General features: G+C 37.4%; 1 protein-coding gene and 1 non-coding gene across 2 annotated transcripts; one reads left to right on the forward strand and one right to left on the reverse strand.

Moving 5' to 3' along the window:
- Positions 1–8,111: 8,111 nt before the first annotated feature.
- Positions 8,112–85,838, reverse strand: RSBN1L (round spermatid basic protein 1 like). The gene is made up of 8 exons (XM_065938959.1): positions 85,251–85,838; positions 44,168–44,284; positions 36,412–37,052; positions 21,965–22,102; positions 18,094–18,236; positions 14,609–14,776; positions 8,990–9,098; positions 8,112–8,905 (listed from the first exon to the last, which is right to left on the reverse strand). The coding sequence occupies exons 1-8, from the start codon at positions 85,813–85,815 to the stop codon at positions 8,264–8,266; spliced, it is 2,523 nt and encodes an 840-aa protein (XP_065795031.1). The 5' UTR covers positions 85,816–85,838; the 3' UTR covers positions 8,112–8,263.
- On the forward strand, positions 59,413–59,485 carry TRNAG-UCC (transfer RNA glycine (anticodon UCC)). The gene has a single exon. It is a non-coding gene; the product is annotated as a tRNA-Gly (tRNA).
- Positions 85,839–119,088: the final 33,250 nt, after the last annotated feature.

Raw genomic sequence — 119,088 nt, forward strand, 5'->3', positions numbered from 1 at the left:
GGGATCAATCCTATGTTGCAGGTAGATTGTTTACCATCTGAGCCACCAAGGAAGCTTGAGAAGATTGCTTAAATAGAGCATTGTGATCTAGTTCTCCCTGGTGGCTTAGAGGGTTAAGTGTGTGTCTGCGTGCAATGCAGAAGACCTGGGTTCGATCCCTGAGTCATGGAAGATCCCCTGGAGAAGGAAATAGCTAACCCACTCCAGTACTCTTGCCTGGAAAATGCCATGGACCTAATAGCCTGGGAGGCTGCAATCCATAGGGGTCGCCAAGAATCACACCTGACTGAGCGACTTCACTTTCCTTTCTTTTCTTCTTTGTAGACAGATAACATGACAAAGTTTCAGACACAGCACTACAAATTAATACTGCTTAACTCTTCATTTGAAACTACAGAGCTAGGTTAAATGAAAAAAAAAACTGATTACAAATGTTTTTCTATCTTATAATTGGTATGTATTAGTATTTTGGATATGTAAAAATAGGATTAAGAAGGATAGTTAATATGTGGAACATAATGTTCCAAGACTTGACTAGGTATTCCTAATTCAGATGAGAAATCTAAACTATTTGTCCCTGGAATCTATTATTGGGTATATTCGAAGTAGAAGAAAGCTTTTGTGTCTGAGAAACCAGATAAGGTTTTATAGTTTAGGAAAACCTGTATTTGTGAAAGTATCACTAAGTATAATCTCTCAGAGAAAAGGAGAAGGAACAGCATCACATGCAAAGAATCAGCTAGGCCAGGAGTCAGTAAAGTTATTTTGTAAAGGGCTGTATAGTAAATACTTAAACCTTTTGTATGCCACATGGGTTTGTCACAACTATTCAGCTTAGCTCATACGATAAGAAAGCAGTCACAGACCCTAGCTATGTTCCAATAAAAGTTCATGGACAATGAAATTTAACATTGTATGATTGCCACATATCAAAATATTCTTTTGATTTTTGTTTCAACTATTTAAAACTGTTAAAACCATTCTTGCCTTACAGGCTATACAAAAAGCAGGTAGTGGTCTAGATATGGCCCATGGGCAAAGTAGTTTGCTGACCCCTGAGCTATAGGCCATAAAATAAGCAAAAGTAGAAATTTTTATGACACTACTAACGGGAGAGGTGGGGCTGGTCTCCAAGAAAAGGGAAAGAGGTTTAGGTTAAGAATTGTATGTAAAAGGCAGCACAATAAACAACTTGTTTACATGTAAGGATCAACCAATCTTAAGTGTCTGAAACAGTCCCAGAAAGTAGAACTCCTCTTTCTTAATTTTGGTGTACTGCCACACTAAATAAGCAACTTCATGCAGCATTATTATTGATGTGTGCCTCCCTGATCTGGACACCAGATATTTTTGTTTTTTCCCCACACCACCAAGGAATTAACTCAGTTCCGACACCAGTGGAGGTAGAAGATAGAGTCATATCCCATAAGCAGTCTCAGAAGACTGCACCTTTTCCTTCCCCTCCCAACTTCAGATGCCACAAATTCAGGTTGTCACCTTGCTTCTGACCAACCTGCTCTAGACTGCAGGTTCCCGTGCCCCTCTCAAGTTTGGTTAATTTGCCAAACAACTCACGTTAACTCAGAGAAACATTTTACTTACTAGAGCACCAGTTTATTATAGGTTATTAACTCAGAACAGCCAGATGGAAGAGATTCACAGGGCAAGGTATGAGGAAGAGGTGCAGAGTTTCCATGCTCTCTGTGCACACCACTCTTCCCCATCTCCTCATGTTGACCAACCTAGAAGCATTCTGAACCCTGTACTTTTGGGATGTTATGGAAGCTTCATTACCATAGGTGTGATTAATTAAATCATTAGCCACTGGTGATTGAAATCATCTCCAGCCCTGGGGGAGAGAAGGGGACTGACAGTTTCAACTCTAACCACCAGGTTGGTTCCCTTGGCAACTGGCCTCAAACCTAGGACCTTTCCAAAAGTCTCCCCATTAACATAAATTCAAAAGACACCTTATTCACAGTTATCACTTGGGAAATATACAAGGGTGTCCAATTCCTGTGCAAGGAACAGGGATGAAGACTAGATATATATTTTAACTTCTTAAAAGTCAGTATCACAGTCTCAGTAATTGGGATATACTTTAAGAAATGAAATTATACTTAAAGTCAGGAAAAGCAAAACTAATGTAATAATACATAAACAGTAAGTACTGCAGAAAATTATCTTCTAGATTTTAACTACAGGATACTTCCTTAGTAGAGATGTTTACTGATGGTATTTATAAAAACACTTTGCTTTGAGAAAGAAACTTGAAATATTTTAGTGAAGCCATTAATTACCAGGTGGTAATGTAACAGGTTGGAATGAGGATAGAGGCAGAGGACTGCAGGCAGCCTAGAACAGTTTATGCTATTTTAAGAATCTAGATGAGATGAAGATCTATGACTGTGAACGTCTACTATAAGAAGAGTAGACAAATTATAAACATTTTTGGGGTCAACACAAGAAAATGTTTAACGATACATTGTAGAACTGATCCTTGAACAATGTGCGGTTTGGAGCACTGACCTCCATGCTGGCAAATCTACCTATAATTTACAGTTGGCTCTCTGGCCCTCCACATCCGAGGTTCCACATTCTTGGATTCAATCAGTAACAGGTTGTGTAGGAATATGGTACAGGTTGAAAAACGTGTTATTAGTGGACCCTTGCAATTCAAACCTGTATTGTCCAAGAGTCAACTGCACACAGAGGAAAAGATACAGAAATCAGATTACCATGAGATGACTGTGTAGAGTGATACAACAGCAAAATTAGGAGGGAATGAAACAGCTAATTCTTGGGGGCAAGGGTAAAGAGAAGAATTTAGATTTGATAGCATGGATCATTAGAGGTTAAGTAAGAAACCAAGGCTGACTGAAGTCATGGTGTCATGAAGATAGTTCAGGGACATAACCTAAAGACCTAAAGGGAAGAATCAGAGAGACTGCCTTAAATGGTGGTGGTGGTGGTGTAGTTGCTCAGTCGTGTCTGACTCTTGCAACCCCATGGACTGTAGCCCACCAGGCTCCTCTGTCCATGGGGTTCTCCATGCAAGAGTACTGCAGAGGGTTGCCATTTCCTTAAATAGTAGTGGATGGGTAAAAGACGCCATCCAAAGAAACCAAAAACAATGAAAAACTCCCAACAGGTCATGTAGAGTTTTACTGAGTAAATGATCAATAACAAGTGTTACAGGGGTTAAATGGAAGTATTAAGACTTGGAGTCACTGGATTTGATAGTCAACAGTTGGGAGAATCACTTCGGTTGAACAATTAAATTTGAGAATTAAAATGAAATTTTAGTGAGATGAAGTGAAGCAGACAGATTTCCAAGAACTTTGTTAGGAAGACAGAGGGAACAAGAGCATAAAGTCAGACTCAAGGTTTTTTTGTTTTTGTTTTTTAGACAGACGAGATTTTTTACATAAAAATCAATCAATTCAGTTAAGAAACAAAATTTCGGGATTTCCCTGTCGTTTCAGTGGTTGAGAATCTGCCTTGCAATGCAGAGGACGTGGGTTCAGCCCCTGATCAGGTACCTAAGATCCCACATGCCTCGGGGCAACTAAGCCTGTGCACCACAACTACTGACCACAACCAAGACCGATGTAGTCAAATAAATAAATAAATGTTAAAAAAATTTTTTTCAGAGTGGAGTGGGGATTGAACCGTCTAAAAGTTTTAAAACAGTTAACGTAAAATATTTGTAAGTATGTTGACCTGCCTCTGAGTCTGCACACTTAGTAGTATTCAGCAGTACAGCAGCAATGAACTTTATAGGGAAGGGTAAAGATTTAACATTTTAGGGACTTCCATGGTGGTCCAATGACTTAAGACCCCACATTCCCAATGCAGGGGCCCCAGGTTTGATCCCTGGTCAGGGAACTAGATCCAACATGCTGCAACTAAGAGTTCACAGTCTGCAACTGAAAACAAAACAAAACAAAACAATTCGTACATGCCACAGCTAAAAGATCCTGCATGCCCTGCAATGAAGACTGATTGCAACTAAAAGCTGGGGCAGCCAAATAAACATAAAAATATTTTTAAATTAACATTTTGAAAACATAAATGCATAAAATCTAAACTTCAAAATGTGTTGAATTTCAGAGTTTCATATTTTAATAGTACAGTTCTGAGAAGGTAGAGAATAGTAACAGAGCATACAAGTAGTACAAATTCTACTTTTAATTTCTAGTTAACATAATTCAGTTTCCTACATTTTGTTCTCAGGTCATTCACATTCCCTGTTTGGGTCTGAAGTCCTGAAGGGAAGATAAATGCAAAATTTTTAGAAAGATGTATTCCCCTTCCTTTCCCTGTTCTCCCAGTAGAGAGATGATATACAACATCTGTAAACTTAAAAAAGGAAAGACATCACTGCTTTTAGGTTCCTTGTGCTTAACATTCTAAAAAACTCACTCCCATCTGCAGTATGTAGTGGGTTACATGAAGAGTTGAACAGAAAAGCCAGAACAGAGATAGGATTTTACAGCTCTCTTGAGTTGTCCTCCGAACTTTCTTATTTGAAGTATACTGTCAGAACCCAATCTTACCAAACAAAACTCTTTCTATGCACATTCTAATATAACTTTTTCATAGCACATTCTAAAACCAGTAAAATTTTGTTTACATACCAACAGTAGTTAAGAGGAAGGAAGATTAAGAATGAGCTACATATAAAACCCATCAAGTAACATTTTACCAGGCTAAAAGTATTTTGAAAACAATGACACTTTTGTCCTCTCCGCCTCAAGATTAAAAATAGTCATATCTAGAGGGAAGGGAGGCAATTTACCATTACACCTCGGCACCTTCCTAGTTTAGCAACCTTTTTTAAAGTGAGCTTTACTATTCTTCTCTCTGTTGACAGAAGTCAACTGTTTCATAGTTTTTAAGAGAAAAAACAGTTTTCAGATTAGAATCACTTTCAAGATCTTATGGTTTCTGTTGAAGATAAACAAGAACTTCAAATATGGTAAGATGAAAATAAAATGTCAAATATAAGAAAATAATTACAAAACAAATTTAAATTATCACAATTATCAATTTTAGTATTTATTGAAAGGTGGAAGACAAGGAAAATTCCTCTCCAACTTCAAAAATAAATCCTGCACCTTTGCTAAATGCAAAATAAACTGATATTTGCTTTACATGACAATGAAATTACCCCCAAAAATAATTAATCCAAATATACCAAAAGAGTGCTAATCTATTATTTACAAAGATGATCTTACCTGCCGTAAGTATTCAGGAAAAACCTGTTTTACATTCAGGAACACTAATGAAATAACCTTGAATACTTAACCCAAGAAATAAAAGTATTTCCCACCTTCCATGACCACCCCGCCGCCAGTTACAGAATGGATAAAAATGAATACATGTGGAAACAAAACAGTATTTCCAATAACTTTATAACACATGCATGCATGCACGCATGTGCACGCATGCGCACACACACAGCCACGCACACACAGTGCTGCGCCAAATCAACCTAATCTTTAAGGTCAATAGCTGTAGCGACAAAGAAGATAATAAATATGGCTTTAGTAAAAGTTTTCAACCAAATATCACAAATGCTTAATTCTTTTGATAGCTAACCTGAGTATGGAATATATATTACTTACCAAAGAGGATATGACCAAAAATAATTAAGAAGAAAAAAAAAAAATCTCTGTAGCAGACACCACTGAGGTACCTTAGTTTCGCTTTTTTTTGTAAAGGTCTGTATAGCAATTTAATAATTTACATAATAACATTTATTCCCTATAGTATAAGTTCATATAGAAACTATCTTATGTGCTTTATTGTTCCGGTCCAAGAAACTGGAAATAATAACAGAAAAGTTTTGTTCCGATAAAGAACTGGAGTGGACTAGCTAGGAAAACTTTTTAATACAATATTGAAATAAGAATTATTTGTATGTAGCAAATGGAGCCAATAAGCTCTCAGGTTGCATCTGGAGAGAATTTTAAAATTATAATCTGTTAAGACAGAAAGATAAGCATGACTCAAAGGTAAAGGCTGAATCTTAAAAATCTGGGTTCACTGACTTGTATTTCACCTCTACGGGGATGTATGCATTTTACAACACAATTAAAATTTCAGAATATGGAGAAGTTTGAAAATAGGTTAAACAGGAAACTACACTTAAAAAGTAACCACTCTGGTTGTTTTAGGTATGTCTTTAAAAGTTTAAGGCTCATATACTTTGGAGGGATATCCTAAAGACATTTTCTTACAGTATGGTCTCATGCATCTATGTGTGTGACACTGGGAAAATGGAGCTAAAGCAAACCATGTTAAATATCCCACCCTTCACTTAAAAAAATAAAAACCTAAACATTTTAATCACATTCTCTCTCAATTTTCAATACTGGTTTATTATAAACTTCTGTCTCTCCCCAAAGTAGGTATAAATACATAAATTTAGCTTAAAATTGAAGATAAAGGTAGTGAGAAACAAGATAAGGAAGTTATAAAACAAAAACCCTATTTACATTTTGATGATTTATACTTTCCTTACTCCATGAAAATTCATATGCTGCAAATAGATTGATTTCTTACAACCCATTGATATCTCAGTCCCAATATAATATTGGCCTGCCCTTTTAAATTGGAGGTCAGAAATGACACCATTGCTACAGTTTATTATTTCTAGCGAAATGCCTTCAAGTGGCTTCTCCCTCATCAGAGAGATAAAGCAGCTTTATGGCCAGCATAGAAGCCACTGAACGGGGACAGCTACACAAGCTCAAAAGGCAGCAGCACAGAGAACTCCAGCTGAAAGTATCAACCAAAGCATGAGCCCAGAAAAATACCAAATTCAAGTTAAAGAAAATAAATTGCAAATGTAAAGTTCTTAACATCAAAGCAAACATTAGAGACATTTGCTTGACTTTTATTACAATAATGAAAGCAATTTGAAACAGTGCTAAAGTCCATCACTGAAGAGATTTGTTTTAATCATCTTTGGCGAGGCACTGGCAATCTTGCTTCCTATGCCAGTTTTCCAGAGCTTCTTTTCAAAGAAAAAAAAAAATCTAAGTTGTTTACTTTAGTAAGGTAGGGAGAGGGATGCTTAGAAAGATCAAGTAACAAATTTTATTTTGTCAATTATACTTCTGTATATGGCAGTTAAGTCACTGCTCTTATTTTAATATGCTGTATTTGCCATCTTTTTCTCCTGTTCCTCAAGAAATATGTAATAAAATATTTTAACTGCATGCCATTAAACTTTCTGTAACTGAACATTTTTTTCCCAGCTACTACTAGATACAGTATAGATGCTGATTAATAAGAAAATTTTCTCAACTTCTTATTCCACACACTACAAAGAAAATTCACGTAATAGGGCTATATAATCTGGCCACATAACTTCATTAGTTAGAAGGGTTACATACCACTAAAATACCTTTTTTCTCCCAACTTATAACATTTTTCTATTACCTAAACTGCTTTCTTAACACTGAAATATTTTAAAATATATTCCAGGGAGTATAGGAAGTTTCACATACTCATTCAGCAATTTATGAAGTTATGCAAAATATGGTAACATATATATATATTCCCATACATACACACACACATAAATATGCCTTCATAACTGAATCTTGGTTTTAAAAATGCTTGCACAGTGTGGGGAACTTAAATATTAACTAGATTTGAATACATACAGTTGCACTCCATTAGCACTTGATATACCAGCAGAAACATAACAGATGAAATAAATGATTTAAATGAATGTTGATTTTTGTTTTTTGGCAGACCCGACAGAAAACATGTTTATTGTTATGAACCTTTATTAAGTGGCTCACATTTCAGTATAAATCACACTAAAAAGATTTTTTAAAAGCTATTTACACTACAGTGCTGACACATTTAAAATGGAAAAAAAAACTGGTATAAATAAACTCTATGGAAAAGCCTTAATTGTCAAAAAAGAATTCTGGCTCATATTACAAAATATATATATATATATATATATGGTAATGTCAGCTCTATTCTAAAACCTACAACTCCAACTCAAAGGATTTTTTTAAAGACTGCTTTGTTTAAACCTGCAGTGTTGACAGTGCTTCTGGCCCTAAGTGCTTTGCTACTTCACAGTTATGGACAGGCACTGAGGAATGTTACAAAGCTACTTAAACTATATTTTGTAACAGACTTGGGAGCAAGTCCTCGGCTTGCTTTCAGAATTCATGAATCTTTATTACACTATTAAGTTTAGGGAAAAAAAATTTAAATGGTATGTACAAATTTAACACAAAACGTCATCATCTTTTCTCTCTTGATTTGAATGTGTTGAACTATGTTGCCTTGTATCAACTAAACTTATGAGACTTCCAGGACACAATTCTTCCTTTAAATCTTTGTTGCTATTTTCAAATTTAGAGTCCACTTCAATCTTAAATTCTGTAAATTGAACATGATCCAATTTTGCTTTAACATTCTTGCTATCCATATTATTCGGTCCTCCAGTCTTTTCAGGAATATAAACATTCACAGGTTCTTCCTTGATTCTTACAGATGCAACAGGTTCATGTTTAATCTGCTGTAATTCATATTTAGAATGAAGTTTGTCTGAAAAAATAGAATCCAAGGAGGTTTTGCTTACAGCACAAATCGTGCTGTCAGTGTGAGGTCCAAGAACTGATGATGTGGAATCTGGTGATGTGCCTGTTTCATGAGTAACTGTATTCTGAGCAGTGTCCTCCTCTGAATGATACAACTTGAGCCGAACATGCCATGCTAAACTGCATACGGCTGAAACTGTCTTGAACTGATGAACAACATTCCTTGGAATAAAATAAATGTCATTATCATACAGCTGAATCCTGGCATAGCGAATGCCTTCCCTCCTCAGTTGATTAAGTTTTGCATCATCAACCCACTGGACACACTGAAACAGAACAAAACACAAAATACCAGTAAGCCTTTTCCACAATAAAAATTAAATTGAGGATAATAATAGTTTTAAATATACCTGGGACAGTGGAGGTTCATGTAAATCTAACTGCATTCGCTGAACTACTTCTAAGAAATCTTCAGCATGAAAACAAATTACATCTTTGGTTATTCGGGGTTGATCAGGCCTAAAAAAAGAACAAGAGATAATGAAGAGTCTGCCATTAAATGTTTTACTCTGCTAAGTCTTTATTAAATTCAAAGCAGAAGGGACTTCCGTGGTGGTCCACTGCTTAAGAAGAATCCACACTGCAATGCAGGAGACGTGAATTCCACTCACAGTCAGGATCCCACATGCCATGGGGCAACTAGGCCTGGGTACCACAGCTACTGAGCCCACAAGCCCGGAGCCTGTGTGCCGCAACGACTGAGCCCGTGCGCCGCAACTAGGGTCCGTGTGCTGAAATGAGAGATCCCACGTGATCCAAGAGACCCTGCTCGCTCAACTAAGACTCACCGCAGCCAAATATATATGTATATGTCCATACACACACACACACACATATATATATTAATTCAAAGCAAAACTAGTTTATGGTCAAAATCAAAGTAGTATCTTAGAAATAAATTATAATTAGAAGACCACTTTACATATTTAAACAAAGGATAACACTATGAGATTTAACCTAAATATGGATAAAACAACTCATTTTATTATTTATATAATATATAGGCATAGCAGAGCAGAAACTTTATCCATTGGTCAAGGAAGGGAGAAGAACAAAGGAAATTTTAAGGAGTAGAAGGAACTCGTCATCAGGACTCCTGGAAAGAGGCGGGGACTTCCATAAGCAGCCACATCTCATTTTATTATGGCTATATGTAACGATGTTTTGAAAAATTAAATTGACTTGACTTGGTTAAATTATGCAAATCAAAAAACTAAGTGTTTATAGTTAAGGTCAGTACTTCAACAAATTAAGTATGTAATTAAAAACACAACATAGAAGTCAGAGGTAAATATGGAGAGGAAGGGAATACATTCTTTCAATCTAGGCGTATATAACTGCAATGATACAGTAAATCCCTAAATAACTTTTTAAAAAGTTAAGAGACATTTATTAGGAAAGTGCTTATAAAGTAAACTGTTACCATTCTACTTGTGGAGGTTAATAGTATCTTTAATTATACTTCTAAACACCCCCAAACTCTTCAATTAATAATATACACATACATGTTTATAAAAGATGCTCAAAATGGATTCTGGAATAAAATTCCAAGCAAAATAAATACCACCCCCCCAATCATATTGAGGCAAATCATAACCAATTTATTTTAATAAACTAGTGATAAAGAGAAAATCTAAAACTTATGCATCATATTAATATACAGGGAAAGAGTGTAAGAATGAATGCATGCTACATCAGAGACAATGCAAGCCAGAAGAAAGCAGACTATCTTTGAAATAAAAAGTAAATCTAGAATTCCTTATCCCCAAAATATCCTTAAGAAAGTGTGAGATAAATAATTTTCAGACAAAAACTGAGAGAACCTGTCACCAGAAGATTGCACAACAAAGAATGTTAAAGAACTTCTTCAGACTGAAGGAGAATGATATTTCAGTGAAAATGCAGATCTATTCAAAGCAATGTAGAATGCAAGTAATAGTAAATATGAAAGTTATTTTATTCTTATTTTTAAAATATTTTCAGAAATATATCCTTAATGCCAAAGGAAGCAAGATATGAGGGGGGGTGATGTTATAGAATATAGAAAGCAAAATGTATAATAATTAACACAGAGGCCATAAATGGGGGCATGGAAAGATGGCAGTACACTGTTGAAAATTCTTACACATTACATAGAAAAGTATGATATTAGTTAAAGATACACTATGATAACATTAGGGCAACCACTATTAAACAAATAGTGGAGGTATAACAGCTCAGTTGTGTCTGCCTCTTTGCAGCTCCATTTGCAGCTCCATGGACTGAAGCCCGCAAGGTTCCTCTGTCCATGGAATTTTCCAGGCAAGAATACTGGAGCAGGTTGCCATTTCCTAACTCCAGGAGATCTTCTCAACCCAGGGATGGAACCCATGCCTCTTGTGTCTCCTGCCTTAGCAGGTGGATTCTTTACCACTGTACCACTTGGGAAGTCAGTGGAGGTATAATGAAACACTAAAAAAGGTAAGAAAGAAAAGTGGGGAAAGGAATGAACTGACATATAATGTGGAGTCTTTCAATCCATAAACAAGGTATATCTCTTAACATTTCTGTAAATCTTATTTTTCTCATTGGTGTTTTGTAGTTTTTAGTGTAAGTCACTTATTTTAAAAAATTAATCTAAGTATTTCATAATTTTTATTTTACTACAAGCTGGCATTATTTTTTCTTTTCATTTTTAAAATCAAAGTATTTACTGCTAAAATACAGTTATATACAACTAACTTTTCAATATTGTCTCATCTTGTGACTTAGATAAATTCTAGTACTTCTTTTGTAGACTTAGAGTTATCTCTACACACAATTATTGTACGTTATTCTAAGACCCTGTAATTCCATGTCTATGTATTTACTGAAATGAAATTATATGTGCACACAAAGTCTTGTAAGAAAATGTTCATAAGAGCTTTATTCGTAAAAACCCCAGAATGGAAACAATTCAAATGTCTATCATCAGGTGAATGGATAAATCAATTGTGATATATCCATACAATGATATACCACTCAGCAACAAGAAGGAATGAACTACTAAGACACCTAACACTAAATTTTAGATTTTAGATAAACCTAAAAACTATCATACTGAGTGAAAGAAGTCAGACAATGTATGATTCTATTTACATGAGATTCTAGACTAGGCAATGCTAACCTATAAAGACAGAAAAGAGGTTAATAGATGTCTCAAGTTAGAGTAAGAATGGGGAGAGATTAACTGTCAAGGGATACAAGAAAAACAAAATGGTCTATATTTTAGTTGTGGTAGTGGTTAACATGGCTGTATATATTAGTCAAAACACATCTAACTGTACACTTATAACAAGTTCTGTATTATTGAATACAAATTATATTCCATTAGTTGATTTTTCAAAAAACTGAATTCCAAGAGGCAACCTTGAATATATAAATCTATGTGTATTCTGTCTTCCTAATACTAAAAAGTGATAGAAAATTGACCAACACTTCACAAGTCTATCTAGTTTAAGATCTCTTTATAGTCTAAATCAACTTAAGTCTTGTATCTCAAATTCGTGTTAAGCCAGGCTCTAAGATAAAATCAATCATCTAATACCTAATGTCTCCTTGAGAAAAAGAGGAGAACTCAAAATGCTAAGATAAGAACACTAAGACAGTGCTCCAATTTCCTTAGTACAGCTTAGGTTAACAGCAAGAAACAATAATAAAGCGATCATAAACCATGTTGGCATCAGAGCCATGAAACCATCTTAAAAGTATAAACCAAATTATTTTCTTACTATCTTCATTATAATATTAAGAGATCAAAGTGGTCATGTATGGATGTGAGAGTTGGACTGTGAAGAAAGCTGAGCGCCGAAAAATTGATGCTTTTGAACCGTGGTGTTGGAGAAGACTCTTGAGAGTCCCTTGGACTGCAAGGAGATCCAACCAGCCCAACCTGAAGGAGATGAGTCCTGGGTGTTCACTGGAAGGACTGATGCTGGAGCTGAAACTCCAGTACCTTGGCCACCTCATGCGAAGAGTTGACTCATTGGAAAAGACCCTGATGCTGGGAGGGACTGGGGGCAGGAGGAGAAGGGGACGACAGAGGATGAGATGGCTGGATGGCATCACCGACTCGGGCATGAGTTTGAGTAAACTTCGGGGGTTTGTGATGGACAGGGAGGCCTGGCGTGCTGCGATTCATGGGGTCGCAAAGAGTCAGACATGACTGAGCGACTGAACTGAACTGAAGAGATCAAAGCATCACTGGTAGATAAAGTAAACTGTATTTTACAAAAGTGAGAAAATTCATAACTAGCAACATCTCATTCCAAAATCTATCTCAGGAACATTCTTAAATCTGGCCCCTAATGTAATTTGACAATAGTCTTTTTCACTGTGAAATTGCTAGCTTCAAGTACTTTTTAATTCAGTAACTATAGTGAACTATGATGGACCTGTGAAGGACAGGAAACAATCTTTAACATCAAATCACATATAAAGTGGAGAAAAAGCAAACATGAACAATAATTAAAAGAAACTTGAAAGAGATTTAAATAAAGTTAAGGCCAAGAAACAAGAATATTTATCTCTGAGGAAAAATATAAATATGTGGCTAACTTTATTGAATACTATCTATAAATCAGATTTCACTTTAAAAAATTTTGATGCCACTCTTAAATCTTTTTACCAAACATTCAAGAAAAATCCCATTAATCTAAAATGGGTTTGTTGTACTGATTTCCACAGACAAATGTGCCTTTAGTCTTTGACAAAATTAGCATTTTAAACCAGATTATAGTAAGAACTTTGAAACTGTATGGGAATCACCACAGATATTACCATTTAACTTAAACACAATTATTATTATTATTATTGAATCATAAACTACTAAATTATTAACATCATTTTCCTAAAGAACTCATATAGGGTTAGCTTGGTACTAGCTATTTTGCATATCTGAAATCATAAAGCTTCATTTATGTTAAGGAAGAAAGTCAGTTTACACTGGTTTCCCCATTCAGTATTAATTTATAAAATATTACTTTAAATTTTCTTTTTTGAACATAGGGTCAATTTTGTATTCACAACTCTTGAAAATACAATTTCCTCATGTAGAAAATACAGGCCATATTATTCAAGACATCTTAGAAATCTATGCAACAATACTGACATTTTATATTTTCAGAATTAAAGTTTCTTTTTACTTAGAAAACTTTCTTACATGCTAAGTATTTAATTCAACTGCTTTAATAAGTGAAATAGCATATTTCAACTTAAGTTTCATACCCAAACAATACCCAATTTGAAAACAAAACCTAACTGACCAAAGTTACCTTACAGTATAAATATAGCTTTGCTCTACGGGTTTTGTCAATTTAGTAAATGGAAATTCTCTTAATGTATGAGACAACCACTTTAAGTATATTATGCATTTTCCTTAAGAAAATTATCCATTTTTTCTAAACTATCAAAAGATTTAGTGAAACTTGCAAGCACAGCTGGAAAAATACTAATATACTAAGGTAAACAAACACTTAATAGATACCAAACCTTAAAAAGACAGCAAGTTAAAACAGTATAAAGGAAAAGCACAAGAAGCTGGAGTCAGTTCTGAAATCAGACTGAGCTCTACCACTTATGAGCTATATGACTATGATAATACTATTTGATAGTCCTGAGTCTTAGTCTCCTTGTATAAAAACTGTGAGCCAAAAAGCAGAGAAAATTAACTGAACATTTGTAAATGGATATACAGTAAGCATCAAGTGAACCTTGGGTTTTCCATTACTGTATGTAAGACAACTGTTTTCAACTCCAGTCACGTAGAAAATCAAACTATTTCAGTCAAATAAAATCTAGATTCTATCAGTTGAAAATCTTTAGTGCAATTACACAAAAACAATATCCAAACACAGGAAACTGAAACCTTTTCCCCCACATTAAGAAGAATTACTGAAACGCTTCCCAAGAAAAAGTTCAGAAGCCATTAAGTAGCAGCAGTTAACATTTACCACTCTCCGCAGTGCACAGCCTTCAACACTCCAACGGCAGCTGTAGTCTGTCGTTCAAAACCTTGTCCTATGTGATCTGCATGAGCTCTTGTTCTGTCTTCAAAGAGCATTTCACGGGGCTCACTAGTTCGAGGTAGGTACTGCAGGTTTTTTATTTCATTGGTAGTTCTGTTTAAAAAAAAAAATTACATCTATATATATATATACAGAGACAGAGGTAGGCTTAAATATTAAGGCTTAACTGCCTTCAAATGTTTGTATTAAGGCATTCACAGGTTTAACTTTTTAAAATGCATTAATATTTACAAATATTTACCTACTGTAAGTCAGGTACTACCTGGGCACTAGAGCTAGTCAACAAGACAGCAGTGAATAAGAGACATTCCTTATTCTCGGGGGAGTTTATATTCTTGTGGGAGAAATACCAAAATATAAACAGCAAGAAAACACTTGGCAATAAGTGCTTCCATAAAACACACACAGTTTTATGTGTGTAGGAGGGAAAAAAAACACTGTAGCTCCACTGTGGAGGACAGATATCTCCCACTGGCCCTCTCCTCCACCACTCACCTTCTAGAATCCATACGCATACAGAAACTGCTTACCACCTAGCCTCACTCACTGCAGAAACCCTCTCAAATTTTGCTGCAGAAGGGGAAGAGGGTGAGAAGAATTTACTTTGGGAGTCATCATCTTATTTATCACCCTGTATGATTTTTCTTTTGCTTACAGACACAAATCAGGATTGCCCCCATTATTTTCTTATCTCATCCTAGTCTATCCCCTAGGGTCACTCTTCCTTTTGGTTCTCTATTTCCCACCCTCAATCTCTACTACTTCACCCCCTTTGTGCACTCTTGTCTTAAAGTTTTATACAAACATTCACAGAGACACACAGACACATACACAATACTTTAATATCCTTTTTTCCTTTTTGTGATTAATGTTTTACAGATATCAGAAAGCTAGACGATGATGTTGAAAAGCTAATAGGTTTTCTGTGAAAAGCTATTAGATTTTTCAAACAAGCAAGTCTGGTCTCATTATACCACATTCTAATGAACTGACACTTGATTAAAAGCATTTGCCCAAAAAAAAAAGCATTTGGCACAGTGTCTAGGGCAATGTTCTCATTAGTTGGTAAGACTATAACATGATGGGAAATGACCATACATATACCATGGATTTTAATCCTTGAGTTCCTCAAGGGGTTGGTGCACTCCCTTAAATTACATGTGACAATCTAGGTACATCTGCATTGTTCTGGGGAGAGGCTTTTGGATTCTCTAAATGATTTATAAATTTAAATTAATCACTGAGATACATATCAAGCTTACCATTTACTCCCAACTTAAAAATGAACTTGTAAAAAAAAAAAATGAACTTGTAAAAATTTCATTCAACAAAACTTTATTTATTAAGCACCAGGCATTCTGTTTAGGTGCTAGAGACATTCGTAACAAGCATAACATTGTCCATGCTCTCATGTAACCTACATTTTACTCTATCACCATTTTTCCCTATTCTTTTTTTTTTTTTAAATAATAAAAAGAGAGACCATCTTTATGTATCTAAAAAAGAAAGGTATTACCTCCCCCCAAGATCACCTACTCCATTCCCAACAATGTTAACCTAATGTACATTTTTCTACACATTTCTCTGTGCTTACATATATATACTCTTATACACGTTTTTTTTTCTTCATAAAAACAGAATCATACTTAGCATATACTCTACATTTAGCTCTTTTCATCGGATATTCTTTCAGCTCAACAGACAAAAATTCATATGATGAAATTAACTATTTCACCACCTTCTTCTATAAGTGAAAGTTACTCAGTTGTGTCCGACTCTTTGCGACCCCATGGAGTATATACAGTCCATGGAATTCTCCAGGCCAGAATACCAGAGTGGGTAGCTGTTCCCTTCTCCAGGGGAATCTTCCCAACCCAGGAATAGAACCCAGGTCTCCCGCATTGCAGGCAGATTATTTACCAGCTGAGCCACCAGGGAAGACCCATTCTTTCATAGGAATATAACAAAATGAATTCAACCACTCTAATAATGGACAATGAGATCATTTTATACTTGATCTCACTATAATAAATGCTGCAATTAACATTCTTAGGCATTTACCTTTAGTGCTTTTGTTTTTGGGGAAAGATTCCCAAAAGTAGGGATCCTAGTTAAGAGAGAGAGAGAGAGAGAGAGAGAGAGAGAGAGAGAGAGAGAGAGAGAGAGAGTGTGTGTGTGTGTGTGTGTGTGTGTGTGAAGCTTTATGAGTTATTTTAGATTACTTTAAAAAAATGATTACAGAAGCTCACCCATCAACCAATAATATATATGACCCTGTTTCCTCACGCACCTACCACCCTGTAATATAATCACTCTATTAATACTTTCTGCCAATGTAATGGGTAAAAATAATATCCCATAATTCTTTTAACATACACTTAATATACAATTGACTACCTAGGGCCTATTTATCTATTGGGTTGTTTTTTTTTCTCACATTTTTCTTCTCATTTAGAAAGGCTCTTTGTATATTAACTTTAGTCTATCACGTTACAAGTCCAGTTTTGAGCTTTGTTGTGTTGATGTCTTTTTTCTCACAAGAGTATCACCATTATGTTTTTGCATCTTTGTTTAGGGAGGTCTCTCTTAAGCTTAAGTATTTTATTCTGGTATTTTTATTCTTTTTTTACTTATTATGTTCAAATCCCTTATTTCTTATATAACACTGGGGTTATGGCTTTGTTTCCCTTCAAATGGACTTCCAATTATGCCAGCATTATTCATTAAATAAACTTTTTTTCCCCATTTATCTTATTATTAAGTTCCCATTATACTTTGATCTATTTGTGTACTCTCTATCCTATTCCAGTGATCTTTCTGACCTTTATGGTAATTTTTATTTTTATTTTTTTTATGGTAATTTTTAATGTTGAGTAAGATGAGGTCCCCCCTCACATGTATCTTCTCTTTCACAGCTTTCTAGACTATCTGCTGACTTTGTTATTCCATATGAATTTTGAAATTATTTTATCCAGTGCTAGAAGTGTGAGTCCAAATGAATCCTAAAATTCTAAAGGACTACCATTTGTATTCAATCCAGAGTATAAATCTAAATATCTGCTTAGATCTTTCTTTATATTCTCCATAGATGTTTTAGTTTTCTTAAAATATTATTTACATTTGTTTCTGAATATGTATTCAATTTATTCCAATACAGTTTATAATGTCCCTGTTGTGAATGACATTTTTTCCCATCTCTGGTTACAAGTTGTCATTTGCCCTCCATGTTTCATGTTTTATTTAGATTTTATATTTATAAGAAATTATATCAGCATGTGTAACCATTTTTGAATTTACATTTCAGTTATGCTCTAAACTTCCCCTACCTTCTTCCTCCAACTTTCAACAAATGCTTACATACCAATGTACAAACACTCATTCCCAGCAATAAACATTTATGTCCAACATACCTTTTCCTTTTGAAAGGTGACTTTGGCATGTCAGCCACAGGGATCATCTGTTCTCCCGGGCGCACCCACATGATGGGACCGTCATCACTGTCTTTCCGACTCTCCAATCTTAAACTAGATAGTGTCCCCCAGGGCAGTGTACACTAGAGGCAAATAATGACACAGAAATCAGTTATTTTTTAAAACGAATCTTCAAATATATATTAAAGACTACTGCGTCCTTCACAAAATTTCATATATACATTTGAATTATGTACCTGTTTTAAATATATTTCTAAGTTTCTAATATATTTATAAGTTTGCCTTCAAAAGATTCTATTTCAGACACATCAAGAGGATAATTATTCTTGGATGGTTTCCTCCACTTCTCCAGTTCTGCCAGAGGTATGATTCACTGTTTTCATCATTTGTTAATCTTTCTACCAAATATATGGGTCATATTGTTAAGTAGGAAGATAGGCATGAGCAACAAGGGGTGGCCTGGCTGAAAGGGATGCAAGCTGATCTCTAAAACCCATCCCAGACACACATAGGAGAGTGCACAGAGATGCTACAAAAATAACCACAGAGACTTGTCCAACTCCTGCAGTGTACCCTAGGCCCACAGTGGATACAAAATAACCACAGGGTCTTCCCCAAGTAATCTTAGGCAGCTAGGGGCCCATTAAGGGTTCATAAATATACTACATCTGATTATAACAGACTGAAACATATAAACAACATAGTCTACTGTTATACGACTTGCAATTGTCAATCGGGCTTGCGTGTATGCCCATTTGCATTCCCTTTCATTGACTGGTGGTGAGTACAAGCCCTATTTTGCACAGGGCATAACCAAAAGGAAGAAACTGGAAGTATAAAAAGGGGGAACCCAGATGGAAAAAGAAGACTGCTTTGGGGTGGGCCTGCTTTCATATTTTGGGGGTATCTGTCTAATAAAAGATCTGCCTGCTTGAGCTGAACTGAGCTGTAACTTGTCAGTTGTCTTAAACCCTTTAGTCAGTCGTTCCAAATTTTTGTTGTGATAAGGCAAGAGCCGAGAAAGAAAAATAAACCAACCCGACAATATAAGTTAACAAATTGGCAAAATAAGCAAGTTATCTTCCATGACAATCTATAAAAATGACCAACTGAGTTTTAAAAAATGGATACCTCAAATAAAAGGGGGCTGCTCTTTGAGTAGTTATAATTAAAACCTAACAGAACAAAGAGGAAAACTAAACCAAAATTAAAATTTATTTCTGTGTAGTAGTTCCTTAAAGAGGTTGCTGGTCTAAAACCAGGGATTAAAATATTTGAAAAGAAAACAGGAGCAACAGAGAATGACCAAGAGTCACCGTCCATAGAACGGTGAGAAAATGGGTATTTATAAACTATACCCCACTTTTTCGAAAAGGGGAGGTTGTCAAATTACATTACTCCAGGAAGAATGCATTTATTTCGCTCATTTACTTTTAAGATTAAAATCTGAAATATAAATATTTAAGTGATTTTTTTTATTTTTTCTTTACTTCTTAAATTATGCAAGTATGATAACATTTACAGGAGACTTGGAAAATACAGAACAAAGTTACATATAGTTCTAGTATATATTACAACTTTTTAAATAAATAAATAAAGATTTTTGGTTGTAGTTTCAATATCAAACTCTCAAAAATTAATAAAATGAATAGACAGAAAAGTAGGAGGATAAAGGAGACCTGAAAAGCACCATGAACCAATTCAACATAATTAAGATTTACAGAATTTTCACACAACAATGGGATACAAACCCTATTCAAGTTCCCACAGACTATATAAACCAGGAGAAACTGGAACATATCCAGGGACATAAAACAGTGCAAAAATTTCATCATCTGAAAGTATTGAAATCATACATAATCTGTTCTCTTATCACTGTGGAATTATTTTAGAAATCAATATCAAAAGATATCTGAAAATAACTCACATATTTTCAAGTACAATGTGACATTTACCAAGAGAAATCTTTGACTCACCATTGGAAAAGCCTCAATAAAGGTAAAAGACTAAAAAACCACAGAGGGTGATTACAGAAAAAAAAGCAGTCAGGTGAGAAACTAACATCAAAGATACTTTTACAAACCCATCTATTTGGAAATTAAGCATCCACTTTTAAATGATAGGTGTATCTAAGAAGCCATAACAAGGAAAATTAGAAAATATCTGTAACAGAATAAAAATGAAAAAAAAATAATTTATCAGAATTTGCTGCATGCAGCTGAAGCTGCTCAATGCAACTAAATATGATGTGGACTCTTAAAAATAATGCATGAAAACAAATAATGGACACTAGCTTAAAATGTGAAATTTGAACAAAATCTGTATTTTAATTAATAAAACTGTATCGCATGTTGATTTCCTGTTTTCCAGATGCACATTCGCATTATCTTGGAATTTTTTGACAAATATAAATGCCCAGGCTTTTTTTTTCCTCCTTCTCCAAAGCTCCAAATGTGATTCTAAGGAAGCAGCCATATTTAAAAACAATAGGGCTGTATGATGATCTTTAATTTTTATTTAGCTTGTTTCACTTTTTCTATTTCATATTCAGTGCTCCCATTTCAGTTTATGTTTCTAAAATATGTATATATACTTTAGAAAACATGAATTTTTGCTTAACTAAAAATGTTATGACATTTTGGTTCCACCTGTTTGACTAAGTATGAATAGAATGCTAGGTCTAATTTATAGTCACTCAAAACTCTGATATAGTTCCATTTATTCTGGCATCTAGCATACAGCTAAAAGTCTAGAAAGCTTATGATCTTAAAGATTTTTTAAAAATAAATTTGAATGAGGCTTGAAACTTCTAATTCAATTCTGAGAATATAAAGGAAATGCTATGTTGTAAAAGAAATGATGGTATTTTTAAAATGCCACTCAAAATAAATGCAACCAAATTCCATGTCACTAGCTGGGAGAAACAGACAAGGAACTAATGGCTTAAAAGGAACAAAAAAGGAAATAAAAGGAAAATAGAGTAGGATGAAAAAGTAAAAGATATATATATACACATAGGCTAGAAAATTGAGCAAGAAGTAAAAGAGAGAGAGAGAGAGATGTTCTACAGAATGTGTAACAAGTATTAGAGATAAACTAATCTTGTCACACTTTCACCTTTGAATTACTGATTAAATAACTGACCTAACTACATAGTTCAGAGATTTTTCTCTCAATAGGATAGTGCTAGCAGCCCATAAGAAGAAATATTTTCTGGAATGCAGGAACTGCTGGGAAAAGAAAGAAAACGGAAGAAAGGGAGGAAAAAAGAAAGGAGGAAGGAAAACAAGGAAGGGAGGACAGGAAGAAAGAAAACAGAATCTGTCTCAAAATCATTTAAAGAATTTAAAGGGGCCTTAAAGCTGCATTGTTTAAATACCTCATTTTATTGATGAGGACACTGAAGCCCAGAAAGTTTAACTGGTTTGCCCAACCCAGCCAGGATCTCCAAAGCTGAAATACAGTTAGACAACTTGCCAGGCCAGTTCTCACCACCCAAACTGTCACTTCCCAGTTGCAAACACTGTGGTGAGCATCTATCCTGCACTTCTTAAATCCTCTGGCACTCAAGTTTATAAAATGGTGATAAACCAATGAAACTTACTTTTCTAATGGCAGCTATAGGCCAAGTATCATTTTCTGATCTACCACTCAGCTTTGCCATTACAATTAGACCCTGAGAAGTTACACACGCACACAAGAATTACTTTTAGTTTCTCACCTCTTCTTCCCTTCCTGCCAAATCAACTGAAATAAAAAATTTTATAATTCTGAAAAGCCATGATTTGTATCACTGGTAGCATGAAAGTAACACCCACAACTCAGATTGCTTCACATTGTTTTCTCTTACTTTTAAAAATGGTGAATCTTCCAACATGTCAAGGAACTCAGGGAAGTAATCTCCCACTTCTTCATCAACTGCTCCCACCAAGCTGATTTGTCTCATTGGGCCAGCTCTATAAGTACCGTGAGAATATGTTCTTTTTACCTGAAGGATATGGATTTAATTACATTAAAGATAAGACAATTCCTGTTACCACTGCATAATTCTAAATTATTCTGTCTCAGATTTTTAAAACAAAATGTGAGGCAAGTGAAACAAAGCAAAAAAGCCTTTTACAAACAGTAAAACAAACCAAAAAAAATCTGCACAAAATCGAGGTATTTTACCTTCTCTGGCTATTTATTACTACACACTGCTTATGAAAACAGAGTTGAGATAAACAGCATACTTCCTGATCATATAGTTTCTCCTTTCAACACAGTTTACTATTTGATCTATAATGCTACTGAAATTATATTTAAAAGTTCCTATACCTATATTATCCTAAATGGTTCATACCTTTTCATCAGAATTTTCAAAAATAGACCCTCTGAAAACAGTGCATTTAACCATCATCAGTACTTTGTATATCAAAAAGGCCACCAGGAATTATGTTCCTTTCTAGATCTTAGCATGTTAACCTAAGATTCAGCTTATATTTCTCTGATGAAAACCTACTAGAGCTGGAGAACCAAAAGTCCTAGGTTCCAAATCTACATTTGCTATTTACCAGTTATATTGGTAGAAATCAGTTAGATTCCTTCAGTTTTAGTTTCTTTAACTGGAAAAATTGATCTCAGATTTCTAAAGAAAACAGTAATTATGTAAAGTCACCTGTACAGTGTGAGCAAATGGTTATCATTCAAATTTAAACCAAAATAAAAGAGGCTATACCTCAAGAATCATTGGTCCTAAATTTCAAAAGTACGTCTAAACCTTACAGAGAAACTTCATATGCTAACACTAGTAAACACAAGTATCTTTAAAGCAAAACAAATTCCTTTCATAAACAAACATCTTTTTCTCTGGATTAGCCTTTGTGGCCACTAACTTTAGGGAAATAACATTGTCTCAGTTTGCCTGGGTCTATTCCAGTTTTAAAATGGGAAGTCCGATATACCAGGTAACTCTAGATGGGTAAACTTTCATCACAAAGGGACACAGACTCTAATATATGTTCAGATCACAAGCTGAATCCCTACAACCACAGCTGGTAAACACAGTATTATGTATCAAAGTATCTAAGCCCCCACCCACATCAAAAACAGGACAAAGAAGTTCTATCTTAACAGAATATTTGACTAGAACACTGCTGCGGCTGCTAAGTCGCTTCAGTCATGTCCGACTCTGTGCGACCCCATAGACGGCAGCCCACCAGGCTCCCCATCCCTGGGATTCTCCAGGCAAGAACACTGGAGTGGGTTGCCATTTCCTTCTCCAATGCATGAAAGTGAAAAGTGAAAGTGAAGTCACTCAGTCATGTCCGACTCTTAGCGACCCCATGGACCGCAGAGCCAGCAGGCTCCGCAGTCCATGGGATTTTCCAGGCAAGAGTACTGGAGTGGGGTGCCATTGCCTTCTCCAGACTAAAACACTAGATAATTTTATTTTTTAGAATAATAAGCAAAACATTGTTAACAATGATACATCATTGTCTTAATAAATTCATTTACCAGAATTTCAAAGTTTTCATGAACTGCCACAAATTCACTTCTCAGAAACATAAAACCTTACCCCAATTCTTCAAGTTACAAAAAAAGAAAAAAAAAAAGCTGGGGTCTGTGTCACCATTTTGTACGCATGGTCTGATCTTTTTCCTGTCTCCCAAAAGTTCCTAGCATCTCCAATACTGAGAGAATAGAAAGTGAGTATCTGACTTTACAACAATATTTAGGCTCTAGATGTTTAGATATACTAACAGTAACACAACAGTAAAATTAATCATTGTTATGCATTTCTGTAATGCAATCTAACAAAGCTAAAAATATCAACTTAAAATTTAACAAAATTATCAGGATTGATATCAATTTTGTTAGCTGACTCTGAGATTGTGGCCTCAGTACTAGATCTGCAAATGATCACGACTTTCTGAGAGACTTCATTAAAATTAAAAGACTTCTATTATAATTCATAAATATCTCAGTGAAATCAAATACCTTTTGTTGTTAAACACAAGTTTACAAGTGCTTTGAAATGTATCATTTGATTACAAGTCATATTTGAGAGGCAGGATTTCCACTTCACACAAATAAGTAAATTTTCTGTGCTTCAAACTTCTTTGTCTTATGTAAACTTCAATAACTGTCTAAACTATTAACCAGTTCTAACCAAGTCAGAATCCAGTCTTTGCCATCCAGCTGGTTCATTCTACTGTATCACAATATCAGTAATGATCAACTTCATGATTTGGGCAGTGACTCAATTATCAACAAATTAACTTGAGGAAGGAGGAATTTCCAGTGAGAGAATCCTTCTGAAATGCTAAGCACAAGTGAATGTAAAGAAATGGGTACTTAAAACACACTATTAAAGCAAAAGTCAAATGAATGGATGGTGCTGGACTCTCTTCTTTCCAAGAGAGTATATGTAAGAATACACACATTCAGACCTAGAATACACACACTAGACCATTCAGGTATGACCTAAATCAAATACCTTATGACTATACAGTGAAAGTGAGAAATAGATTTAAGGGACTAGATCTGATAGACAGAGTGCCTGATGCACTATGGACAGAGGTTTGTGACATTGTACAGGAGACAGGGATCAAGACCATCCCCAAGAAAAAGAAATGCAAAACAGCAAAATGGCTGTCTGAGGAGGCCTTACAAATAGCTATGAAAAGAAGAGAAGCAAAAGGCAAAGGAGAAAAGTAAAGATATACCCATTCGAAGGCAGAGTTCCAAAGAATAGCAAGGAGAGATAAGAAAGCCTTCCTCAGTGATCAGTGCAGAGAAATCAAGGAAAACAACAGAATGGGAGATCTAGAGATCTCTTCAAGAAAGTTAGAGATACCAAGGGAACATTTCATGCAAAGATGGGCTCAATAAAGGACAGAAATGGTATGAACCTAACAGAAGAAAAAGATATTAAGAAGAGGTGGCAAGAATACACAGAGGAACTGTACAAAAGGGATCTTCATGACCCGGATGATCACGATGGTGTGATCACTCACCTAGAGCCAGACATCCTGGAATGTGAAGTCAAGTGGGCCTTAGGAAGCATCACTACAAACAAAGCTAGTGAAGGAGATAGAATTCCAGTTGAGCTATTTCAAGTTCTAAAAGATGATGCTGTGAAAGTGCTGCACTCAATATGCCAGCAAATTTGGAAAACTCAGCAGTGGCCACAGGACTGGAAAAGGTCAGTTTTCATTCCAATCCCAAAGAAAGGCAATGCCAAAGAATGCTCAAACTACCGCACAACTGCACTCATCTCACACACCAGCAAACCAATCCTATGTTTGAAGCTCCTTAAACAACGCTATATTTGTTGATGATTTTTTTGAAGTATGTTCTATTAAAATTCACAAATATTTCAAAGGATATATGGAAAAAACTAAATTTTAAAGAATAAAGTAAACACAGACTCTACATGGTGGATTATAATGTTAAATATGGTACTTGAATCTTCATAGTTCTTGTCATCTCATGGCAAAATACATATATATGTAAAATTCTTTTACACATGTAATTTGCTATAATAAAAGCACAAGTCCCTTCCCTTTTCACCAAAATGTGCTAAAACTGTAAAGTACATTTTGTTTGTTCACTATTAAAACCACAGATAAGTAATTCTCTGGTGGTCCAGGGGTTAGACTCCATGATTTATCACTGCCAAGGGTCCAGGTTCAGTCCCTGATAGGGGAACCAAGATCCCTCAAGTGAAATGGTTCACAGCAAAACCAAACAAACAAAAAGCAATCCACACATATATTCCACTAGAAAGTATGGTCTCTATATAAATTACATATACTTAGCTATCGGGTTTAAAAGAAAAAAGAATTTTCTTCTAAACATTCATTCTTCAAATATTAAAGATAATAATAATCTGATGACTCAATAGAATGGATATAAATATATTTAAATTTAAAACTAAATTTTAAAAATTAAATTCATTACAATCTTAGCTTGAGAAAGTAACCTGAATTTTAAAATACAGTGTCACTCAATTAAAAAATGGCCAGACCTGAACATTCTTACAAAAAAGATATATAGATGGCCAACAGGCGCAAGAAAAGATGTTCAACATCACTAATCATCAGGGAAATGCAAATCAAAACTATAGTGAAACATCACTTCACACCTGTCAAAAGGACTACCATCAAAAAGATCAAAAATAACAAATGTTAGAGAGGATGTAAAGAAAAAGGAACCTTTGTACACTGTTAATGTGAATGTAAACTGGTGTAGCCTCTGTGGAAAACAGCCGAGGTTCCTCAAAAAACTAAAAAACAGAATCACACACAATCTAGCAATTTCATTCATGGGTATATATCCAAAAAAACTGAAAATGCTAAGTCAAAAAAATAAATGCATCCCAAGGTTCAAAGCAGCATTATTTATAACAGCCAAGATATGAATGCAACCCAAGTGTCCAACAACAGATGAATGGATAACAAAGACATGGTGTGTGTGTATATATACACACATACACAGACACACACACACAGTGGAATGCTATTCAGCCATAAAAAAGAATGCATTTTTTTTTCTACTTGCAACAACATGGATAGACTTGAGAGAGTATTATGCTAAGTAAAATAAGTCAGACAGAGAAAGATAAATACTATGTATATTATTACTTACATAAGGATAAATACTATGTGTGTTATTGGTTATATAAGGAATCTAAAAAAATAATGAATATAACAAAAAAGAAACAGACTCACAGATATAGAAAACTAGTGGTTACCTGTGGGAAGAGGGGTGGGGGGGAGGGGGATGAGCAAGACTGAGGCAGGGCGTTAAGTACAAACTACCACGTACAAAATAAATAAGCTACAAGGAAATAATGTACAGAATGTGGAATATTGACAATATTTTATAAGAGCTTTAAATGGAGTATAATCTAAAAAAACTGTAAAGCACTATTTTGTCACTTGAAACTAATAATAATATAAATCAACTATACCCCAATTAGGGGCTTCCAGGGTGGCGCTACTGGTAAAGAAACCAGTTGCCAATGCAGGAGACATTAAGAGATACTAGTTCAATCCCTGGGTCAGGAAGATCCCCTGGAGGAGGGCATGGCAACTCACTCCAGTATTCTTGCCTGGAGAATCCCATGGACATAGAAGTCTGGCGGGCCACAGTCCATAGGGTCACAAACAGACACGACTGAAGTGACTTAGCATGCATACAGGCACACCCCCAATTAAAATAAATAAACACACTGTAATGTAACTTTTAATTATATACCATTCAATGCATATCATTTAATTCCTTCCTGGAGAAGGAAATGGCAACCCACTCCAGTACTCTTGTCTGCAAAATGCCATGGACAAAGGAGCCTGATAGGCTACAGTCCATGGGTTCAGATCACAAAGAGTCACACACGACCGAGCAACTTCATATTAATACAACTTTTAATGGCTCAGTGGGTAAAGAACCTGCCTACAGAGCAGGAGACACAGGTTCAATCCCTGGGTTGGGAAGATCCCCTGGACAGGGAAATGGCAACTCACTCTACTATTCTTGTGGCTGCCCTGGTGGCTCAGCTGGTAAAGAATTTGCAGTGCAGGAGATCCGGGGTTTGGTTCCTGGGTCGGGAAGAACTCCTGGAGAAGGGCATGGCAACTCATTCCAGTGTTCTTGCCTGGAGACTTCCACAGACAGAGGGGTCTGGCGGGCTACAGTCCACGGGGTCTCGAGGAGTTGGACACAACTGAGCAACTAACCCTTTCACGTTCTAGATTAACAACCCGATACTTCAAACATACGCTAAATCTGTTTGAACAATTAATGTTTCAAACATGGAAAACTACACATATTCAAATTCAAAAAGTATGTATTTCTTGATGAAACCTGAGATGGAAGAATATAATCCACACACCGCTCACAAAAAAAATAGTATGCCTTGATTTACATGACATCTGTAATAATGAAATATTATACAGCAAATAATTAAGTTTCCTCTGTAGCATGGAACAAAAAGAAATCTACAATAATCATTAGGGAAAAAGTCCCAATTATCCAAAAATAATTTATCCAACAATTACAATTCAAGAGCAGTGGGATGGAAAAAGGAAAAAGGTAAGAGCTGAAACAATATCTAAATAGTTAAAATAAATGTCACAAAGGCCATGATTCATATGAGGATACTCTTCCTACATATGTTTCTACACTTGGCATAATTCCAGCTAGTATAAAAAATCATAAAAGATAAGAAACTACAATTACAAGGGAAAGGAGTGGCAAGAAGTATACACAACTGCAGCTGCCCTAGCTCATCGGAATTATAACACCATAATGACAAGTCTAGATGGAAATAAAAGCATAAATTATGTTGAATATGCTCAGTCATAAAATTAAAAGACACTTGCTCCTTGGAAGAAAATGACAAACCTAGACAGTGTATTAAAAAGCGGAGACATCACTTTGCTGACAAAGGGCCGCACAGTCAAAGGTATGGTTTTCCCAGTAGTCATGTACGGATGTGGGAGTTGGACCATAAAGAAGGCTGAACGCCAAAGAATGGACACTTTTAGACTATGGTGCTGGAGAAGACTCTTGAGAGTCCCTTGGACAGCAAGGAGATCAAACCAGTCAATCCTAAAGGAAATCAACCCTGAATATTCACTGGAAGGACTGATGCTGAAGTTGAAGCTCCAAGACTTTGGCTACCTGATGTGAAGAGCCGACTCACTAGAAGACCCTGATGCTGGAAAAGATTGAAGGCAGGAGGAGAAGGGGGCGACAGAGGTTGAGATGGCTGGATGACATCACTGACTCAAAGAGTTTGAGCAAGCTCCAGGAGACAGTGAAGGACACAGAAGCCTAGCATGCTGCAGTCCACAGGGTCACAAAGAGTCAGACACAACTTAGTGACTGAACAACAACTGCTAAGTCGCTTCAGTCGTGTCCCACTCTGTGCGACCCCACAGACGGCAGCCCATCAGGCTCCACCGTCCCTGGGATTCTCTAGGCAAGAACACTGGAGTGGCTTGCCATTTCCTTTTCCAATGCATGAAAGTGAAAAGTGAAAGTGAAGTCAGTCGCTCAGTTGTGTCCAACTCTTCGCGATCCCATGGACTGCAGCCCACCAGGCTCTTCCGTCCATGGGATTTTCCAGGCAAGAGTACTGGAGTGGGGTGCCATTGCCTTCTCCGGAACAACAACAATCCTCAGTAAAAAGGATATCTTCAATAAAATCTTGGTTCTTAAGACTGTATGCTTCCATTATTAAGAAAAACCACTTATCTGGAAAATCTCACATCCTGATGACACTTTGCATAAGATCACTGTATTTGCTTCAGTGAACATTAATCAAATTATTAGTTTTCTGATGCAGTTAAAAAATTGAAAATATCAATATATATCACTGCATTAAAACATATCCTATATGCTTCCTTAGAAGGTATACCTTAAAAGGTATATATTCCTTAAAGGGTATACCTCTCAGAAGACAACATAATAAAAGACAGAAAGGATACTTATATTTGTAAAAGCTATCAACAGATGTAACATTTTTAACCTAAACCTCCCCTAGAGTCCTCCACTCCACAAAAAAACCTACCACCATCATGACTACACTTTCATATTTCCCTTTATTTATTCCATTTATTCTCTGTAAATGTTATGAAGGGGAGTAAGGGAAATGAGAGAGGAGGAAAGAGAAGACTTTTTGTACCCACTGTCAGTAACTATAAGTTCTGGTTAATGGGAAAGGGACTGTTCAATTAGATTATGTTTAAACTAAAACCCTATTCATTATTCCTAACATAATCTTTAAAAACAAAAATACATTTGGCTTGCTACTAAAGAAAAAAGTAGCCTTTATGACAGGTAATACATTGCCAAAAATATACTGCTTTCTCTTATTTTAGTTATAAAAATTGCTGCAACAAGGGAAGCAAACTGGACATACGTAATTAAAAAAAACACTAGGAATTACTCACTTGAAATAATGCTGTTTTCTAAAATGTGCTCCCTGATGTGCCAGTCCCTGAAGAGAAGACTCTATAGTCCAATAAGACTGGAAAGCTCTTCTGGTTGGGAGGTTCACGACACACTACTAAACGCTATAAAGGTTGTGAGAAGACTCAAAATAAAGAAACTTATTTCACCCAGCAATAAACAAACTGTTTTGACTTCAAAATCTGTTTTTCTTATTTACCTGTTTTCTTTTAGCATACCTATCAACATCCCAAGATATTAAAAACTGCACAGAATACTTTACAGTATACAGTATGTGCTTAGTCGCTCAGTTGTCTATGACTCTGCAACCCTTTGGACTGCGGCCCGCCAGGCTGCCTGTCCGTGGAATTCTCCAGGCAAGAATACTGGAGTGCAATGTCGTGTCCTTCTCCAGGGGATAGTATATATTATAGTTAACTTACGATAAATAGAAAAGATATTATAGATGCTTCTAGCAAGCATTATCATCAATGTAAAAAAAAAATACAAAAAACAGGATAGTTACTACAGTAAAAAAAAATGTGGCAGTGAGAGCAGAAGAAGCTACTGGTCCAACTCTGGTGAGTTTTTATTAAAAACAAGTCAAGCTCACCACATTCTACTGAGGCAATCTAAGCATCTAACAAAAATAAATGTGCCACAAGGGGGAGCTATTCCCCATCACATCTAGCATACCCTTCCAAAGTAAAATATGTAACCGGTTATAACATTTAATCAATATTTTATTTCAAAAATATCCATATAACTAAAATAAGAAAAAACGTGTTACTATTCATTATTTAAATTAGTATAATAAAGGAAAAAGTCTCTGTTCTCAATTAGAACATCTGATTCCTGCCACAGCAGAGCAGGTCAACCATTTAAGTTGTATATGTCAAGCGCAACTGGTCAAAATGAAAATTCTGTACAAAGGAAGGCAATGGTCAAAGACGCCATGTTGAATCATTTTCATTGGCCTAGCACGATGAATGAATGACCCCAAGTGAAATCAATAACTGTTAGTTTTCTCCCCTCATTTTGCAGAGCCAGGGCTAAGATTCAAATCAGATTTAATAACTGTTGACTTCCAGATGTTCACGCTGGTTTTAGAAAAGGCAGAGGAACCAGAGATCAAATTGCCAACATCTGCTGGATCATCGAAAAAGCAAGAGAGTTCCAGAAAAACATCTATTTCTGCTTTATTGACTACGCCAAAGCCTTCGACTGTGTGGATCACAATAAACTGTGGAAAATTCTGAAGGAGATGGGAATACCAGACCACCTGACCTGCCTTTTAAGAAATCTGTATGCAGGTCAGGAAGCAACCAGTCAGAACTGGATATGGAACAACAGTCTGGTTCCATATAGGAAAAAGAGTACGTCAAGGCTCTATATTGTCAGCCTGGTTATTTAACTTATATGCAGAGTACATCATGAGAAATGCTGGACTGGAAAAAGCACAAACTGGAATTAAGATTACCGGGAAAAATATCAATAACCTCAGATATGCGGATGACACCACCCTTATGGCAGAAAGTGAAGAAGAACTAAAGAGCCTCTTGACGAAAGTGAGAGAGGAGAGTGGAGAAGTTGGTTTAAAGCTCAACATTCAGAAAACTAAGATCATGTCGTCCAGTCCCATCACTTCATGGCAAATAGATGGAGAAACAGTGGCAGGCTATTTTTTGGACTCCAAAATCACTGCAGATGGTGACTGCAGCCATGAAATTAAAAGATGCTTGCTCCTTGGAAGAAAAGTTATGACCAACCTAGACAGCATACTAAAAAGCAGAGACATTACTTTGCCAACAAAGGTCCATCTAATTAAGGCTATGGTTTTTCCAATAGTCATGTATGGATGTGAGAGTTGGACTATAAAGAAAGCTGAGTGCCAAAGAATTGATGCTTTCGACGGTGGTGCTGAGAAGACTCTTGAGAGTTCCTTGGACTGCAAGGAGATCCAACCAGTCCATCCTAAAGGAAATCAAGGCTGAATGTTCATTGGAAGGACTGATGCTGAAGCTGAAACTCTAATACTTTGGCCACCTGATGAGAGGAGCTGACTCATTTGAAAAGACCCTGATGCTGGGAAAGATTGAAGGAGGGAGGAGAAGGGGACGACAGAGGATGAGATGGTAGGATGGCGTCACTGACTCAATGGAAATGAATTTGAGTAAACTCCGGGAGTTGGTGATGGACAGGGAGGCCTGGCGTGCTGCGATTCATGGGGTTGCAAAGAGTCGGACATGACTGAGTAACTGAACTGAACTGAACTCACTACTAAAATATTGGTAGATTTAATCATGAGTTAACACCTGATGTAAGTTATTTGCTAGCAGTAATTCAGAACCAGGTTTGAGGGCGGGAAAAAGGTGACTGGAAGATAACTGCCCCAGTTTTCATATCCTAACGGTAGTAGTAAGTTCTTACTTACTACAGGGTTTGGAATACACACTGATTAAATACTGTGTGTCAAGACAATAATCTCAATTATTCCTTGACAGATAAAAATTCTGTCTTACTTGCCTTTCTGTTCCCATACCATGAAAGACATAGGAGAATGATAAATGTCCAAATGACTATTTGAACAAAATAGAGACGGTAGACTAAGACAGATGTGAAAGAGTAAAAGTGTTAGCACTCAGTCGTGTCTTACTCTTTGTGACCCCACGGACTGTAGTACTCCAGGCTCCTCACCGTGGAATTCTCCAGTCAAGAAAACTGGAGTGGGTAGCCATTCCCTTCTTCAGGGGATCTTTCTGACCCAGGCATCAAACCGAGGTCTCCTGCATTGCACACAGATTGTTTACTGTCTGAGACACAGAGGAAGCCCAAGAGAGATGTGGATGATTGCACATGGCCAAAATCTCTTCACAAGCATGTATACTCACTTCTGAGCAATATGATTGTGCCACTCCTACTATCAAGAAGCGAATCTGGGTTTGGCCTCCTGACTTCCTTTGGCCAGTGGGACATTAGCAAACACTAAACAGGCAGAGGCTCACTCTTTCTGCTCTATAAATCCTGCAACTACCACCATGTGTACAAGCCCGTTAACCTGCAAGAAGATGAGAAAAACGTGATCATCACCCCAACTGACACTGCATCAAACCACCAGACATCTAAGCAAGGTCCCCTAAGAACAACTGATCTGAAAACCGCCAGACATGAACGAAGCTATCCAGTCACCAACCGAGCTGACAAAGACTGTCCAGAGAGGCCAACGAATTGTGAGAAATACCTCTAAGCCACTTAGTTTTGAGTTTCTTTGATTTGATCTATAGCCAAATATCTGATATAGATAGGTTACAAGCGTTCCACAAAAATCCATTTTTATTTTCAAACAGAATTTTATCATACAGTTTGACTGATATTATATCACTAACCTCAGAGTCACAACATCAGAAAAATGACATAACCTATAAGACCACATATAATTCCACCATGTCTTCAAATTTTTCAGGCCATCTGCAGGGATATAGAGGAAGATGAAAAACAGAATTATACAAGTAAAAAGAAATCCAAAACCAATGACCACAGAACAGGACGTCTTGTGCCTTGGTCCTTTTTGTCAGTGCCGTGTGTGTGTCTGTGTGTGTCTGTGTGTGTGTGTGTGTGTGTACACAGATACACACTGATACATACACCAAAAAATCTTTAACATGATTCAAGGATAAAAGCTAAAAAGATATAAAATGAATTTTTGTGAAAACTATAGAGTAATATTACAAAGATAAACCTTATCACTATAAAGATCATAGAAATAGCTACATCTTACTTATATTGTCATCCTTTAGTGTCTACAGATATAGGGCAAATGATTTTCGCTGCTCTGATTTTAATTAAACAAATATTCAGACAACTAGTCTAAGGAAAACAACTTCCTCAGTCTTCTAAGCTCTTAAAAAAAACAAAGAATCTGGTTTGGAGAAACATCAAATGAGCAGCTCAGGGAAGCTTTTCACGAGGTGTTCCTTCTCACACCACGGGAATGGCTGGATCTGGAGGACCATGGGGGTAAAGGCACATGAATGTTGCACAGGCTATTTCCTGCCACCACATCTAAAGCTAAAGGGTAAAAGCAGTCCCTGTAGCTGCCAAGTCACACAGACACAGGGCCAGAGCCACAACTGGTAACAAAGGTTGCAGATGTATGTGTTATCCAAGAACTCTTTAACAGGTAATGACAACAGGGTAGGTGGCTCTACAAGGACTGGAGACTCACTACCTGGCCACACACCGGCCTGATTAACAAGTCCCAGCAAGATACTGTATTTAACAACAGAAGTATGGTTTTCATGTTGCATATATTACACAAGTTAGGATGAAAATGCTTATCATTTAATAAACATCAATTAATAAAAGATTAATACTTCCTAACCTTAAAAGCTATCTGAAAAGCAAATATATGTATTGTGACATTTAACAGATGGCTGAAATAACTTGCATTGTATGGCAAGAGAAAGTTTATGATACAGTGGAAACAAATTACATTGGAAGCCAAGAGGTCTACCATAAAACCTAGCACTTAGCAGACATAAAATAAATGAAAAACAAATCAATGATCTAATACCAAAGTTTTCTGGGCAGTTATTTCTTCTCTCTCCTCATTGCTAAAATTAAATGGTAATGGAGATTAAATGGGTTATTAAATATAAAGTACTTAAATCAGTTCCTGGTAGTCAATAGGTAGTACTCAATACATAGTAGACACTATTACTAGATGCCAGTCTAACTACTAACCATTCTGAAATTTATAAAATGACTGAGCAAGTGACAAATGCTCTACAGCTCCCTTTCAGCTCTAAAATATATTTAAATTCCAATTCTCCAACAGTAAGTACCCCCTCACACACAGACACATATTAAAATGCTAAATAAAAGCACATTATCCAGACTCCAATATATTATAGAATACACACCAAACATACTGTGGGGTGGGAAGGTTGGTATGTGTGGGTGTGACTCAATGTCCAGACTATCATTTAAAGTGGAAACTATAACTTGAACAGATATTAAACAAACACAAAAAAGATATATACTCAAAATAAGGAAAGGGGTCTTGGGTGGAGATTAAGAAGATTGTGTTCTGCTTCTGGCACTGCTGCCAACCTTAAAACCTTAGATGACTCCTACCTGTGTTTAAGTTGAGAAAGATTGGAACAGATGATCACTAAGATCTCTCTGAAACTTTCTTCACTTTTTTTCCTCTTTTCAAACCAGAATATCAATTATTACTTAGAATACTGGAAACTTTAGCACAGATAAACATGAAAATTGCTGATCTTCAGCCTAAGCAGTCTCTGATCTGAGAAGGAATAATGATGCACCAGCCTTTAGATGGGGCCTACATTCACTTTTTTTTTTTTTAACTTTTTTTTTTTTTAATTTTTCATTGGGTTTTGTCATACATTGATGTGAATCAGCCATAGAGTTACACGAATTCCCCATCCCGGTCTCCCATCCCACCTCCCTCTCCACCCGATTCCCCTGGATCTTCCCAGCCCAACAGGCCCGAGCACTTGACTCATGCCTCCCACCTGGGCTGGTGGTCTGTTTCACCACAGATAATATACATGCTGTTCTTTCGAAACATCCCACCCTCCCCTTCTCCCACAGAGCATTCACTTCTAATTAAAGCCAGTGGACTGGATTCTGCCTCTGCGTTCTAAAATAAGGTATATTCAGGAATTCTCTGGCGGTCCAATGGTTAGCATTCCAGTCTTTCACTGTTCAATCCTAGTCAGGGAACTAAGATTCCACAAGCTGCATGATGCAGCCAAAATTAATTAATTAGTTAATTTAAAATAATGTACATTCTACAATGAGAAGGGTAGGAAATAGAAATTAGCTCAATATATGCAGATATGCTAATATTCTCACGTAATCACATATTTAACTAATGACTCCTTTGTACCACAATATGCTGAATACCCAACATTTATTCAGCACCTTCCCTATGACGAATCCAATGCTGAGCACTTTTAACGCACTACTGCATAAAGCAAGAAGACAATTTTAAGTGATGTGCAGGCAGGAGAACTATTGTATGGACTGGAATAATAAATAGGTAAATTCATTTCACTCCCAAAATAAACCCAAGGAAAAAAGGACAACAGAATCTTAATTATTTCACTATCTTTAAGAAAAGACAGACAAATAGAAGCTGAAATTTAAACTCTAGTGTTCACATCAAGAGAGCAATTTATTCTTAATATCCCCAAGAGGTTTCATTATATCCTTACCTTTTTTATTGCAAACCTGTAAGAAAATGAGGATCAAAGAACATAATTAACTTGTCTAAAACATATAATAAAAAAGTTAAAAAAAAAAAAAACCACAACTAAAACCTCTTACCTGAGCATGAAAATTGGACATAGTCGTTGTCTCTATATCCTTCTTTCCCAATATCTCCATTTTCACTGGTGAATTGGGAAAATTAAATGAAAAGTAGTCTAAAAAATCAGGTAAATAAGTAGCTGCCCCATGAACAATACCCATTACATAGAAAGCTGCAGAGTTCTCATTTTCACTGAACACCAGATCCACAAACTCTTCTGCAAACCTCTCCATCTCCACAGGAGACAGATGGGAGAGTTCATTGCTGTAGGCATGGATAACTGATGCACCTCCATTAGGCTGGTGCTCAATATGAATGAGTTGTTTGAACCGCAAAGTGTCCAGCCTTCTGAGGTTGTTCTGAACCCGTGGCTCCTTTAATGAGACAAATGGAAACTCACTGTTCTCTGGAATTTTGGAATCATAATTCTTGGTATCCAAACTCTTTCCACTGTAGTCCTTTATGTTATCATTTAGGATACCTTTGGCTTCTTGATCTTCAACATCAGATAGCAATCCTGAGCAGATAGTTTGAATAGATTTGCTATACATTTTTGGACGCTTCCGTTTTTCATTCTCTTTGTGTTTCTTTTTCTTTTTCTTCTTTACCTTCTTAATTTGTAAGTCTTCTACACTTGTTTTTGGTTTCTCCTTCCCACCTGTTGGGAAAAATTTTTTTTTGAAACTATGTATTTTACTTTCTTTAAATATCATGCTTCAGGAACTGTTTTATAAAAATAAGCAAAGTTTACACAAAATGAAGTTTATATTTGGGACTTGTTTTACACAGTATTGATAATCACAATTTAGTCAGGCTCTTTCCCTCTCTCCACACACATAGGCACACATACACACAGAGGAAGGCTTAAGACAGCTATGCTTACAGTGAATGGTACCATTCTGACATTAGATGCTCAATCAGTGTTTAATGAAGTAATGAAATCAATGTTTTAGAAATCATAGTCTTCAAATTTTAAATACAGAAAATCAGAAATGGAAAGTTGAACAAAAGTCAATGTGAACAATGAATGCCCTGCAGATATTTTCCATTGATATGTATCTTTTTTAAGTTCTTAAAAATTACATACAGGTGTCAAGATTTACAAATCAGCAAAGGAGAAAAACACTTGCAATAGTATACAAGCAACAAACACAGAAATTCCTTAGCTCTTTACCATACTTTCTTCTCCGTAAACTACTTTTTAATCTAAAACAGGCTATTCTAGATCTACTAGAGTCTACAAAATTCCCACTGAAAACTCAGCAAGGTACCATAAAGAGATGACAAAATCAGAATAATTTCTCATGTCCTAAGTATAAATGATATCCATTTACTGGTAAAGAGAGAAATTAAAGAAAAGAAGAAATGGGTCAATAATAAGTTTATATATTAATGAACCTCTGTAACCAAAGGTAAGTAGACACTAGGCTCAGAAATTTAGAAATCCAAAGAATAAAAGATTAATCTTCAGTGGCTATACAGCTATAGAATTTAAGTGTACATATTAAATACAACATTATCACAGTATATTTATTTCTAGACAATACGAAATACGAAACACAGAAAGGAACAAACATCCTAATAAGAAAATATTGTGGTTCCTAAAACAAAATAAAAAAGTTATTAAGATGACAATTGAGGGACAAAAAAAAGCATTCACTGTTTCCATCTTTTATTTCACTTTTACAGATAACCAGTCATGAATTAAATCTTCGCAACCTGCTTCTTTATCTAAATTTTCCCATCTTCACATATCTCTGCTATTCTTTTCTGTCTCTGGTGATTGAGATGTCCTGCCTACTTTCCAAAAATAAGTCCCTCCCACCAACTCCAAAACCCGTTGCTTAAAGTTCTCTCCTCTTCTCTTGACCATCAAACTTCTCATAAAGAACCACTATACCCACCAGTATCTTATCTTTATTACATGACTATTTCTATCCTTTAAATTCTGGGTCTGTTTCCAGTCTACTCAAACTTACTTTCCCAGATTGTTCAAATATCAAATCCAATGATATTCTCTCAAGTCATTTTTCCTGATCTCTCCAAGGTTCTATGTAATCACCCACCTCATCCTTAAGATTACTTTTAACTTCCATGATACTACTACTGCCTGAGCTTCTGATCTAAAAGCCTCATGACTAACTCTCATCCTTAATGCTAGAGCCATAACACTAATTCTCTAAGTTTTATATATTGTTTTGATCATGTTCATCCCTTCATTCAACTGTTCTCAAGGGTTCTCAATGACTACCGAATAAAATACAATCTCTTCAGTCTAGAATCCAAACTCAGTGTCCTCAAGTACCACGATGCTCTGGTCAGTTACACTACTTACAATTTCTTATGAAACATACCTAATCCTACTTTATCTTCCTACTACTGGTAAAGTTATTTCCTTTTCCCAAAACATCTTTGCCTTGTCCCAGTACTCACTACTGGACTTTCTTACCCATCCTATAAAGACAACTCTTATGTTATTTTCATCATTTTTCTTTGGAACTGAAACATTTTCGCTCTAAATTCATAAACTGCTATTATATATTCCATATATATGAATACATATGATACAGTCAAACAAAGTTATTATTTTTTTCATTCACAGGATGCCTGTATAACATGTATCCTTCAGGATAATGTCTGAGTGAAACAAATAACTTTAATAAATTCATAGTGAAACATTTTTTCTACCAATCATTGAATCCCTCCTGGCTTTTCTAGTACATTGCTATATATGAACATTTAATGAATCCACGAATACAAAGATTTCTCTCACCAACAGACTACCTGACGTTTACAGGGTTATCCCGTTTCCAGTTCAGTCAGTTTTTCACCGTACCCTAACCTTGAAACAAAAAGCATAAAAATTCTCTCAAGTTCACAGCAATTCTTAAAATGGGAAAGTTTAATGTTAATAATTAACCATCTCGTCTAAAAATTCTTAAGTATGGAATGAAGGCCAAATTGGTATCACTGTGAAAAGCAAAACTAAAAATCTGCCAACATTATTGATTACACAAGTTTGCAAATTCATAAAATGCAAAGTGTTAATTTTCTCAAGAGTCTACATGTAAGTAAGTTAAAAATATAAAAACAAATTCATACTTGCTACCCAGGTATAAATGATCAAAACATCAATTCAGTTAATATCTTAGGAACAAAATTAGTAATGAAAAGTTAAAATAGTTAATCAAAATGAAAGATAAAAAGAGGTTTATATATGTAAGTGAAATCCAAATGAGTCGAGGAAAAAAGACAGTAGTGAATTAAAACAGAGAACTTTAATAAAATCAATAATAAAAAAAAACAGGACTTAAAACAGTTTAACTGTTCTAGGTATAGTTAATAACTAAACTGAAAATACACGTAAAATTGAACAAATTAAACAGCTTGCCAATACAAGCAGAATTTCATTTGAATGAAAATATAACCTTGATACCCAATTAATTTACATCTAATACATTTTTTAAAAGTTAAAATAGAAAACATTCAGAATACATGTTACATTAAAATAAAACAGGTACAATAGTTTCTTTCTTACAGATGAAAATAGTTGTAGTATAATAGAAACTGAGAAACCCTAACTAATAGCAAATTAGTCAAAAGATTATTATATTGAAAATCAAGTAATTAAACTTACATGACAAATTATAATTAAATATTAAAGTGAGCACCATGAACAGAAGAGAGTTAACATAAAATGCCTGAGAGTGCTATCCTTAGAAAGGCCTGTTTGCAAGGCTGGCCCTTGGTTGGCACCTGAGAACTTGTATCTTGGGAAGGTTACTACTATTCTCTGATAAAAGTGATTCATTGTGCCTAAACTGTTTCTGCAAATAACATGGTTTACATCGAACACCTGTCTTCCTTCTGGGAGCCTTGGATTTTGCTCCAACTAGACAGAGGGCGCCTGTGTGACCAGTTCCCAACAGAAACCCCAACTCCTAAGCTTCTACTGAGCTTCCCTGGTAGACAGCACTTCATACATGCTGTCACAATTCACTGCTGGAAGAACTAAGTGCATCTTGTGTGACTCCACTGAGAGAGGACTCTTGGAAGCTTGCACCTAGCTTCCTCCAGAAATTGCCACATGTGCCTTCTGTCCTTACTGACTGTACCTTGTATCCTCTACCAAAAGTCACAGCCATTAGTACAAACTTAGGCCCAGTCCTGTGAGTCCTCCTAGCAAATCATCAAACCTGGGGGTGTTCTTTGGGACCCCTCCCCTCCAATGGATACAAATAAAATGTATCTGTATATCAAACGCTAGCCTTTACTAGATAGATTTTTTAGTTTTATATAATGCATTTCCTGTCTTGGAATGATGCATGAAACGCAATAGATATATATGTAGGAAATTTTTAAATACTTAAGGTGGTAAGACTATTTTGAATATTAATGTTCTTCTCTTATACTAAATAGTATTTAAAGTATATATTTACTCTAAATTCATAATTCTTCAAACAGAGCCCAATTACATCAGAACTACAGTGTTTTATTAGAGGATCCTGGTAAATACCCATAACAGAAAGAATTGCTAAGTAATTTGGATCCTCAAAAAGTATAGAAATGTAGTTGATGGGAGACCCTCCCCTTGAAGATCCGTACAGTAGATCTAAAACACACATACCCTGCCCCCTCCCCACATGCACAGATGGTCAAAGAGAGAATCAGACACAAAGATAAATGGAGATATACACACAGCCAGAAGAGACACTCTGATAGAGACAGGAAAAAAAAATCACAAACACAGATAAAAAAGAAAATCCAGTATGTGTTACTAATGGCAAGTTATTTTTTAAAAATCTTTAAAAATTACAAAATCACTAGAATTAATTCCCATTCCTAACCCTAGTATATTTTGAGTGTTAATAAAGGTTGCCAGAAACACTGGATCTGATTTCATATTTAATATGGAAAGTAATATACATAATTTCATTATCATACACAGAAACAAAATAGTAATTAGCTTAGCTATTTTCGGCCTGTGGTCTCTGGGAATGACTTTCCTTTTACGCACAGCAACATTTTCACTCTTCCTTTCAAGAATTACCTACCCCTGACCTTTACTACACTACCAATAACCTTGAACATTGGCTTCTTTTAATGCCCTTTTCACCTGCTCACCATCAAGCTCCTTGATATGCTATAATGACAAAATTTACTCTCAAAAATACTATACTGGTAACATCCATGTTCTTACACCTTTATCAATAAAGAACATAAAATGACTGGAACATATAAGTATATTCAGAAAAAGTAACTGGTAGACATTAGAAATAAAAAAATGAGCTAAATAAGTTTATGTTTCAAATTTATTTGTTCCTTTAAACTGTTTCTAATAAAGCAAACTCCTATTTTATTAGTGAAAAAATTTATAAGATTTGTCCATTAATAACACCTTTCCACTACTTATGTAATCATATCATATATACATCTCTAGTCATACTCGATGCAGCTTTAATGAAAATCTGGAGGAAATAAGATTGGTGTGGAGAAAGAGTTAGCATCTATGTCAGATACTCACGGGTCATCACCCACTCCATGCCTGTGTCTGCCCTGCAATGCTGGCATCATCAGAAAGAGAAACTTACAAAGGGAAGAAAAGTCAGAAACCATACAGCGGGGCACAAGGCAATAAGGAACAGCACACTTACCGCCCCCAACCTAACTGATTTTCTTGTTGCTTCAGGACACCAATAACAGAGGATGCCTTTCCCTGATCATGAGGCTCACTCGGTAAACGGCTGGCCACACAAGCGGGACAAACTGTGCTGGATAATAACAATAGCTAGTACTTACTCACTGCTTACCATGGGACAGGCACAATCTCACAAGTTAATCATGTTTTTATTCATTTAATTATCTACATACTACCTGTGGCTCAGCTGGTAAAGAATCCGCCTGCAGTGTGGGAGACCTGGGTTCGATCCCTGGGTTGGGAAGATCCCCTGGAGAAGGCAACGGCTACCCGCTCCAGTATTCTGGCCTGGAGAATTCCATGGACTATACAGACCATGGGGTCACAGAGTCAGACACAACTGAGTGACTTTCACTTTCAGTTTTTTTTACCCTCCGAGGAGAGATAAGTTTTCTCATTGTTTTTAATCACAAGAGTTCATCTTTTGTACATGTTAACAAGAAAGATTCATATCTATTTATTGAATATCTGTGGACTAGACACTGTACTTGGTACTTCCCCTATACTTAACGTCATTTAATCTCCACAACGCTGAAAGGCAGTAATTATTATTTACTTCCATTTCACAGTAAGTATATTTTCCTATGTCATCCCAGAGATCAATTTATTTCCAAATCTCTTTTATTCCCCTCTATCATCACTAGGGTTCAATTTAGCTTAATTATCTCTTAAGCTTTTCATTTATTTCAAAATTAAGATTACCACTGTATATTACTAGAAAAATCTCCACTTTTTAGGTTATTTAAAATTCTGCTTGCATATGTAATTTCGAGGTTCACATACTTCACATTAATGGTATGCAAGGAATTTAACATTCAACCAAGTGATAGGAATTTACAATTTACTGGACACTCAAATGAATAATAAAATGACTATGTGACTAAAGCAATTTAAAAAATGACTACACCAATATGGTAAAGAAAAAAAACATTTCAAGTGTGAATCATAAGCTGCTGTACAGCCCTAGCGTGATTATATTCAATTTCTGCCTCAAAATTTGTTCTGTTTGGACAACACACATCAAACACACTGGCAAAGAAACAAAACGAAAGGACCATGAGCATTAACCAAGTAGTCACCAACTTTAGCTCTGTGATGTTTCTTCAGGGTCAAAAGAATTTTTTAGAAAATAAAGTTCTGACAAGTAGAAAATAAGAGCTTAGCCAAAGTACACCAAAGAACATGTGGAAATAGGACAAAGAGTTAAATGAAATCATAGAATCTAAAAGTCTATGTACCTTAAATTATGTAATTAACCAGTTATTTCATTGCACCTACAGTGCTATGGACTTCTCTCCCTTACGTAGACAGTAAGGCTTATGCACATGCAAATTCAACATGAAATTAATAAAAGTCAATGTGTTATGATCAACAAATTGCTGACTTGATGAGGCAGTTAATGAATTTGCTAGCTATCAAGCAAGCAAATGCCATTGATTCTTCTTACCTTCCTATCTGAGTGAATTTAAAACTATCTTTCTATCACAAATTCTCTCTCGAAGAGTTCATATTTATTAATAGGATCTATATTATTACCTAACCATCCACCCCCACATAATAACTAAAACAGTTATAATGAGAAAAAAATAGGAAACAAAAAGGATATTCTTAAGCATGCAAGAAACATACAGTAAAACAGAATATCTTGTTATTTAGCTCAGAGTAAAATGCTCCCTCTAAACTATGCATAGTGATTATCATCAAATATTGGTAAGATCACTGCCTCTGCCATACCTCTCTATCATGGTAAATATTGCTTTAGTCTTTTCTTTTGGATTATCCAAATATCGATAAACTAGTAATGTAAACACAGAATTATATAACCTATTTTTAAATAATTCAAGGAACCTAATAATTACCTTTACTACTTCCAATAACTCGCTAAATAAATATGCTAAAGACATATTACTATATAGATTAGAAAAGTCCACTATTAACTTTTCATATCTTGACCACAAATGTTTATTCTCAGTGACATTCAGCACCAAGTAACATTTCTTATTTTAATCACTAAGCCAATAAATATACTCAACAATGTAACATCGTACAACTGAAATCACTTAATATAAACTTACTTTTCAGCAAAATCTTTACTTCTCCATTTTCTTTCTTGATCTCATTCATTACTTTATGCTTCTTTTTTTCTCTCTCCTTTTCTTTATCTCTCTCTTTAATTTTGTCTTTGATTTTATCTAAAAGACAAAATAAATACTTCAAAACATCTTACAACTTTAGTTTTTTCATGAACTACAATGCAATTTCTCAAATTACAATACACCAAGGAAATCAGAAAGAACAACACTTACACCTTTTTTTCTTTCTCTAAGTCTTTAAGAAGTATTTTTAAATTTCCTTTCATATATTAAACACTGGAATATATACATCATAAGCTGTCAAAATGTATCATTACAAATTTTATTCTACAGATTATTCTTCACCTACTTCATTTCCAACACAACATCAGCCTAACTTCAAATCACTTAAAATAATTGGCTAACTTTAATCAGGAGAGTAAACTACAGTGTAAAAAGGGCTAGTTTTGAAGTTGGGCATATTGGTTAACACAACACTGGAAAAAATACTCATTCTCAATAGCCTAATGTTTAAAATGATGGATGATAAATTTTCATAGGTTACACCAGGGCTAAATGAAGGAAGATAGAAAAAGACTACCCAGAGTCTGATATATATACACACACACACACACACACACATACATATAAGACTAGATGTTAAGTTTCCTTACCCTTGTATCTTTTAAAAAAGACATGATTGACTTGGCTAATTAGTGATACTATGATATTAAAACAAAGCATATAGGAACTCAAAGAATCATTGGTCCACATTCTAAAATTCAAACTGTGTCTGCAAAATTATTTGATGTCCTTTTATAATTCTTGTTTATTCAATCAAGCTCCTATGCACCCAGCAAAAACAATGTAGAGGAGAACTTTAAAATAGTGATGAAGTCCTTGTCCTCAAAAAGCTCACTACAATTACAAAGTTACGACACAAAACTTCACACAAAACTGCAAAACATCCTGTAGCAGCCAAGATTATACACCACATGTGCCAGCGGCATAATTTCTTCAAATCCCTTCATACTTCTCTTTCTATAAATACTACCCTAAATGCAGGTCTGAGCCATCTAATGTTTATTTAGATTACTGTCTAGATCAGTTCTGTTAAATAGAAATATAAGGGTTACCACATAAGTAAATTTACATTTTTAGCAGTCACATTAGAAACAAAAGGAAGCCGGTGAAATTAATTTTAATAATATATTTTTCAACAGGGAACCAATACTAAAAAACTGTTATTGAGATATTTCACATTCTTTTACTCATAATAAGATTACAAAATTCAGTCTACAGTTTACATTCACGGCACATTTCAATACAAAGTAGCTCAACTTTAGCTGCTCAATAGCCATGTGAGACGGAGGGCTACCGGACCGAACCACTCTCTAGACTACTAAAACAGATAATTCCTAAAAAACATTAAATCTATGTACTTAACAAGTATTTTAAAACATATTAATTTTAAAAATACAGATTTGAGGACTTCCCTGGTGGCTCATCGGTAAAGAATCCACTTGTCAATCCAGGAGATAACAAGCTGCATCCCTCATCTGGGAAGATCCCACACGCCACGGGGCAACTAAGTCCAACTGCCACAACTATCGAGCCTCTACTCTAGAGTCTGGGCGTGCAGCCCCTGAAGCCTGTGCACCCCAGAGCCCGCGCTCTGCAACGAGAAGCCACGGCAATCAGAAGCCTGTGTGCCGCAACTACAGAAAGCCCGCACACAGCAACAAAGGCCCAACATGGCCAAAAATACATACATAAAACCATTTTTTAAAAAGAATCAATGTCTTTTCCAATGAGTCGGCTCTCTGCATCAGGTGGCATCAGGTAGAGCTTCACCTTCAGCATCAGTCCGTCCAGTGAATATTCTGGGTTGATTTCCTTTAGGATGGATTGGTCTGATCTCCTTGCAGTCTTTGATGAGTCTTTTCCAGCATCATAGTTTGCAAGTATCAATCCTTCAGCACTCAGCCTTCTTTATGGACCAACTCTCACATCCATTAAACGACTACTGGGAAGACCATAGCTTTGACTATATGGACATTTGTGGGCAAAGTGATGTCTTTACTTTTTAATACACTAAGTCTGCCATAGTTTTTTTTCCTAAAGAGCAAGTGTCTTTTAATTTCATGGCTGCAGTCACTGTCAGCTTTATTTTGGAGCCCAAGAAAATAAAGTCTGACACTGTTTCCATTATTTCCCCATTTATTTGCAATGAAGTGACAGGACCAGATACCATGATCTTCGTTTTCTGAATGCTGAGTTTTAAGCCAAGTTTTTCACTCTCCTCTTTCACCTTCATCAAGAGGCTCCTTAGTTTCTCTTTGCTTTCTGCCATTAGGGTGGTTTCATCTGTGTATCTGAGCTTGTTGACATTTCTCCCTGAAATCTTCATTCCAGCTTGTGATTTACACAGCCTGGTATTTCAGACGATATACTCTGCACATAAGTTAAATAAACAGGGTGACAATGTACAGCCTTGACATACTCCTTTCCCAATTTTGAACCAGTCCATTGTTGCATGTCTGGTCCTAACTGTTGCTTCTTGACGTGCATACAGTTTTCTCAGGAGGCAGGTAAGTTGGTCTGGTATTCCCATCTCTTGAAGAATTTTCCAGTTTGTTGTGATCTACAGTCAAAGGCTTTCGCATAGTCAATGAAAACAGATATTTTTTCTGGAATTCCTTTGTTTTTTCTATGATCAAATGGTTGTTGGCAATTTGATCTCTGGTTCCTCTGCCTTGTCTAAATCCAGCTTGAAGGATCTTGAGTATTACTTTACTAGCATATGAAATGAGTGCAATTATGCAGCAGTTTGAGCATTCTTTGCCATTGCCCTTCCTTAGGTTTGGAATGAAAACTGACCTTTTCCAGTTCTGATATATGCTCATATACAACTTATTCTAAAATTCTAGAGTTGATTAAATTGTTCTCATACTTCAGATTACTTCACTATTCTTACTTTTGATGTTTTAAAATCCTTGAAATCATATAATAGACTGTCATTCAGCCATAAAATGTCAGCACAAATAGCTGGAGCCTAGACACATATATAAGTTAATATTGCATAAGTAATCACACTTTTTAAAAATGAACTAGTTACATATCATTTAAAATCACAACTGAAGAAAACAGTTATCTGAAATGTCTCCACATTTTTTCCCAATTATCCCTAAATATTTATTAACCTAAATGTATTATTTCAATAACTATTAAACTTTTAAGTTTATTAAAGTATAATATACATACAGGAAAAAAAAGCATTAAGTACCAAAAACCACTCAATTTTCACAAAAATAAACAGCACCCAGTACCCTCTGTGTTCCCTTCAGTCTTTATGCAGTGCTAAGGGTAACCATGATCCTGACTTCTAACCCCAAAGATTAAAACAACTATAGAATTTTAATGGCAAATAAAGAATATGAGCTATAAATCTACAACAGAATATATTTTTGCAGAATAAAATTAAACTAGTTTCTCAGGAAATAAAACTGTAATATAGCATGATCCAATTTTTATAGGCTTTATTTATGAATATATTTACTTACAGATATTCTTTTTCTTTTTTTTTTTAAGTAGTTTTAGGTTCAAAGAAAAATGGAACAGAAGGCAAAGAGATTTCTCTACCTACCTCCTGCCTCTACAAACCACAATTTTTAAGAATTTATAATTAATATACACACATTCAAAAAACAGACTGAAAGATAATGCAAATTAACAGCCATTACTTTAAAGTGGCAAAAAGTTTTTAAGTTTCTGCAGTAGGAGTATATCAGTTGTGTAATACAAGAGATAGCAAGAGTGAACATTGACATTTTAGGAATCAGTGAACTAAAATGGACTGGAATGGGCGAATTTAATTCAAATGACCATTATATCTACTACTGTGGGCAAGAATCCCTTAGAAGAAATGGAGTAGCCCTCATTGTCAACAAAAGAGTCGGAAACGCAGTACTTGGGTGCAATCTCAAAAATGACAGAATGATCTCTGTTTGTTTCCAAGGCAAACCATTGAATATCACAGTAATCCAAGTCTATGCCCCAACCAGTAATGCTGAAGAAGCTTAAGTTGAAAGGTTGTATGAAGACCTACAAGACCTTCTAGGACTAACACCCAAAAATGATGTCGTTTTCATCATAGGGGCCTGGAATGCAAAAGTAGGAAGTCAAGAGATACCTGGAGTAACAGGGAAATTTAGCCTTGGAGTACCAAATGAAGCAGGGCAAAGGCAAACAGAGTTTTTGCCAAGAGAACGCACTGGTCATAGCAAACACCCTCTTCCAACAACACAAGAGAAGACTCTACATGTGGACATCACCAGGCGGTCAATACTGAAATCAGATTGATTATATTCTTTGCAGCTAAAGAGGGAGAAGCTCTATACTGTCAGCAAAAACAAGACTGGGAGCTAACTGTGGCTCAAATCATGAACTCCTTATTGCCAAATTCAGACTTAAACTGAAGAAAGTAGGGAAAACCACGAGACCATTTAGGTATGACCTAAATCAAAATCCTTACAATTATACATTGGAAGTGACAAATAGATTCAAGGGATTAGATCTGATAGACAGTGCCTGAAGAACTATGGACAGAGGTTCGTGACACTGTACAGGAGACAGTGATCAAGACCATCCCCAAGAAAAGGAAATGCAAAAAGGCAATATGGTTGTCTGAGGAGGCCTTACAAATGGCTGACAAGAGAAGCAAAAGGCAAAGGAGAAAAGGAAAGATATATCCATTTGAATGCAGAGTTCCAAAGAATAGCAAGGAGAGATAAGAAAAGCCTTCCTCAGCGATCAGTGCAAAGAAATCAAGGAAAACAATAGAATGGGAAAGATTAGAGATCTCTTCAAGAAAATTAGAGATACCAAGGGAATATTTCATGCAAAGATGGGCACAATAAAGGACAGAAATGGTATGGACCTAACAGAAACGGAAGATGCTAAGAAGAAGTGGCATGAATACACAGAAAAACTATACAAAAAATATCTTCATGACCCAGATAACCACGATGGTGTGATCACTAACCTAGAGTCAGACATCCTGGAGTACAAAGTCAAGTGGGCCTTAGGAAGCATTACTACAAATAATGCTAGTGGACGTGATGGAATTCCAGTTGAGCTATTTCAAATCCTAAAAGATGATGCTGTGAAAGTGCTGCACTCAATATGCCACCAAATTTGGAAAACTCAGCAATGGCCACAGGACTGGAAAAGGTCAGTTTTCATTCCGAACCTAAATAAAGGCAATGCCAGAGAATGTTCAAACTACCGCACAACTGCACTCATCTCACACACTAGCAAAGTTAATGCTCAAAATTCTCCAAGCCCGGCTTCAACAGTACGTGAAACATGAGCTTCCAGATGTTCAAGCTGGATTTAGAAAAGGCATAGGAACCAGAGACCAAATTGTCAACATCCGCTGGATCATCTAAAAAGCAAGAGAATTCCAGAAAAACAACTACTTCTGCTTTATTGATTATTCCAAAGCCTTTTTGATAGTGTAGATCACAATAAACTGTGGAAAATTCTGAAAGAGATGGGAATACCAGACCATCTGACCTGCCTCTTGAGAAATCTGTTTCCAGGTCAAGAAGCAACAGTTAGAACCAGACATGGAACAACAGCCTGTTCTCAAATTAAGGAAGGAGAACGTCAAGGATGCATATTGTCACCCTGCTTATTTAACTTATATGCAGATACATCATGCAAAATGCCAGGCTGGATGAAGCACAAGCTGGAATCAAGATATCCAGGAGAAATATCAATAACTTCAGACACACAGATGACACCACCCTTATGGCAGAAAGTGAAGAGGAACTAAAGGGTTTCTTGATGAAACTAAAAGGAGAGTGAAAAATCCAGTTTAAAACTCAACATTCATAAAACTAAATCATGGCATCTGGTCCCATCACTTCATGGCAAATAGATGGGGAAACAATGGAAACAGTGACAGACTATTTTTTCGGGCTCCAATATCACTTCAGATGGGGACTGCAGCCATGAAATTAAAAGATGCTTGCTTCCTGGAAGAAAAGTTATGATCAACCTAGACAGAATATTAAAAAGCAGACATTACTTTGCTAACAATAGTCCATCCAATCAAAGCTATGGTTTTTCCAGTAGTCACGTATGGATGTGAGAGTTGGACTATAAAGAAAGCTGAGTGCCAAAGAACTGATGCTTTTGAACTGTGGTGTTGGAGAAGACTCTTTGAGAGTCCCTTTGACTTCAAGGAGAGCAAACCAGTCAATGCTCAAGGAAATCAGTCCTGAATATTCAGTGGAAGGACTGGTGCTGAAGCTGAAGTTCCAATACTTTGGCCACCTAATGCGAAGAACTGACTCATTAGAAAAGACCCTGATGCTGGGAAAGACTGAAGGCAGGAGAAGGGGAAGACGGAGGATGAGATGGTTGATTGGCATCACCAATTTGATGGACATGAGTTTGAACAAGCTCTGGGAGTTGGTGATGGACAGGGAAGCCTGGCATGCTGCAGTCCATGGGGTTACAAAGAGTTGGACACGACTGAGTGGCTGAACTGAACTGAATACACAAAAAGGGATCTTGAAATATGCCCTCAAGTACAGTATTAAATAGTTCAAGAAAAAGTAAGGTGTGACGTCATTATATGAAAGACACCTATGGAAACAAAACAATGGCAAAGTCAAGACATTAAGAGTGACTGACAACATAACTGCATTTACTGCCTATCCTATACCCTCAAAACAAAGGAAACAAAAACAAATAAGCCTATATATACATAGAAGAAAAGCATTTTTGTGGTATAACTGTTGTCCGTACATACACATCTATCTCAGTCTCGACCCCACTCACTCTTCGGAGAAATTTCTGCTTCCGGTCAGAGCACATCCTTTTTCAAAACCCAACTTGAAGTACATTCATTAAATTTTCTGTAGTCATGTTCCAGATAGTATAAAGATGTTATGTTAGGTATTTGCTTGTTACAGGCAAACATGTAAGAGCTATGATTAAGTGGGAAATTCACAAGCTCAGAAGACCCAGGTTCAAGTTTAAGCTCTATAACCCTGATAACTAACATACTTTCAGATCTCCAGTTTCAGCTGTAAAATGGAGTTTAGGTAAGATTAAATAGAAGTCTATACAAAAACATTTTATAAAATATGCCTTATACATATAGACTATTATTATCTATCTACCCATACTACTGAGGTATAATAAACATTTTGGGCCATAACAATTGAGAACTCCACCATCTAAACAACCTCAAGTCTGCTGCTACTACACAGTAATGCATTTTTATTTATAAAGGCCACTTCTAGGTCTTTCCACACACACACACACAAAAAGACTCCCTGGCATCTAGTTTACTGAATAGGTTGTTGTTTTTTTTTTTTTTTTTCTCCATTTATTTTTATTAGTTGGAGGCTAATTACAATATTGTAGTGGTTTCTGCCATACATTGACATGAATCAGCCATGAATTTACATGTGTTCCCCATCCCGATCCCCCTTCCCATGAATAGGTTGTTCTTTAATGATCATCATTCTTAAGTTTTTATTTCTTTCCATGACCAAGAATTTGTACAGTTTTAACCTTCAGGGTGTAATCTAAGGCTTGGAAAGAATTTCTAGCTCAATTTCCTGTCACAATTCTTAGAATAAAAGTAAGAATTATTCCATCGTAAGAACAACAAAAGTATGTGTTTTGAAAAGTCCAATTTAACATAAGGACAAGTTTTATTTTAAAATAAAAAGGGGGATACAGGACAGATGGAACACAGATGCTAAAAGACCCACAAAAACAATTTAAATCTGAAGAGGCCAAAGGAATATAAGAATGAAGGAAAAAAGAAGGAATAAGTAAGTCATTACAACTCACAACATACTATAAATTATGTATGTGGGAAAACACACATGGGCTAAAGACAGATCTCATATGGAAAAGTTAAGACATGAAAAGGAACGCTAACGAAAATAGTTTCAAACAAAATATAAATGGAATTCATCAAACATATGATCAACTTATGATTTAGTAGTGTAAACCATATATGCAGCAATGTATAATAACATATATTTCATTCACCCAGTACATTTCTATTGAGCACTTATGTGTAAGAGGCAAAAACAATTCTAGTGCTTGACTAAAGAACCTTAAAACTGATAAGGTATCAGTTGATCATCATGTTAAGCACCACTCTGGAAATAAGTCTTTTTTTTTCAAGCTTTTATTCAATTGTCACAATATTGTTTCTGTTCTACATTTTTTGGCCACAAGACATACAGGAACCCAGCTCCCCAATCAGGGATCAAACCCACAGCCCCTGCAATGGAAGGTGAGGTCTCAACCACTCGACCTTTAGGGAAGTCCCCTGGAAACCAGTTCTTAAATAATAAAATAACTGTTTTCATCTGGTTATAATAAAATTCAGTAGTCTCCACAAGTATTGATGTTATTATGATAATGTAGGGATGAAAATACACACATACACACACACAAGTATTACATGAACTGCTCCAGTAAGAAAGCAAAACTTAGAAAAAGCACTATGAATACCTTTAAGAAACTGATCAAATGTATCAACAAGCCATTCACCTGGAATCGTCAAAACTGATTTACAGATTTCCAAATAACACATGACAGCCACCTGTTTTAACAGCTCTAACTACATTTCTACATACATCATTGCTTTCAAAAATACAAGACATTTTAACATTCGCTGTCATATTCATACTGCCTTCAAAAACAGAAGAAAAAATTAAATGTTCAACTAAACAGCAACTGAGAATCATTTCATTGTTATTGTTTCACCTGTCATTTATCACCCAGGTACAAGAGGTGAGAGCTCTAACTTCTGGCAGTCACTGACAGGCTCATTCTCATTTGATCTGTGCTAAGAAACCAGACCAGGTGCACTAACACTACACTGTATAATGCAGCAAGCAGGTTCTCTGTCTCATACCGTATTCTAGCTAGCTACAAACATATCTTTCTTCTTAGCATCACTCCTGCTCCCACCAGTGTACATTCCTTGAGGCAGAGATGGTTCTCCCTCAATAAATGCTTGTTCGATGCATGAAAGAAGTCCTGCAATAAAGTAGGACATTACTGTTATTTTTCTATAGTTCATCACGACTTTCTCTCCAGTAATACTCTACTTTGATCTTTGTTAATTCTTCCTTCTTTTCCACCGCAAGAAAGGAAATTCTTAGTCCTGAAAACCTTTCAGGATTAGTTCTTCAAATGTACATATATCCCTTTTCTAAGTGACCTGGTCATTTTTGACAAACAGCTTTAAGAGTTAATAAAGCTATTCTTCAACAACAGTAGGAATCCAAACCTTTTCTGGATTAGCCTCAATAAAGACAAATAATATTTCCCAAATGACAATGGGGTAATTTCTTTTTTACAAAGAGTTGTTTTTACACAAAGAACTCTTACAATTTAACACCAAGAAAGGAAAAAATTATCAACAGAAAAAAAAAAATCTTAAAAAGAAAATAAAAAATAGTAAATCGAAAAAGGTACAAAGCACATAAAACAAGCACATTTCAAATAATGTTAATGTCCCATAAACATGAAGAAAAACTCAATTAAAATAAAGTAAAATCATTTTTTTCACCTATCAAACTGACCGGTTTTATTGGGATATTCATAGATCACTGAATAAATTTTAAGGTGTATACAGCATAATGATTTGACTTACATGTATCACAAACTGTCCATCATCTTCTATAAACACAAAATTTTTTCTTAACAATAACTAGTGCTGCTTGGCAAAGGTGAAGTAAATAGGTACTTCTATACAACCATAATGAGTATAAATTGATAGTCTTACTGGAGGGCAATTTAACAACACACTGAAAAAATATTAAAACCCATCATTCCTCTTATCCCACAATTTCACAACTAAGATTTAATAAAAAGAAAACCAAGTCTGCACAAAAATGCTCATGCAAGGGTCTACATCCCATATTATTCTTTTTCTATATTATTCTTAATAGTAAAAAACTGTAAATAACAAATGTTTAATAATGGAAATTAGTTAAATTTGGGTATATTAAGAAATGGAAGATTACAAAGTCATTAAAAATTATGTTTGTGAGCATACATGCTAAATCACTTTAGTCATGTGTGACTCTGCAACTCCATGGACTGTAGCCTGCCAGGCTCCTCTGTCCATGGGATTGTCCAGGCACGAATACTGGAGTGTTGCCATGCCCTCCTCCAGTGAGTCTTGCTAAGCCAAGGACTGAACCCATGTCTCTTACATCTCCTGCACTGGCAAGTGGGTTCTTTACCACTAGCACCACCTGGGAAGCCCCCCCAATATCATATTTAAGTAACAGTTAACTTCACAGGGAAAATTTTCATGATATGTTAGAGGAAAATTGCAAGCTGACATATGTAAGTGTAAACCTATAAAAAAATCCCAAGTTTGACATATAATGTATACTGTGTATGTATATGTAAACACACATTTATGTGTATACATCTGTATATGTATGTATGTTCAGTTCAGTCGCTCAGTCCTGTCTGACTCTTTGCGACCCCATGAATCAGCATGCCTGGCCTTCCTGTCCATCACCAACTCCCGGAGTTTACTCAAACACATATCCATCGAGTCGGTGATGCCATCCAGCCATCTCATCCTCTGCCGTCCCCTTCTCCTCCTGCCCCCAATCCCTCCCAGCATCAGGGTCTTTTCCAATGAGTCAACTCTTCGCATGAGGTGGCCAAAGTACTGGAGTTTCAGCTCCACCATCAGTCCTTCCAATGAACACCCAGGACTGATCTCCTTTAGGATGGACTGGTTGGATCTCCTTGCAGCCCAAGGGACTCTGAAGAGTCTTCTCCAACACCATAGTTCAAAAGCATCAATTCTTCGGCGCTCAGCTTTCTTCACAGTCCAACTCTCACATCCATACACGACCACTGGAAAAACCATAGCCTTGACCAGACGAACCTTTGTTGACAAAGTAATGTCTCTGCTTTTTAATATGCTATTTAGGTTGGTCATAACTTTCCTTCCAAGGAGTAAGCATCTTTTAATTTCATGGCTGCAATCACCATCTGCAGTGATTTTGGAGCCCAAAAAATTAAAGTCTGACACTGTTTCCACTGTCTCCCCATCTACATAGACACATATACAAGGATCTTAAAACAAGAGAAATTGTTTAAAAGTTTATATAAGAAAGAGCTTGATTTCCCAGTTCTCTTAACCTCACCCCAAACATTCAAGTGATCATTTCAATCTTACCCCTTAAGGCAAACACTGAACATTAATCTTCTGAAGAAAGTGAAGAGGCCTCAAGACTCAGGTACCCTAGGCAAGGTAAATACAAGCTGATTGTACTTCCCTAAGATACTTAAGCTGAACTGCATCAGAAAATTTTAAAAGAGAGAACTTTTGAAAATTAAAAAAACAACAGCAAAACTGATAGGCTTAATTAAAAGGTTAGAAGAGATCAAGTTTAGATAATCTTCCAGAAAACAGAGCAACAGAAAAAGAAGTGAAAAATAGCAGAAAATACAGCAACCCAAAGGATCTATTCAGGAGCTCCAATATCAAATGAACTGAAATTTCACAAGAAAGAAACAACTGTATAAGGAAGAAAATACCAATCAATCAATAAATCCCCCCAAAAAGATCTGTCTACAAAATGCAGATTCTTTAACGGATGAATACAAAGAATGGCATTCAGCACTGTAGCCTCCTTACCCCCACATCCCACCCCGCTTGTACCAGCACACCCTCATGAAATTTCAGTACACTGGGGATAAAGAAAGATTCTAAAAGCCTCCAGGGTAGAAGAGAAAAAAAAAAAAAATTTATATATATATATATATTATATATCAGGTAACAATGTGTAACTGGACTCTTCAACGTAACAGTAGATGCTAGAATGTAGCACTGCAGCAGTGCCTTCACAGTTCAGAATGAAAATGTTTTTTAACCTAGAACTCTAGAATCTGCCAAACTATGAATCAAGTATGTAGGAAGACATTTTCAGACAAGCAAAAGTTCAAAATTTTCATCACACATGCACCCTTTCTTAGGAAGCTACCTGAGGGTATGCTGAAGTAAAGGAGTACACAAAGGAGGAGGGAGACCTGAGACACAGCAAACAGGACCCGGAGCCCAGGAGAGCAACAGAGGAAAGAGCAGTGTGAGAGCCGCGCAGCTGGCTCAGAGGGTGACAGGGTGGGCCAGAAACAAGAACGGAGAACTGCAGGAAAAACACCCCCAGGAATAAAGGAGAATCACCACACACTACCTCATCACAGAACAGAGAATAAGACAGAAAATGAAGTAAAAAGTATGTATGTAAATGAAAAAGAGGCAATTTTTAGCTTTCTGAAAACCAAGAAAGGACTTCTGATCTGCACTGAACAGTATTTGCAAAGTCAATAATGCCTGATTACTGCTTAATCATCTTAATAACCCTAGTTAGGTTTATGAAATTATTAGAGATAAGAAAGAAGCTAAATTATAGAAGCGATCAATTCTTATTTATCCTAACAAGAATAACCTCAGATATGTTGATGACACCACTCTTATGGCAGAAAGTGAAGAAGAACTAAAGAGCATTTTGATGAAAGTGAAAGAGAAGAGTGAAAAAGTTGGCTTAAAGCTCAACATTCAGAAAACTAAGATCATGGCATCCAGTCCCATCCCTTCATGGCAAATAGATAGGGAAACAGTGGAAACAGTGGCTGACTTTATTTTTCTGGGCTCCAAAATCACTGCAGATGGTGATTGCAGCCATGAAGTTAAAAGATGCTTACTCCTTGGAAGGAAAGTTATGACCAACCTAGACAGCATGTTAAAAAGCAGAGACATTACTTTGCCAACAAAGGCCCATCTAGTCAGAGCAGTTGTTTTTCTAGTGGTCATCTATGGATGTGAGAGTTGGACTATAAAGAAACCTGAGGACCAAAGAATTGATGCTTTTGAACTGTGGTGTTGGAGAAGACTCTTCATAGTCCCTTGGGCTGCAAGGAGATCCAACCAGTCCATCCTAAAGGAGATCAGTCCTGGGTGTTCACTGGAGGGAATGATGTTGAAGCTGAAACTCCAATACTTTGGCCACCTGATGCGGAGAGCTGACTCATTTGAAAAGACTCTTGATGCTGGGAAAGATTGGGGGCAGGAGGAGAAGGGGACGACAGAGGATGAGTGGGTTGGATGGCATCACCAACTCAATGGACATAGGTTTGGGTGGACTCCAGGAGTTGGTGATGGACAGGGAGGCCTGGCATGCTGTGGTTCATGGGGTCACAGAGAGTCGGACACGACTGAGCCACTGAACTGAACTGAACTGTACTGAATGCAATATATGTCTAAAACTGGTCAATTAAAAAAATAAAAGGTAATGAGCATTTTATTCAGAAGTTTGAAATTAAAAGGAGATGAGAATTAAGAATTATATCTGTGGGAGAGATGAATCGGGAGTTTGGATTAGTAGATGCAAATTATTATGGATAGAATGGATAAACAATAAGGTCCCACCATATAACACAGGGAACTATATTCAACATCTTACAATAAGCGGTAATGGAAAGAATATGAAAAAGAATATATATTTATATCTGATTCACTCATCTGTACAGCAGAAATTAATACAACATTGTAAATCAGCTATACGGCAATAAAATACATTTTTTTAAAAGAGTTACAGCTGGACGGAGACAATGGAGAGAGTCCTGGCCATTTTTTATTATAAACTTTTCAGTACTGTTTTTTTTTTTTTTTTTTTTTAACTGGAGGATAATTCTTTTACAAAATACTGTGCTGGTTTCTTCCATACATCAACATTATTTGATTTTTTAAATTAAACTTTATTTTTAAAACTTACAAGTCATGATCTTCCTCCCAAATACCCACTGTTGTTGTTCATTCGCTAAGTTGTGTCCAACTCTTTGTGACCCCATGGAGTGCAGAGCGCCAGGCTTCCCTGTCCTTCACTATCTCCTAGAGTTTGCGCACACTCATGTCCATTGAGTCAGTGATGCTATTCAACCATCTCATTCTCTACCGTCCCCTTCTCCTCCTGCCCTCAATCTTTTCAGCATCAGGGTCTTTTCCAATGAGTCAGGTAATTACCTTAGTCGAACTATGAGGAAGACATCAGACAAATCCCAACTGAGGGACATTTTACAAAATACCTAACCAATATTCCTCAAACTGTCAAGGTCATCAAAAGCAATAAAAGTCTAAGAAACTATCACAGCCAAGAGGAACCTAAATAGCCATGACAACTAAATATAACGTGGTATCTTCAAGCACTCCAATGTTCACTGCAGTGCTGTTTACCATAGCCAAGACATGGAAGCAACCTAAATATCCATCAACAGAGGAATGGATAAAGAAGATGTGGTACAGATATACAATGGAATATCAGCCATAAAAGGGATGAAACTGCCATTTGCAGAGACTTGGATGGACCTAGAGAATTTCACACAGTGAAATCAGAAAGAGAAAAACAAATATCATATATTAACTTAAATATGTGGAATCTAAGGAAAACCAGAAACAGACACAGATATATGAATACCAAAGTGCAAGAGGGGGGTTGGATGAATTAGGACAGCAGAGTTCACATAAACACACTATTGATATTATGTATGAAAGAGATAACTAATGAGAACCTACTATACAGCACAGGAACTCTACTCAATGCTCTATGATGACCTAAATGGGAAGGAAATCTAAAAGAGATATACGTAAAGAGAGAAAGAGAATACTGGCAAAAAGAGAATGAAGTAATGCCACCTGCAGCAACATGAATGAATCTGGAGATTATTAAATGAAGTAAGTCAGACAAAGACAAATGTCATGATACTGTTTATATGAGGGTCTAAAAAACAAAATGATACAAAAAACTTATTTACAAAACAGAAACAGACACAGACTTAGAGAAGGAATTTATGGTTATGGTGGGGGGAAGAGTGGGAGAGAGGATTAGATTGGGAGTTTAGGACTGACATGAACACACTGCTACATTTAAAATAAATAATCAAAAAGAACCTGCTGTGTAGCACAGAAAACCCTGCTCAATAAATTATATGGGAAAAGAATTCTGGGGGGAATAAAAAGGTATATGTATAACCAAAAAAAACCAGAGTAAAATTTTAAAAATAAAGATCTCTAGATAGCAAATATTAATTAATTTTTAAAATGTAGTATCCTAAATAGGATCCTTGAACAGAAAAAGGAAATTCGGTAAAAAATAAGGAAATCTGGGATTTCCCTGGTAGTCCAGTGGTTAAGAATCTGCACTTCCAATGCAGGGGGCCCAGGTTTGATTCCTGGTCAAGGAACTAGATTCCACACATTGCAGCGAAGATTCTGTGTGCCATAACTAACACCAGATGCAGCCAAATAAACAAATATTAGAAAAAAAAAAAAAAACTAAGGAAATCTGAATAAAATATGGACTTTAGTTAATGTATCGATAATGTTTCGTTAATTAAGACAAATATAAAAGTTTAAGATTTTAATAATATAAGAAAGAGATACAGCACATATGGGAACTCTATACGAAGTCCCCAACATGCCTGTACATCTAATACTGCTCTAAAACTAAAAGCTTATTGAAATGTAGACTTCATGTAAGTATATAACAACAAAACCTAGTTAATTAAAAGAAAAACACACAGTCACACAAAGTTGTGTACATAAACTTAACACTATGTAATGGACAGAGCTCGAAGACACACTGTTAGGTTAAAAAGTGCAAGTTACATTGGGGAAGGGAATGGCAACCCACTCCAGTATTCTTGCCTGCCAAGTCCCATGGACAGACGAGCCTGGTGGGATACGTAAATATACATTGCTTGTAAGCCGGAAAAAAAAAAAAAAAGTGCAAGTTACAGAAAAATGTAGATAGGATGTTTAGGCTTTTAAAAATAAACTACATATTCTTTTCTGTGAGTGTGTATGTATGTTAAAATGTATACATGTAAATGCATAGAAAAAGGTCTGGAAGGACAGAAACATACACCTGAGGAACAAGGGCACTCCTGGTTTTATCTCAAGCATGTCTAAAGTATTTAACATTCCTGCAACAGAAACAGATTCATATCTATGCATTACATGTGTAAGCTGTTAAGCCTAAACCATGTCTCCCTGAAGGAAGAACTGATAATTATTTTTTTTATAATTATTTTCAAACAAATAATTTCTTAAGAAAAATTTAGAATCACTTCTGGCATGTTAGAAGGAAAGAGAAAAGAGAAAAGGACACTTCAAAATAAAACAATGAATTAATATGTGATGAAGTAATAAACATACATACAAATAATCTTACTATTTTCAAAGTCCTCCCTTCATTATAACTATTCAAATGTATTTCTGTCTTACTTTACACACATTACCTCAAGATTACATTATACTTCAAAAAGAGAACAAAAGAAAGGTGAAAACACAATACAATTATATTATATATTTATATTCTGAATATGTAAACATATATACATAATTTGTTAAATTTAAGGTTTTAACAAAAAGAAATGCCATTCATTATGACTCATTAAGACGGTTTTTGGTAAAGAGAAGGATCTTCATACAGGCTCATTAGTTTTTTGTTTTTTTTTTAAATAGAAAAGTCATAAAAATCCACCAGAGCAGTTCTTAAGAAATGTTGGGAGAAATTCATACTAAAGCTATCAGCCACATTACATTCTTGCAGCACAAACCTCAAACAAGCTTCATGTAATGTTTTACTTGTTTTTCATACGTGGCATAATTCACAGCGCAATAATGCAGTCCATGAGATTGAGCAATAACTGTCATCTCCTCCCCTGTGACCATTCCCCACCCAGGAATAAGTATAGCTGGAAATAAGATCTGAGAAGCAGGAAGCAGAAGAAAAATGACACAGAATTGAAGTGGGGAAGCAGAAGGGAAAGTAAATTACAAAAATTATAAGAACATAAATGGAAAGAAAAAGATAAAAGGATACAGTAAAGAGAAAATACTGTACATACAGTGGGATGGGGAAAGAGGACATTTATTACACCCCCTCCCCAACAAAGTCAATTAAGACCACAGAATCCAATGTCTTCTCGGCCCTTTTCCCTTAGTGCTTACTGCAACAGACATTATTAACCTCCCCATCAAAAATTGTACTGAAGTTTCAGTGAAATTGAACTAGCCTATCTGACGACTCACTAATTCACAATTCATCATCCCAAATCTGCACACTCCCCTAGGGTCTATCCTAGGCATGCTTTCTCTCTTGGTTCTCTGTTTCCTCTAAAATGCAATCCTATAATTTAAACTATAACTTTAGGTAAATGAAACCTCAAATAATCTCTCAATCCAACTCTTCTACCAAGCCCCTCGCGCCTTCATCTCTATACGAAATACTTAACAAAATTATCATCCTTCTCATATAAGTAAAGCTTAACCTCTCCTTTTAATTCTCTCTTTATACTAATGGCACAACATCCTCCAACATTCAAATTCAAAAAATTCTCAGAAACCTTTATTATGTGTCCCTCTTCCATTTCCCCTTAACATTAAGTCACCTGCTCAGTTCAGTCTATTTTTCTATTAAAACATGTCTATCTTCCTTCCCTTTCCATAGCTACCACAAGCACTGATTCATTACCTTCTGAAAACAGTGACCTTCCTACCTAGAGTTTCTCTCCACTCCAGCAATCCACTGAACACACAGTGACCAAATATTCTTTGAAACGACAGTTTTTCATGTCACTCTCTTCTGCTTTAAACAAACAAATCCTACCAAAAAAAGAAAATTTCCAATCTATGGCATTCCAGAACCTTAGTCAAAGCTCATTTTATCTTTTAATAACTTATTCTACTACTCAACTACATGCGTATATATGCAAGATTACAGAACTTCTGACTCATTATTCAAATGTCTTACTCCAATATTTTTGCTAATACCATTTAGCTGGAATGTCTTCGCCCACTCCATCTCTGCCTAAAAATCCTGTATGTCCTGTAAGATCTAGATGAAATTCAGCTTCTTTCTTTAAGCCCTCCTACATCCCTACAACTATTAATAAAAATTATCACTGCCTCTCTGTCTTATGATTCAAATTCTGATTATGTAGCTACTCCATCTGCCCTACTGGATTATAAACTTTTTTGTAGTTATCACGTTACTCATCTTTGTTATCTTCTATAGAACCTAGAAATGTTTTGCATACAAACAATGTTCAATATGAATGAAGTTTCCAGCGGGCAAAAGAAAAAAACGGTTCAAGTAAATAGAAACAAATTACTAGTGATAAGCATCTAAAGGATCTGCAGTCACAGAAGACAAAAAAAAAAGGTCAATATGCAGAAAAAGAAATAAACAAGATGAATAACAAATGTAGAGTGTCATTTCATTACAGCTAATTATCTCTCCAATTAAACTATAAATATTCTAATAAAAACAAGAAATATAAACAGTTTTCCTCTTCGCATTCCCCCCCACTGGGCCAAGGGTACAGCAGGCAGTAAATGCTTGCTGAATCCACATAAGAAAGAAGTAGAGGACAAATTAGAAAAATAATGATGTAATATAAGAACATACATAAATTATTTTATAAAAAACAAATAAATACAAACAGAATTATTTACCACAAATTTTTTTTGGTACTTAAGGGATAGTTTCCAACTTATAGCCTGCACATATCAAAACACTAGTCTAGTTCTTCTGCATCAAGTCTTCCCCAGTAGATAGAGTTGTATGACAAGGGAAGAAATGTATAAATAGGCTTCAGAAACTTGGAAGGAAAAGAAGAAAACTTTTCCTTCCTGATTAAGGGATGACTGAGATCTGACAGACATGAGGCAAAAGGTATTTTTATTTATTTATTTATTTATTTATTTTTTAGACAAATGGTATTTAAACACCTGACTCCCCTAAACTTGTTTACCCGTCCACACGGAGGGAAATTCCTGAAATCAGGGTGAATTGTTCTTGTGGGTGTAACTGTAAAAACTGACACATTAAAAATTCTGAGATTTGAAAGAAACATGCAGACCCAGTCAACTAAGAACGCAGGGGCTTGTGAACTGCTGAACTGAGGGAGAGTTGTGGAGCTTCTGCTGCTTCTTACATAATCAGGGTCCAAAAAACTGATCTCTGAAGACTCCTCCTTTTCTAGTATTCCTTAATTCTATGTTTCTTTTTTTTCCCCATAAAGGGGAAATATTTAGTACAATACTTACACAATAACAACATCCTATGTTTTATACAGTAATGCAAAAAATGTTTCTACATGAAGATATTAAGAGGAAGTTCAAACTACAATTCTTATGTCTCCTTCAGGAGGGGATTAAGAAATTTTAAGTAGATTGTCATACAGTAGTCTCCCCATATCCTGGGGGCTATGGTACAAAACCAGTTGGATATCTGAAACCACAAATCGTACTGAACTCTACGTACACAATGTTTTTCCTATGTGTATATACATATCTACAATAAAGTTTAATATATAAATTAGGCACAGCAAGAGAGCATGTGAACTGCCAGCATCACAACTCCTATACTTCGGGGCCACTAAGTAAAGTTAGGGGCTACCTGAATACAAGCACTGTGAGGCCAGGACAGTAGGTCTGACAAGCGAGGTGGCTGCGAAGTGGCCGACAGGTGGGGAGTGTGTGCGGTGTGTGGGTATGCTGGGCAAAAGCACGATTCACCTGGGAGGGATGGGGAAGGATGCTGTAAGACTTCATCACACTACTCAGAACAGCACACAATTTAAAACTTATCAATTGTTTACTTCTGGAATTTTCCATTTAATATTTTCAGATGGTGGTTGACCACAAGTAGCTGAAACTGCAGAAAATGAAACCTCAAATAGAGTGGTCTACTGTACCGTCGAAACAGCTCAGGCTTTGCCGTTAGACACGTTAAGTTCAAATTCCAGCTCTGCCACCAACTGCCCAACGCGTATAAAACAAACTACGGAATTGGGTTGTGCCACAGCATTCTCATCTGTCAAAGGCAACAGCACTTATCTTTTAGATTGCTTTTAGAAGAATTAAAGGCAACATGTGCTTATTTCCAACACTATGCCCAGTATATTAAAGGCACTTGATAAATTTTGCTATTATTATTAAAGGCACATAGTGGGATTTTATTAGAGAAGCATCTAGTAACACGCATCTGTGTGTGTGTGTGTAAGTCTCTTCAGTTGTGTCCGACTCTTTGCGACCCTAGGATTATAGCCCACCAGGCTCCTCCTCCATGGGATTCTCCAGGCACCAGAGAATTCTGGTATTCTCCAGAATACTGGAGTGGCTGCCATGCCTTCCTCTAGGGGATCTTCCCAACCTAGGGATCAAACTCGTCTCTCTTCTGTCTCCTGCATTGGCAGGCAACTTCTTTACCACTAGGGCTACCTGGGAAGCCAGTAGCAAATACAGAATGACAAATTAGTATAGCAATTGTAGTCCCAAGAACACCAAAAGAAAAGTAACAGGAAAGACAAATAAATACTTAGATACCTACATGAAAGCCAAGTCAGGCATACCATGGAAAAGAAATTTGGGCTCCCTTTTCTTCCATTAAAAAAAAAAAATTCAGGTCAAGGTTTCTTCAATGAGCTAGCAGGAAAAATTTGCTTCTAAAGCAGAAGTTCAGTTACTTCTTTTTTCCAATATATTGTAAAACAAAGATATGAAGTAGTGAGATATTATAATTGGTACCTAGGTGACAGAATTAAATCACTCTAGTCACTGAATCTTATACTATAGCTGTCATATAAAATGTGACACAGAACCTGGGACATTCAAGACCTCTTAAGTCAACATTATACAATCATTTAATAAAAATTATACTCTATAATGCAAACAGTAAATCATATAGTTCTTTCCGGTTAATGTAATACCATGTGGGAATAACTGCTCTTATTATATACTAATTATATTTGTTCATACAACCAACCAATTAATGTTCTAAATTTTCAAAGTTATATATTTAGCTAATACCACTAAATACCCTCCTATAGGTAATTTATGTATTTCAGTTCAATGCAGGATATCCTCTAAATAAAATTTTACAAAACAAATTTACCTATTAAGGTCCTAATAAGTACACAGGGAGGAACTGTTTCAGACTTCCAAAGCTATGTTAGAAAAGCTTGCTGTTTCTACCCAGGTGTCTTGGTCTCTTTCTGCCATGTAAAAATCCTACTATCGTGATGCGGAGAAGATCATGTAAAATGGCTCTGAGAGGGCAAGAGAGAGGGGGCCCAGCTCAGCATCTCATTATCTCTCACAAAGCAATGAGTACATCAGTAAATCATCTTGGACTCACCAGATGACTAACTATCAAATAAACACCACTAACAACCCCACTCCAGTATTCTTGCCTGGAGAATCCCATGGACGGAGGAGCCTGATAGGCTACAGTCCATAGGGTCGCAGAGTCAGACACGACTGAGCGACTTCACTCCCTCACTCACTCAAACAACCCCAGTCAGCCCTGAAGGTAACAAAATTAGCCAATCCTGCTGAATTCCTGACCCACAACATCACTAGACACACTAAAACAATTGTTCTTTTAAGCCTCCAAGTTTTAGGTTTGTTACACGGCAATAGCTACTGCAGCCTTCACAAAATCTTATGGTCAAAAAAGATGGGGTAAGTTATGTATATACAAGACATGCACTGACTTCACAGAAATGCTAAAGCAGAGTATCACAAAAACACATTGATATTTTAAAATCTAAGATGAAGGGCTAGAATATAAGGATGCTTAGCAGTATACAATGTCAAAGCTATAAAGAGAATCAAACATCTGGAGATTATCTCCTGCTTCAGTATCTGTGACACTGCACGGTTCAGTTTTCCTACAGAGCTCATGAACATTATACTTCATATAATGCTCTACCTAGAGCTCCTTTCTCTCTTTACTGAAATCCTACCACTTTGTCTTTCCAAGTTTCTCTCAAACATCCCTCCCTCCCTCCTGCATCTTCTTTCCCTTTCTTAATATCTACCTGCCCCCACTCCCACTAGGTACCATCATTACTTTTCATATGTCTTGTGGTATTTAACTTATTGTACTAAATACTATAGTCACTTTTTCTAGTACCCTGATAGAGAGTTTAAGCTACTTGAAGGCAGAGAGTATGCGTTACTGATTTAGTCTTTTTTCTTAACACCTGCCATATAAATACTAAAAATGTTTAAGCTGAAGAGTTATAATCTGCTACTAGAGATCTCAGATTTTAAAGACAAACACAATGCTTGATGGACCACAAAGAAATCATTCTGAACATTACAAAGTAATCTTACTGTAATTCAATCTGTTCCTAACTATAGTTGATAACCTTTCACTGCTACAAAATTATATACCCACTTATCAAGTACATGTAGAAAAATCAAGTTTTCTGTATATACCAGTAATAATCTGGAAAAGAAAACTCCCCAAAATAAAGCAAAATACAAGAAAATTTATAGACTGTATTAACTATCAATAAATTTTACAGAGACAGAAAAGAATATAATAGGTAAAAATACACATACAGCTTTAAAAAAATTGTTTGGCTGCTCTGGGTCTTAGTTGCAATAGCATGTGGGATCTATCTAGTTCCCTGAGCAAGGATTGAACCTGAGACCCCTGCATTGGGAGCGCAGACTCTCAGCCACTGGACCACCAGGGAAGTCCCCACATGTAGCTTTAAGTATAAAAGTAGTTCTGTAATAATTATAATTTGCCCTTATTTGATCAATATATTTGATTAAAATCTCTATGAGATTAGGGTGGGAGGAAGGATTCTTAACAAAATAATTCTCTAGTTAATCAAAAAGGAAAAATAAGAGTAAAGGAACCTTATCCAAACCTCACATACAAAAATTTTTCAATTATATCACAGACCCAAATGTAAAATCTAAAATTATAAAGTATCTAAAAGAAAAAACAAGAGAAAGCCTGGATGACCTTGGGTTAGGCAAAGCTCCCTTAGATAAGACACAAAAAGCACAAAACATGAGAGAAATAAATTATAAAGTGAACCTCATCAAAATTACCATGTTTTGCTGTGAAAAAAGTATAAAGGACAATATTAAGAGAATGAAAAGCCACAGAAGTGAAGAATATATCTGCAAAAATACATCTCCAGGAGAATACATTTGTTAAAATACATCTCTCATAAGGAAACTGTTCACAGAATATGTAGAGAACTTTCACAATTCAATAAGAAGAGAATACCCAATAACAGGCAATTTGAACAGACAGTGCACCAAAAAAGGATAGGGATGGAAAATAAGCACATTAAAAGATGTTCATCAGGAATTGCAAATTAAAACCACAATGAAATACCACTACATGTCCACTAGGATGACTAAAATTTAGTAAATTGACAATATCAAAGGGCTGTGGGAATGAAAAATGGTACAACCACTTTACAAAAGTCTGACAGTTCCTTATGAAGTTAAAACATACACCTAGCCGTGTGTGGGTATGCTCAGTCACGTCTGACTGAGATCCCACGGACTGTAGCCCACCAGGCTCTTCTGTCCACGGGATTTCCCAGGCAAGAATACTGGAGTGGGTTGCCATTTCCTTCTCCAGTAGACTTTCCTGACCTGGGGATCCAACTTGTGTCTCTTGTGTCTCTCTTGTGTCTCTGCATTGACAGGTGGTCAATGGATTCTTCACCACTGCACCACCTGGGAAGCCTGCACTTAGCCATACAAACCAGAAATTCTACTTCTTAGGTATTTACTGAAGAAAAATGAAAACATATATCCATTCCAAGATTTGTATGTGAATGTTTATAGCAGGCTTATTCATAATTATCAAAAACCAGGAACAATCCAAATGTTCCTTAACTGGCAAATGGAAAAACAAAGTGCAGTGTATCCATTCAATGGACTACTAGAAACAGAAAAGACTGAACTGACTAATGAGACACCTCAAAAGCAATATACTAAATGAAGAAAGCCAAACACGAAAAAATTAGATAGTTCCATTTAAATGACATTCTGGAAAAGGCAAAACCATTGGAACATAAAACAGATCAGTCCCAGGCTGGAAGAAGTGGGAGAGTACTGAGGTGCAACAGGGAGCTTTTTTCCTTAACTGAAGTGGAGTCGCTCTACAACGTTGCGTTAACTTCACAACCGTTGTTGCTGGACTTTGTGTACATGTATATATATTTTCATATTCTTTCCCATTATGGTTTAATCACAGAATACTGAACATAGTTCCCTGGGCTATACAGTAGGACCTTGCTTATCCATCCTATAAAGAACACTTTGTTTCTGCTAATCCCAAACTCATCCCTTCCCCTAGGCAACCACAAGTCTGTTCTCTATGTCTGTAAGTCTGTTTCTCTTTTGCAGATATTCATTTGTGTCATGTGTTAGATTCCACACACAAGTGATATCATATGCTATTCATCTTTCTGATTTACTTCGCTTAATATAATCTTTAGGTCCACCCATGTTGCTGCAAATGGCATTATTTCACTCTTTTTAATGGCTGAGCAATATTCCACTGTGGTTACATACCGTGTCTTCTTATCTAATCACCTGCTGACGGACATTTAAGTTGTTTCCAATCCTTAGCTATTGTAAATAGTGCTTCTATGAACATAAGGGTGCATGTATCTTTTCTAATTACAATTTTGTGTTATAATACAGTAATTGTGATAATTCAAGATTAGTCAAACATTAAATCAGCATTACCCACTCAGTTCATTTTCTTTCTATTTCTCACGCCACTAACACCCACCTCTTGCGCTCATCTGACAACCTGCCCGTTGCTGGTGAGCGGCTCGTCAGCTTCTCATCTCTTTATCACTTTTCTGCTGTCTTCACACTTGAAATAACCTGCCAAAATTCTCCTAAACTACGATCAGACATCTCTTCTCAGCAGGCAAAAACTCGCTGAAATATAGTGCAACTCATTCATTCCCCAAATTACAGAGTATCCAGAGGTTGAAGGCCTGACCTGAAACAAGATAATCACAGTCCCAGATTCCGGAGAGCTTACAGTCCAGTGAAGAAGACAATTAAACAAGTGAAGAAACTGAAAACGCAACCCTCAGAATGGGAAAAAAAATATTTGCAAATGAAGTAACTGACAAGGAATTAATCTACAAAATACACAAACATCCCAGGCAGCTCAGTAACACAAAAAGAAACAATCCAATCAAAAAAATGGATGAAAGATCTAAACAGACATTTCTCCAGAGAGGACATACAGATGATTAAAAAGCATATGAAAAGATGCTCAACGTCACTATTACAGAAATGCAAATCAAAACTGCAATGAAGTATTAATATTACCTTACACTGGTCAGAATGTCCATCACCAAAAAATCTAAAAAAAATAAACACTGGAGAGGGTCTGGAAAAAAGGGAACCCTCCTACACTGCTGGTGGGAATGTACAGTGATACAAGCAGTACGGAGAATAGTATGGAGGTTCCTCAAAAAGCTAAAAATAGGGCTACCACAGGATCTAGCAATCCCACTCCTGGGCATATATTGGGAGAAAACCGTAATTTGCAAATCTGAAAAGATACAAGCACCCCAGTGTTCACAGTACCCAGGACATGGAAGCAACATTTAAATGTGCATCAAAAGAGGAATGGATAAAGAAGACATGGTACATATATACAATGGAATATTATTCATCCATTTAAAAAGAATGAAATAATGCCATTTGCAGCATCTTGGATAGATCTAGAGATTATCACAGTAAGTGAAGTCAGACAGAGAAAAACAAATATCATATGATATTGCTTAATGTAGAATCTAAAGGCTGCAAATGAACTTACCTACAAAACAGAAACAGAGATACAATTATAGAAAGTAAACTTATGGTTATCAGGAGGTAAGTGGGGTGGGGGGAGGGATAAAATGGACTAACATATACACACTACTATATGTAAAACAGATAACTAATGAGGACTGTACAGCACTGCGAACCCATTCAATACTTCCCTTAATGGTCTATATGGAGAAAAAAACCTAAGAAAGTGGATATATGTAAAACAGATTCACTTTCTATACACCTGAAATTAACACCAAACTGTAAGCCAACTATACTCCAATAAAAATTTGAAAAAAAAAAAAAAATGAAGTGAAGAAACTCAGGACAGGATGCAAAGAGATATGAGAAGAGACAGCAAGGAAACCTAACGTAGATTAGAGTAGCAAAGGCATCTCTTTCAAGTTGAGCCTGAAAAGATGAGTAAGTTCAGTGGAGTAGAAGTGTGGAACTAGGGATGGAAGGATAATGGATGGAGAAAGTTCTAGGCAGCAAGGAGCACAGAGCAGAAGCTCAAGAGTTAAATGAGAATATAAATTATCCAGAACCTTAGAAGACATTTTAAAGAATTTTAACGTTATCTTTTTTTTTTTTTTAGAATTTTAACATTATCTTATAAACAAGAAAGTAACATGATCAAATACACATTTAGATCCCTAGTTATCACTTAGGCTGTAGAATGAAAAATGAATTCAAAGATCATAGATGTGAAGTAAAGAATCCAATGAGGAAGGAGTTATACAATAATTTAGGTTAGAGCTAATTAGGCTTGAGATTAATTAGCCTTCAACTAATACTAACAGAAAGGAAAGAGTAAAATAGATAGATGTGAAAGAGTGGCTAGAAGCAAAAAGACTTATCTTCAAGTCTGATAAAGGACAAGTGTAGAATCAAGTTTTCAAACTTGAGAACTAAGATACGGTGCAGACACAGAAAGACAAATGTGGGTAAGGAAAACAACTGAGGTGTGAACATATTACTCTTAAGTTCTATGGAACATCTGAGAGTGGTGATGTCAAGGAGACAACTGAATACACAGATCTAAAACTCTGGACTAAGCTAAAATTTGAGGAGTGCCAACAAGAGACACTAGAAGACTAACAGGGTCATTAACGAAGCCAGAGAGATTATTGTAAAATGGTTTTACATTAGGTAAAGAAATAAAAAATAACTGTAAAAACTAAAGCAAATGTTAAAACGGCTACAGCAGAGATAAGGAAAATGGGAGGGGAGGCTAAACGAGGAAGGACAAATAGAATGTAAATGGTTAAACTAAGGAACAGAGAAAAGGTGAAGGGACCATGTCTAATCTTGGGGTCTTCAGATGTCTTTTCAAAACTGAACAGCTGGTTACCTGAAATCTAATGATCTTAGATTACTTGCTCCTCACAGAAAAAGCCCTCCATGTACATATACAAAAGCACATACATGCTAACTGGGCAGAATCTCCAATCCACATAGCAACAATTTTAAACCTTATTCATGGACTCACTACTAATTTGAGATGCATCTGATAATAGAACTCTACCAGGGTACTTGCCTGAATCTCAAACTTACATCCATCTTTCTGAACCAGTTCTGTTACAGGTGTACCCAACATTTTTCAATTAATGTTCATTCTCTTCATCTGAAACCATAAAATAACATATAAATCCTCCTTTCTTGCTATTTATTTGAAAACCATGATGTCCTATCATACATTCCCTCTTAAACTTTTTTTTCCCTTTTTATGTCCAGGAGTACCAATCATTTTACCACTAAAGTCACTTCAATTCTCTACTACAATTGTGTCAAATATTCCTGACTCTAATTTTCCCAGGTGATTCATCCTATAGAATGCTACCAAATTAATGTCCTTAAAATACCAATTAGAATATACTATCCTCCTACTTAAAAACCAATTTTTCATCAAAACCCAGTTCATTTACCTGGCAAACTATCTCACAATGCAAAGTACAATTCTGGATGAAGGAGATACTAAAAACATTTAACACAGTAGTTTAGAGCTACAGCTTTTAAGTCAAACTATCTAAAGACCTATTTTATTTTATATCCCTCAGCAAGTTACTTAAATCATTCTGATCTTCCGTAAAGCACTTTCAAAAGGTTACTATCTAACTAAAGATGTAAAAATTAAATCTATATAAAGTATAGTATAGTTCTAAGTTGCTAAGTATAGTTCTATAAATGTTAACTCTTGTTCTTAAGAAGTTCTAAAGAACTTCTTGTCCTCAAGAAGTTTATATTCTAGCTCAAATTGCACCTAAGTACTCATTGCATCCGCTTGCAGCCCATCTCAAAAAAGGCAGACAGAATTTACTAATTCTGACATTTTCATTATCCTCAAAAAAGAAAACTGAAAAATGCTATTTATTCCCTTAAGATACAAAGTTCATCAGCAAATTATGCCAGAAAATAAATCAAGGACATGTGCTTTCCAGAATATTGCTTCACATGTCAAACCAGACAAAGTGGCTCTGAATTAAATAATATGTAAAGTATATATATCTGTTCTTTAAAAAAGCTGGCAAGAAAAAAAAAAAAAAAGCTGGCAAGAGCAGCTACTGAAATTGACACTGCAAAGAGGACCCATAAAATTAATTTTTTAATGAAAAAGTACTATCTACTTTCTTTAATCAGATACAAGGCAAAGATCATAAAATGGCTAAAACAATACCTGTTGTGTATCAACTAATATAATCAAATTAATAAATAGGGATTCATATAGGCATATACTCAATTCATATTAGCCCAAAGAGGACATAATGGAATGGAGATTATAATTTTGAAATATATATAATATTTAACACTATTAATGTTACAGTTATTATGTTTAAAAAAAGAGGGCTTTTCTATTATACTTGATAAAGGCTTCAAAAGAACAAAAAAAAAGAGAAATTGGAAAACATAAAATAAATGAAATGGAAGCACTAAATATGAAACCGAAAAAGGCAAACAAACTACGCTCATCATATAGTCTAATTGCTTTTAAGTATGGTTGTTCATTAGAAATCACATCTAGAGCTTTGGAGGAAAAAACACCACCACCACCTGGGCATCTGTTATTTTTCAGAAAATTCCAAGATAACTCTAATGTGCATCTGGAAAATAGAAAATTAACATGTATACAGTATTATTAACTAAACTCCAGATTTTGTTCAAATTTCACAACATTTTATGCTACTGCCCATTATTTTGTTTTCATAACTTAAGCAAGTTTCCACATCTTATTTAGTTGCATTGAACAGCTTCAGTGGCATGGAACAAATTCTGATAAAACTCTTTTCATTTTTATCCTGTTACAAATATTCTCTGATTTTCTTTGTTATGGCTTCTAGGACACAGACATCATTTAAAGGTGGACATTTAATTTCCAAAAACATGTGGTTTTTTAAACATCTTTGATGTTAATTTCACATTTACATGCTTTCTTTTTTATAATCACCCTCTGTGCTTTTTGGTCTTTTAACTTTATTGAGGTTTTTTCAATAGCTAAGTCAAAGATCTCTCTTGGTAAATGTCACATTGCACCTGAAAATATGTGGGTTATTTTCAAGTATCTTTTGATACTGATTTGTAACATAATTCCACAGTGATACGAGAGGCAGACTCTGTATGATTTCAATACCTTTAGACCATGAAATTTTTGCACCTTTTTTTATGTCCCTGGATATGTTCCAGTGCCTCCTGGTTTACAGTCTATCGCAACTTGAATAGAATTTGTATTCTGCTGTTGTGTGAAAATTATATAAATCTTAATTATGTTGAATTGGTTCCTAGTGCTTTTCAGGTTTACTATATCCTTCTACTTTTCTATTCATTCTATTACTTTTTGAGAGTCTGATATTGAAACTCAGACTAAAAATCTTAATTTGTCTACTTAAAAACATCGTAATATATATTGGAACTATAAATAACTTTGTTCTGTATGTTCCAAGTTTCCTGTAAATGTGTTATCAAACTTTCATAATTTAAAAAATAATTTTAAAAAAGTAAATAGGGCTTTTTATTTTTGGTCCATTTACCAATACTATAATAGATTACCAGTTACAGTAACCAGACTGTAACAATCAATCTTTAAATAAAAGCATTCTAAAATGCAGCTTTACAAAATTTAAATTATTATGAATTAAGAATTCAAGAAAGGTATTACCATAAGATTGTATTCATATCAACGAATTTATAGTATTTACCTTGGCACACAAAGTGCCCAAAGTAAATAAAAATAGTCAAATTTTAACCTAAATATAAGAGTAGCGATCTACTCTGAATTTTCCACCCCCAAAACTAATTTATTTTTTATTTAGAAATAGTTTGGCATCATTTTAACCTCCAGTGAAATGGCTAAGAAATAGAGGAAAATAATAGAATGGGAAACACTAGAGATTTCTTCAAGAAAATGAGAGATATCAAGGGAACATTTAATGCAAAGATGGGCTCAATAAAGGACAGAATGGTATGAACTTCACAGGAGCAGAAGATATTAAGAAGAGGTGGCAAGAGTCCCCACCGGCGGGCCATCGCCCGCGTCCCTCGGGGAGCGGCACCGCGCGTCAGGACCTGGGTCCGGTGCGGAGAGCCCTTGGTCCCAAGACATGGGGCGCGGCCGGAAAGGTGGGCGCCCCCTCGCCCATCACGCACCGCACGTTCGTGGGGAACCTGGTGCTAAACCATTCATAGACGACCTGCTTCTGGGTCGGGGTTTCGTACGTAGCAGAGCAGCTCCCTCGCTGCGATCTATTGAAAGTCAGCCCTCGACACAAGTGTTTGCTTTTTTTTTTTTTTAAGATAAAAAAGAGAAGAAGAGGTGGCAAGAATACACACAAGAACTGTACAAAAAAGATCTTCAGGACCCAGATATTCACAATGGTGTGATCACTCACCTAGAGCCAGATATCCTGGAATGTGAAGTCAAGTGGACCTTAAGAAGCATCACTACCAACAAAGCTAGTGGAGGTGATGGAATTCCAGTTGAGCTATTTCAAACCCTACAATGATGCTGTGAAAGTGCTGCACTCAATATGCTACCAAATTTGGAAAACTCAGCAGTGGCCACAGCACTGGAAAAGGTCAGTTTTCATTCCAATCCCTAAGAAAGGCAATGCCAAAGAACATTCAAACTCCCTCACGATTTCACCCATCTCACACTCTAGCAAAGTAATGCTCAAAATTCTCCAAGCCAGACTTCAGCAATACAGTGAACTTCCAGATGTTCAAGCTGGTTTTACAAAAGGCAGAGGAACCAGAGATCAAACTGCCAACATCCACTGGATCATCGAAAAAGCAAGAGAGATCCAGAAAAACATCTATTTCTGCTTTAGTGACTACGCCAAAGCCTTTGACTGTGTGGTTCAAAATAAACTGTGGAAAATTCAAGAGATGGGAATACCAGACCACCTGACTCGCCTCTTGAGAAACCTGTATGCAGGTCAGGAAGCAAGAGTTAGAACTGGACATGGAACAACATACTGGTTCCAAATAGGAAAAGGAATACGTCAAGGCTGTATACTGTCAGTCTGCTTATTTAACCTATATGCATAGTACATCATGAGAAACGCTGAGCTGGTGGAAGCACAAGCTGGAATCAAGAGTGCCGGGAGAAATACCAATAACCTCAGATATGCAGATGACACCACCCTTATGGTAGAAAGTGAAGAACTATAGAGCCTCTTCATGAAAGTGAAAGAGAAGAGTGAAAAAGTTGGCTTAAAGCTCAACATTCAGAAAACTAAGATCATGGCATCCAGTCCCATCCCTTCATGGCAAATAGATGGGGAAACAGTGGAAACAGTGTCAGACTTTTTTTGGGGGGGGGGGGGGGAGGGGCTCCAAAATCACTGCAGACGGTAACTGCAGCCATGAAATTTAAAAGACGCTTACTCCTTGGAAGGAAAGTTATGACCAACCTAGATAGCATATTAAAAAGCAGAGACATTACTTTGTCAACAAAAGTCCGTCTAGTCAAGGCTATGGTTTCTCCAGTAGTCATGTATGGATGTAAGAGTTGGACTGTGAAGAAAGCTGGGTGCTGAAGAATTGATGTTTTGAACTGTGGTGTTGGAAAAAACTCTTGAGAGACCCTTGGACTGCAAGGAGATCCAACCAGTCCATCCTAAAGGAGATCGGTCCTGAATGTTCATTGGAAGGACTGACATTGAAGCTGAAACTCCAATATTTTAGCCATCTAATGAGAGGAGCTGACTCATTTGAAAAGACCCTGATGCTGGGAAAGATTGAGGGCAAGAGAAGTAGGGGACGACAGAGGATGAGATGGCTGGAATGCATCACTGACTTCATGGACATGAGTTTGGGTAAACTCTGTGAGTTGGTGATGGACAGGGAAGCCTGGCGTGCTGTGATTCATGGGGTTGCAAAGAGTCGGACACGACTGAGCGACTGAACTGAACTGAAATGGCTAATTCAAGCAGGGATCATGAAGTAATGCTAAAGTCATTAGGTAAAAGACAACTGGCAAATTAGATATTCACAAAGTTTCGCCCCACAGATTATAAACTAAATACAAGGTGAAAAATAAACTATTAAAATTGTGACACTGGTCATCTCAACCTAGTGATCAAATGTAACATGATTACTTATAGCAAAATCTGAATATTGCAGGCCTCCTGATGGGCTAGAATATGAAGCACATCTGTAAAATATTCTTACCCAATCTATTTAATCTGAAATCAATCATGCCTTTAAACCTAACTTTCAGTTTATAAGAAATACAAAGAAACAAATTCAATACTACCACAATAAAGCAAACTGTTTAAAAATCATAAAAATAGAAAAATCTGTAAGATAACAAATATCTTAAACTGGTATTTTCAAAAAAGTCAACTTATCATATTGAAAAAGTAACCAGAATAATTTTAATTTAAAAAAAAACAACACAGAAAATGTTGTTTCAGTACAATGAGGGGTTTGAGGGAACCGGGAAGAACCTGTATATGGACTAGCTATATTAAGTTTCTTAAGTGTTCTATTATTATGGTTATGTAGTTAATTGTAGGGCATGATGGCTGAAATATTTAAGAACGAAGTGTCATGATGTCTACAAATCAGTTTCAAATGATTCAGTGAAGATATATGATAAAATATTAAAATAGAAAGAATGCAGTAAGGAAAATCTACACAAGATCATCATGTTGTTCTTTCAAGTTCTTTGAATTCTAAATTTTTTCATAATAAAAAGTTAGGGGAAAAATAATTTGTAAAAATAAAGTTCATCTTTACTCTCTTCCTGTTATCACAGTCTAAAAGGAAAAAAGTCAAGTTAACTGAAGCACTGTGTAAAAAAGTAGACTCAGATCTTAGCAGAGATAGGGTTGATCCAAATTCTTCACACATTAGCTATGCAATTCTGTAAAAGATACACAATTCTCCAAGTTTTAATGGAAAAATATTAAGCTAACACCATGGCACCTCACAAGCACTCAATAAAAGTCTTTTCTTTCTCTCACCAAATCCCTCATTTTTCCCCCCTATACTGACGTGGTTGAATGCACAATGACTTTGCAAATACCTGCATCAATTAGCTGTTATGGAGGTGTATCTGCTTGCTTAGATTATTTAGTTTTCAGATACTAAAGAGTTAACCTTTAGAAAACAACAACAAAACGACAAAGTTAACCTAACCCCTGGGGACTGCTGGTGGGAATGTAAAATGGTGCAACTGCTATAGAAAATAGTTATGGGCAAATTATAAATTTAACAATAATAATAATAATAAAATTATTATAGGATTCAACAATTCTAAGGTATACACCCAAAAGAATTGAAAGCAGGGATTCAATTGGGTATCTGTATACCCTGTTCATAGCAGCATTATTCACTATACCAAAAAAATAGAATAATTCAGGCATCTATCAAAGAATGAATGCATAAACAAAATGTGGTATATACATATAATGGAATATTACTCAGCCTTCAGAAAGGAAATTCTGACACATGCTGCAACATGGATGAACTCTGAAGACATTATGGTAAATGAAGTAAGTCTGTCACAAAGAACAAACACTTTGATTCCACTCACACAAGGTACTTAAGAGTCATCAAATTCAGACAGACAGAAAGTAGAATGGTGGTAGGCTAGGGCTGGGGTGAGCAGTGGGGAAGAAAAAGAGGAGTAATTGTTTAATGGGTATGGAGTTTCAGTTTGGGAAGAAGAAAAAAGTTCTGAAAACGGATGGTGCAGTGGTGGTGGGTGCATAACAATTTGAATGTACTTAGTGCCAGTGAACTATACACTTGCTGCTGCTGCTAAGTGGCTTCAGTCGTGTCCGACTCTGCAATCCCATAGATGGCACCCCACTAGGCTCCTCTGTCCCTGGGATTCTCCAGGCAAGAATACTGGAGTGGGTTGCCATTTCCTTCTCCAACGCATGAAAGTGAAAAGTGAAAGTGAAGTCGCTCAGTCATGTCCGACTCTTAGCGACCCCATGGACTGCAGCCTACCAGGCTCCTCCATCCACGGGATTTTCTAGGCAAGAGTACTGGAGTGGGGTGCCATTGCCTTCTCCAACTATACCCTTAAGAATGACTAAAACTGTAAATTTCATGTTCTGTGTATTTTACTAGAATTTTTAAAAATAATTTCTGAAAAAGAATCTAAAAAATACATAAGCGTATTTATTTCAGGACATACTGAAATACTGTTTCTGATAGTTTGGGAGTGGAAGAAAACTGCAGTCTTTAAAGTATCTGTTCAGTCACTCAATCATGTCCAACTCTTTGCAGCCCCAGGGATTGTAACCCGCCAGGCTCCTCTGCCTATGGGTTTTTCCAGGCAAGAATACTGGAGTGGCGCACCTTTTCCTACTCCAGGGGATCTTCCTGACCCAGAGATCCAATCCAATCCAATCCAATGACTCCTGCATTGGCAGGCAGATTCTTTACTACTAGCGCCACCTGGGAAGCCCCTCTTTAAAGTACCAATAGATATACTGAATTATTGAAATTTTATAAGCATTATTCTATAATGAAAAAAAATTCAATGCTAATTATTTGGGGGTCAATGATATATATTGAGCATATGTTTTAAAATACTTGAGCAAAAAACAAAAATAAATAGAGAAGAAACAAAACATGTATTGTAAATTGTTGGTAATTGTTGAACAGGATGATGGATAGACCCAGAAGTCATATGGCTCTGGTTTTCTTAGTATTAAATTTTTTCATGATAAAAAGTTAAATATTTTCAACCTACAATTCAAAAAAAATAATATGCATAAAGTTTAATGTATTCAGAAATAATAATGTTTAAAGAGATAAAAAATTAGTTGGTAACAATGTACTTTTATTATTAATTCTCTTTAATCACACACACACACACACACAAATTTTACATAAGCCACAATTATTTCATCAGAATTCTTTTTATTCTAGTTCAGTCACTCAGTCATGTCTGACTCTTTGCGACCCCCTGGACTACAGCAAATCAGGCCTCCCTGTCCATCACCAACTCCCGGAGCTTACTCAAACTCATGTCCATTGAGTCAGTGATGCCATCCAACCATCTCATCCTCTGTCGTCCCCTTCTCCTCCTGCCTTCAATCATCCCCTTCTCCTGCCTTCAATCTTTCCCAGCATCAGGGCATTTTCCAACAAATCAGTTCTTCACATCAGGGGGCCAAAGTATTGGAGTTTCAGCTTCAGCATCAGTCCTTCCAATGAACATTCAGGACTGATCTCTTTTAGGATGGATTGGTTGGATCTCCTTGCAGTCCAAGGGACTCTCAAGAGTCTTCTCCAACACCACAGTTCAAAAGCATCAACTGTTCTGCACTCAGCTTTCTTAATAGGCCAACTCTCACATCCATACATGACCACTGGAAAAACCATAGCTTTGACTAGTTGGACCTTTGTTGGCAAAGTAATGTCTCTGCTTTTTAATATACTGTCTAAGTTGGTCATAGTTTTTCTTCCAAGGAGTAAGCATCTTTAATTTCATGGCTGCAGTCACCATCTGTAGTAATTTTGGAGCCCAAAAAAATAGTCTATCACTGTTTCCATTGTTAGCCCATTTATTTGCCATGAAGTGATGGGACCAGATGCCATGATCTTAGTTTTCTGAATGTTGAGCTTTAAGCCAACTTTTTCACTCTCCTCTTTCACTTTCATCAAGAGGCTCTTTAGTTCTTCTTTGCTTTCTGCCATAAGGGTGGTGTTATCTGCATATCTGAGGTTATTGATATTTCTCCCAGTAATCTTGATTTACTCTAAAACCAAGTACTATTTTTTCAATATACTATTTATATAGTTTATCTATAATTTGAAATTTTTAATTCATTTGAGGATGGTAAAAAATGATTGAGTTTCTGTTAACTGTAAACCTCTGAAATGCAAACTTCTTTGAACAAGTTAGTATGGCTCAAACTAATACCAGAAATTCTCAGAAACCTGGATACCAGTGGGAAAACTATACAGGCTATACCTACCCATGAATTAAGTGAAACTAAACGTCCTTCTACAGGAAAGAAGAGTTAGGGACTAACATGCCCATAAATGCCTACAATATTCCAGGTTCATGTAATTTCATGCTGTGAAAAAGGATACCTATAATAACAGATGAGTATGAGCTCAAAAAGAGTAAGTCATTTCACCAGTGTCCCACAAATAGGCACAAGTCAAAATAAGGCTAAAGTTTAAAATCTCTTTCTGAAAAACAGACCCTACCAATAAGGAGAAGGAAAAAAAAATTAAAAACATAAATTCCATTTTTAATATAACTATGTGAAATTATAAGTGTAACCTTAAATACAACTTATAAAGACAGAAAGCTGATGGTGGAATAGGAAATGACCTGGCATAATGAAAGAAGGTTAATATAAATCTCCATAGAAAGAAACAATAAGAAACAACTCTGCTTACTCCGCAGTACCTCAGAAAGGCTTAGAAATCTGAGGTGCTGGGAGAGGCAAGATGACAGAGCCACACTGCTTCACCCTCCCACCTCCCCACACCCCCCCACCCCCTACACACACTCCTAAGGGAGTGAGAGGTATTCCGCAAAACTGAATCAGAGTGCGGCTCGTCTCAGGGATGACACACACAGAAAAAGGGAGAAATGACGTGCTGGTACGAAAACAAGGAGACAAACTGAAAATTTATATATCAGTGAGATTTGTAGCTGTCTTCTCATACCCAGCATTAGAACCTGACATCAAAACTCATTACTTCTGCCAATCCTCTCCTCTCTCCATTATTCCGTTTATACAGATGAACAGAAAAATGAAGGAAGAAACTGAAAGCCTTCTTACCCACCACCTAGAGGAAAACAAACAAACAAAGATAAAAAACAAAGGAGTTCATTAGTCACTAAGCTTTGAGAGGGCTTTTCAGGTGGCTCAACAGTAAAGAATCCGACTGCAAATCTAGAGACACAGGTTCAATCCCTGGATCGGGAAGAACCCATGCAGAAGCAAATGGCAATTCACTCCAGTATTCTTGTCTGGAAAATCCCATGGACAGAGAAGCCTGGAGGGCTATCCAGTCTGTGGGTTGCAAAGTCAGACAGGACTTGGTGACTGGGCACTCACGCAAGCTCATGCATGCCCAGTGAGCTTTCAATCAGCTCTGTAACATTCTCTGATTATAAAGGAACTGCTAACGATCACACAGATCTGAAGAAAGCTTTGAGCAAAAAGAAAGAGACCAAAACAAACAGAAAAAAAGTTAAGAGGAAGCAGATACAATGCAAAGCATGGAAGAACATGCCAAAGAAACTATAACTAATATCCTTGAAGAGATAACAGAATATGCTGTACCTGTGAAAAAGAAATAAAATGTTATAATACGGAAACAGAGAAGAGTTCATAAAATATTTTTTTTTAAAGACATTCTGAAATTTTAAAACCTGGTTAAAGGATTGAAATCTTCCAAATAGAACAGAGGACAGCTGTTAGGAGATCAAAATTCTCAACATCAACACTGGAAGCCAGGCAATAAGGTAACACTTCCAAACTTTTAAGGGAAAATAATTTCCAATACAGAAATCTCTCAACAGCCCAACAGTCAAGTGTGAGGTTAGAAGAAATAAACTTTCCCAAGCCAAAATGAAGGAACAAACCAAAAGGAAGGCATGGGATCCAGGAAAAAAGGACTCAACAAAAAGTGAAACAAATTCCCAGAATGTCCCAAGATGACAGCTTTGAGGCAGGCTTAAACAGAGAACAAACCAGAATAAAGCGGGAAGAAAGACAGCTATAGAAGGGATGACTATAGGAATAAATGGAACTGCTAAGTTTATCTGACAGATTTGACCATGTGGAAAATTGTACTGAGAAGCATTTTATAGAGCTGCTAGAGGGCAGAGAGAGACAAAACTTAGCAAATGAAAAAACAAAGCATAAAAAACAAAAGGTTACACAATAAAATAAAATCGCAGTAAACTATTATCTCACCAGTGACAAATATTTGGTCAGAATGATGAATACTCTTAACCTGAATTTAATCTAAAATTGCAGAATAACAGTATTAGAAAGATGAAGAAGAAGCCTAGCTTGAAAAATCTTTGAACATCTATCCCTTTAAAATCACTGATATTTACATATACCTAATTATTCAATTCTAAGGAAAGCCTCTATTTTCATTAAATTCTGTAACTACACTTTCAAGGCAAAAAATTAGTGAAATGCCCCGGTTTTGTCTTGGGATCCTTTGCAGGGTCATTCTAAGGAAGTAAGTTAATAAAGGCAAAACAAAAATGCTAACAAAAATCAGAAAATCGATACAAGTTTTATTGGTTACTGGATGCAGTTAAGGCAGCTTACTATCTAGTAATGTGTCTGTTCTATTTTTTGCTATAAGTTAAATAGTGGACACCAGCAAATATTTACCTTTATCTTCTACACTTAACAGTTAATAATTCATTCTTACAGGAAAATGGGGTGTGAACTCTTTAGTAGATTACCTCTTTATACAGCAGAACTTGGTTATTCATAGTTTTAAAAATCTAAGATATTTTCCACTTTTTCTTTTTATAAGAAAGAACTTTAACTTTTACTTGATGACTCAGGTTATCATGCAAGTCAGCTCCAGCACTATGACAAGATGGCCTCAGAGGCTTTAGGTGTGTAAGGCATCAGTCCTTATACTTAATGAACCTAGACTGCTAAGTTTTTATAATCCCCCTGTCCATCACTTTTAACTTTCAGATATGCAGTCAACGGATCTGTCCTCAATCTGGACTGACCCATCTTTTATAAGGGGTTTAAAAAAAAAATCATGCTTCTGACTCAAGCAACATTCACTAAATGCCCTACTTTTCACATACACACTTTCATTTAATCCAAATAACTTCTGCTGGAAAGGTAGCCAATGTAAAAATGCAGCAGTTCTGACTGAAAACTTATTTAAAAAAATTCTACTAATAAATACAGGCGCTTAATTGTTTAATGGAGTTTGGGGGCTCGATCAGATTTTCACCATGAAATTTACCATCAAGACACTGCAAGCAGTCCTCCTCACTGACTTTTAGTTTTTTCTCTATAAAAGTAGCATTTCCATTCAAGAAAGAGAAGAAAATTTTACCACAGCGTTACTATCTAGTCACTACTCACAAAACCTATCAATCATGGAAAAACATGTTAATATAAAAGCTATCATTACTTACACTCAGGCTTAATAATGTAAGCTGTTGCCTTCAAACAGAGGACTCTACATGCAATTTAAAATTAGAAAACTTTTTCTTTAACAGCCATTTCACTTTTTATTTTTTTTGCCATTTCACTTTAAAAGTGACTTATGTGCTCCATTTTTTGAGTTAGAATTGTTAAAGAATGCCTATTTATTTTCAGCCATTCCAATACACTGACAAAGCTATATCCATATTCACTTCCTCAAAGAACTTAGAAGTGCAAATACACCGTTTACACATCACAAGTAAGACTAATATTGAGCTGTAAATGCGGACTTCTAGGCACTTTCAACTTTTAAATGTAATTATTTGAACAAAATTGCTTTAAAACAAAAATCACCTGAAATCTCAGGCTAAACGTAGCATAAATCCCATCCTCAAAACCACTTTTCTAGAAACAACACTCTCCAAAGCAGTGAGATCCTTTACCTTGTGCCAGAGTACCTGATGGCTATGCTTAGATATCAAAAATTGCTACAGGCAGACCATCGAAGTAACGCTGTTGTTACACACTCATGTGCAGCATTTTTTAAAACTGCGAAAAAATACATAATTTTTCACGATCTAAGGTACCAGTAGATCAGTAATGCTAAAACTGCTTGACATTTCATTTTTTCCTAAAACATACTGTGACAACATCCTGTATCAATGTACATTTATAATAAAGATCATTACGTGCTTTCAGCTTTTGATCACATAAAAATCTAATTTTCAACCAGTCTCCACGTGTATCACTCTCAAAACATTGTGCATGAAATGGCTAAATAGGGCTACCTATTTTACAAAAATACTTTCTGAAAATTATATATGCTTAGCCTACATTTTAAAAAGAAGACCGTGTAGTCCTATCTGCAAAGAGTGCTTAAGAATTTGCCTTTCTCACAAGAGTGTAAAGCAATCATCCTCCAGTTAAAAATAAATTTAAAAAAATAAAGAGTAAAGAATTTGCCATACTCTGATGCTAAAACATTCTGCAGCCAAGTATTTGGTCAGGCCAAAAAAAAAGTCAATGTTCCTGATTTTATCATTTGCTGCAAGAAAGAAAAAAAAATATATATGGCTGAAAATTCTTTTTGAAGGGTGGTATTTCAAACAGGACCACTCAAAATACTTAAGGGAGAGGAGTGTGGAGGGAGGGTACCTTATGAAACAGCACACTCCGGGCCCTGCACACTACCTCACTTCCCTAATAGGGATGAAAAGCTCAGGCCTCTGGTAGCTTCCAGCTGACGCCAATGCTGTCCACACCCCTTTTCTTGATAGGATTTTCTGGCGTTGGAGCCAGTGTCACAAATATAAATTCGTGACCACGTCTAAACGGTCTGATAATCAAGCACATCTTTTACAAGACCAAACCTTTCCCGATCCCGTTCCCTCAAATCTCCCTCCATTGCCAAACACACCCAGGCGGGTCCTCTAGATCGAATTCTACAAACCCTGCCGCGCATTAACTAGGAGGCAGAAACGATACAGAAAATGAGTTTCGGCCATTCCCCACTCTGCGACCGAAATTACAGGCTCCATTTCCTGTCCCCACGGGGACCGCAAAATCGCCTGCAGTGAACGGGAAGCCTCCCGCCCGCTCCGGGCCGGCGCACGCGGCCCCCGCACGCCCCCAGCCCGCGGCCCGCGGGCGCGAGCTTGTGCCTGGGACCCCGGGCGCCCTCCCCTCCCCCTGCGGCTTCGGCACCCACCTCGCGGCAGCGGCTTCATCTCCCCGTTCTCCTCGCGGGAGGCCCCGCCAGCTTCGCCCGCCCCGCCGAGACCGTGCCTCCTTCTTTCCTTCTCTCGCTTCTCCTTGGGTCTGCGCGGCTTGGCGCTGGCCGAGGCGGCGGCGGCGGGCAGCAGGAGATGGTGAGGCTGAGCGTGCAGCAGCGTAGGAGGCACCAGCAGTTTGCGCGGCACCGGCTGAGGGGAGGAAGCAGAAACAGAGGAGGGGACGGCCGTGCCAGCGGAGAAAGAGAAATTGCTCCGAGCAGACGACGGGGAGGGGGCAGCGGACAGAGCGGCAAAGCTCCAAGACCCAGGGCTGCCATAGCTCTGAGACGAAGGTGCGGCGGGAGACTGCAGCTGCCTGCTGTTACCGCTGCTGGCTCCTTCTCCGTTCAGTCTACGCGGCGCCTTCTTCTCCTCAGTCCGGATCTTCTTGGCGGACAGAGGACCTGGCGGGTCCCGGGGTGGGGCTTGCAGTTTGCCAAACGATTCTTTCTCCGAGACGGCAGCGGGGGCGCCTTGCATTAGGCTCGGCGGTTCCGCCATTTTGCGCTCCTGTTGTATTTACTCTCCTCGGCTCCCGGGCGCGGGGCAGGGGCGGGCTCTCCTTGGGGGGGCGGGGAAGGGGCGGAGCGGTCTGGCCCTCCATTGGTCGAGCCACGGTGAGAGATGTCTCCAAGAACCAATCAAAAGCGCGAGTCTCTAGCCGAAGTTGTGTGGGGAATCGCCTAGCATACCCGTTTTGGAGGTCACAGGTCCTCCGGGCGTAGTTAGTGGCGGAGCAAGCTGTGAGGGGAGGGTCTTCGAGTTGTCGCCCGCCTGAACTCGGGGGCCCAGTGAATGTCTCAGAGGAACCTTCACTCCAGACCCCGAGTCAGTCCCAACCCAGGTCTCGCTCGTCTCTGCCTCGACGACTTTGTCTTGTACCACTTTCCCCTCCTTTTCCCCTGGAGTCCTTTTGGTCCTTTCCTCTTTCTTCCCCCTCAAAAAGCCGAATTTCGCAGATTCTCAGCTCTGAGGAGAAAATTTTGCCGGAAATTAAATCCTTCCTTCTATTAGGCAGCAGTCGGTTGATGGGAGGGGCTAAAGGTCGCTTAGTGTCCTGACAAGATGCGTTACTGTCTTGCTAAGATCATCTTTAATGCTTTGAGGGAAATAACTTCCTGCAAACCTAGAACTTTCGGATTACTATTCAGCTTGAAGGTAAGACTCTCCTAGAGAAATTTCTCTGTTAACTATTATAACTCAGATACTCCTAAGAAAAATTCAATAGCGATGTTTGTAGATGTTTGAAAAGATTTTGTGTGTGTGTCTGTATTTTAGCGTTTAGTTAGCAGTCTGAGTGATGTTTTGTAAATGTGTGCTTTCATTTGTAGCTTAGAAGATAAAGAATTTGAGGAGATGGGTTACAGTAATTTCAACCAAAGTGAAGAGCACAATTATAATTTTATTCCAAGGTCTTACATGAGACCAAAAAGTCAAAGAAATAGATATATAAAAATAAAAGTAGTCAAATGAGTAGATGACCAGTCAGAGAATATTTTGAGTCCCAAAAGGTGCCCTAAGTTGCCTGTGACTTTGTAGAAAACAATTAACTTTGCAGAATTACCACTTCTTGTGAGTTTATGAAGTTGGAATTCTTAATTTTGTGTTCATTTTTGAGGGGTAAAGGGGGTTGGTTTTAAGAATATTTTGGAGTCAAAACTTAATATTGCTTTATAGACTTTTTTGAGGTACCTCGAATTTTTAAAGTAATGAAAAGTATTTACTGTACTTTATAAAATGCAAAACAGTAAAAGCATGTGTAAACTTTTGGAGCTGACTGGCAGTCAACCTGAAAAGTGACATTGGTTCAAGAGTGGACAAAGTATGGGGCTGGTAAGTATGTGGTATTGACTAGCTTTGTGATTTCTGTCAAGGTGCTCGTTTTCTGTCAGAACTTCTGGTTTATTTATTATGTGAGTAAATTTTATTATATGACCACCAAGATCCCTTCTGCACTCTACACTTCTGCAATATTTAAGAAGCTTTTCAAAATCACATTGAAATCACTACAATTAAAATAACTACTGGCCCTCCAGAAATAGGAAAGGGTCTCCAGATATAGGAAAGAGTCTCTTATATATATTAATATAACACCTAGAAATTTACACCGTTTATACCCATGCAAAAGTCTGGAAAATCTTATCTCTTAAAGGGTCCAGCTAAAGTGAACTATCATCTAAATATGTTACTACTTGCACTATAATCTTTTATACTGTTACACTGTCTTATCAGGCCTGACCCTAAATTTAGAGCCTGAGCAAGAGTATGGTTACAGAGCTTAAAGACCATGTGTCTAGATATTTAAGTTATGAATCATCAAAGTATTACTATTAAAAATATATTCTATTCTACTACCTTCACAAATCTCCATAAATAATAATCTGGAAGGCCAAGTTTACATTTAGAATTCTCAGACTTCTAGATTCCTCAAACCTACCCTATTCTTTTCCCATTCCAAGCATCTTCACCGACCTTACTCAACATGTTCAAGCCATGTCCACATCCCTAAACCCCCTGCAAATAGTGATGGGTAATCACTGCTCCATCTGTCCTCAAATCTAGCCACTCTGAAAGAGGTGTGCATGCTCCTGGCAGACATGGCCCCTTGACCTCATGGACTCCCTGCCCTTTGTAGCAGGAGGAGAGTCCTTACCCAAGTCTAAGGGTAGAACTGGTATAAAACATGCTCAATTATCTCTTTTCTCTCCCCTGGAGTCAGCCATTCCCTCACAACTAGGTAATTCCTAACAACACTGAACTAGGAGAGAATTCCTACTATTATCACCAAGTCCTACTGGCTTAATCTCTACTAGCACTAAGTGTTAAGTGTTAGTTGCTCAGTCGTGTCCGACTCTTTGTGACCCCGTGGACCATCGCCCGCCAGGCTCCCCTGTCCATGGAATTCTCCAGGCAACAATACTGGAGTAGGTAGCCATTCCCTTCTCCAGGGGATCTTCCCGACCCAGGGATCAAACCTGGGTCTCCTGCATTGCAGGTGGATTCTTTACTGTCTGAGCCACCAGGTCTCAGCAACTTGCACTAAAACCATCCACTTCTCTCCATGTCCAGTGTTGGTACCCTGTTTCAAGTACCACCCCCTCACCTGGATAATTGCACTTGCCTTTTATCTGGTGGTCTTTTCTAATTTTCTCAAATCTGCCGACCATTCTACCCAGACTTCACTTTTCAAAACATAGATCTGATCATGACACTTTCCTGCTTCAGACCCATGTATGGCTTCCATTGATCTTAAACAACAAAATCCTTAATTGACCTACAACACCCATCATGATCTAGCCACTTCCTCTTCTATTTCAAAATAAATGGTCTTTAATTTCCAGAATGCACCATACTATCTTTCAGTTTAGGAATATTGCATATGTTGTTTCCTCTACATAGAATGTTTTTCTCTTTGCCTGATGCTTACGTGATGGTTTGGATAATGGATGTAATGGAGGCAGATATCATGAATACCTCCTATATTTATAACCTGCATGACTCGACAGACAGTGGAACCATTCATTGAACTAGGAAACACTGAAAATATGACAAGTTTGGAATGCTCTTTGATCTTGCACCTGATGAATATGAGGTACCTGCAAGACATCACATTCTTTGGATCTCAGCTCAAGCTACCTTCATTTACTTGGAGAAGCCTTCTCTCTTGGTCGGGACTAGATTACTAACTTGTTTGTTCCTTTTCTTCTCATCCGCATTTCTTTCTGCTTGTTGTTGTTTTTTACTCACGTCTCTCCCATCTCTATTCACTCCTCCTCTGTAACAGCAGTTCTATGAAAACATACTCCCCCTTACCCTATTTCTCCATCTTCTTGTCTGACCCCTGGTTGTCATGTGTCAGACAAGAATACAGACACTATATATATATTTTTTAATCTCTCCCATATTCTACTCTATTTTTTAATTATTAAAGACTTTGATACATATGTATCCCCTTTGCCCTCCAGCCATCATTTTAACTGGTCAGTGTCCATACTAACAAACCATGTACTATTCTTGTCTCAGTGTTTCTCTTTGGATTTACATTTCCATTCTGTTTCAGCCACAAATTCCAATGGACCCCCTCTTGATCCTTTTCATCACTCTTCCATCTCTGAAATTCTGAACTGCAGTGCTTTAATATTCAGCTTTCTCACTTCTCTACAATATGCCCTTGCCTGGTAACCTCAGAGAACTCCCATCTCTACATCTTTCCTTTTCAATTAATTATGATTGCCAGATAAAATATAGGACACTCAGTTAAATTTTCAGATACCCAGCAAGCAGTTAATCCCCTGCCCCCAGTTAATTTTGAATTCAAATAAACAGTGAATAAATGTTTAGTATAAGCATGCATTATACAATATTTGGGGTAAGTTTATACTTGAAAAAGTATTCTTTGTTTATCTAAAATTCAAATCTAGCTGAATGTCCCTTTTTAGTTTCCAGTAAATCTGGCAACCCTACACAAATTTATCCTTTCTTTGCTTTCTTCTCTAGAATCTGTGTATATAATCTGCACCACACATTTGCCATCACCTCAATTCCTGGTACTCTGATTCTCTTCATCTTTATACTGCTACCCCTGCCCCACATCTACCTGATTCTCTGCTAAGCATCGCTCCCTCTCTTCCATTTAAGTGTCGGGGATTCTTAGGAATATATAGTTGCTCTTTATCTAATTGTGCATAACCCTCTGTGATACTATGCATCTTGGTGTCTTCTGATTTATCATAAATGCTGACAGTTTCCTAGTCTTTGTCTCCTGCCTTGGCCTGCCACATGATTCCTAACTCTTATCCAGATGCCAGATGGATATCGCCACGTTTGTAGTCACTTACACCTCAGATTTAATACCACCCATTTTCATCCTCCCATGCATTAATTCTCCTGCATTTTTTATACACCTCATCATTCAAGTACAAGCTTGCGAGTAGTCTGTATTGACATTTTTTCCCCCTCATCTTCCTTGTTAGTCAGTCACTGTCTCTAGCCAGTTTCTCTATTCCATTCCTATTGCTGCCTCTTGCCTTCAGGCCTCAAACCAGTTTGGGTTTTGTCATTGATACCTTCCCAACCAGAAGTCTTCCATCAGAAGCCATCCTCCATGCTGTTTCCAAAATCATATTTCTAAAATATAAACCTGATTATGTCACAGTCTCCTCATTAATTCCCTTTGGCATATGGGATAAAAGTCACACTTTCTAGTGTAAATACAAGCCATTCTTAGCACTCCTATCGCTCTCACCCTCCTGCGTCTTTCCGCTTTTTCATCTGTTCTGAATTATGTGTAATTGCCAAAAGAGTGGCATTCCTTGTTGCTTTGTCTATTCTGCCTGGAATACCCCTCCAAGGTAAGCTCAAACATCTCCCTAGTACTGTGCTTCCTGACCTGCCACAGTAGAGTTGATTGTTCCTTTGTGTTGTCATCATTCTGCCTAGGATCATTTAACGCATTGGTCTCAGCTTCTAGCCTGAGAGCTCCTCAGGGCAGGGATGATGTGTTATTTGTATTTGGATGCATAGTATCTTGGACATGGTTAGAAAATAAATGTTGAAAAGAAGTATATAAAGGATATATTTGTGATCTTTATGATAAGATGAAGACCAGAGATTACAAACAAATGTTCTTGATAGGTTAAAAAAATAATAAGGCAGGCTGAATGTAATATAATAGGAAGTGGTGAAGATTGGAAAGTGAGGATTATATGCCTTATCTATATCTACAAGGTACATTGCTGATTGTTCCCATATAGAAATGAAGCAAGCCTACTTACTAAATATCTAGATTTTTTTTTCAAAATGTTTTAATGAATGGGAGTGTGCATTTATTCTTTATTCATTTATATATATTTTTGGCCACACCATGCAGCATGTGGGATCTTAGTTCCTCAGCCAGGGATCAAACCTGCACTCCCTGTGCTGGGAGCACAGAATCTACCACTGGACTACCAGGAAAGTCCCTTGATTTTTTTTTTTAACATGAGGTGTCCTTAGAAGCTACTCAAGACAAGACAATCATATCTGTGGGTCTGATAGCCTAGTCTGACTTCCAATCTAAAAAAACGTTGCTTTGGTTAAGGTAGCTTCTAAGAGTTTTATTCATTTGTTAACTCACAACCCTACCTTTTTCAGTTGTTAGAAGTGATAGATGCTAAGCAAATATATGGGCTTCTCAGGTGGCTCAGTGGGTAGAGAATCTGCCTGTAATGAAGGAGATGCTGGGGCTGTGGGTTCAATTCCAGGTCGGGAAGATCCCATGGAGAAGAGCATGGCAGGCAACCTACTCCAGTATACTTGCCTGGAGAATCCCATGGACAGAGGAGCCTGGCGGGCTGTAGTTTAGGGGGTCACAAAGAGTTGGACACAACTGAAGCGACTGAGCACATAGTCATGCAAAGAAATACATGCAGACTTCTAGCTGTAATAAATGTATGTTAGCAGTGCTTAGTGTATCTTCCTAGACTGTTTTTTTCTTTATATAATGTCCTCCAGTACTCCTGAGCCTAACTGCATTTTTACTTTGCAGGTATACTATCCTTGGGCCTTGTCCAGGTTCTTGACCCCCTTGGATAAAAAGTCCTTGTGCTTTATGAAACTCTGTATTAACCTTAAAGACATCTCTTCTACCCTTGTGGAATGGACATCTTAAAGCCCTACCTCTATAACATTGACCTGCTCATCCTTATGTGTCTGTCTTATGTGAATCAGCATTGACCAGTTGTAAAGAGTGGTTCTATGCTTTAGGAAAGCCTGACCCTTTCAACTTTCATATTGTCAGTTCTAATTTACTCCACACTTAGTACAGGAGGCAGCAGGCCTGTTCCGTAAAGAGTCAGATAGTAAATATTTTAGGCCTTGCTTACCGCCTGTCTCTGTAGCAACTACCACTTGTACAAAAGCACCACAGACGATATATAAATGAATGGGCAGGGCAGTGTTCCCGTAAAACTATAAAAACAGGCAGGATAGATTTGACCTACAATATATATAGTTTTCTGACTCTTGCTTTAGAATGTTGATTTGTACCTTTATACCATGTGAAAGGGTAAACATCTCTTCCACACTGACCTTTGCTCCTGCTACATCAGTCACACGACTTTGTGATCCCTGATCATTCCCAGTCTGCCTCAGACCCTTGGCCCAGGCTGTTTCCTTGTCTGGAATGCTTCCTCCCTCCCACCCCAACTGTCTTCTTTCAGATGTCATGACAGACCTTCTTCATTTCATTATTTTCTGACAAAGCATTCTCTTTTTTTCTATCACAGATTATAATTATTTTACCTTTTTATCATCTGTCTCCTTCAGTAAACACTAAGCTCTTTGGGGACAAGGACCATGTCTTTCTTATTCACTTTTATTCACCAGTTTATTTCTGCCATTTAGCAATATCATGATCATATAGTGATTAGTACTCTGTGTTGTGGCTCTAGCAAAATCCCTTGTATGCTTTAGACACTCACCAAATGTTTATTGAATGAATACATCAATTAATGACTCAGCCTGAATTTTGATTAACCAACTTAGTTGTTCACCAGGAACTGATAGAATAGTTCTATGATGATGCAATGGTATATACACAAAGAAGTAAAAAATTTTAGCTTTCTGATGAATCTGGTTATACCTACCATGTGCATTTCAGTCATAGTGAGTTTCTTGGTAAATGTTTCACCCTTTCTCAATGTATTAGCACACTGATGCATGGAGAATTTGTACAACTCAGAATACCTTTCTGTAACTCATTTCCAAAAGTGCAGAATAGCTCTAGCTGCAGATCTGAATAGGTCAAACAATGCCAAGCTTATTTATGGATGTTTACCTCATATAAGGACTGTCTTAAGACTCTTAAGAAAAATACTGACATAGTTTTGTCTTTTAGGAGAAAAGGTCTATTTGGATAATAGAGTAGTAAACAGGACTATGAAGGTCAATTTTGATCCTTCTGTAGCTATCTTCAGAATCTTCGGAGTTAAGCAACTCTGAGTGAACTTCAAAAAGTTTTTTGAACTGGAACAAAATATAATATCTAAAACCAGTTTCTTTGTATTCATCTGAAAGCCTTCCTGTTATACTACTGATATGAAAAAAAAAAAAAAAAAAAAAAAACTGTTGACAAGCGTTGCATCCATCCACACCTAACCTGTTAAAAGAACTATTGGAATTAACTACAGAACAGGGAACTTGTTAAGCTGCATAACATTACATTATTGCCTTTTCTGTTGACAAATAAGATTGTTACCAAGTTTGCATCCATATAAATATATGACAGGAGAACACACTGAACTACAGATCCACTATTAATTTCTCAGGCATCCATCAACACTAGACTCTGTGATGATTATGTTAATCCTTTCCCTCATCCTGATTATAATCATTCTTAAATTTAAGAAGTAGGAAAGAGCCTATTTGAGGTCCCAGGGTTGAGATATACCATATGTTATAAGTAGAGTTGTTGCTTATAGAAATAATTAAAATAACTGTTAAAAAAAAAGACAATTATTATGAGATTGGATTACATGAAAAAGTTAAAATACCCAAACAGCATTTGTTTAGCTGTATAGTATACAACTCCCTGGTGGCTTAGACGGTAAAAGAATTTTCCTGTAATGCAGGAGACCTGGGTTTGATCACTGGGTTGGGAAGATCCCCTGGAGGAGGGAATGGCTATCCACTTCAGTATTCTTGCCTAGAGAATTCCTTGGACAGAGGAGCCTGGAGGACTATAGTCTGTGGGGTCTCAGATATGATTGAGTGGCTAACACTTCACTAGTTTCACTTTCATAGTATCCACAATAAAATGTTTTAATAAATAGAGGATGGATATGGGGACATCAGGAGAGAATTACCATTCAAACTCAGTTCAATTCAGTAACTCAACCATGTCCGAATCTTTGGAACCCCATGGACTGCAGCACACCAGGCCTCCCTGTCCATCACCAACTCCCAGAGTTTACTCAAACTCATGTCCATAGAATCGATGATGGCATCCAACCATCTCATCCTCTGTCGTCCCCTGCTCCTCCCTCCTTCAGTCTTTCCCAGCATCAGGATCTTTTCAAATGAGTCAGCTCTTCGCATCAGGTGGCCAAAGTATTAGAGTTTCAGCTTCAGCATCAGTCATTCCAATGAACATTCAGGATTGATTTCCTTTAGGATGGACTGGTTGGATCTTCTTGCAGTCCAAGGGACTCTCAAGAGTCTTCTCCAACACCACAGTTCAAAAGAATCAGTTCTTTGGCACTCAGCTTTCTTAATAGTCCAACTCTCACATACATACATAACTACTGGAAAAACCATAGCTTTGACTAGACAGACCTTTGTTGGCAAAGTAATGTCTGCTTTTTAATATGCTGTCTGGGTTGGTCATAACTTTTCTTCCAAGGATCAGGCATCTTTTAATTTCATGGCTACAGTCACCATCTGCAGTGATTTTGGAGCTCCCCAAAATAAAGTCTGTCACTGTTTGCACTGTTTCCTCATCTATTTCCCATGAGGTGATGGAACCAGATGCCATGATCTTAGTTTCATTCAAATTGAACTGCCACTATTCACTTGTGTATCTCAAGAACATTTCAGGTTCATTATATCAGCTCCTTCTCATGTTAGTTTATAGGTGCCTCCTCTAGAGACTCTCAAGTTTCAATTTGAAGGTCTTTTTTTCCCTCACATTGTTCCTCTTCCTTGTTGTTGTTGTTTAGTCATTCAGTTGTGTCCAACTTTTTGAGACCCAATGAACTGGAGCGTGCCAGGCTTCCCTGTCCTTCACCATCTCCTGGAGCTTGCTCAAACTCAGGTCCATTGAGTCGGTGATGCCATCCAACCATCCTGTCCTCTGTCATCCCCTTCTCCTCCTGCTTTCAGTCTTTCCCAGTGTCATGGTCTTTTCTAATGAGTGGGCTCTTCACAACAGGTGGCCAAAATATTGGAGCTTCAGCTTCAGCATCAGTCTTTCCAATGAATATTCAGGGGTGATTTCCTTTAGGATGGACTGATCTGATCTCTTTGCAGTCCAAGGGACAAAAATGACCATAATGTCGGTAAATTATTTTTATAGTAACAGCTCCCCAACGTATACCTGTAAACCTCCTGGTCCTCTTGTGTTTGGAACCTAACCACTTCAGCATCTTCCACAGGTATGTCAAAAGCACCTCAAATTCAGTATGTCTGTAGTAGAGATGGCTAATATTTGTTCCCCTTTTTTCCTTACTACCCTAACCTCATTTCATTCAGGTGCAATGTGCCTGCTGCTACTGCTAAGTCACTTCAGTCGTGTCCGACTCTGTGCGACCCCATCCCTGGGTTTCTCCAGGGACGAACACTGGAGTGGGATGCCATTTCCTTCTCCAATGCATGAAAGTGAAAAGTGAAAGTGAAGTTGCTCAGTCATGTCTGACTCTTCGAGACCCCATGGACTGCAGCCTACCAGGCTCCTCCGTCCATGGGATTTTCCAGGCAAGAGTACTAGAGTGGGGTGCCATTGCCTTCTCTGGCAATGTGCCTAGGGGAAAAAAAAGCATAGACTGCCCAACCTTACTTATTCCTAGGGATACAGTGATGTTTTGGAAGTCTGGACAAGGCTTTCAGGATAGCTATTTAAGAGTATGAGAGGGCATTTAGCCTCTTTCCCCTTCCCCCTTTCTCTCCTGCCTGAAACTTGGATGTGAGGAAAAAGACCCTTAACTATCAAAATGTAAAACTTTCAGCCCATATTTTACTTGCTCAACTTTGTAGACGAGTTGAACTCTTAACCATGAATATCATTTTACAACAAATATGGCTTAACTGCTTGCCCAATCATAGTCTTTCCAGTTTGAGTATGTTCTTAAGTTTGGGGAAAGCTGATAATTGCAGATGAGAGAGTGCCCTCTGTTTAAAGCCTTCATTGGGAGAGCCAGCAGCCACCACCAAGCAGGAAGAATGTAGGAAGAATAAAAGGGGCCAAATAGAGTAACTGAAAACCATCCATGACGTCTCTTGGGAGGTTAATTTTGCTGCCAGAGTTTTTGTTTGGAAAGACATCAGATCATTTTGATGCTTATTTTTAAGCAAAGGGTAGGAAGCTTGTAAAATGTATGACAGGAGCCTTACTCAGTGTTGTAAATCTCTGAAAAGAAAAGCGTAAGTTTTGTAGTACTAGTCAGTTTTCTGAAAAGAGGGAACTTTTTAGCAAAGAATTGGTGGGTAGAACATTAGGTATACATTATCATCTTGAAAACTAAGTGTGGCAAAGAGGTGTAAAGAAAGTTGATAAACTCATAGAGTTTCTAGATTGGAAACCCAACCCTATATCTAGTTCATGAGTTTCCTTTGCCACTTATCCTTTACTTTGTTCTTCAACAGGAAGACTTCACCTCCAGAGTAACTGCTCTGCTTCATAAGTTTCAGCCATACTTTCAGACCATCACTGTAGGTAGACTGTAGGTAGGGGGATGCTGTTTGCTTAGTATCTTGTGTAAGCCTCATGTTTGTGAACATTTCATGTCAGCCTATGTTTTGAAAATCCTTACAAGGTATTTTTCAAAACTGAACTGGAATTCCCCATTCATTCTGACACTGAACTGATTTTCTAATGTAGCCTATCTTATAAGAGGAAACAGAAGTCTTAAAACATCTTTTAAAAAGTCTTTTAAATCTAAAGATTGATCATGCCATTTTAGAAATTTCAGTTACTGAAATGCTTAGGAAATAGCGCATTCGGGGAAGGTGCAGTGTTTCTTTGGTTGCTTTTATCTCATACTAGGCCAAGAATATTTATAGAAGAAGGAGTGAGAGTGGGAGAGGGTGTGGACAAACAGATTTATAAAAACAGTGACTTGAACTCTCAAGACACTTTATGATTCAGTAACAGAGTCTGGATGACCCAAACATCCTGAAGCAGGTCTAACAGATTCCCAGAAGAGATGACCCACAGCAGAGCAGTTTTGTGCTAATACTGCATATGTCAGTAGAGCTAGAAAATTGCAAAACTTTGACTGCCATAAAGTGATTTTACTTTTTAGTTTCACAGATTCTAATTTGAAAAGCTTTTCTGAATATTTAATGAACAGAGCCATGAAGCAACATGTATCTTGCCTCAGATGCCACTGCTGGCTTTTCTTGATTCCCGTCAGATGAACTATTGCTTCTGTGCACCATTAGACTGAAAAATAGATGCATAACTAAAACAACTAAAATAAAAATAAAAAACATAAAATGCCCACTTTAACGTTAACTTTTAAATCCAACACAAGCTTTAATTAAGTCTATTATAATTGCTATTTTTAGGATTTTAATCCTAGTCTTTCACATGTTTCATCCCTGTGTTTGATTCCAGTGAGTAGAAAACACTAAGTTCTAAGATAATGTCACTGGGAGTTAGTGAAAGAGGACAGAAAAAGAAGGTACAAACCAGGTACCTGGAAACCCTGAATACCAAGGCATGAAACCTTGTCAGCATAAATAAACAAGTCCAAGTGCCAAGCAAAGAGGGTAAGCTTTCCATGTGTATAATTCTTGTAACCTTGGGTGGAGTTTGTCCTGTAGTCTTTATCTTGCCATCTGAGTTTACAAACTCTACCAGCGTAGCTTGCCCATTACCTTGATATGTGAAAAGTGTAGTGATAAAGACATTCAGTGACTTCTGTTTCTTCACAGTGGACTGTCAGTCATGGGCCTCAGTGTTAGAGGTACACAGGTCCTCTTAAATATTGTTTGATGATGATACCAAGTTAAGTGCTTCAGTATATCATAGAAAAGCAAGCCTAAAATAATGCAGCACCAGTATAAAGCACAAGGAAGCCTGTCATGGGCTTCCTTGGTGGCTGAGATAGTAAAGATTCAGCCCGCAATGTGGGAGACCTGGATTCAGTCCCCTGGAGAAGGGAATGGCTACCCACTCCAGTATTCATGCCTAGAGAATTCCATGGACAGAGGAGCCTGGTGGGCTACAGTCCCTGGGTCGCAAAGAGTCAGACACGAGTGGTATGTTAGGCTTGTAAATGAACAACCAACTCTGTTTGGAGATTAAGTACCACCCTTGATGTCCAAAGTAGAGGCATTAAGCAGGAAAACATAAATGCATTAATGGCAAAAGATACAGAATTTTTTGCAGATGTAAAGAACAGAGTTATTTTTATTTATGTGCTCATTCTAATGTCTTTGACCACTCTAATTGAAAGCATAAATCATATTTACATGAACTTATATTGACTCTTCCCCCAGTATTCGTTCATATTTATATTTAGTAATTTTTTAAAAAAAAATTTTGCTAACCAATGATACTATTATTTTTTACAGCTTCTTTATTCCTTGATACAACTATCTCTTAAACTAGAGGTGCTTCTCTTACCACTTGTTTATGGGTGCCCTTCTTCAATTTATCTTCCATTATTAGATAGTCTGCTTTTTCTTATTTTCCATGTGTATTAAGTATTTAGTTAGTGAATACTTACAGGCTCTGAAGGCAGTCTGGCTACAACATCTGTCACTCCTTTAATTGCCAAGGTTGTTTCAGCTGATCTGACTAGCTAGGCAAGTGTCCACTTTCCACCTCACTTCTCCATGTATGCCCCTCCCAAAGCTGCACACTCAGTCAAGGAGGACAACCTTCCCTAGTAAGGAAGACCGTTCTTTGGTCAGGGGTATATGAGTAGTTACAGTCCCCTGCTAGAACCTCCAAAGCACCCACATGGTACCAAGCAGTAGACTTAAATGCTAGGAATATAGCAATAGACAAGGCAGACTTCACACTGTAGTCACAATTTCTGTTTCCAAATAAGCTTTTCATCAGTGCTTTGTTATTCCAGACTCTCTCTTCATTTCTTACTAATATATTTATGTAACAAATGGCAGTAAGTATCTAGTGTACCCAGCACTGTGTGATAATATAATTGAGAAGATAGATGTCAACAGTTAAATTATCACACTGTGGTTAAAATAATGCAATGATGGCATGCACTAGATATAGTGAAAATGCAGAAGACAGATCATCAGCTCTAGCTGGAGAAGTGAGGGAGAAAATCCCAGAGATGATGATATTTGAGCTGAATTTTTAAAAACTAGAAGGCAAAAAGATGGAAAAAGACTTGAAGCTGAGGAAAGAGCACTTAGAAGAAGACATGAAATAATGACATGTTTAATGTGGTTTTCTCTGCAACAAGTTTTTTGTAGTTTGAGTATAAGGAACATGAAGTGCCATAAAAGGAGAAGAGCCTCTACAGTGGATGAGAGCCAGACTCTGAACTGTGTTGCTCTTGACTGCCTTGGCATGCTGAAGACTCACTGCATGCATTTTGTTAACTTAAGTGCTTAATGAGGAAGCATGGAAAATGTTCATCTGTGTCTCACTTCCTGCTAGTTTCTCCCAGGCTTCTCCATGTCTTGCTTCCTGACTGTAGCTAAACACTTCTCCATACCTTGCTTTTTAACTCTCCGTGTAATACTTAAATGCTATTTCAGTTACCACAGCTTTTCTACAAACCAAATAATATTATGAAAAACTTGACATTCTAAAATTAGATTTATATTAGCTTTTACTAAAATATTGTTGGATTTAAAATACCACACTTACTTTATACAACTGATATTTTTATTTAGCTCTCCTGTTTATATTCCTTTTTATGATTAATTAAATTTTTTTCAAAAGCATAAAAATATTTTGTAAGTAAAACAGTAAAGCTGTGAAATGTTTTTATTTTGGTTGCAAACAAAACTTATGTAGCTTCTTCTGTTTTTTAAAAAATGAGTGTCTCTTTTGAAGAGATTTCTCCATATACAGAGATACAAAAGCAAGGGGAAGTCATTTAAAATACTATTGAACTAAATAAAGCCAATGAAGCATATAGGAAGGATCAAGTCAATATCTACCCATTCTTGAGCAGGAAAATCTGAAAATGGAAGGTGTGTGTAAGCCTTTCCTTAATTTCGAGAAGCATGTACTAAGGATATATATGCTTTTGTCAAAATCCACTATAGTCACTGGAAATATAAAAATGAAAAATACAGTCCATACTCTCAGTGGATTTCTTGTCAAGTATTAAGTTGAACCACATGAAATTGCATCTTTTTTTTAGGTCAAAATGTTCAAATATCAGTTCAATCTAAATATATGTGTGTATGTGTTACATGTATATTAAATAGAAATTTACGATAATAGAGATTTGAACAACGTGCCCTGAAAAAGTGCTTTGTGCTGCCCAGAACAGTCTGTGAAAGCTTTCCAGAGATGACATTTGAGCTGAATTTCAGAAAAGGATTGAGAGTTCACTATGTGTTCATGTGAAGTGAAGAGAATGAGCATATTTCAACAATAGGAAACAGCGTGTGCAGAGTTGCTGAACAGAGAAAGGGCCTAGCTCATGCAGATACTTCAGATTGGTTGGAATGCCAGGTATGTGGTAGGTGACAGAAGAAGCAGGCTAAGTGAGCAGAGGGAAGATGTTAGAAGGTAGGATGTACCAAGCCACGATGATACTGTCCTTATAATTGGTGAGCTGTGTATAGTCCACAGAATGTGCAACACAACATGTTAGGGTTCATAGAGAAAATATTGCTACTAATATGTATATTTTATCTTTGTCTTGTCTTTTTAAATTTTCTAACTGTATAGGGACTACAGTGTATATAATTCTTACTGCAGTACTGAATGTAAATAATTTCTAAATAAATATATATATATGTATTACAGTGTGTTAGAGGCTGAATTGTGTCCCTCCCCCCCCCCACACACAGAATTTATATTGAAATCCTAACCTCTAGTATTTCAGAATGTGACCTCAATTGAAAATAGAGTCATTAATGATGTAACTGGTCAAGATGAGGTCATATTAGAGTAGTGTTAGTGTTAGTCACTCAGTCGTGCGACTTTGCAACCCCGTGAACTGTAGCCAGTCACGCTTCTCTGTCCATGGAATTCTCCAGGCAAGAATACTAGTGTGGATGGCCATTGCCTTCTCCAGGGAATTTTCCCTACCCAGGGATTGAACCCGAGTCTCCTGCATTGCTGGCAGATTCTTTACCATATGAGCCACCAGGGAAGCCTCCATATTAGAATAGAGTGGGCCCCTAATTCACTTTGTTACAGCAACCCTAGAACATGAGTACATGTATGTGATCAGAAAGTTGAGAGGCTCTATACACTACTGCCTATGAAACAGATAACTAATAACAACTTACTTTATAAAACACTCAGTGTTCTCTGCGGTGCACTAAATGGGAAGGAAATCCAGAAAAGGGGGGATATACATATACATGTAGCTGATTCACTTTCCTGGACAGCAGAAACTGACACTTTGTGAAACAACTGTCCTCCAATAAAAGTTTATTTTTAAAAAGTTTAGAGGCCTTGATTAGGTTATGAGAAGCAATAGAAGAGTTGGTTTATATTTGAGATTTCAAATTATTTATGTCCTGTAATTATTCAGTCTCGGGATTCAATTATTTACTTATGTTGAATTGATTTATTGACTTCCAGTACTTTATTTCTTTAAAACATTAAACTTTGCAAGTAACTTTTTTTCATTTGTGTTTGGTATAGTTTATGTTAAAGGCAGAAGGAATTAGGAAATACTTACCTGTAGCTCAAAACAGATAGGGTGATAAGTTTGCAGCAGTTTTAGGGGAAAAAATTACATTTAAGAAAACTATTTAATCCCATTAGGCAGAAGTGGAACTAAAATCAGAAACAGGATCCTACCAAAAGAAGTCATAACTGTGAAGAGTTTAATAGTATATCATAATTGCAAGGAGTACTACAGGTAAAACATGCCTTATTCTAGCTACATAATCTTCAAGTATTAAGGACAACCAGTCCTTTTGATATATGACATATGTTAGTCACTTGCCTGAGGTTCCAAAACACAGTTTTTAAGGTCAGGAATGATACCCTAAATTCAAATTATGCATTTGAAGCCTGTTTATAGGTCAGCAAGATCCAAAAGTCAGCAATACGTTGATTAATGGTATGTCAGTACAAAGTATATTATGTATATTATATATGGGGCATTTTAGGTCTTTATGGGACATGGAATATTTGATAATTTTTGGCCTTATTTATGCAAATCAACTATAGCACTTTGAAATGCTAATCTTTTTAAAAAATCTGTATTATTGTAATAGTTCTACTGTCCTTTCGACAAGTAGTTTTCAGACTTTCTAAAAGAATTATTTCTTCAAATGAATTATGTGAAAGCCCATTATACAATAATTATGCAGTTTACTCCATCAAAGAATACTTTATAGACCTTTGGTTTTTTTTTGGTTTTTTTTGTTTTTAAGATTGGTGGGGTGTGGTGGGTCTTTGTTGCTGCGCTAGTTTTATCGAGTTTTCTCTGGCTGCTAGGAGCAGGGTCTACTCTCTGTTGTGGTGTGCGAGCTTATTGCGGTGACTTCTATTGGGGAGCACAGGCTCTAGGCCCTCGGGCTTCAGTAGCTGCGGGCGTAGTCTCTAGAGCGCAGGCTCAGTAGTTGTAACGCAGGGACTTAGTTGCTTCCTGGCATGTGGGATCTTCCCGGGCCAGGCATTGAACCGATGTTCCTTGCATTGCAAGGCGAATTCTTAACCGCTGGACCACCAGGGTAGCCTGGCTTTTGATGTTTTAAATCTTTGATTCTTATGTCTAGCCTGGAAGTTCTGTATTTTGTGAATGTATATTTTATATTCACTGTGTAACGTTAGCAGGATGAAAAGGAATTTACGTGATAGGAATAAAAAAATACGCTACTGACCTATGATCATAGGGCCTATACCTGAAGTTGCTTTCCCACAGGGTAACTGGAATATAAGACTCAATCTATGGTCTCCAACGTGGTCTCCTCCTTTGTGACCAACACAGCAGTCTGCAACCTGTATCTACTTGGTGAAAGATACAATGTCCTCTGTTCTCATTAAGAGACTTCCCTTTCTCTGCTTTTACCTCAGTTCTTTTAACAATTTTTGGTTTTGCTCTCTTTTCATGTAACTACACCTTTGCTACCTTTGGACTCAAAAACCTGTTTGTCCAGTTTAGTATCTGGTTATTTTTTCCCTCACCTGTGACTTATAATCATATTGCTATAAGCTGATAAATATTTGAAACTATGTATACTTTTTATATGCTTACCTTGTTATAAAAATTAGCACCATATAGGAAGGGGATCCCCTTTGGGATAAAGTCACAATTGGAATAAAGTCACAATTTATTCTTTTAGCCAGTGCTTATTGAACCCCTATGATATGCTGATAGTCATTATGAAAAGTTTTAAGTATATTTGTTATTTAGTCGCTAAGTCATGTCCGACTCTTTTTGCTATCCCATGGACTGTAGCCCGCCAGGCTCTTCTGCCCGGCAGAGTAGGTGAACGTGATCCAGCTTTTCAGAATAGATGTATTACACACAAAGAAACCTCTTTATACACACACGCGCGCGCACTCCCTGGTATGAGCTATGAAAGAAGCAAATGGAGTTCCACGGCACAAGTAGAGAAACTACTTTATATAGAACAGTCAGAAAAGGAACGGGAAGTGAAAAGAAAAGCATTCTAGGCAGGGAAGAACTTGGGCAAAAGCCCTTGAGATGGGCTCAGGAAGGAGCTGGGCTTGTTCAAGGAACAAAAGGACATTAAGTTCCATGAGGAAAAGATTTTTCTCTTTTGTCTAAAACAGTGTATTTTAGGACTTCTCTGGTGTAGCAGTGGGTTAAATTAAGTTCCATGAGGAAAAGATTTTTCTCTTTTGTCTAAAACAGTGTATTTTAGGACTTCTCTGGTGTAGCAGTGGGTTAAGAATCTGCCTGCCAGTGCATGGGACATGAATTCAGTCCCGGGTCTGAGAAGATTCCACATACCATGAAGCAGCTAAGCCTGTGTGCCTCAACTACGGAAACCCACACACCCTAGAGCCCACGCACCACAACTGCTGAGCCCACATGTCTGCAGCCTGTGCTCTGCAACAAGAAAAGCCCCTGCAGTGAGAAGGCTGCACACTACAACAGAGAGTAGCCTCCACTCACCACAACTCGAGAAAGCCCAAGTGCAGCAACAAAGAAAATAAAGTTTTAAAAAAATGATATAGAACAATGTATTTTAACTTAAATAGGCACTGCAGAAATATTTGTGTGTGACTGAATAAATATATGTATACCTAGGATGTAATGAGGACAGGCTGAGGTTCAAAAAGTAGGTAAGGACTAGACCTCACAAACCCTGTTTAAAAAAAAACTGGGGGATCTAATTTCATAAAGCCTCACTCACAACTGTGTGAGGAATTGTTTGCTGAGGATTAAAAATGGAAGAAGGGAAACCCGGATTCATGAGTGCAGTAGAGGTGGAGAAAATAGACCACAGAAATCACTAAATGTATGTTAGAGCCAGGTCACTGGGCCGATCTTACTTCAACATCTTAGCAAAGTGAATGTATCTGGTTTATCTTTTTATCCCTAGAACTACCATAGCCCCAGAACCCCCAGACCAAGCCTGGAAAGAAGTTAATCTTTTGAGAATTTAATCAAGCCCTTGAGGAAAGTAATTTCAGAGTTTTTCCTAGGTCCTCTTGAGGAAATGACCATCTTAAATGAAGTCACAAAGAAAATTTAAAAATGCAGATTATTCTACAAGATAACAGACTTGGTCTTGTAAAAAAAAGTCAGTGCCATGGAGGAAAAAGGCAGAGAAACATTCTGGTTGTGTACTACACTATAGCAGCTTACTCCCAGAGAATGTCCCTTTTGAAGACATTTTACCACACATACAGAAGCACAAACAAGGGAAAAATTTTTTAAAAATATTGTTATGCTCAATAAAACCACTCAACTTAAACTAAAAAAAACTTTTTTTTTTCTTTTAAGAAGGTTTGCCCCTCTCCTACCTCCTCTGGCATGATTGTGAGGGGATAGCTTCTATTGTGAGCACTCTACCCCCGGTTCTAGGGGGTGACCAGCAAAGTTGAGTCTAGGTACTAGCAGAGAAGTCTTTGGAAAGCGAAAGAGTGATTGCTTGGTAGAGAACTCAGAAGGACATTAAGACAAAGCAAAAACTTTTCCCCAGCATATACTGAAAATAACCTTGAGTGGAGCTTCAAGTCTTAGTGGTTTTTTCAGTCAGCACATAGGTTCTCAATGAATGGAGATTTGTTACCTCACAGAGTAGTTTGTTCTCCTTTTGAATTCCCCCAATCGTTAGGAAGTTATTTCTTTTAACTGAACCAAACATTTTCCCCATGTTATTCCCACCCATTGTATGTAGTTTTACCCTCTAGAAACTTGACAAATAAGGCTAATTTCTTCCGTTGGAATTTTAAAATTTAATTTGGCATGGCTGCCTGGACCTCTTTTAACTTGTAAGAGAAAATGAAACTGTAACAAGAGTTAAATTTATTTGATGCAGTAGACCAAAAAAATAAAGAAATAAATTTATTTGATGCAGCAGACCAAGTTTTCCATGTAAAGGCAAATTTTGTCTTGGGATGTGCCAGTCACTAAAGCCTTTTTAATGAGGCAACTCAGTCTGTTCCTATAAACTGCCAATTTATTCTCCTGGATCTTAAAGGAACACTAGCTCCAGGTGGGCAGCCCTCTTCTGGAATAATAATAATAACCAAAATAATTAAAAACCAGATTCCTGCCCTAGTCCCTCCCCCCTCCCGCATTCCCAAACCATCTGCATAGCTTGTAGAGGAGTATCAGGATCATCCTTCTGAGTTCTTGGGTACTTATCCTTTCACTGGGCTTCCCTGCTGACTCAATTGGTAAAGAATCTGCCTGCAATGCAAGAGACAGCGGTTCAGTCCCTGGGTCAGGAAGATCCCCTGGAGAAGGAAATGGCAACCCACTCCAGCATTCTTGCCTGAGAAATCCTATGGACAGAGGAGCTTGGCGGGCTACAGTCCATGGGTTCACAAGAGCGGGACATGACTTAGTGACTAAACTGCCACATACTGAGATGCTTCCAGATTCTGCAGAAAGGAGCGGCTCTCCACTCGACAACACTCTGCTTTTCTCTGCTCACTGTTCCCTGCGCTCTTGTTTCAGTAGCTAACATCTCCACAAGTTTTCCTTCTAGAAATTTACTCTCTCAGGCATGTATGACCTCTACCATTCTCTTCATGTTGTGGTCTTACAAATTTTTATTATCATTGTGTTACGGCCTCTTGAGGGGAAAGAGATAAATATGCATTATCAGTCAGCTAATTTGAATCAGAATTGTGGTTAAAGTCATATTTTAATATAAATAAATCATACTTCAGAGATTTTTAGCATATTAACAATTCAGTGATTTTTAGCCTACTCACAAAGTTGTGTAACCATCCCAACAATCTAATTGCAGAACATTTTCATCACCCCAGAGAAGCCACATACCATTAGCAGTCACCTCCTATTTCCCCCACTCTCCTGCCAGCCCTAATCAATCACTAATCTACCTTCTGTCCATAGATTTGTCATTGTTGCTGTTTGTAGAGGGGACGGTACAGATAGGGAGAAAGGTAAGCTCTCGTCTGGAGGGGAGCTTCTATTTCTGATCTCTGCTTATTGGCCATCACAAAATTTGAAATTAAAAATCCCTGATTCTTTGAAGATTAATTTCATTCCAAGAATTTCTATCCAATCTCCAAAGGTAGTCACATACAGTACCCATAAACATAGGTAGGTAGGTAGATAGATACCTCATTTAATCTTGTTTCATAACTTTAATCTTATTTTGGGGGAATGAGTGACCCTAGTGTGCACACACATGCACACACACCCATCTTGTCCTGAGTTGTATTTCAAAGCCTTCTTGTCTGGATTGACAATAAAGGACACCATGCTTCAAACACTTTCCTTGAATTCCCTAATTCATAGGTTTTTCAGATCAGGCTGCCATACCTGTGTCTTGCTAGTTTTAGGTAAGATATCCAAATGCTAGGTGACAGTAAAGGGTGGAAGTCGGTAGAATGAACCATGGGGAATGACTTAGAGAAAACACCCTCTCTGCCTTGTGTACAACCAGAACATGGAGAGATAAGGAGGGACAGCAGATCAGTGAGGAATGGCTCTTTACTGGGTACTTTTTCTAGCCAGGGCATCTGGGCCTCCCCAGCACCTCTATCCCTCAGGAGTGGTCCTTTATGATGTATCAGCTCCCCAGAGCCACCATTGGCTGTCAGGAGTGTCGTGATGACCAAACAAAGCAGAACAGGTGTGACTCCTCATTGTCCTGGGGAGAGGTATATATACAGAGGGCAGCCCTGGCAGACAGGTAGACAGCTGAGTGGCTTCAACATGGCAAAAGTGACTGATAAATCTTGGGAGCCAAAAACTACAAGCACCAAGCGGTGGAAGAAAAGGAAGGCCCTCTCTCAGCCTGGATCAAGAGGCAAGGTGAGATGACCCTACCCAAGCTCCTCCTCTTCTTTCCCATTTATACCCTCTGCCCCTCCCCCACACCAAGATAATCCTGCCCCAGCCTGGCACACACCTCCTCCTTAGTCTCCCACCCTTTCCACCCACCCTTCTCCCAACCAATGACCTCTGGGCTCACCGTTGCCTTAACAGGTGGTGAAGATATATAAGAAGGTAAAAAGACCACTTCATGTGTGTTCAAGAAAAAAGTACTCCCCCAAAGTTATAACTATGAGAAGACGAAAGAGAACAAGAAGGGCCAAGTTTCAGCCAGTCCCATAGACTGAGCCAAAAGCAGCCAGGCCAGGCCTAGCAGCCCCTGTAGAACGACACCACTCTGAGATAAGACCTAAGCAAACAGCGCCTGCAGAGCAAGCTTCAGAGACCTGAGAACAATCTGCTATATCTAGAGTCCTGGCTGCGGAGAAATGGCCAACTGCATAGACACTGGCTCAGACACTGACGTGAAACATGGGACACAAACGCTGGTTATTAAAATCAGCAGGGTGTGAGAAGCCCCTCAGAAAGAGGCAATAAAACTAGGCACTCTGCACAGAAATGAATCGTGTCACTGGTGTTGTCTGAGATTATTTCTTAAAGTGAGAGAGATGACAAAGAAGCTTGGCATCTTTGGTTCCCCCCGTATCTACCTGAGGAGAAAATGTACATACAGCTCACCAAGAGTGGAAGGTACCCTTTCTGCCAGGTTCTTGCCAGCTCTGGCAGACCAGTTTTTACCATTTCTGTACTTGGTAGTCAACTCTCATTTTCAAGTGTGTGTGGAGTCAGCAGAACACAGCAGTGCCAGGTACACTCTAGTAGGTTTAAAGGCAATGGAAAAGGGGAAGGGGGAGAAACAACAGGGAGAAAGCTCTGACTTTTCTCAGTCATAACACAGAACTCAACTGCGCTGGTCATCTGGGATGATTCGGTTGGAGTTGAAGGCCCCGGATCCTCAGAGCTCCCTCATCCTTTGCTGACCTGGTTGTGCGTTTGGTAACAAAGGACAGGATAGCAGCAGTTCCAGCCGCCAGGAGAGAATAGTCACAAGGCCACATTGAGCAGAGGCCTCAGCAGATACTCATTGCGGGTTCGATTCTGCCTACCTTCCTTCACCTCACCCTCCCATCAGTCGTTCCCCCCACCCCCACCTCCCACCTTAAGCCCAGAATAGAGTGCTCATTGAAAGTCGCCCACAGAGGTGGAGATGATTGGGAGTCCAGTATTTATAGATTAGAACAGCGATCCTCAGGCATGTGTGTGTCTCTAAAAGAATTTGAAAAACTATTCACTTCCTTACATAATTTTAAGTTGAAATTCAAAATTTCTAGTTTAATAAATTTAAATATTTACTAAGGATATAATTTGTCATTTGTTGTAAATATTGCTATTGGAAATAAAACTGTTACATCAGTCTTTTTTTTTTTTCTTTTTTAAATTTTTATCTTCATATATTCCACCCCAGAATTTATGCTATAGAATTAGACTAGAGAAGTGCCACCAGACAGGGTTATTATTTGGCCTGTATTTTTTCTCTCAAAAGCTTTGAATCTGAACCAGCACATGGTTGAGACTCAGTTCTTTGCCATGCCATATGAATGAGATGATTTTTCTTCTGTACATTTTTAAAGGCTACTGTCGTGTGGTATTGGCCTGAACTGTAAGGACAAGTGCCGATCTGACCCCTCTTTGCTCTGTGGCTGTGGAACAGATTAGCTACACGCTATACCCCAGCAGTGGAGCCAGTGAACGGATTGTAGGCGGTTGTTCAGGAGTGTTCACTTGAAAACCAGATGTCCAGCATTGCACAGCTGCTTTTGTGAACAGGAATGTCCTGACCACATTTTGGTAGTGAAAAATACAACGCAGGTGTATCTCTCTGGATTTGCTGAAATTTGAAATGTTTACAGCATAACACTGAAAACAGTCTCCTAAATTACCTTTTGGCTCTTCCTATATCCTTTTATTAAATTTAAAACAAGTACTTTTGTCCCCGGGAAGATGATCCAAAGAAAATGATAGCATTAACTGTCTCTGGGAGGAGGAACTGAATAGCCAGGACCAGCATAAAAGGGAAACTTCTGTTGTATGTTCTCTTGTATCTGTTGAATGTTAAGCCACGTGAAAGTTCTGCATGTTCAAATTTAAAGTCTTAATTTAAAAAATGAGTTAACAATGTGCTTGCCTAAATTATAATAAGATGTATTTATTTTGATTTTCAATCATTAAAACATTTCTCTAGTTCCTAAAGATTTATTTATCCAATAAGCATACATAGTAATAACATAATAGCAACAAGAAATTTACTGTCAGGAAGACATCAAAACAGTATAATGAAGCCAGATTAGGGGGGAAATGGGGCCCAATAGGAAAGTAAGATTCAGTACCCCAGCTTTTTTTTTTGAACAAAGGGAATTCCCTGGCTGTCCAGTGGTTAGGACTGCACACTTTGACTGACGGCTGCCCAGGTTCAATTCGTGGTCGGGTAAGATCCTACAAGCCATGCTGCTGCTGCTGCTGCTAAGTCACTTCGGTCATGTCCAACTCTGTGTGACCCCATAGACAGCAGCCCACCAGGCTCCCCCGTCCCTGGGATTCTCCAGGCAAGAACACTGGAGTGGGTTGCCATTTCCTTATCCAATGCATGAAAGTGAAAAGTGGAAGTGAAGTCGCTCAGTCATGTACGACTCTTCGCGACCCCGTGGACTGCAGCCCACCAGGCTCCTCCGTCCATGGGATTTTCCAGGCAAGAGTACTGGAGTGGGGTGCCGTCACCTTCTCTGTGCAAGCTATGAGGTGTGGTCAAATAAAATAAAAACTAAAAGTTAATACAATGAAATTCATATTAACACTCTTAACCTCGATGTCATGAGTTAAATATGTTGCAGATACCAGGTTTTCTTTTTACCACTGATCAGTGTTGGTCTTCCACACTCCAGTGCTATATGGAACCTTTTTGATCTTGTTAACAGCCTCATCAGACTGTCCTGTCAGGACTTTGCCCTGTGAAACTAGATAGCATATTCTATCACCAGAGCTGCTGGTCTTGTATTTTCTAAGATACTGCAGACCTGAGGGTGCTACCTACTTTTACAGCTTGAATCTAGGCTCATTTATGTCTAAGAGAATCTTGAGAACATGGCATTAATTAATCATTAACTTTTGTCAGGTGTGTTGTAAGTGGGTACTGTGGAACCGGCATAAGGCGAGGAAAGAATTGGCACTCTTTGAAGGAGTTAAATCCTTTCATGATAGAGCAGAGACCTAGTAGTAAAATGTTTCCATGGGTACTATGAGCAAATTAATCAAACCCTGGGAAGGGGTTGTGGGAACCTTCTGTTTATAGCCAGTCAGTTAGAAGCATAGATAACCACTGGGATCTCTGATTGGTGTCTGAGGTAGAGGGTGTCCTGATGGGACTGAACCTTAACCTGTGGGATCTGTTGCTATCTCCTGGTAGATAGTGTCAGGACTGAAATAAGTAGTAGGACACCCAACTGGGAACTGAGAATTGACTGATGGTGGGGAGAGAACCGACACACTGTAACTGGTGTCAAAAGTGTAGTAAACGAACAAATAGGTGCGGGTTTCAGGTGCCAAACCTAAAGAGGGAACAAGAACACTTAAATGAGATTACTGTTAGAATGTCTACATCTAAGTTAAAAACTAAATCATGAGGCTAGTAAAACAACTTTAAAAGAAAGTGGTGCAAACTTCCTGGTTTCATCTCCCTCTGTATTTAAGAAGTAAAGAATGCAATGGGGTTTATATGTGTCCTTTTGAATTATGATTTTCTCAGGGAATATGCCCAGTAGTGGGATTGCTGTGTCATACAATAGTTCTGTTTATAGTTTTTTAAGGAACCTCCATGCTGTTTCCAACAGTCAGTTCAGTCGCTCAGTCATGTCTGACTCTTTGCGACCCCATGGACTGCAGCAAACCAAGCTTCCCTGTCCATCACCAACTCCCGGTAGCTGTATCAATTTACATTCCCAACAGTACAAGACTCTTCCTTTTTCTCCATACCCTCTCTAGCATTTATTATTTATAGATTTTTTTGGTGATGGCCGTTCTGATCAGTGTAAGGTGATACCTCATTGTAGTTTTGATTTACTTTTCTCTAGTAATTAGTGATGTTGAGCATCTTTTCAGGTGGCTCTTGGCCATCTATGTGTCTTCTTTGGACAGATGTCTATTTAGGTCTTCCATCCATTTTTGGATTGAGTGGATTGTTTTCTTTGATTTTGAGTTCCATCAGTTCAATTCAGTTCAGTTGCTCAGTCGTGTCTGACTCTGCAACCCCATCAACCACAGCATGCCAGGCCTCCCTGTCCATCACCAACTCCTGGAGTCCACCCAAACTCATGTCGGTTGAGTCAGTGATGCCATCCAACCATCTCATCCTCCATCATCCCCTTCTCCTCCTGCCCTCAATCTTTTCCAGCATCAGGGTCTTTTCAAATGAGTCAGCTCTTCGCATCAGGCGGCCAAAGTATTGGAGTTTCAGCTTCAACATCAGTCCTTCCAATGAACACCCAGGACTGATCTTTAGGATGGACTGGTTGGATCTCCTTGCAGTCCAAGGGACTCTCAAGAGTCTTCTCCAACACCACAGTTCAAAAGCATCAATTCTTCTGCACTCAGTTGTCCTTATAGTCCAACTCTCACATCCATACATGACCACTGGAAAAACTATAGCCTTAATAGACAGACCTTTGTTGGCAAAGTAATGTCTCTGTTCTTCAGTATGCTGTCATAACTTTCCTTCCAAGGAGTAAGCGTCTTTTAATTTCATGGCTTCAATCACCATCTGCAGTGATTTTGGAGCCCCCAAAAATAAAGTCTGACACTGTTTCCACTGTCTCCCCATCTCTTTGCCATGAAGTGATGGGACTGATGCCATGATCTTAGTTTTCTGAATGTTGAGCTTGAAGCCAAGTTTTTTGCTTTCCTCTTTCACTTTCATCAAGAGGCTCTTTAGTTCTTCACTTTCTGCCATAAGGGTGGTGTCATCTGCTTATCTGAGGTTATTGATATTTCTCCCAGCAATCTTGATTCCAGCTTGTGCTTCCTCCAGCCCAGCGTTTCTCATGATGTACTCTGCATATAAGTTAAATAAGCAGGGTGACAATATACAGCCTTGATGTACTCCTTTTCCTATTTGAAACCAGTCTGTTGTTCCATGTCCAGTTCTAACTGTTGCTTCCTGACCTGCATACAGGTTTCTCAAGAGGCAAGTCAGCTCAGTTATTTGTATATTCTGGAGAATCCTTTGTCCATTGCTTCATTTGCAAATATTTTCTCCCATTCTGAGGGTTGTCTTTTTGGAGGGAGGTCCAAGAGGGAGGAGACATATGTAGGCATATGGCTGATCCACTTCTGCAGAAACGAACACAATATTGTAAAGCAATTATATTCTAATTTTTTTAAAAGAAGTAAAGGGAATAAACTGGACAGCAAATAGTTTTCTACTTGCTTTGCCCAACAAGACCTCCAAATAGCAGAAGTTACTTTAGAGAAGGAACTGTTTCTGTTTGACAAAGAGAAAAGATAATTAACAGGGACCGTCTGGAGAGAATCATGTATCTTGGTGGGAGTTTCTGGGAGTCTCTTTTTATACCCTGTTCTTTTTTTTTTTTAAGTACTTATTTGCCTGCGCCGGGTCTTAGTTGCAGCATGCAGGATCTGGTTCCCTGGCCAGGGATCAAACCCTGGCCTCCTGCATTGGGTGTGTGGAGTGGGAGAGCAGAGTCCCAGCCACTGGACCCCCAGGGAAGTCCATGGGGAGTCTTTAATGACAGTTGGACCCCTAGAAGCCAGACAAGCTGCCCACTACACTGCCCCATGCCCAAAAAAAAACACACACACAAGGAAATTATCCTTATTCAGGAGCTGAGACACTTAGTATCAGGGATTATCTCTCTTATGATAAACCTGGGTCCTAAAGAAGGCTCCCAGGTAGACCATTTTTTTTCTTAAAAATATTCTTCATGTTTGATCTGAAAATTTTCACTTTTTAAATGCAACCCATCAAAAGATTTTTTTTTCCATTTTCTAGGTTATTTCTATTTAAGGATAAAATTGAATTTGTTTTAATAATGGTATGTGAAGAATTATGACAGATACATCCATTCATCACTTTCTTAAAAGCTTTTTAGTTTGTTTTCACAATATTTACTCCACACTTAACATTGATTTATTTTGTTTTATGTTCTTAATCCCATGATTTTCAACTTTCTATTTAACCTATACCTCAGACTTGGGAACCATCTCTTCATATATACTTGTACTTAGTTATTCATCCTGCCCAAATGTTTTGCGTTTGACTGAACATGCCCAGTTCTTTTGACAATTTCTCATAGGTCTCATTGAGCAAACCTTTAATCAGTCGCTGTTCTCTGAACGCTCTCCAAGTTGTTTTGTTTTGTTTTGTTCCTTCAGCCTGGCTTGTAAAGTTGAGTATGGCTTGATCCAACTGGGGCCTGGCCAGTGCCAAATCAAACAAAAATAGATGCCTTTATCTTTTTTTCTCATATATGTCTTCATATAGTCCTATGAAGTGTTTCTCTCTCGTTTCAGTACAGAGTCTCATTCACTTGACACCCATCATAATCATCTGTGGCTGTCTTAGCTGGTATTTCTATGTTTGTTGCAACTTAGTAAAAGTTAGCATTAAAAGCTAAATGTTAAATATTAAATCCATAGAAGGATTCCTTGTATTTTTCTTTCTAAGATTGTTCCATGAACATTTGGTATAAATGTGAATTATTTATAATTCACTAAAGCTTGTATAATTCTGAATCTTTCTGTTATACAAACCGGAAAGGATTCAGATGGCTAGGTACCAGGAAAGGTTACTGAAAACTGCAGAAAGAATAGGCTGCTTTTGCGTTCTCCTGTCAGAGTTCATCTGTAAGCATTATAAACCAATTTCAGCCAACTTAAGCAAAGGGGAAAGATACCAGTATTTTCAGTAGGCTGGAGAATCATGCTTAGAAACTAGCAAACATCATGAGTGCTCCAAAAAGCAAGACTCTCAGCCATGCTCTGAAGAAGAGCATTAGCATCCCCTTGAGATTGCTGTTTGGTTCTTACCTAGTCCTTCAGCATTCTAAACCCTGTAGTTGCAGGAAAAATGGGGTGCGAGAGGGTAGTCACATCCCAGGCCTCGGGTGGATTGCTGGGATGGGCCACCATGTGGGGATCTTTGGCTTTACTCAAGGAAGAATTTGAAAGCCAGCCACAGTAAAATGAAAGCAGTTCTATTTAGAGAGATATATATGCCACAGACAGAGTGCAGTCAATCTCAGAAGAGAGAGTTACCCCAAAATATGGGGTGGTTGGTTTTTATGGGTTGTGTAGTTTCATAGGCTAAGAAGTAAGGGTATATTTCCAACTGTTTGGGGGAGGAGATGGGGATTTCCAGGAACTGGCTCACTACCCACTTTTTTGACAGTCAGCCTCAGAACAGTCCTATTGCTGGTGGGTGTGTCTTTAGCATGCTTAATGTATTATAGTGAGGCTCAAGGTCTACTGAAGTCAGCTTCTCTACTATCTTGGGTCTAATTGGTTCTAACTACCTTATGTCTTATCCTTAATGGATGTATCATTCCTTTAAAGATTATGTCCTACCCCCTGTTTTATTGGGCCCTGATCTTAGACACTGTGAGGATCCTGAAAGCAACAAGACTCAATCAGTGTCCTTTAGGACGTTACAGACTAGAGAGGAGAGAAAGATACACAAATAGTGAAGTATAAAACCAAGTGTTTAATTTGATATATGAAAAGTATAATGTGCTAAAATTGAAGTCGTGGAAGGTCCTGGACACAGCTTTCATGCTCTCTACCCATAGAATCAGGGCATGCCATCCTTCCAGAGTATCGGCATGTTCACCAACCAGGAAACTCCACTGAGCTTTAGTTTCCAGAGTTTTTACCACAGTTTCATTATTTAGGAACTAACATTGGTCATATGACTGAACTCTATCTCCAGCCTTCCTTTCTTTTCTAAAGGTCTAGATGACTCAAAGCTCAACCCTCTTAACACTTGGTTGGTCCTTCTGGTAACTAGGCCCCATTCTGAGCCATGTCATTAGATAAAATCAGGTGTGATCCAAGACACTTATGAATAACAAAGATACTCATCATTCAGAAAATTCCCCTAGAGGCCAAGTGACAGGAACTCAGAACAAAGATCAGAGAAATTCTTCATTATTACAACAGAATTGAATAAGAAAATAGACATTTTTTCATAATAGTGAGTTAGCCAGTGGCAAGTTAAATAGCATGATAGCGGGATATTACTTAATCCCTAAGAAGTTGTGTAATGATCAAGTTACTTTCCCCTTGAACTTCATACGATCTTTGTAGCCCTTATGCTAGTAATTACATCCCTCACTTCTGTCTACAGAGATGAGAGAACTGAATGTACCTTCATTTAACTGATTATCACTTTTCACAATGAAGTAGAGATGTGTGATATTCCTCATGCTAGTACAATTATTTTTAACATTTTTAGGACACCGCTTCATTCATCCTTTAGCTCTTGCCATTCTTAAAAAAAAAAATTTTTTTTTTAATTTTTGGGTGATGATATACAGTTGTTATTTGTTGAAGACATAATCTAAGACTCACTTTATTCACATTTTTTTTCATCCTTCCCTTTTTCTTTTTCCCCTTTCCATGGACCTGTTTCTCCAACTTTAGTACCAGAAATCAGTCTAGTGTTATAATTCTCTTTGGAAGTTAAGATTGATCTCTGCCAGTTAGGATGCTTTCAGCTACAAGTGATATGATTAAACGCCAGTTGGTCTAAACCATAATGAATTTTATTGGCTAACATGAGTTTCCTGGAGCTGGGAGTCTGGCTAGCATCTATAAATCTCATGGGCTATAAGGACAAGAGGTAGGTATTTGAACAAAGAAGCAGTTAGGAAGGAGAAGGAACAAAATGGACATTGAATGGGCAGCCAGCATTATTCGTTATACCTGAAGTATTGAACTGACAAACTGATAGATAATAACAAAAACAGCGTTTATATTGTATAGTATTTAAATTCATGTAGTACTTATAACGTGGATACTTTTATTGTTCTTCCTGCTAGATTAAGACTCAGTGTTTTCTCTGTGATAGCTGGGATTCAATCCCTGTTTGGGGAACTAAGAGCCTGCAAGTTGCAAGGTGTAGCCAAAAACAAAACAACATAATTCACCCATTTTTTTTCACTTCCCACCCCCTACCTCTGGCAACCACCAATCTGTTCTCTGTATCTATAAACTTGGCTTCGTATACATATTTTAGATTCCCCATTTAAGAGAGCTCATACAGTCTTTGTCTTTCTCTGTCTTATTATTTCACTTACCATGATACCCTTGAAGTTGTAAATGGTAAGATTTCATTCTTTTATGGCTGAATAATATCCCATTGTGCATGTGTATATATGTATGTATCACAGTTTCTTAATCCATTCATCCATCAGTGGAACTTAGGTTGTTTTCACATCTCGGTTGCTGTAACAAAAGGCTCTCTTGATTGGGGTGCATTCATCTTTTTCAATTAATGGATAAATACCCAGAAGTAGAATTGTCAGAGGAAACACACTGACTGAAACTGCCCACCCCGTCCAGGCGCCATAGTAACAATTTGTGTGAGTTATTTTACAACAGGAGGGCCTGGTAGGGAGCACGGCACTAACAAGCCACCACCAACTGGAAGAAATTTGAGAAAAGAGACGCCATGTGGCCATGTGTCCTGTGTCCTACCACCTCCACAGATCCTTCTTGTTGGCTTCCATCTTGGCTGAGCAATGCATGCGCCACCCCTTCACCATAGAACCCAAGATGGCAAGCCACGTGACAGAGCCGTCTTCCTGGGTTCCCCGCCCTCCTGCTCTCTGCCCAGGCGCCCCTTCCCAGTAGAGCCTCATGCTTTGTCAGCATGTGTGTCTCCTCAGACAATTGATTTCTGAGTGTTAGACAAGCGCCCACTTGGGCCCTGGAAAGGGTCCTCCTGACTGCAACAGAATTCCTGGATCATACGGTAGTTTTATTCTCAATTTTTTAAGGAATCTAAGTACTGTTTCCCATAGTGGTTGCACCAATTGACATTTCCACCAACAATGCAGAAGGGTTCCCTTGTTCTGCATCCTTTTCAACACTTATGTCTAGTCTTTTTGATAACAGCCATTCTAACAGATAGGAGGTGATATCTCATTGCAATTTGGATTTGCATTTTCCTGATGACTATTGACATGGAGCGTCTTTTCAGGTGCCTGCTAACCAGTATCCGTATGTCTTTGGGGAAAAGCCTGTGCTGTCATCTCTGCTGTGCTTAGTCGCTCAGTCGTGTCCAACTCTCGCGACCCCGTGAACTGTAGCCCGCCAGGCTCCTCTGTCCATGGGCGAATTCTCCAGACAAGAACACTGGAGTGGGTTGTCATGCCCTCCTCCAGGGGATCTTCCCAACCCAGGGATCAAACCCAGGTCTCTGCATTGCAAGCAGATCCTTTACCATCTGAGCCACCAGGGAAACCCCAGAATACTGGAGTGGGTAGCCTATCCCTTCTCCATGGGATCTTCCTGACCCAGGAATCGGACTGGGGTCTCCTGCATTGCAGGCAGATTCTTTACCAGCTGAGCTTCCAGGGAAGCCTATTCAGGGAAAACTGTTCTATGCAGTTTTTAATCCAGTTATTTGTTTTCTGATATTGAATTATATGAGTTCATTATGTTTTTGGATATTAACCACTTATCAGGTATATGATTCACAAATATTTCTCCCATTTGAGTGGATTGCCCTTTCATTTTATTGATAGTTTCCTTTGCTGTGCAGAAGTTTTTTAATTTGATATAGCCCCACTTGTTTATTTTTGCTTTTGTTGCTTTTGGTGTCTATTATTCTTATTCTACAAATGATGAAATAGAGAGAGTTTAAGTGACTTGCAATGATATTGCAGAAAGATGAATTACCTACTACATGTGTGTGCTTAGTCACCCAATCATGTCCAACCCTTTGTGACCCCATGGACTATATACCATGCCAGGCTCCTCTGTCCATGGGGATTCTCCAAGCAAAAATACTGGAATGGGTTTCCATGCTCTCCTCCAGGGGATCTCCCCAACCCAGGGACTGAACCCAGGTATCCCACATTGCAGGCAGGTTCTTTACCACCTGAGCCACCAGAGAAGTCCATCACAGTAATTTTATCAACACAGTCCAAGTATTTGGTGGTGATGAGATATGAAACTCAGAGTAAATTCTTGTTCGATTTTGTGTCTTGCGTATAAGATTCTCTCAAAAGCAGTAAGTTTTATTTTAAAGTATAATTCAAGTAATTTGTTAAGGATATGTAATATGACAATAGCCAAAAGGTGGAGACAACCTAACTCTTTATTGATAAATGCATGGATGAACAAAATGTGGTATATCCGTAGAGGTGAGTATTAT

The sequence above is a fragment of the Muntiacus reevesi genome, chromosome 6, assembly GCF_963930625.1.
Source record: "Muntiacus reevesi chromosome 6, mMunRee1.1, whole genome shotgun sequence".
NCBI lineage: Eukaryota > Metazoa > Chordata > Mammalia > Artiodactyla > Cervidae > Muntiacus > Muntiacus reevesi.

Excerpts from the sequence above, each read along its gene's own strand:
- RSBN1L (XM_065938959.1), bottom strand. The coding sequence starts at position 85,815 with ATGGCGGAACCGCCGAGCCTAATGCAAGGCGCCCCCGCTGCCGTCTCG. Across the intron at positions 18,237-21,964 it reads AAGATTCACCATTTTTAAAA|TGTACACTGCCCTGGGGGAC; the intron begins GTAAGAGAAAAC and ends ATTTGCCTCTAG. Across the intron at positions 9,099-14,608 it reads GCTGTGCACTGCGGAGAGTG|GCCTGATCAACCCCGAATAA; the intron begins GTAAATGTTAAC and ends TTCTTTTTTTAG.